This window comes from Cupressus sempervirens, chromosome 3, assembly GCF_028749045.1.
Source record: "Cupressus sempervirens isolate cs-2001-9-10 chromosome 3, ASM2874904v1, whole genome shotgun sequence".
Taxonomy (NCBI): Eukaryota; Viridiplantae; Streptophyta; class Pinopsida; order Cupressales; family Cupressaceae; genus Cupressus; species Cupressus sempervirens.
Window position 1 is genome coordinate 402,697,244 of NC_143120.1, and position 144,179 is coordinate 402,841,422.

General features: G+C 35.7%; 1 protein-coding gene across 6 annotated transcripts; it reads right to left on the bottom strand.

The window, feature by feature from the left end:
* Positions 1–29,464: 29,464 nt before the first annotated feature.
* On the bottom strand, positions 29,465–96,650 carry LOC149566709 (uncharacterized). 6 transcript variants are annotated; one of them, XM_089820043.1, is made up of 12 exons: positions 96,400–96,650; positions 95,906–96,200; positions 88,619–88,717; positions 69,184–69,287; positions 62,298–63,205; positions 61,987–62,109; positions 61,657–61,745; positions 61,271–61,471; positions 31,403–31,804; positions 30,701–30,784; positions 30,196–30,569; positions 29,465–30,080 (listed from the first exon to the last, which is right to left on the bottom strand). In XM_089820043.1, the coding sequence occupies exons 2-11, from the start codon at positions 96,050–96,052 to the stop codon at positions 30,519–30,521; spliced, it is 2,208 nt and encodes a 735-aa protein (XP_089676169.1). In that variant the 5' UTR covers positions 96,053–96,200; positions 96,400–96,650; the 3' UTR covers positions 29,465–30,080; positions 30,196–30,518. The 6 variants fall into 6 exon arrangements, with proteins under 6 accessions (XP_089676169.1, XP_089676167.1, XP_089676168.1 ...); XM_089820041.1 differs by having other exon boundaries at positions 30,177–30,569; XM_089820042.1 differs by having other exon boundaries at positions 29,465–30,093; positions 30,177–30,569.
* Positions 96,651–144,179: the final 47,529 nt, after the last annotated feature.

Consider the following 144,179-nt stretch of genomic DNA (forward strand, 5'->3'; position numbering starts at 1 on the left):
TTACTATATGATGGCTCTCTTTTAAACATTATATAGTGGCTATCTTTTAAAGATTTTATTTTGAGGGCATTATAAGTCTTGACTTTGGTGAGACTCTCCTCTTTTTTAATGGTTATGCTCATATAAATATCCCCACAAAATTCTTGATTTGGGATCATGTTAGGTGTGTCTTCTCTCTTGCCCCTTATCTCCCATGGATCATCATAGAAGACTTTAATACAATATCTAGTTTGGGTAAGAAAAGGGGAGGATTTGTCAGGCTTGAACTTTCTTTTAAAACCCTAAGGGACAATATTGATTTCCTAAATTTAGTGTATATAAAACCTAGTAGTGGTGTGTTTACATGGAATAATAGAAAATGATATGAATTGGACAAATTTTTGGTTTATTGTTATTGATTGAGTGATGGGGTTACTAGCTTTGAGATTTTAGTTTGAAGTGAAAATTGCACATATGATGTCAATGTATTGTTTATCAAACAATTGTAGTATATCAAGTATAATATCCAAAGGTGTAATAGCCAATGTTTTGGTAGTTTCTTCTTAGCTAAGTTTCAAGTACAATTTTAGGTGCATGTTAGTTACTCAACAAATCTAGGATTAGGGAGTGAGAAGAAATGAGTTGCATAAGATCCACTAAAAGAAAAAGTATTGAATAAATTGGCTTTAAGGACAAGATAGAAACACACATTTTTCATAAAATATGTGAAACTAAGTCATATAAGACATTAGAATTCAATCACTTACAAAATTTCTACAGAACAAGTTAAACTTTCATCTTTCAAAGAGTTTGCGAAGGAGGCCTCCAAATTCTTTGTAGCTCTATTTAATTAGGATTCCCCCTATCAATGTGGAAGAAAACTTAGTCATTAATTGTATCTCCCCTATTGTTTCTAATGAAATGAATGAAGATCTCATCAACCCCATTTCTTTAATTGAGACCTAATGGCTCTGTTATAGAGTTTTATCAAGATTTTTTAGAGATAATTAAGATAGGTCTCCTGGAGGTTTTCACAAAAACAAAAAAATGTTACATGTTATGAATCCTAACTTTCTCACCCTTATTCCTAAAAAGGAAGGTTCCAACTTCTTGAACTTTGAGACCTATAGTTGCATTGTGATTTAAATAATTGTCATGAAGTTGATTTCTAAAAGGCTCAAGCCTTGTCTTAACAAACTCATCTATGAACAACAAGGTGGTTTTATTATTGGTAGATAGATCCTTGATGGGATTGTTATTGAAGTTGAATCTATTCACTCTATGAAAATTTCTAAGAAAAATTTTATGTTCATAAATTTAGACATGTTCAAAGCTTATGATCAAGTAGGATTTCCTATGTAAAGTTCTCATTGTATTTGGTTTTGGCAGTGAGTTGAAAAAATTGGGTAATGAGGTTTATAAACTCCTCTTTTCTTGTACTAATCAACAATAAGCCTTCAAAGCTATATAGGGCTTTTAGAAATCTTTTTTGAGGATATCCTCTTTCCAATTACTTATTTATTCTAATTGAATAGGAATTCATTATGTATGAAGTAAGCAAAGGTTTGGATCAAGTATGGAATTAGGGCTAATGGATCACCTACCCACTCTCATTTCCAATTTATGGATGGCATAGCCTTAATGGGTATGGCCAAGATCAATGTTAAAGAAGGCAAAGCATTAATGAAGATAAACTCTTTTATTTTCTTCTTGAACACCCTCGGCTCATTCAGACTAGGATTGCTTAGACGCTTTGGTTTCAGATTGGTTCGTTTCTATTTGTTTACCTTGGGGTTCCTCTTTTTGTGCATTTTTTGACTATAGGGTTTTGGCAAGACATTCTTGATAACTCTTGCAAGAAGGTTAGTCATTGGACTTTAAAATGACATTCAATAGTTGGGAGAGTGGCTCCCATGAAGTTGGTTGTCCAAGCTCTCCCCATCTATTTGATGTTTTGTGTAGATAGCTTTGTTGATCCTAATTAAATATTTGGATACCTTCTTTAGGAAATTTTTATGAACAAGTAATTTGCAATTTATAAAGTGGACTTTGTTTAAGTGAAATTTTCTTTGTAGGCCAAAGTAGGATAGTTCCTTGGTTTGCAACAGGCTAATATGAGTGGACAAGTTCTAATTGCTAAAAGCTATTTTGGAGATAGTGCATTCACCAGGATCAAGGTTGGGCCAAAATCCTTAATGCCAAGTATCTCAAAGGAATGGACAAGAAGGATGTCTTACGTTGCATCCTTGAGGGGAAGGGAACACTCCAAAAAAGGATCTTTTTTGGATATGTAATAAGACTTTTGAAGCTCTTTTTGGCAAGACACTTGGGATAGATATATATTTATTATTTCTATGTTTTTAAATTTGAAACATTTATGTGATAGCTGTCTAAGAGTTTGTTGGAGAAGAACTGGGGACTTTAAAGTGTCCTTGTATTTGGGTCAAATGGAGGTGGCTACATGGAAGAAACCTCATGAATGGCCACTTGGTGGCTTAGGGGAAGTTAGTGAGGAACTTGCAAGCATTTTGGTAGGGAGAATATGAAACACTTTATAGGGAGAGGATGATTTCACTTGGGACCCTAAGTAGAGGGGTAAACTCTCAATTGCCTTTGATACCTAGAGTTGAAAAGACAAAAATTTGGAAATTTGGATGTTCCTTGGTTGAAGAAGGTATAATAGGGTCAATTTGCATGGCTCAAGTGTTTTTTTTTTGTGGTTGGATATGCGGAATTGGTTTCTTTTTTGGATTTTTCTTTTCTTTTAAAAAAGAGAGGTTTTAGGGGCTTTCTATGTGTGTTTGTTATAATAAAAGTGACAAGTCTTCCTCACATATTCTCTTTCATTGCTCTTTCACCAAGGGAACTTGGTATTTTTATTGAGGAGCTTTCAGGCATACTCATGTCCACACAATTTCTTAAATTGAGTTTTGTAACAATCTCAAGAGACCCCTAACTAAGAGTTTCTTTCTTCATATAGCTTGGGATATAAACCTTGTCTTCTTTTATGGAAACACTATTTAGAAAAGAATCATAAGATTTTTTGAGACACGAAGTTAGTGGTGATACAAGTGTAGCAAAGAATAACTAGCCCATTGCAAGAGACTTTGTAAAGTGTGATTCATTTGCAATTATGATGAAATGCATACTATCCAAAATTTGAGCTTACTTTTGGTTCTTGATGTCCTATGTTAAGTAAGTACCAATGAGCTAAGAGGAAGGTTCAATCAAATGATGGGTGGGCTTCTCCAGACGAGGGAGTTCTAAAGATTAATACTAATAGATCTTCAAGAGGAAATCTAAGAAATATTGGCATTCGTAGGGTTGGAAATGACAGCTCTAAGGTTGTTATTTTCTTCATTTCTGTCTAAAAGGTTAAAAAAACACATTACTTTTATAGAGGTCCTTAGTGTTATTACATACTTAAAAGAGATTGTGTGGTCCAATAGCACAAGATCATTTGTGAAGTTGATTCTTAAGTGGTTATTGCTATGATGAATAAGAAAATATTAGAGGATGCAAATTGGCAATTTCCTTTCTTAATAAAACATAGCCTTAGTTTGAGATTTTCTTTGGACTCAATCTTCATTTGCTACATTTCTCAGGAAAGGAATAAAGTGGTTGATTTCTTGGCTATAATAGCTTCAAGGTGTTTGGATGGGTGAAATTGTTCCCTTGTGTTTGATAAGATTGTGTATATAACTAGATAGTTGTGTCCTCTTATAGGCTAATTTTTGTTTTGTCATCTCTTGGTTTTTTATGTTGGGTTCTGTGCACCTTGTGTTAGTACGATCTTCTTGATTGGTAAATTTTACCCCTCCTTTCATAGGAAAAAAAAATGCAAACATCATTTCTTTTACAATAATGCTAACAAGCATTATGAAGGTTTTCTACATAGTTGTGAGGATTCTACATGTAGTAACTAGTTTTTGTTTATTTTGTTCAATCCTTAATTGTATCAATAAGTAAAACAATATCAAAATAATGTTTTGGACACCTTACACAACAAAATTATAATATCATTGTTAAGAAATTTTGTGTACACCTTGTGCAATAACAATAAATGTTGTTGCAAGTTGCAAAATAGATTTGTTATAAACATCAAATAATAACATTTTCTATTTTTGCATGTTGTGGCTTTCGTGGAATGGGAGGTCACACTTAGTTATTAGGGTGACATATCCTAGTGCAATGTCCAAAAATTAGAATTACAAACACAGCTAAAAAAATAGGACACGCAAGCAAAGAAATGAAGCATTGGAAGGTGAAAGGTTAGATTAGACAAATAACCACATGGGATTCCATGGAACATAGATATTTTCTGGATAAGTCAAATCTTGTACATGAGACTTTTAGTTAACTTGTGGAACATGCAAAGTTGCCTCTAGGGCATGAGAGATCATGTGCTATACAAATAGATATGTGAAATATGAAAAGCAATGGTTGTACCTATTAAATTGTAATAGCCACTTGGTGGCTTCTTCTAAATTTTGTGCATATAAAGACAAGCTTGTGGAATTTTAAAAACTTACAAGTTGAATACTATTGTGATGGTGTAATAAAGGCATGGCAATGCATATATAGCTACATGGTCTTGTACCAACTTTCCAATTGGGCAAAGAGGAATATTCTCTTGGTGAGAAGGAGATTTAGGCTACAACATTAGAGGACAAAGAAGTAGGAAGTAAGAAGCAAGAAGCTGCATGAAGCCAAAAGGCAGTAGGAAACCAGGTCAGACCAACAGATAGCAACATTGCATTAGGAAAAAGCAAGCCGACCAAGAGCATCAAGGAATCAAAGGTAACAAAAACCTATTATTTCATTGACATCAAGATATCAACCAATAATTCCAAGTGCCCCACTCAGCAATCACTTTCTTACACATTGCTTTCTCCAAAATTTCTTTATCGATTCCATATCATACGTGAGCATGCACAAAACTTCTACACTAATTGTGTGTCACTAGCTAAAAAAAAATGAAAAAACCATAAAGAATCTATAATAAGACACCAGTGATAACGACATGGTTCTTACAGAAGGAATAAACAATGGAATCACAGAAGCACCTATAGGGTTTCAAACTGATGAGAAGATACTTGCACAGGTCTCATTGATCGATCAACCAAAGATAAGGGAGGCACAATCAAAACTAGATGGAATCATCGAGCACAACACAAGATCTAACAGTAATAGTGTGGCAGGGAATCAAATGGTCAACGCACCCATAATAGTAGAACAACAAGTAAGTTTGGAGGAGGTTGTTGAACACAACAACATCTCTGATAAAAAATGCACAGTTCTAACACATAGGATAGTTTAATAAAAAAAAAAATCATCAAGTGGAATCAAGGGAGCTTCCTCATTCTTCTAGGACCCCCAACTAAACACATGAGTCTGTTCAATCTTGGAGGAACAAATAGCAATCTACCCACAAACATTTTGAGCTTTCCACAAGTCAATAGAACACCTACAAGAGGAAACTATATTTACATGAATGCCAAATAGTATAAAAGAATAATCAGATGGAGAAATATATGAAAGATTAAAAATGCAAAAAGAGGGAAGCTCGCAACTATACTTCCAAAACCGATACCACACATCCCAGACAATACAAAGGCAGGGGAATAGAGTTTGAGGCCAAATGAAATCTCTAAAATAGTTAAGTAGTTTAATGATATCAAAGGTAAAGGGAAGACAGATAATTCTCAGAGAATGGACATAGTGGAAGATGGGTTGTCAAATAATTACAGCCCCACGAGGACACCCATGACATGGTACCTGGACATCTTTGTGAATGAATTGGTAGCTATTAAGGAGAGGGTGTGAGAATGATATCAACATTGTTGAAACCATCATCAATCTCCCTAAGAAATTTGTGTCAAAAGATTCCCTAGCACAAGTTCTTTTCCTTAGCCTTCAATGTGTCATTGGCTAATACAAAGATTTGGAATATGTTAGTGATTTCCACATTTACATGGTACCTTTTGGTAAGACTACATGCACTCACACCTTAGCACTTTATTAATTGTATAAAGCAATAGTGGATGCTTTATAGTTAAAATCCATAAAATGTTCTTATTAGTCACTTCATTGAAAAATGATACCATGCTTCTTGTTGATTCAAGTAAAGTAGCTCCAAGTGTTATTTTCTCTAGTTTCAAAATAGTGACTCATCTCTAGCCTAGGCTAATATTATATAGCTCTACTATGTTCTTCATTGATTCTTGTACTTGCTTCTTGATCTTGTCACATAAACTTGCCTTCAATGTTATAGTTCTTCATGTATAGCTTCAAATATCAGCCATCATTACACACTTTATGAAATGTATGTTCTCTTTTCTATTTTAATACCACCTTCTTCCCAAATATATTCTCGTATTATACCAAACACATTTGGCACAACTCTTGGTGTATCCCTCCACCTTCCTTTTTACACCTAACTGAGAATATGTAGGCCATATGTAAAACCATTCCTTGATATTACTAGGTATTGGTGTCTATAAATAAAGTTTATCAAAAAAGTATTTCCAACAACTCTCATCATAAGGGCATAAGAGCAATATGTCATTAGCATCTTTGTGTTGTTTCTTACATAATAGACGACCCATGGTCCTACAATTCCAATATTATTTAGTTTATATTGAGTGATTATTTTACCCTATATTGATAACCAAGCAAAGGCCTTAATATGTTGTGAGCAAACTTTGTCTCATAGAAGCTCTTTTGGCCAAAATTGATCCTCTACTATTGTCTCCTAAACCTTGTATATTTTCTTCACTTTGTATTCTAAATCATTCAATACACACCATCAAATATCATCACTTAGCCTTGTTAACATGATACCTCTCACTTCTAGGGCTTCTGTTAATTTCATCTTTTATTCCTTTAGGCTTAGCCATCCTCAAGTTATTTCTATCTCCATTCCTATTTTCTATTAGTCTTGTCCACATACACATAATCATATATGTTTTTCCTCCACCTTCTAGTTGTTTCCTCTTTAATTATTTCAATTTTTGAAAGGGTGTTGAGTGTGAGGTGGTCATTCCACTAGTCATCCCAAGATTGAGCATGTTGCCCATCATTGAATTCCCATGGCATGTCCCTACTAATGATCTATGTGCATTCAAGGATAAAAATCCAAATTGTAGATGCATTTAGAGGGTCAAGTGTATTCAATATTCTAATTGGCCCATCTAAATCTAGTTATTTCCATCTAAGAATTTGAACCCGTCTTTGTTCTCCATTGCAAAATATGCTCTAGGCTAGCTTTCCCACCATAGCCAAATTCATATTGTGAAATTTCCTTACTCCTACACCTTTGGCACCAAAGCAATTTCAAATCCTCTCCCATGAAAACAAGGGATTTTTTTCTATCATCTAGGCCATTCTAAAAGAGCTTTCTCATTATTTGTATTAGCGTGTCTTCTACTGCCTTAGGGATTTTCATGCATGACATAGAGTAAATGGGAATAGTTGCTGCTACTGACTTTAAAATTAGTATTCTTCCAATAGAGGATAACCAAGTACCCTTCAATAACTCCATTTTATTCTTTAATTTTATGATTAGATCATTGTAGTAACATTTTTTATCATTCCCTCAAATAGCATCATGCCAAGAAATCTCCTAGGTAGTAATACTTTGATCCAATATTCTTGTTATATCTCTCTATATACTTGGTTGGACATTGAGTAAAAATGGCTATGATTTTATCCAATTGATTATTTTTCCTAACACCTTCATGTAACATGTAATGCATCTTTAATATTTCTAGCTTATGTTCTTATTGAGTTCTAAAAGAGAATGGTGTCATCGAAAAATTGTTGACGTGTGGCTATCTCCATACATAGAAAAATGTCAATTCCTTTTCATCTTCCCTTTGTCCTATGGTGCTGAATGGTTCTCCTAAGTTCTTCATCCATTATTACAAATAGGAACATGGACAACAAATTGCATTTCTAGACCCCTGGAGGAAGAAAAGAACCCTTGTGCTACCCCATTAACCAAAATTGACAATCATGGGTTTGACATAGTACAACTAGTTATCCAATTGAATCATTCTTCCCCAAAGCCAATTTTTTGTCAAACTTTAATTAGGAACCACATGTCTACTATATCATAATCCTTCAATATATCTTATTCGATTACCATGTTCGAATTTCTTGCCTTCCTAGATGAGAATATCACCTTGTGCACAATAATTGTCCCTTCAATAATCGATATACTTGGAGAGAAGTAATTTTGGCCATTGGATATGATCTTGTTTAACACATTTTTCAACCTATTATGTGTGATCTTAATGATTATTTTGTATATTGTATTACATATCATAATAGGTCTAAAATATTTCATGGTTTCTACCTTTTTCTTCTTAGGAACCAAAGCTATGAATCTATTGCTGAAATTCCCCAGTAGTGAAATTCTCCTTATAGATTCCTCTATAGGCTTGTGTAAATAATTGTCAATGATATCCCAAAAAATCTAATAGAATTTTATAGGAAACCCATTAGGCTCCAATGCCTTATCTGCCCCAATGCCTTATCTGCTCCTAGCTAAAAGATTGCTTTCCTTATTTTCTTGAGGATAATGTATTTAAAAAATTATTTATTTTCTTCTTCACTGATTAAGGTGAGAATGTGGATTAGAAATTCATCCCATGCTTTCTCATTGTCTATTGTAGCTTGACTAAGCATTTCTTGGAAGTATCACATTGCTATCTAGTTGACTTCCTTTGTTATCTGAGACTTTGTATCATCTTTTTTAGTTTTTCCTATGATCTAATTTCTTCCCATGTTTTCCACTATTGTTTTATGGAAATATATTGTATTTTCCTCTCCCTCCTTGAGCCATATTTCTCGACTTCTATCTCCAGAATATCTCTTCCCTGGTCACTAATTATGTGAGTTTTGATTTTAACTAATTTATTAGTGAAATTCCAATAGGGTTTCTCAAGGAAATCTAGTGTTTCCATGTGTACTTTAATCTACCATTATATGGAAGAAGTTTTGAATTTTGTAACTTATTCAAAAACATTTTTCTCTTCGTATCATGAGTAATTTCCTAGCATTTGATATCAAAATTATCACCTATTAGTTAACAAGAGGGCATGCTAGCCTTGAAATTATCTAAATTGAGTGAAATCTTTATGAATAGAGAAATGGAAAGCCTACTAGATAGGAACAATCCATAATGATATACTTATAAGCTTCTAGATTAAATGTGTACATTTTTTAATCAACTTTCCAAATCATACTCCATGATTCATGATCAAGATAGTATGAAAGAGAAGATAAATGAACGATATGTAGACACAAGACTAGATAAATAGTGCAAGTGGGTTGACACAAGAACCAAGGGGGAAAGAGAGAAAAAATAAAGTTCAAAAAAATAAAATGCAAGAGATGAGGAAATAAGGTTTCAAAATAAAGAGGTAAGAGGAATAAAGAAGAAAAGAAGAAAAGAAGAAAATAAAGATAAAGAAACAAAGCAGAAAGAACAATCATAAACTAATGCAGGAGCATCCTATGTGTAATAGCACACATTTGTATATGATCCACCAACTCCTAACAGGATTGAAGCAACTCCTAATAGGGTTGAGGCTTCTAACAAGGCCTAGTCTCCTAATAAGGACTCGAGACATTATACATTCTTCATAGTCTCCTAATAGGATCAATATCCTTAACTAGATTTTTTATATAGTGAATCATATTGTGGGTTTCATCCTCACCAGGGTTTTCCCTTGGCCAAGGTTTCCCTAGTTAACAAAATATGGTGTTATGAGCTCTCTTTATGTATGGTTGTTTATATTGTTTAGCATTATTGGTTTACTTTCTTATGCATGTGGCAAAGTAATTAATAATATCCAGTTGTGGGCAAAAAGATTAAAAATATTGATTTACACTCGCGCCCCCCCCCCCCCCCCCCCCCAACAACCTCAGTATTATCTATTTCTAACAATTGGTATTAGAGCCTAGTTATTCAGAAGAGGCTCAACACTTGAATAAAATCCCTATGGATATGGAACAGTTGAAGAAGAATCTTGAAGAAGCTCTTGAGCAAATTGATCTCCTTACTGATGAAAGAGATGGCCGAAAGGATAGATATGAAGATGCAAAAGCTTATATTGGTAAACTAAAGGACAAGATAGATAACCTGAAGCTAAAAGGACCTAGTGAGTGAACTAGTGATGATGATATTGAAGATCTAAAGAAAGAAAATGAGATCTTGAAACATGACTTAAAAATAGTAGAACTCAAGCTAAGTCTTAAGAAAAATAAAGGAAAGAATGATTCTGAAATAAAAGCTGAAAATGTAGATCTAAGATCTTAGTTAAGCAAAGTAACATCTGATTTAGAATCTATCAAGTTGGAACATGTAGAATTAGAGAAATACAATATTATTGTGAAAGGTGAACTAGTGCAAACCAAACAACAACTTGAGAAATTATGTACCAGTAGTGAAAAGATTGAAGAACAAATGTTTGTACAAAGACCTAGTTATGATAAGACTGGACTTGGATTCTTTCTTGGACAATCCACCAAGAAATCTATTGAGAGAAAAGAACCTGATACTCTTGAATTCAAGAAAAATCTAAACATGAGCAAACTTGATGATACATCTAAAGACAAAGAGAATGTTACTCACTCTGAGAAATCTAAAGAATCTGATCAAGATGGGGAAAATAGAAGAAAGGAATCTCATGTCAAATGTGATGAATTTGAACATATTAGAGACGATTGAAAAGGTAAGTCTTTTAAACCTATTTCAAATTTTTATTGTCATAATTGTCATGGATATGGACATCATGCAGTAGATTGTAAGAAACCTAAATTTGATAATGATAATGCAAATAGTAGAATGTTTAGGAATACTAACTGTGTAGGTAAAAGAAGAAGATCTCATAGCAATGAGAGTGGAGAAAGAAGACAATTTTTTTGTTACAGATGTAATAATCTTGGACACATTGCAAGGAATCATAGAGCACCTAAAAACCAATATAATGAACAAAGAAAAAATGTATATGTATGTCAGTTATGTAATAACTTTGGACACATAGAAAAGTTCTACTGAATGAATAGACAAAATCTAAATAGGAATCAAAACTACAGAAGGAACAACAGAAAAAATGATGACAATCTAAAGGAAGAAATGAAGGAGCTAATAGAAGAATTCAAGGAAACATTTGTAAAGACAAAAGAACCTAAAAGTTCTCATACAATTCAGGAAGAAGTACATCCTAATGTACCTAATAAGACACTAAAGTCACTTATTGTTTGTGACTCATCCTACCTAAATTAAGAAAGTGTGTCAGTTAATAAAAACTGATGTTAGAGAGAATATCACAAGTTGTGCAGTTAGCAGTATATACTAGACACTAAAAGAAGTCTACAGTAAAGTGCGCATTGCTTGATATGATCAGTATAAGGTTATGCAAAAAAAAATCTCTCTGTTACATAGAGACAGTATTTTAAATTTGTAGTAGATACGCATTTAATACGAAGTACAGATTGTAAAAGATTTAAAGGATGCAAATTGATTTACGAACATCATTTGCTTGTGTGGAATCTTAAGTGCAATATTGAAGAGTAATTTGATAGATATTTGAAGTGCTAAAGAAGTTTGCAGATACGTATGATTACTAAAAGCCCTAAAATGTGAAATTGAGGTATTTTTCAAATTTGTTGAGCATATTTTCAGTAATGGAAACACAAGAAGTGTTTGATATCGGTAATAGACCTAGATATAACTTCAAGAAACACCCATTTATTTCTCTACTTGATGACCCCATTGGAGCTTTTTGCAAGTACCGAAAAATGTTCTTCATGTTGAGGACATAAGAAGTTATATTCACTATAAGATAGAAAGCGTAGGAGATACTAAGATCCATAAAGAATTGGAGATAATGTGCAACAATGATTTATCGGTGAAACCAGAATATGGATACCTAGAACAACTTAACTTAGTTAAGTACATGTTCTATATGGACTTTGAGAACCATGAATGGACAAGAATAATTTTGAGTAGAATTCATGATGAAATTCTATGGTTAGGAGATTCACTTATATGCATCGATGATGACCTAATTCACAAGGTCACTGGTTTGAGCAATAAAGGATGCAATTCCATGAACATAAAGAATGTGCATAGAATAGTTGAAACAAATCTTAACACAAGTTTTGATGGTAGAAACATGAAGATTAACACCATTCAAGATGATGAAGTAAGACTCCTAAATAAAATTTTGGGTTATAAGTTCAACCATGGATCTAGGATAGATTCAATCCCAACTAGATTTCTTCATGCAGCTTATGTGATGGCAGTAAAGGGTGAAAAGGTTAACCTATGTGATATTATCCGAACTTAGTTGTTGGATAACATATCAAAGATCAAGAAGTCTAAGAGTGTAGTCTTTAGGTTTGAATCCCTATTGACTCATATATTCTTCTAAGCAGCAAAGAATTTTCTTGGTATTTCAAATTGTGATGGAAGCGAGTGTGCAATGCAAACTATCACTCAAGTTTACAGATCTAAATTGGAAACAGTCAGGGACAATGATATTGATAGAATGATGAAACCATTCCAAGCTGAAATGAAGTAGAGGTATAGGATACCACCTACGTTGATAGAGAAATATAAGGATGAACTGTGTTTCATGGTAGAAATAGATTTCACATGCATGGAGGTAGTATTTCCTCAAGTAAAGTTCATTGAACCTATGGGTTATGAAATGAGCACTGAACTAATTGAAGGCTAGGTGCTGATAATTCTACACTCTGAAGTAGATTTTGGATGCCCTAGATGGGATACATATACTAAAAATATGAAAGAGGTCCAAACAAATCTAATGGATAAGGACATCAAGTAGAAAGTAGACAAAGTAATTAATTCTATCTTAAAAGAATCAGGGATGTCAAGAAAAGAATTTGAAGAGGTGAAAGGGATAGCCTTGTTAGAATTATTTTTAGAATAGCTGAGGGAGAGGGGGGTGGTGAATCAATTATTCAAGGTGCAGATGTATAAATAAAACTTTTCACAATTTAGTGAACCCATAAAACATTCATACCCATGCATGCATCCATTATGTAAATACTAAAACTTGTATGTTACTATCAAATCAACTTGCAAAAATGTCAAGCATGAAACACAACACATTCATCAGCGCACTTGACATAATGATTTATGTGGAAACCCAATTTGGGAAAACCACCAGTAACATGCTACTCCTTTTAACTCTTTTGAAGTGATGCCCTGTGAAAGGCAAACCCTGTTAAAGGTTACAATACACACTATTAAATGTGACCCAGTTAAAGGATTTCAATCACCCTATTAGAAGTGAGCCTTATTAGAGGGCTTTAGGTCATTCACTTGGAATGCCACATGGTTAAAGGATTTTCAAAAGACTATTAGGTCAACCTTAATCCAAAGAATTTACCCTAGACTGATACAATTGTTAGAGAGTAACAGTAGAGCTTTGATCTGATACAACTTACAACTTCTCTTGCATATTAAAAATATTAGTTCAATCCTGAATTCTTCTTGGCTTTCATACTTTACAGCTCTAACAGCTTATTCACCCTTCAAGCATTCATCTCCTTATGCCTTCTTGTTTAACATGCCATTGAAGACTCTTCTCTTGGGTCACTTAATGAAGCAAAATCCTTAACTCCTTCTGCTCCTTGGGTTCTCACAATGACACCAATCACTATTGCTTCATGACTAGACATTCCTATAAATAGGAAATTAGAATATTTTCCCTCTCATTATGCATCGTCCAAATAAGGGTTCTAGATGGATTAGATAGGATACAATGTATCTACCCAATATCTTGTTTTTTCTAAAAACTTCTCCTAGAATCCATTAGAATTTGCCTTAAAGTGGTTTACATCAAATTTTGTGCCACCAGCTCATCAACCTTATCTTCCTTCTCATTCACAAGTTTCAAGAAAATAAACTTGTGAGCTCAAATTTAGCAAATCTTTGATCTTTAACATGATGCAGGAGCTCGGCATTATCAATCTTCTAATGCTCAGCACATATTGTGTTTCTTGGCATCAATTATAAAATCACTCAACATCAACTAAAGTTTACTGATGCTCGACATCAACTAAACTTTACTCAGCATCAACTTTTTTGCCCAGCATCCACTAGAGTTTTCTTTCACTCGGCTCCAATTGACTTTCTGCTCGGCTTGCACTAACTTTGCTCGGCACCTATTGTCCACTCGGTCATGCTTGGCAGACAAACTTTGTTTAACTTGTTCTTCTAAACTCTCTAAGTGTAGCCAACCATTTTGTAACCTTAAGTAGATCATCAATACATCATGTCATCACTGTCTTAACTAATCCTTGTACTTCATTACATAATCATAACTCAACCTTTCCTCTAGGTGTTATTGTTACATCGTATTGATCAAATCCTCCTCATCAATCAACTAAGTGATAGTACTTGAATCTTATAAGTAGTTTTCTTACTAGCAAATAGCAAGTTTGACATCACTGACAAAATAATAATTGAAACACATAGTCTTCTTCAACAATTTCCCTCTTAACAATGATCTTTTCAATCATATCTCAAAAATCTCCCTCTTTGGCATTGATGGAAAACTAAACTAATCAACCAAGTCAATCAAATGATGAACATCTTGTTCAACCAAAAACTAATCTGACTGAGTTAAAATAGTAAGGCAATACCAAAAAAAAAACTTGTATTGCAATTTCTCCCTCTATCAGCAACTTCCATCTTCTAATTAGGCTACAAAACTCTTTCTTATAACTCCCTCTGAGTTCTTTCTTGTATCTCCCTCTTACTAGGTGGATTAGGATTTCTCCCTCTTTCTTCCATTATTCATGTGTCTTCTTCTAATCAGCAACATCAACAATTATCTGATCTCCTAATATCAATAACACTTCTAAGCTTTTATACTTTCTCCCTCTGATGATGATCTTTCTCTACTTTCTCTACTTTCTCTCTCTTTCTATTTTGGCTCTTAAGGAGTAAATCTTTTCCTGTCTGATTTCTTTTTGATGATGATCAATTTTATGTACTTTCTCCCTCTTTGACAACAATGCCAAAGAGGTATGTCAAAAACTTGTCATCTTTAATACATGCAAATATAAGCTTTTGCAATTTCTTCAATTTTCTCCCTCGGTCACCTTGCTTGTGAATAATTTGAAAATTTCAACTCTATGATTACTTTAGGAAATTCCTAAAGTAAGATCCACTACATCAATTTGTATTATATGAACATCAGCTTGTTTGATGCAGGGCACTCCTTATGTTTCTTAAATTTCCTTTGATAAAGGTATCACCCCTAATTTACCTCTTAGATACTCATGAGCATTCTTAGGTAATGGTTTTGTGAAGATGTCAACAATTTGCTCCTTTGAATTAACATATTCCATCTTCACTTCTTTGTCTTGAAAATGATACTTGATTGCAATGTGTTTTGTCTTTGTATGCATCACTGGATTCTTTGATATATTGATAACACTTGTATTATCACAATAAAGTATCATTGGTTCTATGATTTCTTATTTCATTCCTTTGAGTAGCTATTTCATCCATACAATGTTTGTGGAGTTGATAGCAGCAGCAACATATTTTGCTTCAGCAATAGATTGGAAAATACAACTCTGTTTCTTGCTAGTTCATGTAACTAGTCTCTTGCCTAAGAAAAATGCTCCCCTACTAGTGCTCTTTCTATCATCAACATTTCCAACCCAATCAGCATTAGTGTAGGCTCTCAATTCAAAATTTTTATTCTTCTTGTAATATAGGCCAAACTTTTATGTTCCTTTCAGATATCTCATTATTCTCTTCACAGCCATTAAGTGATTCTCCTTAGGATTAACAGAGAAACTTGCATTTATCCCTACAGATAATGCAATATCAAGTCTATTATGTACTACATATTGCAATTTTCCAATCATAAACCTCTACAATATTTGATTCACTTCAATTGAATCATCATTTTTTTTCAACTTGTGTCCAGTCACCATACGTGTACTTACTAGTTTCGAATCCTCTAATCGAAAAGTCTTCAATATCTCTTTGACATATTTTGACTGACTGATATATATACCATACTTCATCTCGTATACTTGCAATCCCACAAAAAAATTGATTCCTCCAAACATATACATTTCAAATTCTTGCTTCATCTGATTTGCAAAATCCTTACATAAAGCATCTTGTCCTCCAAATATGATATCATCAATGAATATTTCTGATAACAAAATACCTTTACCTTTTTCTGTCTTTATGTATAGATTGTTGTTATCATCAATCCTTTCAAATCCAATCTTCACAAGATAAGTATGAAGTCTCTCATATCATACTCTTGGTGCTTGTTTCAATCCATATAGGGCTTTGTGCAGTCTACATACCATGTTCTTATTGTTATCATCAACAAATCCTTTTGGTTGTTCTATGTAGACTTCATCTTCTAGTATGCTATTCAGAAATGCAAATTTAACATCCATATAATAAACTTTGAAACTTTTGTATGCAGCATAAGCAAGTAGAGTTCTTACTCCTTCCATTCTCGCAATAGGGGCAAATGTCTCCCCATAGTAAATTATTTCTTCTTGTGCATATCCCTTGCAAATTAATCTTGCTTTGTTTCTTTTGATTTCACCATTCTCATCTAGCTTGTTTCTGAATACCCACTTGGTGCCAATCACATTCTTATTTTCTAGTCTAGGAACCAAACTCTGTGTTTTATTTTTCTTTATCTACTCAATCTCTTCTTCCATGGCTTTGTACTAGTCTTCATCTTCTAATGCATCTTTTATTATTTTGGGTTCCTTCATACTTAACAAACATAATTCACTTCTCAATTTGTTTTTTGTCATTGGCTTAGCATTTTTATCTCCAATGATTTGATTAGTAGGATGATGTCTTTTGACATATTTAGACAAACTTGGCTAAGCTCTTGTTTCTTCATTTTTTCTTTCAGCTTCAGAATCACTATGTACATCTTTGTCAGGTATCTCAGCATCTCTTTCATGTGCATCTTTTTCATTATGTAACTCGGCATCCAAATTCAACTCAGTTCTTAAATGCAACTCGGCATTTACAGGATGTGACTCGGCAGTTACTGATACTTGATGTTGATTTGTAACTTGATTCGCAACATTTTCTTTAGAAGGCATTCATTCATAAGAGTATACAAATGATTTGTATTATTTTGGTTCTTTAATAGGCTTAGCCTCATGTACTTCTATAAATTCATCAAAATTCACATTTGCACTTTCTACAATTTTTTTAGTGTTAGTATTTAAACACTTATACACTTTACTTCTTGTGAAGTATCCAAGGAATATACCTTCTTCACTTTTTGCATAAGCTTTCCATTTCTAACATCTTTAAGAATATAACACTTACTTCCAAATACCTTAAAGTATTTTACATTGGGTGGATATCTATACCATAGCTCAAAAGGTGTTGAATGAGTACCTTTCTTGATTTGCACACGGTTCAAGGTATATAGAACAGTACTTGCAACCTCTCTCCAATATTTTAGAGCAACATTCTTCTCCATCATAAGTGTTTGGGTACAATCCATTATAGACCTGTTTCTCCTTTCAGCAATCCTATTTTGTGGATGGGTCCTAGGGGTAGATGTTTGTCTTTTGATTCCTCTGTCATTATAAGACATTTCAAACTCATTTGAAGTGAATTTGCCTCGTCTATCTGATCTCAAGCATTTCAAAGTTGTACCTATTTCTTTCTCAACTCTTGCCAAGCACCACTTAAATATTTGAAAAGCATCATATTTTTGTTTCAAAAATATGACTGTCATCATTGTAGAATAATCATCAATAAATAGCATAATGTACTTATCTCCTTTGTAGCTTTGCACTTCAATTGGTCCACATAAGTCAATATGAACAATATCTAATATTTCTTTAGAGGTGCAAGCTTGACTTTGTTATTTTTCCTAACTGACATTGTTTGCACATTGTATTGTTAGGTTTTTTTAACTTAGGCAAACGTCTAACTTTCTTTATGTTACTAATACTAACCAAGTTATCAAACTTGACATAACCTCTTGTGTCATAGTCATACATCATCAAATCTTACAAGACTCTATATCAAGATAGAATAGATTACTTTTAGTTTGATCACCTTTACCAATCAGTTTCTCATTTGTCATATATCTTGGTAGTTTTGTTTCCAAATTCAACCTTGCATCCCAGATTATTCAATTGTGACACACTCAACAAGTTATGATTTAGTTATTCAACATAGTAAGCATTGTCACATGAGATCTTATCTATGAGTTTGATAGAAATTTTTCCTTTTATCAAATATGGTGCATCATTACCAAATCTTACACTATTTCCATCATAATAAGTTAAGGTAATGAACTTACTTATGTCTCTAGTCATGTGATGTGAGCATCCACTGTCAATGATCCATCTATCATTTTTGTTCACACAAGTCACAAGTGCAGTTGCCTCATCTTCATCATATTTTTCCTTCATTGCAACATACACCACTTCATCATCATGTTTATCAGAATCATTCGTGTTTTCTTCTTCAAAAATGTAGCATGATTTCTTGCCTTTGTCTTTGTAATCTTTGTTTTCATCTTCTCTTCTATTTTTGTACGTGTTTCCTTCTCTGTAGTTCTTTTGTGTACATCTTGCAGCAATATGACCAACCTCATTGCAATTGAAACAAATGATGGGTAACTTACCTTTGAACTTGCCTTTACCCCTATGAAATCTTCTAGCCATTAGTGCTTCCAATTGTTCAACATCTTCCTCATCTATATCACTGCCACTGATACATACTTTATCTTTCTTTTCTTCTTCTTCTGCTTCACCTCATCAGAATCCTTCAATAAAAACTTAGCTTTGAATGCAGATTCAAGATTCTCATGTTTGCAATTGTCAAATTTAGATAGCTCAAAAGTAGTGAGTCTACCTACCAAACTTTCAAGGGTTAGATCATTTCCTGGAATACATCTCAACTCTTGAATTGCAAAAAATCTAATAGCATTAAAAGGCAATAATGTTCTCAAGATTTTACTTAACACAGTATCATCATCTATATGACCAGTAGCTCCTCTTATTGCACTAACAACTTCTTTTATCCTAGCAACATATTGAGCAATATTTTCACCTTCTTCCATTCTCATATCATAAAACTTACCTTTGAGGCTCTTAGATTTGGCTCTTTGTACATTTTTGTCTCCTCCATAGATGGTGTGTAGGGCATCCCACATTTTCTTTGCAGTGTCACAACCTTTAATATCATCAAATTTGGCATAGCTTAGGGCAGAGGCAATCTCCAACATCGCCTGATTGTGTTCTTTCTTCTTCTTCGTATCTTCAGTAGTTAGGGCTCCAACTAGATCAACATGTTCCACTATAATGGTATATTGTGCATGATCTCCAAGTCCTCCAAGGTGTAGCTTCATCAAACTTTGTCATGTAGGAAAGTTATCTCTGTTGAGCTTGGGTACCTCTCTTTTAGACATCTCAGTCTTTGTGCTTCTAATACCTTAAAACTAGTCCTCTTAAGCAACTGATGCTCTGATACCAATTGTTGGAATTATTTTTAGGATAACTGAGGGGGAGTTGGGGGGTGAATCAGTTATCCAAAGTCCAGATGTATAAAAAAAACTTTTCACAATTTAGTGAACCCATAAAACATTCATACCCATGCATGCATCCATTATGTAAGTACTAAAACTTGTATGCTACTGTCAAATCAACTTGCAGAAATATAAAACATGAAACACAACACATTCATCAGCACACTTGACACAATGATTTATGTGGAAACCCAATTTGGAAAAACCACTAGTAACATGCTACTCATTTTCACTCTTCTGAAGTGATGCCCTATGAAAGGCCAACCATGTTAAATGTGATCTAGTTAAGGGAATTCAATCACACTGTTAGAAGTGAGTCATATTAGAGGGCTTTAGGCCATTCACTTGGAATGCCACCCGGTTAAAGGATTTTCAAATGACTGTTAGGTCAATCTTAATCCAAAGGATTTACCCTAGACTGATACAATTGTTAGAGAGTAATAGTAGAACTTTGATCTAATACAACTTACAACTTCCCTTGCAGATTACAAATCTCAGTTCAATCCTCAATTCTGCTTGTCTTTCATACTTTGCAGCTCTAATAGCTTGTTCACCCTTCAAGCATTCATCTCCTTAAGCCTTCTTGCTTAACATGCCATTGCAAACTCTTCTCTTGGGTCACTTAATGAAGCAAAACCCTCAATTCCTTCTCCTCCTTGGGTTCTCACATATGACACCAACCACTATTGCTTCATGACCAGACATTCTTATAAATAGGAAATTAGAATATTTTCTCGCTCATTATCGTCCAAATTAGGATTTTGGATGGATTAGGTAGGATATAATGTATCTACCCCATATCTTGTCTTTTTTAGAAACTTCTCCTAAAATTCATTAGAATTCACCTAAAAGTGATTTATATCAAATTCTATGCCACTAGCTTATCAACCTTGTCTTCCTCCCAGTTCACAAGTTCCAAGAAAACAAACTTGTTGGCTAAAATTCAGCGAATATTTGATCTTTAACATAATACAACAGCTCAGCATTATCAATCTTCTGATGCTCGGCACATACTGCGTTGCTCAGCATCAACTATAAAATCACTCGACATCAACTAAAATTTACTGATGCTCGGCATCAACTGCTATTCTCGGCATCCACTAGAGTTTTCTCACTTGGCTCCAACTGACTTTCTATTTAGCTTGCACTGACTTTGCTCGGCACCTATTCTGCACTTGGTCAAGCTTGGCAGAAAAACTTTGTTTAACTTGTTCTTCTAAACTTTCTAAGTGTAGCCAGCCATTTTGTAACCTTAAGTAGATCATCAATACATCATGTCATCAATGTCTTAATTGATCCTTGTACTTCATTACATAATCATAACTCAACATTTTCTCTAGGTGCTATTGTTACATCTTATTAATCAAATCCTCCTCATCAATCAACTAAGTGATAGTACTTGAATCTTATAAGTAGTTGTCTTACCAGCAAATAGTAGGTTTGACATCAATGACAAAACAATCATTGAAACACATAGTCTTCTTCAACAATCTCCCTCTTAACAACAATATTTTCAATCATATCTCAACAAGCCTTGAAAATGAAGGCTAGCGATCAAACTAAACCATTAACTCCTACACCTATTGCAATGGCCAGACCTACTATAGAGGTCACAGTTCCACAGACAAGTGTGCAAGCAACTGTAGTGCCATATGCACAAGTTGCGCAGCAACAACCTTTGAGAAACCAAAAGAAAATAGAGGAAGCATCAATGCCAAGAAAGTCTACAAGGTTTGAAAAAATAAAACCCATGCAAATCCTCTCTCCTGAGAAGAGAATTAAGAAAACAACAAGTGGACCAAGTAAGAGGAGGAAAACCCTGCAGATCAGTTCCTCAGAATCTAAAGAAGAGACTGGTGATCATGAAGTAAAGACTTCAGCAGGAAGGAAAGCATGGAAGCCAAAGGTAGAAAATATTAATATGCAAATTATTAATGACAACAATTTTGTGCAATTGAATAAGTATTATGACTTGTACAATAATATGGACAGGAGACAAGTAGAAAATGTTGTAGTTAGAAACATGATTATGAAAGATAAAAGGTTTGATAACATAAAAGGTCAAATCCCTGAAGATTTGTATAATAGACTGAGAAACAGAAAGAGTAGAGTAATTGAGGAAGATAAACAAATACGGATAAATATGGTGAAAAGGCTATGTATAGTAAACAATCAGGAAGAGTTAAAGGAAATTTTGAAAGGTATAGCACCCTTGCTGAGGAATAAGAAGAGATCCATTCTTCTTATGGGAGGAAATTATGAAGAGGTAAATATGGAAACTCAAAAGGCAATAGTCACATACATGTCTACTATGCCTAAGGAGACTGAGAAGAGTGTGTATTCAGGTGAGATAAGACCTACTATGGCAGTAGTCAAACCTTCTCACAAAACTAAGCAACCAGCTGAAGCTTCAATTCCAAGTGATTCACCACACATTACCATTGATAATGAATCCATGCAAGTAGATAACACTAATATAATATTGGATAGAATTGAAGATCCATTCAAAGATTTTGGCTCTGTTGGCAATATTGTTGACTACGGCAGCTCTACTGATGAAGAAGAAGAGCAAGAGCAAAAGAAAGAAGATGTATCTTCTGAGAAGAAATTTGAAACTATGTCAACTAGCACTAAGGTAGCTACTACAAGTGTGCCCATAGCCATAGTAATAGTAAACCCCTATACACCATCTACACAAGTGGCAGTGATCACCATAGCAGTACAATCAAATGATGAAGATGAAGCACAAAACCTTATATCTTCTTTGAGTAAATTTTTTGAAAAGAAGAAATCAGTTAAGTCAATTGAGAAGACTTTAACTTCAGTTTTGGATAGATTAGAAAAAACAGTAAGTTCTATTGATACATCTATAGACATTCAGCAGAGAGTAGCAATTGTGTGCAAAACATTTGACAATGAATTTACAATGCTTACCAATGTTGCTACAATGCAAGCACAGACTGAGCATGATGTTAATCTTCTTAATACTATGTGTACAAATATAAGGAATGATATAGAAACATTAAATATATGCATTAAAGTATCAAGGCAGAGTATGGAGGAAGGGAAGTAGCTATATGCTAAGTGCAACTTGGCATACCTTCACCTTCATAGTTTTGATGAATAGATCAAAGGAAAGATAATTGAGCTACAACCGCTTACTAATAACTTTCTGAAACAAGATCAGAAGTTAGAAAACTTTGAGCATTCAATGGAAGCAATTCATGATAGCATTCGGGATATACAAGCAAAAAAAGAGAGCCCTAAAAAGATTTACTCTTTTGAGGTCATTTATCCCCAAAAATTACATTGTTACAGAATCAGTTGGAGGAATGCTTGGTAGCTAAAACTTCATATGACAAGTTTGTGGCTATAGATTTGAACGCAACAAAGTTAGTTGCAAATGCCTTATGTGTGATAATAAGTGTGTCAAATACATTGAAAGACAGTTGGATGAAACACCTTGCGCAATTGCAAACTGACTTCAGTGATTGTTCCTCTAGATTTTAATGCAGCTTTCTGACTTTGACAGGATTTTTTCCTTTGTTGACACCTTTGGCATTGATGTCAAAGGGGGAGAAATAAGGAAAATTGTAATTGTAAGTTAGACTGTTGTATTTTGAAGTATAGTAGTAAGCTTTGCTTCAAGCAAGCTTTGTAATCGAAGTTATAAGGGATGTAATCTTTTTCTGAAAACATGAATATAATGTTTTTACTATGTTATGTATGTTTATTTACTTTGATTGGTATGATAGCATTTTTGGGACTTGGCCAATTTTTCCAAAATGTTGCCATCAATGCTAAAGGGAGAAATTGTTGGCAATATGACCAATCAGTCAAATAAAATGAGATGTGTGGTTCTCATTTATGGCAACATATGTTTTACAGTATAGCTATAATTGTTTGTGATGGAAAATTGTCTAAGTATTGAACAATGTTACAGCAGCACGATGAGATTTATTGATAGTGGAATATTTCTTTGGAATATTCTCTTGCGCAATTGACTACAAATGCATGACTTCATCTTGATGATGTATACCATTGTGCATGTTCATACAGACAACTAAGTTCAAGTTACGAAGGAAATATCGATGCAGATACTTCACTGTACAGAACAAAGCAAGTCATCAAATTGAGTCGTACGACTTAAAGAATTATTTTGATTATTAATTCTTGATGAGCCGACTCTGAGCATGATATGTGAGCCGACTAAGGAAGGATTTATTAATATGATTGATATAAGTAAAGAACTTCATTTGTGAAGTTAGGTGTGAATGCAAGGTCATGTTATATGATATGATAATGCAAGATATGATGCAAATTGATATATGCGCAATTACTCCTTGTTTATGACATTGAGCGAACAAAAGGGAAGATTGTTTACATTGTACCAAAGGCTTGTATGAAGAGCTAACAATCAGAAGAATTGTGAAGTATAGCAAGTGATCCAGTGTTGTATGTATATCTATTCTCTTTGAAGAACTTAATTGTATAGATGCATGTTAGGGCAGTGGGCTCTTCTTGCACACATTTGTAGATAATCCACCAACTCCTAACAGGGTTGAGGCTTCTAACAAGGCCTAGTCTCCTTACAGGGACTCAATCGACTATACATTCTTCATAGACTCCTAACAGGGTCAATATCCTTAACCAGAGTCTTTATATAGTGAATCATCTTGTAGGTTTCATCCCCACCATGGTTTTCCCTTGGCCAGGGTTTCCCTAGTTAAGAAAATATGGTGTTATGAGCTCTCTTTATGTATGGTTGTTTATATTGTTCAACATTATTGGTTTACTTTCTTATGCATGTGGCAAAGTAATTAATAATATCCAGTTGTGGGCAAAAAGATTGAAAATATTGATTCACCACCCCCCCCCCCCCCCCCCTCAGTATTATCTATTTCTAATAAAAGAGGGGCTAAGGAAGGAGACAAAAATCCGCAAATGAAAAATATACAAGATGCCATGGCCAATATGGAAATAAAAGAGAACCAACTCAGAGAGCAAATTAACGAAGTTAGATCATGAGCTAACATAGTAAAGGGGCCAGCAAACACTTCTATTGATATCAGAAAGACAAGTTCTAAGGCAGATTAGAGAGGAAAAAGAAAGAAGTGAGAAAGTAGCAAATATCATCATCAAAGGGTCACGAGACTATGGAGAACAGGAAAACACAACAGATCTAGTTTAAAACTTCCTTAAAGACCAATTAGACTGGCATGGAACAACCATACAAGCACAGAGAATCGGAATGGATAAGAGCAGGCAAGGACAGGCATGTTAGAGTGACAATGAGGAATACAGGGGACAAAAACAACATCTTAAGTAATAGGAAATTTCTCAGAGGCACACACATATATCTTGATGATGACCTCACCTTAACTCAGCAGGAAGAAAGAAGGAAGGAATGGGAAAAAGTGAAAACAACAAGAGAAAACAGAAAATGGGCATTGGCTACAAAATGGCAAATCCCAAATTAACAACAAAATCACACACAATAAATAGGAACTCGGGCCTACCCACGAACATATAAATATAGTCAACTGGAACTGTAGAGGTTATCCTTGGAGAAGAGGACCTGAGTTAGGGCCAATAGCTAAAGATAATGACATCATTATGCTTACCGAGACCCATGAACATGATGGATGTAGGGTTCCAGATTTTGAGGGACATAAGAAGATATCACTGTGGAATGAGAAGATAGAAAATGGTAAGGGGCATGGAGGCATCACCGTCCTAATTAAAGAAACTTGGAGCAGATTTATAAACTTGGAGAAAGATGTAAACAAGCAATGTATATGGATAAAAATAACAGAGAATCAAATTTTTACAATGGTGGTTGTTTGCTACTTTGCCCCAAAATGCTCAAAAATGTATTAAAAACATAGATTGGATCGAAAAGACCTGTTCGCTGCACTCGAAAAAGACATAGCAACCTTTAGCTCTCTAGGGGAAATAATGATAATAGGTGATTTCAATGCTAGAACAACAAACAACCAAACTCTCAATCTTAAGGAGAGTTACAAAGAAAGCAGACCCAACTTGGCTAGAAGAAGGGACACAAAAATGGGAAAGATCATCACAAGATAGCACGGGAAAGGTTAATCACTTTGGGGTTGAATTACTAGGCTTATGTCGCCTATATAACATGGTCATATGCAATGGTATGGAAAAGTGGCCTAAATCGAGTGGAATCATATGCAAAAGGCACAATGGGCAAAGTGTTGTAGATTATGTCATATGCTCGAAAGACTGTCACAAAGATAATTATCTTTGAGATAGAGGATTGCCCCATGGAGCTAAAATTCGACCATAACCCCATCTTGATAAGGGTAGCCACCCACTTTAAAGAGCAACATATTATCTCAAAACCTTTACAAAATAGGAAGATGATTCTGATCGGCAAAGTTTTAATGACACAAGAAAATCATAATATTTTCTGAGACTCTCTTTTGCAGTTGTCTAGGGTTTGAGGAAAGTATCTCAAGTCTGATAAGCAACATTCCATGGACAAGTCATTAAAGCCCTGGAGGAGTGTAAAAGATCTAAGGCCACAAGAGAAGTCAAGAACACTTTTCCGGCCAATCTGTGATTTGATGAGGAGTGCAAAATGGCAGAAAAGAATTGGAAAAAGAATATGAACAGAAAAAGTAGAAAGGAATATGATTAGCTGATTTAAAAGAAGAAAGAGGAGCATGTGAATATGAGAAGAATCAAGTTGATTACTCTTGGTAAAAGCAATCCCAGAAAATTTTGGAAAGAGCTTCAGCAAAGAAAAACACAGATAGAGAACAACATCACAGGAACCAAATGATTGGAATATGTCAAGACTCTCTACGAGTGTGATTTAGGAGAACATAGAGTCATGGTAACCGAGACTTCAGGTGAGTTATTCGGCCAAAAGGATATTATTCAAGGAATAAGGATGTTAGCTATTGGTAAAGCACAAGATATAGGTGGGCTACAAGTTGAAAACTTAAAATGGGGTGCTAAAACCATGGCACCACACATCACTAAGATTTTCAATAGTGTCAATATAGAAGGCTTTTCTATAAATTGGACAAGTGTGGTGATCGCACTCCACAAAAGTGGAGATATAAACAATCCTTCTAATTATCGAACCATCATGATCAATCCACTCTTCGAAAAGTTATTTGGCAACATGGTAGAACAAAAAATCAATAAATGGGTTGAAACATAAGGCAAAAGAGAAAAAGGGCAAGCAAGCTTTAAACTGAAACGCTCTACTATAGATCACGACATCACTCTCAAATATTTGATAGAGAAAGTTTGGGACACTCAGGGGACCGAGACTTTCTGTTGTTTTGTGGAGTTCAAAAAAATATTTGACACAGTGCCACGTAACAAACTTTGGAATAGAATAGAAGAGTTGGAAGTTCCTAAAGAACATAGGTCTGTTGTTCACTAATTGTATGAGTAGGTCAAAGCTAAAATCAGAACGATGGAAGTGCTATAAGAGGATTTTGGCAACAACATTGAAGTTAAGCAAGGGTGTCTACTATCTCCAACAATATTCGGGCTCTATATTGACAAGTTAGAAGAATGGATAAACAAGACCAATGGTGAGAGGGTACAACTGGCCCACTTTGTGATAAGATTGCTCTTATATGTAGACAATCTCATAATACTTGCTAGAACGGCTAAAGGTTTGAAAGAACACTTAAAAGCACTAGAAAATTTTTGCCATAAAGTGGGAATGCAAGTGAACACTAGCAAAACCAAAGTTATGATCTTCTTGCTAAACAAGAATAGGGGTATACAAGACGAGTTCCTGTTTGAGGGTAACCCTCTTGAGATTATGGAGTACAAATACTTAGGCATAGATTTTCATAACAAACTCAATTGGAATACATGCAGATCAAAAAAGATCCAAGGGGGCGGGAAGGTGTTATATTCTTTACAAAACAGGTGCAGGGATGCAAAATTATGGGATTGAACGACCATGAAATCTCTTTTTGGTTTGCTGGTCACTCTAGTTATTCTATACATATGTGAAGTGTGGGGCTGTAGTATGTCTGAACAAAAATGGGGACAAGTAGAAAGAATTCAAAAATACTTCATCACATGCAATCTTAAACTCAAGACCATGGTGTTATATGAGATCTTATTGGTGGAGGTGGGTTCCTTTCCATTAGAAGTCATCGCATTGGTTCGGATGCTAAGCTATTTAAAAAAACCCAAGGTCTAGAAGCATATTGTTGGCCCAAGCTAGTCGTAGAGGAAAAACTTGTCAGACAAAAAAGCACATAGATGAAGCAAAATGACAAATGGATGCAAGAGTGGGATATCAACATCCATACTTGCCCGAATAACATTAAAGAAATAAAGTTTGTCATGAAAAAATTTCGCAATATTTCATGGACAAAGCACATAGGGCGGAAAAAATCTTATTACATTAAAGAATTTAACCCCACTTCTAGTCATGATGAAAAGGCCTATATAAGAGCACCTATTAATTGGAAAGCAAAAATGTTGATGACACAACTCAAAACTAGTTCACACCGGCTGTGATGTGAAACTAGTAGATGGCAAATTCCAAAAGAAGAGTGGGCAGACAGAACGTGTTTATTCTATAATATGAGAGCAATAGAGACGGAGCACCACTTTGTCAGAGATTTCTTAGCATACAATGACATCAAATATGGTTATACAGAGATATTGCAGAACAAGGACTTCAACTATTTATTCGAAGAAGATCAAGTGAAGAGAACAACGACTCTAATTATCAAACTTCAGAGGAAAGAAGTTAACCAAAACTTTGCAGCTAGATTAGTTTTGCTCTTGCCTTGGAGGGGTGATCGTGTGGGTCCCATTGGCTACTTTAGCCTCATGGACATCATTAAAACCTATCATATCATATCAAAGAGCCCAACTCATTTAAGTGCATCAATGAGATGTTTTTAGAAAGTGCATGTTGCATTGGGAACAGTTCTTCAAAAGCTTATGTTGTATTGATGGCATTTTTTCTAAGGCTTGTGTCCTTGGATTTGCCAAAAAGGTGAAAATTGTTTTTAATACAAAATTCTCTTGTATATTGTAATCTTGATCTTTAAATATAGACAGATTTTATTTTTTTCAAAACAGGTTTTCTAAAATTGATTTAATGCTCTCCTCACTTCTCACTTGCTCTTTTCCGGATACCATTTAGTGTCTATTTGGCCCGCTACTTCTTTGGTTGTATGCTTTCAGTCCCTTAGACCCTTTTGGTGGTCTCTTGTTGAAGATTAATAAATATCAATGTATCTTATCTTATCCAACTGTGTTCCTCAGGGCGAATTTGTTGTCCTTAAATTAATTCTAGCATCAAAATTTTCAATTATAGTCTGTATTTTAGAGGCAGATTTTTTAAGACTAAGGTTGTTACATCAGAAAGAATAAAAGTATTTCAAGCCTTTTTACCTGGTCAAACTAATAAATCAATAAATGAATTTCCAGAAGAAGAAAAATCGGAAGGTAGATAGGATATTGGTGTAAAAAATGTTTTCCAGTACCCACTTTTGGAAATTTATTTTACTTTTGGTGACTGAGTCATTGAAACCAACTGTTAAATCAATTATTTGGAAGGCTCAAATCAATATCAGGTCAAACAGGCAGTATCAGTATCGGTATCTTCTTTTTCAGGAATCAGAACTCAAGCTTTGACTTTCCTAAAAGAAAACACAAGATGAAGGGTATGCCTGTAACATTTCAACAATATAATGAATGATAAACATTAAATACATTATATCCCTTGTTCGAACAAAGAAAATTGCTACAGCCATCTACTTGTCCAGAAAATGATCATCTTTATACAAATTCCAATTATGCACAAGAACATGGTCAACATCAAATGAGCAGCCAGCATTTAACATTGCAACACATTTGTGTAGTTTTCAGAAAGTTTGATTACTTTGATTAATCTATGTAGTAACTCTCTCTGTTTGATAGCGACCACATTGTCCTGTAGAGAGAGAATGAAAAATACCATTTAATGAATAGAAAGCATGTCATATCGATGGCAAGTGATCTTGTCTTGTAAATGCCGTAGATCCGCATAGGCATGCATAGTTGCATAGATTTTATCTTCTAGATTACATGATTGAACTTATCAGACATGAAATCAAAACAACACTTGGAAGTCCCTTGGACCATTTTGAGAATGTCAGCACATATATAGCTCAACTGAAATTTACAAATTTCCCGAATCACTTTGGAAGCTGGTTGGGACTAAAAGCATATCTTAATGCCTTGATTTTGGATTCCCAGTCCAACCTTCCGAAAAAATTACAATGCACAAAGTTTATATCCATTTTGTGGATGCCAGAAAATAAACCTCAATATTGATTAGAAGACAACAGCAACCTGAAGTATACAACAATGGAGATTCAAGAACCCAAAAGGGTTATGATACAGAAATAGGACAACAGACCTTACTGCCAATGAGTATGGAATTTCTTGAAGAGGGGTCTAAATCATCATAATATGTCCACAAATACCCTGGCAATGATTTCTGTCAGAAATTAGATCAAAAGTGAAATACAATTACAAAGTGAAATATTGCTTGCTCTAGTTGCCAAGGAAATATTACAATACCTAAACAAGTCCTGCGTACCAGCATTCCAAGGTCTCTTGCATGAGTATTAAGCTACAGAACCCCCAATGATTAGCCGTTCCAAACCCAGTTTCAATTAAGCCTCCCACATGTTTAGTGAACTATTTACAAATCGCTTGTATCATTTATAGTTCAGATGTTGGGTCGAGCTTGAAAGCCCTATCAATATCATAACCTCACATGCACCTTATAATGCCAAATGGCTGTAGATGAACATCCAATGCAATAATTCTACATCTGAAGAAGCGATGATGCCCATTGATTGAGCTTAATCCAGTGAGCTCAGAAAAATAAGTGGCTTACTCTATATCTTTCATTATCCTTCATGAGGACTGTTTGGGTGATAATTTGCCTCTTCTTACTTGGCTGGCCAGCTGATTTAAAACAGAAAGACATTTGAGTTTCAGACAATTTGATTAGATACCTCAAAATGCAGCAAGTATATCTATGTTCAAATATAATGCAGAAATAAACATCCATCCCATTAAGTTAAAAAAATTACCACCTTACGGGAATATTTCTTCCGCAATTTAATGGCCATATGTATGCAACTTTTCACCTTAATTTCAAACTGCATGTCGTTGAACATCTGCAGAAAGAACAGGTAGTTCATGAATTGCACATTATCCAATCCAAACAATGGGAGTTTAGCATATTTTACAAAACTTGAAGATGGGGACAGCTAACAGAATTTTTTTTCATAATATATGTATCAATGTCTAATGAAAGGTCCGAAACAAATTCCAGCATATGATTTTATGTTTGTCAAAGGGTAATTATGATTTACACCAACAATATCAAGATATGTTCAGAGATTAGATGAATGCTAATCGAGAAATCAAGATCTTCTATCCTTTTTTCTTGTTTATGCGGGAAAAAACGGGACTAAAATAGTCCTAGAAAGATGAAAATATAGCTTACAAGTGCCAAGTAATAGATTACCTAACTTGATGTGGTGATTTAGAACTCGGTCAACTCTCTTAGTACATTTTTACCATTATACCAAAACCCTTTGGACTGAAATAAATCAATTTTGAAAATATAAATAAAAAGTTGTACAAGCAAAGAAGAATCAAAACAGATTTAGAACTAGATCAACTCTCTTAATAAATGCACATTTTTACCATTATACTAAAACCCTTTGGACTGAAATAAATCAAGTTTGAAAATATAAATGCAAAGTTGTAAAAGAAAAGAAGCTACTTACTTTAATTGCATCGTCCATTGAATTGATCTCCTTGATGAATTTTGAACGATTCAAGACAAGAATAGCTGCTACGCAGAAGACTGACAGTTCATCATCTGGATCCTTCTTGAGAAGTGAACTCATAGACAATATTTGCTGCCGACCCTGTTTGGGCCAAAAGTTGCCTGCTCCCAAGCCACAAAAAGGGCTTCTAGAAAGAGACCTGGCATCTTCATGTCCAGAGACATGAATTCCCACATGATTTTGTTCAAGCTTATTACTCTTTGACCGAGGAGTACCTTCATCATATTCAATGTGTGATTCTCTACATAAGGCCTTCGGAAGCCTCAGGACTAGTGCCTCGAGGCAGTTACTTTCTAATGCCCATGCCATAGCTTCATCAAAATCTGCCGCCCACATCATCTGACCAGAAGAGCAACAAAAAGTAATGAACATAAGAGAATAAAGGGAAAAACATAAATAAATGATAATTATACTAATTAGGCAAAGCCAAAAGTCAACATGTGACAGTGTGTAACTAAAATCAGAGGATTGCATTTCCTACTTAAGCAAAGCAAGCTACAAATTTAAGGAGCTGATTATGACTAAGTCTAAAACACTTCACTTAATAGTTTCAGAAGTAGTCACCATTTCTTTGGTTCCTTCTTTATACACCATATCACTATTGAAAGTTAGAAAATGCATAATAAAGCATCACAGAAATGAGGCCACTTGACAATTATAACAAATGTTGTACAAGAATAAACAGGAACATATTTTGCAGTTAAGTATCCAAGACCTCTAGTATATGGCAATTTTTACATAAATATTAAAATATGTTACTAAGACAGATTTGTAACAAGTTAACTTCATAGAGGGTCATCATTTAAATCCCCAATTTAGATAAACATACAAACAAATGACTAGTGAGGTCAGAGCTTGCTTCATAACAAGTTCTCTTCGAACATATTTTGTACATAGGTAATTAAATGGCATAACATGAATTTAACCTTCGACTATAAGTCAATAGTAGCGAGTTTGTGAGGTGCACATTTTTTGAATATTTACCTCATTTTCTTGACACAGTAGCACATAATACAACCATTCCTGATAACTGCAGTCTAATGATGGTTGATAATTATGGTGTTGCCAAACTCAAATAAAAGAAAAGAAGAGAGAGAATGGTGCAGGAGTACCTTAATGTTTCATGATCCTACAAAAGGAGTCAATATGGATCATTCCTTTTGATGTCTTGGTGTTTGTCAAACTTTGTAATAAGGCATCATACGGCCATTTGTGTTTGTTATGAGGCCAATGGGTCAATGTGAGTCATTTGTCCTATAAGGCCATGGTTAGTCAACAGTGTAAACCCCACCAAATCATGCAAACTGTTTGTAAATGGTGCTTGTGGATCTAAAAGGTCCTTACTGTGATGTTTGTAAGGTGTTATGGTAACTAGAATGTGACAAATGGTAAAAATGTGTAAAGTTGTCAATGTTGACAAAATGTTGCTTAGCAACATTGACAACTTTTTGTCAAATTCAAATTCCAATGGCCAACCGATTCAAAAATCAATTGGGTTGGTTGATACTGGAGCAAGAAGGTGATCTAAGGCCTATATGGTCGGATCTTGATGTAAGATGAAGGGGTTATTGGTGATTTGGAAGGAGAAGTGCACTAGTTCTTTATCAATTTGATGTTTTCCTGTTTTCAGAGCATTGCATGGCCTTGTACGGATTGAAAAGGGTCTGAAACCAATTGTAGATGTTAGATATTTAAATTAGCTTCCATTTGGTTTTGGTTTTGTGCAATTTGGAGCAATAAGGAGGGAGATCTATCCAATGCATTGTTGACAGGTCTGAAACCCTGAGCAATTAGGGTTTTGATCTAATATGTGGTGTAACTCTTCATTCCACCATTAGGAAATTCTGTCTTCAGTGAAATGAAGGGTCTATGTACTAATAATATTTCAGGAGGTTTAGGACCGAATGCACAAGGTTTCCATGGTGAATGAGGCATTCTAGGCTAGGCATCTCTCATGTGACTAGCCAAGGGTGACTGCAAATGGATGTACTGTGAGTGATTGATAAGTGCTGAGGACAAACTGATGGTGGAATATGTGCTCTTGGGTGTGTACAGAACTTTCTGTAAAGGTTTGAAGTCGAGAGCAATCAGGAAACTAGGACTTGCTTTGTAATAGTGTCCTATTAGACTTATTAAGGCTTAACCGGTGGGATTTGGGGTTAAGTGGTCTGAAGGAAGAACCCAAATCCAGAAATTTCAAATCCTACAGAGCTCCAACAAGGGCATCCAGAAACATGATTTGTTCTGGTCCTTGTGTAGGAAGTTTGGAAAAAAAAAAAATCAAAATAAATAATTAGGAGAACTAATTACAAGTAGGTCTTCCACAAGGCTTAATTGGGCAAACAATGTGCTGGGTTAGCAAGAGTGGTTTCAAGAGGTCAAATTGGTGATGATGGATTGTGTAACAAGTGTAGAACATGTTTGCAAATCTTGAAGCCAATGTGATGACCAAATGCTCAATTACAAGGGGTAGATCATTTGAATGAACCTAGGGTTGTGAAGGTTGTTTGAGTGTGAGTAGTGAGACTCATTTGTAGATGAATTGTTCATGTTGATAGTGACAGGGAGGCAAATCAGAGCACAGTCAGGCTACTTTGAAAGCCTCTTGGGTGGACATGGATAGTTGGAGTCTTGGGAAGGTCTAGGTTTTTCTTGAAGGTTGGCTATGTGATCAGACCCCTCTACATCAGAGAACCATCACAACACTCCAAAGAGAGGCTGTTATGTTTTCCACTGGCATTTAAGTTTTTAAACAATACATATACTCACTAGATAATAAGTCCAACACTTATTCCTTCTTCCTAGGCAACCAGCCATTGGGGTATTTTCCATAGCAACAAAAATATAATGATCATGGTAATCTTCATGGCATCCAACCACAAGTCTTCATATTTTGTGCATAGTTGCTGGTTTAGTTCAAACTTTTATTCATTCTCTCTCGTTGATGTCAATTTAAATAGATGATCATAATTAGTTGCTGAAAACTGGCATTCCATACAGTTTTACAACATTTATTTCCTCTGAAAGACAAGATGCAACACAATCTTTAAATTTCATGAGAATGATTCCATGCCCTGCTTGATTTAAATGGAGGATATGGTTATGCATGTAAAATGTAAAATGCTTAATTTTATAAAGATGTAAATTTTGTGTCCATAGTAGAAAAGGCTCATATGTTAGCTTGTAATGCCTTAATGGAACAAGGCTTTCCATGTGACTCTTGCTTAAATGAGGTAACTTTCAAATTAAATGGTATATTAAGATATGGCTTCTCATGTAAAGTGCAAAATGGGTTGTGTTTGTAGAGATGTGGCAACATATAATAGCTAGAATATAATATTTCCAGATTTCCAACTTGGCTAAGGCCTCTAAAAGTGCCTATGATAGTCGTACTTCCCTTCAACTCATCTAGGGGACTTGGGCTTTTTCTTCACTTAGTTTTCGCATCATGCTTTTATCTAGTTTATCCAAAACATATCCCTGAATTTTTCATTTGCACTAGCTATTAGATTTACAATTTGTTGTCAATAGGCTGCTTCTAGTGGCATAAATTTCATTTCGTAAAGTTATGACTTTTTCTCATTAAACATGGGCTTATTAGAGAATGAACAGATGCAAGGTTTCTAGAGCATGTAGGGTACGGATCACAAAATGCAACGGAAAACCCTAAAACCTTCATATGCAGTTGCAAGGATGCAGGCAGGCATAGGGTATGGGGAGCAGGGGTATGCCGGGTGCGAACACCCAAAACTGGGGACTGTTGTATATTATATGCTCTCTGTAATATTTCTGAGAGCACAAAAAAGTTTGAAGAAACATTATAGAAGAAATTGTGATTGAACTTAAGTGCAGCAGTAAGCTGCGAAGCCTCCTATTTGGGAGGTCTCAAGTTCAAATCTGCATCATACAATTAAAAAGAAAGTTGGAAGAAATAAACATTATCTTTTTTGCTTAGAATAAGTAATTTGAAAATTCTTTTGGTGGTCGACAAATGTGGGAAAATGAAACAGAATAGTATTGAATGAAGCATATTATTTAAGTTGTCAAGCCTTGTCAAACATAGCCTATAATGTCAAACAATATGTCAAGTGGCTTCATCTTCTTCTAGTGTCATGCTATATTTCTATCAGTGTTCTTGATCAATACATCTTGCTATATGTAATGTGAAACCAAAACATTCACAACAATAATTTCATGAAGATGCAGAAATTCAAATATCCAAGGTCAAAGCTAAAACTGAATACAATTTCAAAAGACAACCAAATGCCTTGTGATAGCACATGTTTCAACTTGTTCAGCTCACGAGAAAATGCACGAGACTCTAGCATTATTTTTAATTATAAATTATATTTGTATTATGAATGGGTCCTTTTCCTTTAAAAAGCTCTTTAGAAATAGAGACAATTACTAACCTCAGACAGAAAAGAGACATACTTCTAAGCAAAATACATCTATGAATTATCTTCGTCACTATCTTTTGCAAATGATATTGTGTCTTGTAAAATGGATCTGAACTGGAAAATGATAATTATTCAAGAAATTGTTTTAAAAATTGTATCTCCCCTTGGACTAAAATATGAATCTGAGAACAAAAAGGTCTCAAAAATGATGGTATCAACAGAGCCATTATTCACTTGTAGCCATGCTTTAATTTCAAACTAACTATAGCGTTCCACTAACTGCATTCTTCTCCATGCAACATGTGAAAAAAAAACAGAAAACAATAAGGCCAAGTGGAATAGTAGACTAAACACAAGTGCATCCATATTGAGCAAAACTCCCTGACATATTAAAGTAGAAATGCTCATGACAGACCAAACAGAATGCTTCATACTGCTGAGGGTTGTGTGTTGATGGTGAACATTAGTGGTGGTTGTACATCAGCAAAAGTCATTGTACCATTCGCAAAGGTTTGAGTTGAATAAAGTAACTTCCCCCTAAACAATTTGAAAGTAGTCACATACAAAGACCATGCTTATTCAAGACAATTTTTCATTCAGCTAAGTGCTTTGTCTGGTGCAGTTATTATGCCCATTTCAATTTTGTAGGAGGAGAAGGAAGGGTTGTCATCAACGACCGCCTCTTGCAAGAATTAGATGTGGGTTTTCTGGCATCATCAGTTTTTTGATCTGGGTTTTATGCTACCCCTATTCAAGGCTGCCGTTACTGCCTCCGAGGACTGAAAAATCTCCACCAGAATTCGCCACACAGCTTTCATAGAAAAATAACACCCCCCACATGGAGATGGTGAGTAAGTAAGAAGTAAAATAAGCATGGCTGCCTCACATACGATTGAGGACACCAACACTCCCAACATACACTTATCCATTCTACCTATTCTGAAGAAATGCACCGGCATCTCATCCTTCTCTGTTGTGCATTCTCACTTTCATTTGCCCTCACCCTCAAATCCATCTCGATTGTAACATTGTTAAACCAGGCTCACGAATTCATCAATGCCTTGATTGAATACACATGAATTCTCTTTTTGACTTTGTAGCTAGCTTAATTAATGACCAATTCATGCATTTCATTTGTTTAGCTCAAATGTCAAGGCATCACAGCAGCTTTCCTTTGAATAAAACAGAGGTAGGAGCAGGGCTATAAATTTATAGGCTTACAGTTGCTTTCTATTGAATGGTATAGTGCTGCCCATGGATCTCTATGTTTATAATATCATTACAACTATCTAAATATTAGAATTGACTGTATTTTTTGTAGTTACTTGTTTTTGGTTTATATTGTTGGAAATGATTGAAAAGATCATGAGGAAAATTGTTGGAATGATCATATGGAACTGGTAAAGAATGTTCTCAATCATTGTTTTGTCATTGATGTCAAACTTGCTACTTGCAGGAATGACAATTGTTTTAGTGATCCAAATACTATCAAATGGTTGATTGACAAGGAGGAGGCAATCAATAAGCTGTAACTAGGACACTTAGAGAAAGGTTGAAGTTATGATGTTGTAATGAAGTACAAGGATCAGCTAAGTCATTGATGAAATAGTGTATTGATGACATACTCTAAGACATAGAGAATGGGCACACTGAAACATATCAAAGATAGTTGAAGCCGAGCAAGTGAACTTCAGATGCCGAGTGAACTTCAAGTGCCAAGTAAACTTCAGATGCCGAGTGAACTTCAGATGCCGAGTAAAATCAAGTGCCGAGCAGAATCAAATGCCGAGCATCAGAAAACCAATAGTGCCGAGTAACACAGAGATGCCGAGCATCAGTAAACCAATAATGTCAAGTTGCTGCATTATTTTGAAAATCGAATATTTGCCAGATCTAAGCCGACAAGGTTGTTATTTAGAAATCTGTAAATTAAATGGAAGATAAGAATGATGAGTTGGTGGCACAGAACACCATGTAGAACATTTTTGGAGATTACAACTGGAGTCTAGACGAAGTTTCTAGATAAGAGCAAGATATAGGGTAGATACATTGTACCCTACCTAATCCATTTGAAACCCTAAAATTGGAGAAGGAGAATTGAGCGGAAAAGGCAAACCAGATTTCTATTTAAGAAGTCATAAGGTCATGAAACAAAGAGAGGAGAAGGTGGTCGAGCATAAAAGCATGAAGTGCAGAAGAAGGTGCTAAGGAGAAGAAAGTATAGAAATTCTGTTTGAACAGACGACCACAAGGATGATTGCATTGGCATGATAAGTAAGAAGACTCAAAGAGACGAAGCTTGAGAGGAAGACAAGCTGTCAGAGCTGAAGTGATTAAAGCCAAGCAAAAGGATAGAACTGAACAGTGATCTGAAATCTGCAAAGTATGTTATAAGTTGTATCAAATCAACAATTCATTATTGTTACTCTCTAGCAATTGTAACAGTTAGTTTAAATCCTATGGACTTAGGTTGGTTTAATAGCTATGAGGTAAATCCTTTAACAGGGTGACATTCCAAGTGAATGTTCTAAAGTCCTTTGATCAGGCCCATTCCTAACAGTTTGGTGAAATCCTCTAACAAGGTCACATTTAACAGTGTGTTGTAAGCTTTTAATAGGGCATCACTTTAGAAGAGTGAGAATCAAGTAGCATGTTACTGGTGGTTTTTCCCAAATTGGGTTTCCACGTAAATCATTGTGTCATGTGTTAATCTTGCATGTTTTATCTCTGCATGTTGATTTTCTGTAACTTGCTAATATGGTTGATCTAAGTTTGGATGGATGAAAAGTGTATGAATTCATTTGTGAAAAAATATTATTAGGGCATTTGGACCTTGAATAACTGATTCACGCCCCCCCCCCCCCTCTCAGTTATTTTAAAGAATTCTAACATATATTTGTTACTGCAGCTATGTACAGCCCTCATCCATTAAGCTTGCATGGCTGCATGCACATACAATACAAACAAAGCTTACAATGTCAGATTTTGAGAGCACTCTTGCAAAGTCCGCTTTATTTATATCCTGCACTCACTGTATTGCAAGACTTGACATCTCTCTTCTTGCATACTGTCAAAAAGTTCCGAAGCTGTCTCTGCTTCCACATATTGGATATATGTTTACCAGGGTTGTTGCAATTACACCATCTGACAAAATTCCTGTATCTTTATTTGCTTTGATGGAATGTCCATACTGTGTTCCAAAGCTCCCACTTTGGGATAGGCAAGGAGGATGCTAGTTAAGGTTGAAAATTCTAATTCTACACCTGCCAATAACATTTTCATCAAATTTTCAAAAGACTTTTTGACAACTTCATTTTGTGCATATATGAGGATCATTTGAGTTCACAAGACCACATTTCTTTGGGGCATTCTTTTAAACAGTTCGTGTGCATTGTCAATGCTTCCACATTTTGCATACATGTCGAGCACAGTGTCGTTGTAACCTCATCATTTGAAAAGCATCCTCTATCAATTATGCTGATGGATGCATATACCCTGTTCCAAGTCCCCTATATTGGCACAGGCAGGGAGGATGCTGGTAAAGGTTGTGAAATTTGTCTTTACACCTGATAATTGCATTCGTGTATTTCATGTATATCTTGCAACCATTGCAGTCCATGACAACACATTTTTTTGAGGCATTATGTCAAATGATTCACATGCCTTTTTGATGCTTCCACATTTTGCATGCATGTCTACCAAAAATGTGGCTCTTCTCCCATATAACTGCCTGCTCAAATAAAGGATCAATTACACTCTGAAGCTCAAAATAATGTTAAGAACAAATTTCAGGTATTACCAAGGGCAATGGTGGCTGCTTCCTTCTCATAACCTGTTCATACTCCACATTGAAATTTTAGTTCAAAACTTTCTGTCTTCTACAAGCCTTGGCCCTTCTTATACTTGTTTGGCACTGTAGTCTGCTGAACCAAGGGTTTTGAATGTTAACATTTGGAAAGAAATTGGAGAAGTTGGAGGGTTATTAGAGCAAAGGTTACACAAGTAGTGGAAGAAACTCATCCATCCTCTTCATAGAAGGAAATGGTAGTGGTAAATGTGGATGGGATCACCCTATTTTGAGGCCACCAAAGCATACGACTTATTAACAGCCTGCATAAATAGACAAACACAGTTTTCTGATAGCATGTGAAACTTCTGGCAACAACCGTTTCCTGGCATTAGACATTGAATTCCAGTGGTTGTTTTCATACTAAAAAAGCCTATCGGCTACATATGTTATTAATAAAGGTTCCAAACAAAATCACTTAATAGGCTTGTCATTTAAATCCCCAATTTAGATATACATACAAACAAAACAATTAGCGAGGTCAAAGCCTGGTTCAGACAAAGTTTTGTTAGAAGAACATTTTTGTGCATGTAGACATGACATGAATTTAACCTTCGACTGTAACTTTGTAAGTCAATAATAGCAAGTTTGTCAGTTGAGCGTTTATTGAATGTTTATCTTATTTTCTTGATGTGGTAGCACATAATACAACTGTTCCCGAGAATTGAAGTTTAATGAATGTTGGTAATTATGGTGTTGCCAAACTCAAATAAAAGAAAAGAAGAGAGAGAACCATCACAAGAATTCCAAGAGAGGCTATTATGTTTGCCACTGGCATTTAATCGATACATATACTCACTAGATAATAGGTCCAACACGTATTCCTTCCTCCTAGCCAACTAGCCATTGGGGCATTTTCCATAGCACCAAAAATATAATGATCATGGTAATCATCGTGGCTCCAACCAAGAGTCTTACACATTCTGTGCATCATTGCTGGTTTAGTTTAAACTTTTATTTATTGTCTCTTTTTAGAGGTCAAATTTTAAGATGATACATAGATGATCATATATAGTTGCTGAAAACTGGCATTCCATTCAATTTTATAACATTTATTTCCTCTGAAAGGCAAGATGCAACACTCTTTAAATTTCATGAGGATGATTTTGTGCCCTGCTTGATTCAAATGAAGGATATGGTTATGCATGTTCAAAGTAAAATGCTTAATTTTATAAAGATGTAAATTTTGCTTCCAAGGGAGCAATGGCTCATATGTTTGCTTCTAATGCCTCAATGGGACGAGGCTTTCCATGTGACTCTTGCTTAATTGAAGTAACTTTACATTTATTGGTATATCAAGATTTGGCTTCTCATATAAAGTGCAAAATGGTTTGTTTTTGGTAGAGATGTGGGAACATATAATAGCTAGGACTTAATATTTCCAGATATCCAACTTGGCCAAGGTCTCTAAAAGTTCCTGTGACAGTCATACTTCCCTTCAACTCATGTAGGGGACTTGGGTTTTTTCTTCACTTAGCTTTCTCACCATGCTTTCACCTAGTTCAACTAAACATAGCCATGATATTTTCATTTCCGCTAGCTATTAGAATTTGGGAGCATGTAGGGTATGGATCACAACATGCAATGCAAAACCCTAAACCTTAACACACAATTGCAAGGATGTGAGCACGCATAGGGTACGGGGGAATAATGGTATGCCAGGCATGAAACCCAAAACTGGGGAATGTTGTAGATTATATAATTATTCTGAGTGAATGTTTCCATTGGAGGAGCTGATACATATAGGCTAGATATATCTTAGGATGGAATTTGATGTTTCTAGTAGTCTACCAACCAAAAATAGGCATGAAATTTTCATTTCTGCTAGCTATTAGATTTACAACTTGTTGTCAACAAGCATGCTTCTAGTGGAAAAAATCCCATTTCGTAAAGCTACAACTATTTCTCATTAAACATGGGCTTATTAGGGTTGAACGAAAGCAAGGTTTTGGAAGCATGTAGGGTATGGATCACAACATGCAATGCAAAACCCTAAACCTTCACACACAATTGAAAGGATGTGGGCACGCATAGGGTATGGGGGAAGAAGGGTATGTCGGGGCCCGGGTGCGAAACCCAAAATTGGGGGATGATGTAGATTATATAATTATTTTTGAGTGAATGTTTCCATTGGAGGAACCTGTACATATAGGCTAACTATATCTTAGGATGGGATTTGATGTTTCTGGTTGTCTACCACAAGTTTCCAATTGTTGAAGCTCCCCACTAACTTTTAATTTATTTCTATTGTTTCTCTACAACTAATCCATCTATTTACACTTTTTAATTATTTGTATCTACTCACTTGCATATAAATGTAATAACTAACAACAGTCAAATTGTCAACCAGAACTGCCATGTGCCAAGTTGCATCAGGCCGCACCTTCAGCTATCAACTCCACACTTAGCCAAATTGCACCGACACCTACAATCATTGTTCATTTCTTACTTATACCTAAATTTGCCACCGTCATGCAGCCAACTTGCTAGGATAACATATGATTTGACCAATAAGGAGGAAGACCTGAATCATAACTAAACCACAGAAAAATGAGAAGATTGATATAGCAATGGCAAACCAACACTATACATGAATAGGTGCCTCAAGTTTCAGAATCCAAGAATCAACTAGACATTGGTTGAATTCACTTACAAGTGAAGGTTCATTTAAAATTTCAAAAAAGGGAAAGGATGAATATTGGATGTTTTGCTGCTGTGTGCGAATGGTTTGCAAGATAAGGGTTGGCCCTAATTGGACCAACTCTCCTAATGAACATGAAATATCTTATAACACCATTGTCACTTTTGTGCTTCATTTAACTGAATTGAACAAGAATTAAATCAAGTCATTTGTGGTATGCAAAGCTACTTGCTGCCTCTAAATTATAGAGCATTATTCATGCTTACTGATTCAAACTCCAATCGTTACATGCTTTACTTTTCCAGCCATTCATAATGACAAGGGAATGGATAGGTAATCATGGTTGGTTTGCAGACCCTCTTTCAATTCAAGCAAGTGTCTACCATAGTAAAAGTTTTGTAACAATGAAAAATGGGGATTATTTCCCAATTTTTATTATTTAGGCTTTACTCATACAAATTTAGGATGTACCCCATGGAAGCCCAAGCTTGACTCTATACTTGGACTCGTTTAAGATGAGTACAATCTTGAGTCCAAACATATCAAGGGTAGCAATATTTTTCTTAATGTCAGCACACCTTAGCATGTATTGCATACAATTGTATTTTTGTTAGGCATGTTGGTTCCCAAAACCGCAGATTGGAAATCTAGGAGCCTGCCACTTCTCCGATAGGATTTCGCAATCAATCTTGGCCAATAAATGAGAATCACCTTGATTCCCCAACACTCCAGGCTTCGCTACACCTAGGTGGGTAGACATTCTCTTCGAACTTGATTGCCCGGTTCAAGGCTTTTCTATAGTGAATTTAAGCTTTGGTGAGTTTTTCAGCTGGCAAAGTCCTCGAACTCGATCAAAATAAAACTGAATGCTTAGCATTTGAAATCATTGAATGTTTTGTATAAGGTTTTTTAATAATGGATTTGAGGTTTGTATGTAATGGGCACCCTAGAAAATGCCCAAGAACTGAACCCATGCTGATAAACATTCATATAACATGAACAAGAAGGAATTTATGCAAACTGAAAATTGAACCACTGCTGAAATAATATTAGTTCTCAAACTAATAAAATCAAATGCATAGCAATGAATTCCAAAGGCCAAACCCCAAGGGAATGATGTCTAGAATGTCACAAGAGAGGATAGAGGTCCTCTAATGCCAAGAACAAATCTATAATTCACACATCCAAGTTCTTATCAAATGCCATTCACAATAATCCCATGCTAAACAATGAAGCTCCCACCTCTATTTATACTTGTCCTTCACCCTTCTAGAAGGAAATAAAATATTAATTAATTGCATTTACTAGAAGCTTCCCCCTTCCAATAATTAATGCACTCTCTAGAAACTCCTCCGTTGCAATACAATAATTAATTGTGCTTCTAGAAAATTAAATTAATTAAATATAAAGTCACCTTTTAATTTTAATTTATTTAATGACTTTATAAAAAATTAATTTAATCAATTTCTTATTTCTCCACTTAGCCTTTGGAGAACGTAAAGGCTAAGAACTCCACTGAGTTGCTAAAAAGATGGGGACATTACATTCCGCCCTCCTTGAAATTGCTTGTCCTCAAGCAATCTCAGTCCTATTTGTTGTAGCACCTGCTCACTCTCCCAAGTAGCATCTTCCTCTGGCAAGTGTCTCCATTTGACTAAATATTCTTTAATCAACCTGTTTTGCAAAGTCCTTTCCCTGGTATCAAGAATAGCCTCCGGAATCAATACAAGCTTCCCCTCCTCATCTAATGGCAGCAATTCTGCAAAAGGCACAGCTCTTTGACCGATGGCTTTCTTAAGCCTTGACACATGAAACACATTGTGCACCCGACTGCCCTCTAGAAGCTCAATCTCGTAGGCAACCTCGCCTACCTTGCAGATCACTCTGTAGGGACCATAAAATCTAAGCTTCAACTTCTCTGCCCCGCTTTTCTTAAGTGATGATTGTCTGTATGGTTGTAGCCTCAAGTAAACCATATCCCCAACCTCAAAGTTGTGCTCTATCTGATGCTGGTCAGCATACAATTTTAGCTGATTTTGGGCTTCTTGTATATTCTCCTTGAGCACCATCAAATATCCTGACTATCCTGCAAGACGTTTTTTGCTCGGGCACTCTACTATTGTAACATCCGGTTTTCCAAGGTCTAATTTAACATCTAACATACTCAAAGAATACAATTATTACTTCGTTTCATAGGTAGATAGTTATATCATTCATGTTCATGTGAATAAAATTTACCGTTAAAATCAGTTAGACAAAATTTCTTAACTAAAAACTTGAAATACCATCAATTGAAATTACTATAGAAAATGAAAACCACATATCTCGAAAAAAATGATATCAAAATCAAAACTAGGGATGCTTCTGCAACCACCCGGGTTAGTCTACAAATACACTATAACAATTTCACATGACGACTATCATCTAAAAACCGCTATCATAAAAATCAAATGATAATTACAATTAAATTCCACTACATTTTAAATCAGGGCATCACATACCACTGAATCATTAGGGCATCGATTACCATTGGAATCAACTAGGGCTTCCAATACCACGGATTCAATTAGGCCTTCCATTACCACTGATTCAAATAGGGCTTCCGATACCATGGATTCATTTAGGACTTCCTATACCACTATATCTTTTAGGGTTCCAGTCATCTCTCTATCAATTAGGGCTTCGGATTCCTTTTCTTCCGATTACTTAACTGTGACAGTAACTCAAGATTAGAACATATACTTATATTCGTTACTCATATAAATGAAATACAATCCATAAAATCTATCTCTTGCCTCTAGGTGAAATAATGAAATAACTCAATCAATCTTACCTTCTTGCATATTAATCATAAAAGTGATAATACCTGTTTCCGACAACCAATTGAATGTATGACTTATCTTTGTCTAATGTGAGTCCGATAACTTGTGGAGAGATGAAACATTGTCAGGGGCTTAACCACCCAACCTCAAACCAAATCTTATCCCCACACAATCTCTAACGAGAAAGGCCCTCCCTACCTGAAACAGACAGGGGTCATCTTGCTATCCACTAGGCATCCTAGTATTTAACTCACCATACCTCTTGGCAGCAGGAGATTACATTAGCAAGATTATGCATGAGCTATTAATTAATTCATATTAAAATGATAAACATTGAATTGTCATAACTGATTACTGATTCATGTTACTACAGATTCTTCTTTTTCACCTTGTCACCCTTTTTCTTGGCTACACAGCCGGGTCAGTCCCAGGTGTTAGGAATTCTCAGAACAACCAATTCTATCAATTATTCAAGAAGATTACATGCATCCAACATCTCACACTCTGTGATTAAAAGCTTTCAAATTGAATGTTTAATTAATTAAGTTAATCATAACCGATTTCTCTTTAACTCCACCTCTTCACCATTGTTGGCATTCTTGCCAGTGAATTCCTCGGTGTCAAAATGTTGTAATTCATGCCGAGTAATATGTTTTTAAACCTTGCAACATTTGGATACCTTCCAAAATACATGATTATCTCTATTTCCAAAGGTTGATTTATTGATGAGATCTCAGAGTATTATTGTTAAGTTGAAAAGAAATCATACAAACTTCATATATCAGCAGATGGCATAAAAGATTAATCTTAACACTTCAGTCATAACCATTTAAGAAGATTTTTAATAAAAGTATCAAATAAAATATGCAAGAGATCAAATAATGATTTACCAATTATTTGAAGTCTCAATATTTTGTATATAGATTCTATGATTTATCATTGTAAAATGAGAATACAACTCTAGAAATCAACTATACTCTCCAATAAACTTTTGGCCCAATATCATATAGAGCTTTCAAGGATTTAGGAATGGCAAAGCGAATTTTAGAAGACTGTTAGTTTGTTTTCAGATTGGAAGATTATGAAAATATAAAGCCGACTAAAAAAAATATTAGTCAAGAAGTGCATAACCTTATTTCCGTAATAACAACGGTATATAAAACAGTGAAATGGATGTGGATGATGAGTGATGGACCAAATGGAAACCACTTGGAATTGTGGGCAATATGAGTGGCAATAAACCATTTAATTAGATATGGACCATATGAGAATAAAATCAATAAAACCACTTGAAAACCATGAATCAACATTATATAATTATGAGTGATGATGGAATAAAACTGATTCAACCAGCCTGAAATTATGAATTAATGAGTGAATAAAGCATATAGAACAGATATGGGTGATAAGAGATTAAAATTAATCACACTCACTTGAGATCCCGAAGTAGCTATGGCAACAATGCATTTGAAACGTAAATGGTTGGAAAGCAATTTCTATGTAATAATAAAACGAACCATAACCAAGGAAGTTAACCTTTCCGTCCACTTGCTCCTTCACCTATCTCACCTGCTCCACGGGCAGCTCGTTTAGTTCGTCCATTATTGCCTTGCCTTGATTCGAAGCCATTCCTTAACGTAGGAGTAGTTGAGTAGATGAAAAACACAGGAATGCAGAAAGGAAAATGGTTATATCAAATATGATCAAGAAGACTCTAATAAAAAGGGTGCTTGGCTCTTCGGCTACCTTCAGTTATAAAGAAAACCATTCAGATGCATCACGAATACAATAATATATGAAAAAGAAATAAAGAGGGAAAAGAATAAGGAGTTGAAGAGAAGGTGGAAAGACAATTTGAATTGCCAAATATTAATCGATTAATCATGCCAAATGTTATCATTTAAAAGCTAATAATATTAAATTGAAAAGAATAAAGTTGGAAGATAATTCCATTATAATTATAATTTGAACATTATAATTCAAATGCTATTATATTTCAATTATTATTATAATCTTATATTTATAAATGTACATGAAAGCATCGCTTTATTAAATTATTAAAATATAAAGATGCCAAATCATTTTTATATTTAAATGCACGTATATAAATAATTATTAAAAATAATATGATGAAAGATAAATTAAAATCCTTTAAGATACGTTTTATATTTTAATTAAATTATTTATTAAATAACTCATGCGGGTCCTACAAATGTATCCTATTTCAAGTCGCTAGATCCTCTACCCTTCTGCCCAACGATGTTGATGCCCTACCTAATTCTTTTCTGACAATGCTTCCACCCCTTCAACATGCTTCCTACAAGGAATTTCTCCGTAGTTAAATTATAAATTATTTAATAATAAATAATCATAGCAGTTAACCTTCATCTCAATTCCATGAACTCGTGATTAACGATCATGTCATCTTCACTTGAAATCATAACGACTATCTTACCATTTTGCCAAACTATAACAAATTAAACTACCAACTGACTTCATGCAAACTTCAACGGCTATATTTCAAATTAGGTCAAAAATTGGGATATAACAACTATCCCCCAAAACCAGATCCATGAAACTAGGTGCTTCATAACCGTACAGTGCCATGAATGGAGTCATCTTGATGGACATATGATAAGTGGTATTATAACAGTACTCTCCCATATGTAGCCATTTGACCCAAGCCCTCTGTTGTGCAGTCACATAGTTCCTCAAATATCCTTCCACCCATTTATTAACAATCTTTGTCTGCCCATCTGTCTGCGGATGATAACTAGTGCTAGGTGTAAGATTTGTACCACCCAACCCAAACAATTCCTGTCAAAAAGTACTCATAAATTTACTATCTCAATCACTAACAATAAAATTAGGTAGCCCATGTAACCTGAATATCTCTCTGAAGAAAAGATCAACCACCTGTGCTGTTGTGTAAGCGGATGGAATAGCAAAGAAGTGAGCAAACTTCATCAACCAATCAACTACCACATAGATGCAATCTCTCCCTTGTACTCATGGTAACTCAGTGATGAAGTCCATAGAAATACTTTCCCATTTCCTATCCGGAATGGGTAAAGGTTGTAACAACCCTGCAAGATATATGTGCTCTCCCTTATTCTGCTAACAAACTACACACTCCCTAACATGATTTTGAACATCATCCTTGAGTCCTTTCCATGTGAACCACTCACGGTTCTGGCTGTAGGTCTTAAAGACCCCTAGATGTCTAGTTGTAGGTGCATCGTGAAATGCTTTTTGTATTACCTCCCTAAACTGTGATGAAGGAATCAAATAGATCCTATCCTGGAACTTGATCAATTCGTCCATCACCACGTAACGATCATCCTGTATGGTGCCTACAATCACTCCAGAAGCCCAAGTGTCCCTCGCATACTCTATCGCAATCTTATTTCTCCAATCTCCTGTAATCTCAGCTAGAGCACAAATATGAGGTCTCCTGGATAAAGCATCTGCCACCACATTCTTCTTACCTTTGACAAACTCAATGTCAAAGTCATAAGCTTGCAACTTTGTAATCCACTTCTGTTGTCTATCATTCAAATCACGCTGACTCATGAAGTATTTGATGTTGTGATCAGTATTGATAACAAACTTCCCCCCAACTAGGTAGGACCAAAACGTGGCCAATGCATGCATAATAGCCAACATCTCCCGATCATAGATGGAATAGTTCCTCTCCGCTCCACAGAGCTTCCTACTCTCAAAAGCAATGGGATGCTTCTCCTGCATCAAGACTGCCCCAATCCCATCACCTGACACATCACAATGAAGCTCAAATGGCTTCATAAAGTCTGGTAGAGCTAGTATTGGACATGATGGCATCACTTTCTTGAAATGATCGAAGCATCTCTGAGCTTCCTCTGTCCATACGAAGGCTCCTTTCCTAGTAAGGTATGTCAAGGGTGCAACGATCTGTGAAAATCCCTTAACAAATCTCCTATAAAACCCGTAGAGACCAAAGAACCCCTTAAGTTGTGTGAGGTTCATAGGAGTAGGCCAATCAACAATAGCTCTAATCTTTTCGAGATCTACCCGAACTCCATCTACACTGATGATATGCCCAAGGTATAGTAGCTTAGTTAACCCAAACTCACACTTAGATTCCTTGGCATATAGTGACTCTTTCTCCAAAATGGACAACACATCTCAAGATGTTATAAATGCTCCTCCTGAGTCTTACTGAAGACCAAAATGTCATCAAAGAAAATCAAGACAAATCTCCTAAGTTGCCCTCTAAATACCTGATTCATGCAACTCTGGAATGTAGCAGGGGCATTGATTAGCCCAAATGGCATAACCAAAAACTCGAAGTGGTCATAGTGACACCAAAAAGTTGTCTTCTCAATGTCCTTTCTCATCCTGATCTGATGATACCCTGACTATAAATCAATCTTCATAAAAAAACATGCACCATGCAATTCATCAAGCAGCTCATCTATCCGTGGGATGGGATATATGTTCTTAATGGACTTCTTATTTAATGCCCTATAATATATGCACATGCACATCGTCCCATCCTTCTTCTTTACCAACACTACTACTGAAGCAAAGGGGCTCTTAATAGGCCTGATATGCCCCATCTCCAACAACTACTTAATTGCCTTCTCTATCTTATACTTGTGTTTCTTAGGATGACGATAGGGAGTAATCATAACTGGTTTGGCTCCTTCCTCGAGCTCAATAACATGCTCTATCCCCCTATCAGAAGGAACTCCATGCAAAATCTCGCCAAATACCTTAGTATGCCTATTAAGTATTTCCTGGATCTCTGGTGGATGACTCTTCACCTGCGGCTCCCATAAAGCTGGCATAGTGAAACATTCTGCTGCCTGCTCTATGTCATTATGCCAAAAAAGTCTCTGCATTCTCCTTAGGAGACTACTCTACAACTCCCATCTGAAAGTCCTCTAAGTACAACATTTCTCCCCTCATGCTGAAACCTCATCTCCAATTTTGCTAGGTTGAGTGTGAACTTGACTAGCGAGGCCATCCATGTCATGCCGAGGATGACATCATAGTCTCCCATGTCTACTACATAGAACTCATCCTCCAACTCATAGCCATCTCCAAACCTGACGTGAAAATTAGATATCTTCTGAGTGCATAATAATTTGTCACCATTAGTTACCATGACTCTAAACCCAGTGTGCTCCTCGATCTGTAAACCTCTCTTGGCTACCAATTGTGCATCTATGAAATTACGTGTAACCCCAGTGTCAATGAGTGAGATCACTTTCTGCCCCTGGATAGTACCGCTGACCTTAAATGTGATTGCCTTTTGAGCCCCCGTTAATCGTGCCAATTACTTCTCATCCTCAGGAATGTTGCTCTCCTCTATAGTGCTATCCTCGTCTAAATCAAAGTGTTGATCCTCCCTCTCTGACTGTGACTCCTCTACTCATAAATACTCCAATTGTTTTGCCTTAGCCTCGAGAGGACACTTATGAAATAAGTCCCAAGGCTCTCTGCAATGAAAACATAGCTTCTTCTTTCTAAACTCATTCAGGGTGTCATTATCCAACTTATCCCTTTTTGGCTGAGCATCCATGTGAAAAGATTTTTTGTCCTTCTCCTTGTCTTTTTTCATATACGAATCCCTGTGCTGAAATTTGCTCCTAAAAGAAGAAGCTGCTAAGTCACGAGCCTTTTAGTGGCCTCTTGTAACATAGTTGGGTCATGCCCCTTAACCCAACCTTGCAAGGGACATGAAAGTCCATCCATAAACAACACTACTAACCTCCTCTTTGAAATATCTATGACCAACACAGCTAACCTCTGAAATTCACTGATATATGTCTCAATTGATCCCCACTACTTGTGCCAACTCCTTAAACTGTATCTCAGGATCCCTAGCATCAAATCTCTCTATGAGCTTCTCAGTGAACTCCTCGTAAGATGCGATCTGATTATGCCCCAAGGTTACCATGCCATGGTGCCACCACTCATGCGTCGATCCATCCAAGTGAATAGTCGCATCAAATCTCTTTATGAGCTTCTCGGTGAACTCCTCGTAAGATGCGATCTGATTATGCCCCAAGGTTACCATGCCATGGTGCCACCACTCATGCGTCGATCCATCCAAGTGAATAGTCGCATACTTTATAGGCTCCTCCTCATGCATAGGATTCAGCTACAAGTATGTATCTACCTTCTGTACCCAAGCTCGTGCAGTCATCTTCCCTGAAGCATCATAATAAAGTAAAGAAAGTTTCCCAACTTTCTTTCTCAGCTCAAAGTTTTGATTTCTCTTTCCTGATCTGGGCATGTGTCTCATCCTCAAGTCCATATAATCTCTGAGGGAAATATTCGTCTGAAACTCCAGCCCACTAGCCTCCCAGTCCCTCCTGAACTGATCCTGTAACTCGGTAATCTGAGGTTCATTAACTGGTTGAACTGGATCTCTGGGTGGGAAGGTGGGTAGAAGAGATCTCGAGCTCACTTTTCGAGCTGGGCGTGCAAAATGTCTAAAGTTATCAGCCTCCTCCCATTGTTGCCATGTCCATTATTACTATTAATGTTAGTCTCAAGACCATTGTTGTTGCCTCGGCCTCCATTATTATTGCACCTATTGTTATCATCACCTGGATTAATATTGATGCCCATCTGTCTAGCCATAAGCTGCAACATCATATCCATTCGCCTATTCTGCTCCTATTGCATACACTACCCCTCTAATGTACCCAGTAACTATCTGAACATTACATCCTGATCTAGACCGATATTCCTGCCTCTGCCTAGTCCTGTATCCCTGTCATCTCGATCACCCATATTGTTGTCTTTTTTACAAAATATCTCCTCTGTGTCTGTATGACTGGATTGTATGCCCCTCTGCATGGATGAACTAGACTGTTTGCTCTACAAGTTTGAACTCCTACTTTGTCTTGCTTTGGTATTGCGAAAATTATAAAGTCCTTGTCGCATGCTCAAACATAAATGCTTAGCCCTTTTAATTTCTTATTTCAGTGTTTTGACATTATGTTAAACACTTTTCCCTCTATCCCGCTGTTCCAAATTCCCTATAAGACCTCCACAAGATGGCAGGACTTATAGCTTTGATACCCACTATAATGGGCACCCTGGAAATGCCCAAGAACTAAACCCATGCTAATAAAGATTCATATAACATGAACAAGAAGGAATTTATGCAAACTGAAGATTGAACCACTACTGAAATAATATTTAGTTCTCAAACTAATAAAATCAAATACATAGCAATGAATTCCAAAGGCCAAACCCCAAGAGAATGACATCTAGAATGTCACAAGAAAGGACAGACGTCCTCTAATGCCAAGAACAAATTTGTAACTCACACATCCAAGTTCTTATCAAATGCCATTCACAATAATCCCACACTAAACAATGAAGCTCCCACCTCTATTTATACTTTTCCTTCACCCTTCTAGAAGGAAATAAAATATTAATTAATTGCATTTACTAGAAGCTTCCCCCTTCCAATAATTAATGCACTCTCTAGAAACTCCTCCCTTGCAATACAATAATTAATTGTGCTTCTAGAAAATCAAATTAATTAAATATAAAGTCACCTTTTAATTTTAATTTATTTAATGACTTTATAAGAAATTAATTTAATCAATTTCTTATTTCTCCACTTAGCTTTTGGAGAACGTAAAGGCTAAGAACACTGAGTTGCTAAAACGATGGGGACATTACATTGTAAGAAGGAAGTTAGAGATCTTCTGACTTCATATATAGATCAAATACTTCAATGATAAAAGAAAAGTGCTTTAACTTATTTTGGGCAACAAAATCAACTACAATGAAGATTATAACATACAACTTTATAATGTTTTATGCACATAAACTATAAACAGTTTAATAATCAAGACACAACAGATCCAATATATATATATATATATATATATATATATATATATATATATATATATATATATATATATATGCAATTCTAGATTGGTCCAAATTGTGCTTCAACTCCTAAGGTCAGGGAGACAGACTAAAAATAGATTTAGAAACAATTAAATATTTCACAATATCTGTGATGATCGAGTTTAAAATGTCATAGATGACTTCATCCACTTCTCTGAACTGCAATTTAAATCTCCATGCCTTTTAAATAAACAAAATGCTAAAAAGACTTATACTAATCATTAAAATATAATATTTGAATTTTATATTACAGAGTCATATTTCAAATTCCTTATCCCTCCTTCCAAGTAAAATATTTCTTCTTATCTTCGGATGTCGTATATGTCTTCTTACTTCACATTTCTCTTAGTACTTGTATCTTAACAAGAAAAGAAATGTGGACGTTTCAAACTCAATAGTCACTGCCTTATAAAAATAAATTACACCCTTTTTTATGATAATTGATCGGGTGTTTAATCAGTCTAACGTTTGAACTTATGTCAAATCAAACTATTTACCAAGTTACCCACTTCAAACATTATGAAATATTAAACCCATATGATTTGCCTGAAAGGCCCCGGCAATGTCCTTTACTTCAGCGTGGAACAAAATCGTCCGCATGATATTTGACATTCGTTTGGTTTCTATGAATCGTATTTATCTTTCTTCTGGCGTTTATCCCTTATTCCAGACATCGCTCTTGTGAAGGGCTTTGAAATTGTTTATTTGTTGATTCCTATTGTAGTTGATCCTTTTATATACCTACTTCTTTCTTTATTATTCCAGACATCGCTCTTGTGAAGGGCTTTTAAATTGTTTGTTTGTTGATTCCTATTGTAGTCGATCCTTTTATACACTACTTTCTTTATTTTGTTGGATACGAAATATATCGCAGTGTATATTTGGCATCATATAAACACCAAGTGTCTTCCTGTTCATCGCTAATTCTTCCGGCTTGGGGACGCACAGGTGCCTTGTCGTTTTGATAATTTGGGTTCGCAATATTTCTTAAGCTTAAATTTACATCCATCGATTTCTTCAAACCAACTCAATCTAGAGGGGCATCGTTCAAAATAGGCCAGACTTCTGAAATATTCAAACGCTAATATGTTTAATATTCCATGCTTGACGGCTCTCATTCTCTATGCTATCATTGATTCCGGCAATGTAATATTTCCTTAGGCTTTGACCCATCCGACTAGAGTTCGTGGCGATCGAAAAAGATATCCTTCCACGGGCTGTGTAGATCTATTTCACTGTTCTAATCCCAAGTCTGATGTCCTTATACAACCAGGAGCCTCTCATAATCTATACTGTCATAAGGCTAAGCTTCTTGCACTTGACATGGTTTCTCACTGCGAGGGGAGAATTCACGGGAATGTCTAGGCATCGCATGGAGGCCACTGAACAATCTTCTTTTTAAAATCACCGAGTTAGGTCTTTAATCCTGATTGCACCTCTCTCCTCATACTTATCAACTATGTTGGGCCTGCTACCACAAATCTTCATCATGAAAATCACCGTCTGCAACACATAGCTTAAGTTATTGCCTATATATATCTTCATGCACTTCGCTAGAGATAGTACAGTTCTGGGTTACAAAGTTGTGACCATAATCTTAATTAATGAAAAGCAAATAACTTGAGACTGCTCCACCTCTGTGGAAGCTCCACTGTGACGAAAAAATGAGAGCTGAAAGGATTTAGAAGTCAAAAAGGATTTTAGCTTTTGTCGCAATTCGTAGAACATGAGAATGTATGTGCCATCATATACAAATGCGCACGCTCATTCGATCTGTTGTTACTGACTACACTTTCAGCAACATATTAGTTTTTACTATATTCTATATTACTGGTTGAAGGATAAAGATCAGGTAGGGTGCAAAAGTGGAGGCCCAAATTTGTAAAAATTGGAGCTCCATCAAGGCGAACTAATAGCATACATGCAGCTAGGAAATAAACTATCATACATCTCGAAGGAGAGCATGCTGCGTACATAACACAAACTAATATAGTCTATTGTTTTAATTATATTATCTTCTTGTACATCATTCTATGATTGCTATTAAAAAACTAATTGTCAATTGTGTTTATGTTTACTAGACATCTAGGTTTTTTAAGTATAGTGTTGCCCATTGTAGACTCCATAGGATTTGAACTATTGGAATCAAAGCAAGTTTCCTAGTTCATGTCCCCAAATCCATTTTCCAGCAAGCCTGTTCATGTTTATCAGTACTTGCAAATGACAACAAAAGGAAAGAGCACACTAAACCTTTCTATTAGACTCAAATGAATGTCAATGATATAGTACGATGCTTGATTCCCAAAAATTGAATTGTTGATTCCTCCCCAGACCTCCAACAACTCATTAAAAATGGCTTTGAGGAGCAATTTAGTGCATGAACCATTGATCCCGACACACATTTGTCAAGAACATGCACTTTCAGCATTACAGGCCATTCAAAGTACAAATAACTTCAGAGCAGGATTGATGTCGTTGCACTGGACAAATGAATTTGGCACCTTTCTTCATCAATCACTTGATTGACACCAAAAGGATGACCTTTATAGCATCAAAAATGTCTTTCATTTTCTAATTGGAAGAAGATTTACAATGCCTAGCATAAGCATGTGTTTGAACTTGACAGTTGAAGGAAGCTCGTCTGCACTATTCATTGATTATCACGAGAGCAAGTATATAAGTTCAATAGTTCTTTTCCAACAAGAGCATAACTACATTAAGACCATAATAATTAAGATCATCAGCATTCTTTTCAAATGGTCGCAAGTTTTGAATGCTCAGCATGAACATAAATACAATTTTATCACATCTTCGGGGGAAGCTCATCAGCCATTTACATGAACATACTGTCCTTTTAAACTATATAAGGACATGATGTTCAAGTAGTTGCACAACACAAGGTTCAATAGATGCAAGTCTACACCAATGTATTACATGTCTACCTTGTGTATCTTCAAATTGCCAAAAAAATGAAGATCTTTTTTAAAGTAAGTGTTAAAAGAAAATTCGTGTACTCCACCCTTAATCAGCACCAAGATAGAATTCATCATTAGCAATGTAATAGAGCAAGCCTATTACCATGCCTCCAAGGTAGACACAGGTACTAAGCTGAAGCATACTCGCCTCTACATCACTCGGCATCATATAAGAGTCTATGGCCAATAAACAAAACTCTCTTTCACAAAAGCAACTAAAGTTTCCTCCAAGGAATACAGTCATCATCAACACAAAAAATAGAGCAGAATAAGATAATAATGTACATTAGTGAGCTTTGCTTTCATCTTTGCACCAAAATGGAGTAACTCATCACCAATACAATACAACAAGCCTGTCACTATGCCTCCAAATTCAACAAAATGCCAAGATAAAACAAATTCATGATTCCAATGCATCAATGTCACGCATAAGAACTAAGCCCTGCCTAATAAACAAAACACTTGTCAAAAGGTGATTGACATTGCACAAGGACAGTTATCACTGGAACAATAGAAAGGCTTTGGTACCTACACATCAAACAAAGGCAATAAGATATAAAGACGTAAGTATTGCCATTAAGGTCACACACACCCATAATAGTTGTAAATGTCATGCAAAAAAATCTTGGATTGGGTTCACTATATTACATCTCTCCAAAGTGGAAGCCTGAAACTACTTGACTAAGCACTGCAACCTCTGCCACCAACATCTGTATAGAAAAATTGCACCTAATCCATATGGACCCTTGGGTCAAGAGGTCAAACCCTCCATATCATCATCAACACTGAAACCTATTAAAAATCACTGAAAAAGATCTCTGGGCATCATGACGGAAGGACACATTTGTACTCTATTGATAAGTTGCCAAGGTAAATAAGATCGTGTCAAGTGCCAATACACTTTTGAATATCAAGCCAAGTGTAATGTCCCCTCCACTAAATCAAGGAATGAATGTTGGAAGCTGCAACAAATTGTTAGTACAATACAAAAGAATATACATTAAACATGTTAGAGATATTGAATTAATTAAATATTAGCTTAAATACTACCCTTCCTAACCCCTCCTAATCCCTCGGAAGAAACTCTTCTCAAATCACCTAACCCTCTGGTGAGAATTGCTTCTCAATTAGACAATCATCAGATGAGACATCCTCTGAAGGCCTCTTGGGATATCTGATGAATCATTTTATTTACTTGGTACAGATCCCACCTCTAACCAAGTCTCTTATCTCTGACATATGCATATGTTTGACCACTACAATATATATTGTCTCTAAGAGATTTTCTATGAATCTCTCTCTAAGGAGATCCCATTTGGGAATCCCGACATTCAACTATGAATGCGCTCTAGTCTCTGCTTTCCTTATGAGAAACTTGACATTCAGATTTGAATGCCTCTGCCAAGTAAACTTGGTCTCTGTAATAACACCAAGAACATCTAATCGGTGCCAATTCTTGCTATCCAGTTTGATTGTACCTTTTAGGAGCTCACAGTATTATCACTTGTAAATATCTTGGTTATGTATCTCTACCCTATTTATATTCTTCTTCTAATATATTGGCGTATTCTTAATAGTAAATCTTCCTCTATATTTGTCCAGTCACAATGTCTCCAGACACCTCAACTCCTTGGCTCTATTCACTTCTCTGGTTATCCTTTTGTGATATGGAATCCCATCGCCTTCAATTGACTATGGTGGTTATTAATATTATATGATGCTCTCTTCCATTTGTCTTTGTCTAGTGTTCAATGTTCAGGAATGCCCATGGCTCTTATTTGACCATATTCGATTTTTGTATGTCTTTGTTATCGATCTTGATTCTCTTCTATTTTCTCACATGTTACTATTTCTGCTTGTTTGCTATTGGCTGGTGACCCGTCCACACTAGCTAGAGCTCATTCAATGGTTATTTGCTTGGTCCAAATGTCTATTGTACTCTTCAATTATTATTTTTGTCTTAATATATCAGGTGTAGCGAGTTCTATCTTTATCAGAGTCGTATCTTCTTGGGTCAATCGTGATTGTCTGTGGCATATTCCTCTGCTATGCTTTGACAGTCAAATTGTAATGTTCGATGATTCTTAACATCCACCTGGTGGCAATGAAGGTTTGTTTGACTATTCTGTGTTGGAGGGTAAAGATGTCTTATGTTCCCTATTTCTTATTGATGGTGTCGCTTGCATATATGTATGCTTTGTGGGGGAAAACTAAGGGTGGCTGGCCAAGTCTCGTGACTTTTTGGTCTACCATTTACTTCTTAAAATAATGTAAACTCTTTTTAATTGTCATTTGTTATTTCTTTTTAATAATACAATTTATTATCATTGTTAAATATATTCCTTGTTTATTATTCTATTATTATCATTTAATAAATATTGATCAAATATTTTATAATAATATATTGTTTCTTGTTTATTAGATATTGCTCCAATACTTATTTTAGAAAATGCAAATTTATGTCCAAGGGGTTTAGCTTAGTTGGTTGAAGCAATGAGTTCTCATTGTGGACACCCTAGGTCAAAAATCCCAAGAGCGACATCTTTGTGGAATTCTAAGTTGCAACTCTTGGTCTTCTATTGGTTGTATTTGTCTCATTGTTAAAAAAGTGGACTCTTTAAGTTGTGACTCTTGGTCTTCCAATTGTTGTTTCTAGTGTGATTGCTTGTAAGGAGCTTGAAGAAGTCGTTGCTATTAAGGAGCACCCTATTTGTAAACAATCTTAATATAAAAAGAAAATGTGAATTTATAGATTCTATAATGTAAAATTGTCATAAGTATAAAGAAGAAGTTTATACATCTTTGGGGGCTTATTTTGGGGTTATCACACCAAGGCCATGCATGATGTCATTATTTGTGTCTACTTGGCAAGCCATGCATACATGACAATGATGATTCTAAAGAGCTAGGCAATGGATCAAGACCACGAAGATGAAAGATGACTTCCTCGTCATTTTGAAATCTCTTCCAAATACCAAAGTCAATTTGGTATCAATGAAGCAATGTTGCAAGCTTGTATCACAAATGCACAAGTTTGTGTTGCTCATGTTTTGCCCAAATACACAAGCTATAAAGCAGGAAAGCATGACCAATACACAGAGCTATATATCATACTGCAATAGTGACAAATCAATCAACTATTACACGGACACCAGTACAGAGATGTCTTTGATGATCCCAAGGGTATTCCATCACACTAGACAACCAAGCATCAAATGAACTTTCTTTTAGGATTCCTTCTTTCAAAAACTCCATTGAACTGAAGATCCATTTATGATAGCACTGAGATCCAACGTCTACAAGAGCCTCTTGCTCAAGGAAATAACAAGCCAAGCTTTTCTCCACACAGCAATCAAATATTCCCTACACCATAATCTGAATGTGCACAGACTACCACACTCTCAACAAGACAACAAGAATTATTAGTGTCTACTTTCACATATTGACAAGTCTCTAGGCCAGCTACAAGATACAACACTTCAAAATTGTTTTAAACTTTTGAAGTCTACTTATCATTATCTTCACATCAATCCTGAAAATGTTTAGATGACAAAAGAGCAACCATATGACTTATTGATCATGCCTTTTTATTTAATCAATGTGCCAGCTACTTTCATGCACCTGATGAATGGCAGCCTCAAGTACTTTCACCAAATTTGTTTTTGCTGACTTGGATAATATACTTATCATCAACAAGACTTGAGAGGAATCATGTTCAACATATCTCATGCATCCTCAGCATATTGTGTGATTCCGAGCCAACTTATTAAAAATTTTGCATCAAAGAGTCAAAATCTAGGGTACATCATTGAATGTGTAGGCATAAGTCTAGATCTTATGACAATCAAAATCATCCAAAAAGAAGACAAATGAAACAAAAGGACACTTTCTCATTTTGCTTGAGAAATGTTGCATGTTGATTTGATCATATCAAAAAACCTTTATGACTCCTTTTCTACCTTCACATTCCATGTACAAAAGCTTTTTAATTAAACATGACTACCAGCTAACTTCTGCATTTCATCTATTAGCAACTGATGATGTTACCACTTTTCTCTAACAATGTCCTGGGCCCTTTCTATGCTATAAAATCATTGAAGAAAAAACAAAGTTTATTTTACTAATTTGAATGAAAGAAAAAATGGATATATAAAAGTATTCTTCTGGCAGCCAAAGCTGTTTGGAAATAATATTCAAGTGACCACCATAAACAACCAACGAGTATGATCCAACAATGGACCCATTAAAAAAATATATAGAAATTATCATCATACTAATCCCTTGCAGCAGATAAACCTAGAGATAGCAATAAGTGACCACCACCATCTTCAATAACAGCAGATATGAAAAACTGAAATGTTTTTCAATTCAATACAGCTTATATAACATAATATACCTGTAAAGCATGCTTTCATTTCTACCATTCAATAACTGTTTTACAGAATTGGCATGAAGCAAAGTTATTAACCACCACTCCCTCAAAAACCAGAATAAAGGTCCATTATTTCACAAACTCCAAAGTTATAAAATCTTGTTCCAATTTATGGTTATAAAACTGGAAGTGAAGGCCTAAGGCTGAACTCATAATATAAAAAATGGTGGAATAGATCATAAGGTTTGGAGTGTTTAAAACACGATCTTGGCAGTATAGCATAGCATAGCAGATTTTAAAATGTTTATTTGTTTGGGACATCAAAAATTTCAGAAATCTAGAATTTAAGAATTTAAAGAAAAATTTCAAAATAACACAATACATTCTGTAGGAAATGAAAAGTCAAATCAGAAAAATCTAGCCAATTAAAAAATTCCAGATCTAGCAAGATTCAGTAACTACCAAATTTAGTATTGTAAACAGGTTAGTATTGTAAACAGGTTTTCTGCCTTGATGTGAAATCTTAAGTGGCTGCAAGTAATTAATCAATAACTCAACTTATTTGAAATTTAGTAATTGAAAATTTTACAAAGCATTTCCCTTCATATTCAAATCTCAAACAGGTAGATTCATTTTGAAAACTTAAACAAGAGTTTCAGCTCCTAGCCAAATATTAGAAAAATTTTAATCACCCTTAAATCTGACAAACAAATCTTGAGCACTTGGAAAGTGGGAAGCACTTTAAGTCTTCTTGATTTTATACCATACAATGTTTCTTAATTAGTAAACATTGCTCTATCATATTAGGGATGTTATACTTGCCTCCCACATACAAAGTGCATCATTGAATGATAATTCCCGGCGAAACAGTACAAGCAACATGCGGAATGCAAATAGAAGACTATCCGCACCAACCAAAGCCAGGTGCTTAAATAATTGAAGGTCAGTAAACTGTAATATTTTTCCGAGAGTTTCCAACTGTTTCATCACACCCACGGGACCTTCCATTTGAAAATTTGGCCGCTGAATAAACACCAAAAATATTATTATCTAGTGCAAAAGCCCACCTCATATATCTGATCTTTTGCAGATGATGAAACAAATCTACTCATAGAACCTCAAATCCACAGTAAGAAAATAGCAATGCAGTTCACCACTAGTCATCCCAATAAGCACCAAAGCAAATTGCTAATATAAAGAAAACATACCATTCTTCGAAGGAGACTCTCAAAGCACCAGAATGCATCAGCATCATCTTCAAAAAGAATAAGGAAGGGTGATAACAAATCACTCATACCTAGAATGGTAAGAAAACTATGTTAGACATCCTAAGAGAACGGTGTTTAACTGATCAAATGGCATATATAGTACTCACTACTCAATGAGTTGTCAATTACTATGCAACGTAGGCTAGCATGAGCCAAAAATCATGTTTCAATCTATTTGATTAGCATTGTTCATCTGGCAACCTAACATCTAAATATTAAAAATGAAAAGCCACATATTAAAAAGCGGAATTAAGACCATCTACACTTTACCTTGGCAATAACCAGTTCTTGGATCTACCCAGGCATATACAGCAAGGATATCTGACATCCTAGCCATGTTTTTTGTATCACCATAGAACTCGAGGTGCCTGTCTGTTCTTACAACATCGACAACTAGACAAAACAAACAAAGCAAAAATAATATAGAATAGACTATGGGGAGAAATGCAGAAAACAAAGTTCTCATGGAGCCTGTCCCAAAATGAAAGACAAAGCTTCCTTATGTTTCTCTGCTTAAAAACAAAATTGAACAATGAAATAATTAAGAAGACAGTGATGATTGTCGTGCTCAAACTTCATACCAATCCTATGAAGTGTCCAGAGCCAATCTGCTACCCTGTCTTCATTGGCATCCACACCCAGTGCTACAACAGGATTTATAAGATGTGTGTCACTGGGTTCTGAAGCATCTGACATATTCATCCTATCAGCATTTTCTGATTGTTCTTTTGATTCACTGATTCCTGACTCTTGTTTTTGTTCTTTTGATTCATTGATTCCTGACTCTTGTTTTTGAACCATAGCTTTAGCCAGAGTGATTTTTTCCTTATAACCTCTTGTACCTTCAGAAGAGTTAATGTGATTCTCTGCATCCCCTGCAACAATTTTATCAACGTTTTCAAATTTATGTACAGCATCTTCCAAAGGAAAATCCCCTTTCTCACCGTTTATATGTGAATTATTATAGCTATTTCCCATTGCTTGTTCTCTGAGTGATATTGCTTCAGATTCTGAAGAGCCTTCTCCAGCATTCTCATTTCTTTCAAACAAATTTGTAACAGGTAATGGCGGGAAATCTGAACTATCTTGCCTGGAATAAATTTGTCCATTGTCTTCCCTCTCAGACTCAGAAACAACACCACTGTCTAGACCTGTACTTGATATACTGTAGAAAGAATTCAGCACTGCATCATCAGGGTTTTCCCTGGCACTTCCAAAATCATGTGAATCAGGAGAGCTTGACCTATAATTCTCATTAGTGTATGACTCTTCAAACCTTTCGTTGGGCTGCAAGCCATGAGATGACTCCAGCTTAGACTTCGCCTCCTCAGTAATACGCTTTACACCAAGTTTTGCTTGTTTCTTTGCACTATCTTTAGACATTATCCTAACATCCATTACTTTAGACCCAATAGTGTAAGCAAGAGAACCAGTACCAATGCTAGAATGCATCATTTGGCATTGCTCAATCAACTCTTTATATCTCTCCCTGCAGTCACAACACAAGTATCTTGCTAAGGAGACAGTTTAACCTCTTATTTCTAATACACAAGCAACAGACATACACAATTTTGCAGTTTTCCACTAATTTACAGTAGCAGAGACTGAAGCTGCAGCTGAGGAAATTGCAAATTACAGATTAAAAACTATTATCAAAAGTTCAAAACCTTCACCAAAACTAATTCAAAGATTACATTGTACAAATTTATAAAGTAAAACAACCAGCATCCATTCAACCAAAAACATGTAGCTGAATAGCTTTTACATAATATAATTACCATTTCAGATTATTTGAAATGTCCCACCCTTATTCTGACCCATTTTTCTGATTGCTGTTCTGAATCTGAGTTTGTGTTTGAGTGCTTTGGTTTGGTTTTTTTATGGGTGTTCAATGTGTAGATGTTCTCGCCATGATATGAAGCAATTATAGAAACAATTAACACATGAAACAACCACAAATACATGGACTGGAATTAAAATCAAAAGTATGATATAGTTCTCAACACAGAGGTTTTCTTATTGAGTTCAACGAGCTTAAATACAATGACATACCAAATTTTTGCCTTTAATGTTCTGGTGCATAAAATTCCAATCAACAAGGTAAGGATGCTGATTGCAAATCTGAAAATAAATATAATTTTTATGGCAGACCTGAAACAAGGATGAGAATGTCTAAAATAGCTCCTTAAAATCACCTTTAAAGGTTTGCACTAGGTCTCCAAGGTAAGCGCTCAAACCATTTGTACAACTTGCAATGCTATTCTATCAAACTCTTGCTCAAACAAATCCAAACCTTTCTGAACTAAAAGCTAATATAAATTTTGCCAAGCCTGAAGCACAATCTGAAAGATGACAAATGCCAACAATCACACAAAACCCTTCAAAAACATGTTCACCTCCAAACCCTAGCCATCTGAGTTGTCAAACCCAGAAACATTTCCAGTTTAATTTCCGCCAATCTAATAATGAAGTACAACGGTGAATTCTGGATGTACCCACACCAAAGATAGTTTCTGTCCAAACCACTGAGAAACTCCAAGGGTTTCCATGCTCAGATTTCCTGTAAATGAAAGCCAAAGCTCTCATGCTTCTCAAAGACAAATGAAATAAGTCAAGTATATTCAAATGAGCTCCAAATGAGCCCTTTTATAATTCTCCAATGAACCTTCCAGAAAACCCATGTAATTCTCCCTCATTAATTTTCATATTTACTTGTAATTGGGAATAATAATAAAGTGACCGCATAGGATTTTCAATTAACATAGTCGTTTTACGAATTAATTTTTATATTAACCTTATATCTCCCTAGACTGATGCCTATCTCCATAAAACACTTTATTAAATTAATTTAACCTTGTAACTCCCTAATCACCAAAATAAAGCTACTTCATAATTCTCATTTAGGTGCTCATATTAAATTACCACTAAAGTCCAACGTTATATATAACTTTCATAATAAAGTTATTTCAATAAGACAAGACAATAAAAGATAAGAACAGATCATCTAGATTCTTCTGTGATGTCAGTCCCAGCCACAACTAGGGCTTGCAGTAGTTGTGAGGGGCTGTGATCTCTATTGGAGACGACCCTTGTACAATTCAAGGTATGCGTCTGAAGGATTAAGCAACGTTGCTGTGCCTTGTCCCTTGTTTCAATGTGGCGCCATTGTTTCTCAAGGGAATGGGGACTCATTTGTGCGCCCCTGCAAGTACAATGAGCACTCCCATTTTGCCCAGTCTGCAGTCAAAAACATCAGAGGGAGGTGTGAGCCACCTGGTGAAGATTGGCAACAGGTAAATCAGGAGGCTTCTTTTGCCAATGTGGATTTGAGCAACCCTCAAGCAATGCAAATGGAAGCTGCAAGGATTCACATTTGATTCATAGGATGCAGAGGAGTAACTTCAAAGGATTTAAATTATACCACTAGCCTGTCTTCAAAGTATACCACTGGCCTTCAATGTAGATGGAGAGATGCAGATATACACTGGAGTGTGAGGATTTTTTGTAGTGGTTTTTGATAATATGCAGGACACAAAGAAAGTCCTCTGTGAATCTCACTCATGCTAGGAGAAGAAATATGTATTGCTGCTAAAGCCTTAGTACCCGGCTTTCAACCCAGACTCTGAACCTTTTGATAAAATTCCGGTATGGGTAAGGCTCCCAAATCTTCTGCTTCCATTTTGGTGTGATTCTTGCTAGAGGCTTTTGGCAATATATTGGGTAGATTCCTAGGGGTTGATGAGGGTTCTCAAGACTTCTTGCATACAACCTTTGCTCATATTTTGGTCGAGATGGATTTGTCGAAAAATCCTCCAGCTGATCTCTCTTTAAATTGGCAAAAGAGGCTTGGGAGCAGCCTGTGGACTATAAAGGAATCCCATTTAGGTGTAGAAAATGTTGTCAGACCAATCATGTTGCAGCCAATTACAAAGAAAAGAGCTCTCATAAGCAAGCCACTTGGTGGGAGGAATGTTCCTCTCAGATGTATAATTTGGAGAAAAGTTGTGAAAATTGAGTGTTAATGCTTCCCTTGAGATGGAGATGGAAAAGAATACTGAAATTGTCTCAGAATTCGCTTTGAGAGAGACATCTAAAATTAGTCAGCAAGCTTTGGGGATAAAAACCCCGGAAAAGATTTGTCTAACTTTTTTGAGGCCTGAGATAAGGGAAGAAGACGAGCCAAGAGATAACACATGCCGTGATACTAGGGGGAGAGTTTGATACTTCTTGTATGGCTTCAGAAGGAATGAAAGTCAGGGTAAAGTTGGCCATTGATGTATCTAGTTATGATGTTGAAATAGTGGAAGGTGATTGTTTTGATCATGGAGGGGAAGGGAGAAGCCTAGTCGAAGCATTTCTGCAGTGGCAAAAGGTGGCAGCAAAGACGAAGGAAGGACAGCAATTGTGAAAGGAAATAAGTAGAAGAAATCAAAAAAGGGTGAAGCCTTCGACATGATCCTTTGCTCACATGTTAAAGATGGAGCCATCAGGGTGACTTAGTTGTTTGACTGGGTTCTTGAGTTTCATCCTAGACAAAGGGATAATGGAGAGGTGGTTCCCTTTTGCAACCATTCTTGATTCAGGCCAGACTAAATCCCAATTTATTATTAATGAAATTAATATTCTACCAACCCAAAAATAAAGTTATTTTAATTATAAATCTTTGAACTACACTTTATTGCCAAATAATATATCCAGGCACCTACTGAGCAAAACAAAAAATAGAAATCCATACACAGCCTGCCAAAAATTCCTCCTGTGACTTTCTAAAAGTAGAAAGTCTGGCCAAGGAACATAAAGGAGGAAGGGAAGAAGGGAGGAGTGGAGGAAAAGACAGTTTGAATCTAGCGAATTCCATATGTTAGGTGAGTTAAGACCCATAACATTCCAAAATAGAAGATTGATTTATACAAAAGAGAGCATTTCCTTTCAGCCTTGAAAAGAAGTCATTCATTTTTTGTTGCAAACCAGCCTCAACCTTAGTCCTGATAGAATCTTATCATAGTTACACCACCCTGGTGGACAGGGGGACGGGGGAACGGGAGACAAGTTTCTGGGACAGAGGGACATACAGACCTTAATTTGGGGATAGCAGGACGACGGTGATGGGAGGACCAAGGGGGTTATATATATTATACATATGGCACTTAAAATGCTAATTATGAAAAGATTTATTGCAATATAAGATAAAAAGATGTAAAAGAGTAAATACTTGAACATTGCATTGAATTGGAACATCAAACATTGAACATAAATAGTCATATCAGAAAATAGTTAACACCGGGACGTCCACCATCCTCACGCGAGGTGGTGGAATATGGTGGCACCACTGAGCACAGGGGAACAAAGTCCCCAAGTCCCCAATGCATGGGGCAAAAAGGAGGGGAGGACCCGTCCCCATGTTACTATGAATCTTATAAACTTAGAACTTTTTTTTATAAACCTCTTCTCTTCCTGATCAACCAGCTTTCAAAACCTACCAAGCTGACTTGAACCCAACTTCCCAGATTTGAAAGCAAACCATTCGCTTTCCCATTGCTCAGGCTTGAGGAACATTGTGCTGTTTAAGCTCCTTGAAAAGGACCCCATTCTCCATCAAGATGCCTCAATCCAAACATTGATCCAAAACAGGGAAGAAAATTTCCCTTACATTAGTCAGAATTTTAAGGGTAATATCAACTTCAACTTAAATATCTACCACAGGCATCTCAGACTCTAACTCAAGTACAGTGCCAATTAGATGACAAAGAGCTTCTAAAACAAAAGGAATTATTTCTTTGGAAAGAGTCAGCATATTTAATGAACACTTGAAGAGGGATATTTCGCTTCATCAGTGAAGAACCATCGATGGTTTTGTTAAAAGAGAAACTTTTGCCTGGATTAGATGATGCTTTAACTTTCCAAATCCTACCAATTGAGTCATTGACAGAAGAACATAAGCAAGCTTATGATGGAAACCTTGGCTTAAAAAGGAACGAGCTAGCAATGTGGCCCATTTTATAGCAGGAGACATGATAAAGGAACGATTCTCGCAGTCCAGCTCTTGAATTTAAAGAATCCATAAGTGCAATGACAGATCTATTTAGGTAATACAGGTCACAGTCTCTCTAAATTCAGACTAGTGCAGAAAAATATAAAGGATCGAAAAAGGAACAATTAATCTTTGCCAAGACTCCCAAACATCTGCCAGTGTCTTCTAAGCAAAATTGACTCCAGAATTCCAAGGGAAGAAGTAAAAGTTTTACACACATATCAGCCAAGGATGGTTGAAGCTTCCCACAGAAAAGATTTGGGGTGTATACAGTATTCCAGCTCGACAAACAAGAAGCTCAAGCATAAGAAATAAAAAAGCTCTATGGCTTGGTAAGCTTGAAAGAAATTTGACTAATTAGAATCCCCTGGGAAGAGTATAAAAAAAAAGAAGCAAAATTTTGCCGTCCTAATTCCTTCTGCCCAGGAGCAGATGACAGATTGAGAAAACACTTTAGGATTTTACCCCTTACAAGAAACTACCATTGCCAATCAAGACAAAGAAGACCTCTGTGCTTCTATAATAGAACCTAAGACGAAAGCAGTGAACACATTTCTGACAATGCCTCGACGTGGATCCAGGGTTTTCCATAAACAGATGCTTGCATTCCTATACCTTACATTCCTATGGGGAATTCCTGTTTGCCCTTGTAGGAGGGCCATCATAGCACAACCAACAACTGCACATCTAGAATGTTGAGGACCTCCAACGACTGAAGATCTCTTCAACATAACTGTTTTCCACCTAACCAATTTGAAACCTAAAATTCTCCCATCCTGTTTGTTTATCACATTAATTAAACCTTCAATTGAAAGACTTTGTACATAATCACCATTAAACAAATAATAAAGTTATAAATAACTAAAACAATACATAATTTGAAAACACCTTGAGCTTACAAATAATGATTATAATTTAGGTTTAGTTAGTTCAATTCATTTTTAAAAAATTAAATAAACTATCAGTAGCACCCTGCCATGGCTTCACCCTGGAAACAACCCACACAAGTTAGGTTCTTAATATAACATATCAGAAAACAGCTTTTAAAAGAGCTTCTGAGGAAGGAACCAATATTAAGAATAGAGAATATTTTCGGAAGTATAAGAACCAGGAATAGTAAGAGAATCTGAGAGTTCCAGGGAAGAACTACTTCAGTTCAGGTTTGGAGAGGCATTATGGAGAATCAGGCAACTTACAATATTTTGGAAGAATTTTCCATCAACCAATAAATAATTAAATTTATGTGTATGACCTCTAAATATAGTTGTATTGAAGAAAGTTAGAATCAAGGAGACATTTAGTTGAGGTAATATATGAGGTAAATAGCTGATAGCTTGAAAATACAACTTCAAAACATTGCAATAAGATTGACATGTTAGTGTTTACATAAAGTTGAAAAATCAAAACCGGTGGATGGATAAAAATTTAAAAATAACCTTCTGGCCATCCTTAACTGCTGCCGATACTCTGCAGTACTACTAAGTGCATAGCAGCCAAGCAAAAATTCCCAAACTTCAGCTCTTACAGATGGATCCACACCCTGATCATTCAAGAAAACAGATTTCTTTACCCAGCATGCAAATCAGAAACCAGTGACAAAAAAGAATGTGCATCAGCATCAACATCAAAAAGAAAGAAATTTTAGACAATAATACATCCAAATTAACCAAGTAAGCTTAAACTTAAGACCATATCTACAATAACTTGGATTAAGTTTAAGCACAAAATGTTACCCCTTAAAGAGATCTGCTCTCGTTTCTGTAAAAGGGGCTGAAATGTTGTGCAATAGTAAAAATAGGAGGTACTGTGCTGATGTCTAAGTAGCCATGTATAATACATTCATTTATATTCCCAGTTATAAGAGAAGTGGGAAACTAATAAGCATTACGTCAGACACACAATAATAAAACCTACCCTTATATTAACTCTTAGAAAAGAGAAATCATACATTAATCATTGTTGCTTTTTTGTATTGTCTCAATTTTTGGTGCCTACTGATCCCCAAATTTCTGCAGCTATGTATAGTCTATTGACCAGTCAACCTTATTAGGAAAGAGTTTTTTTCCTGGATTAGACATGGCCGTGGCAGTGGAGTTGGCAGTCCAGGAAATGTTCTGATAACTTAACCATAGAAGCCATGTTCATGGAAAATGAAATAGAAAGAGGTTCAAACTAAAAGAATTCAGAGAAAAACAAAATCTAAAATCATTGCTAACCGAATATCCTAAAGCATTTAGAATCTCAAAATAGGGAGCTTTTTATAAAATCTCAAAGAAGGCAAGGGAATGTATATTTTTCCAATATAAAGACGATATGAGACAATTATACATATGATCAGACAGGGAAGGCAAGAAAATTGTAGAGGAACTTGCAATATGTTTAAGTGGCTGATGACTTTAAATGAAAGCTCGATAATATAAATGCTCAAAAGAAAAATAAGAATATCCATTGCATTGGATAAGAAAAAAAGAAGATTCATTGCTTTGGAGAGGAAAGACATAACATATATGATTGACTCAAAACATCAAATGCTCTGATCTAAAACATCTCAGATATTGAGTACAACTGCAGAATGAAGATATACGTTAAGTGAGACATTTGACTCCAAGGGCCAGATTTACTTCAAATGATTGGCAAAATAACAGCTAATATATGAACAGTATACATCCCCAATAGCAGAAATAACTCAATAAAATTATGTACTTGGAGGACTGGATAGGAATCAGCTACCTCCACCAGCCTTAGTTTATTCCTGAAAGTCAAAAGCTTGCCCAGTTGTTTTGTCATTTTTATGTGTGTATGCGGAGCACAAGGAGTACAGGAAGGTAGATAAAAATTGACTTGCAGTGCTCTCAGACGTGAGCCTTGATAAAGGAGCTACATTATGATTTTGATATACTAAAAGGTGTTCATAGAAAAACATATGACGAATATGCAAGGTCTGATTCTACATCAAATGAACTTAGGCCAAAATATATTTCTAATGTTAAAAAAAGCAAAGAAAACAAGAAATAGAAATCTTCACGATCAGATATACCATAGCATGAAAAACTTCTTCATACAGACTTTTTGGGGCGAGGGTCAACTAAGTTTCAACATGGTGGTTCATTAATCAATTACACTGCCTAAAAAACCAGCTTTTAATACATACAGAGAGAAAATAAAAAACAAGTGACTTCTTTTTTACAATTTGGAAATTTATTTTTTTCTATTGTAGGTTACTTTTAACTATCATGCTGCCCTTGGTAAATATGCATAGAGATTGCGCTATTGTATTCAATCATCTCCTTTTTTATTTCTTCTAATTGTAAGTATTCATTGCACATATCTCCTAAATATTTTCATTACGCTATATAAACTCTTGAACTCAACATAATTTTACAGTAGTTGAGAATATAAACATCAAAAGATGCCTTCTTGGCCATAGAAATTGTAAAATCCTTCCTCTTCTATTTACACAAGTTATGGCTCCCCAGATATTTTGTGGGTTTTAACATATTAAGCATTGACACATCACCAACGGACTTCTTTCAAAAGTCAGGATTGTTCAGGAGAGCAAGACTGCAATAAATCTAATTACAGTAGTTGAGAATATAAACATCAAAAGATGCCTTCTTGGCCATAGAAATTGTAAAATCCTTCCTCTTCTATGGACACAAGTTATGGCTCCCCAGATATTTTGTGGGTTTCAACATACTAAGCACTGACACATCACCAACTGACTTATATTTTGTGGGTTTTAACATATTAAGCACTGACACATCACCGACTTCTTTCAAAAGTCAGAGCAAGACTGCAAGAAATCTTTAAAAAGCTAAGCTACCCAGTTCTCCCTGTTAATGTTTGGTAGCTTCAGTTGGATAAAGTCATGAGACTAAATTGAAGTTATATATATATATATATATATATATATATATATATATATATATATATTTGTTTGTGTAATTAAATAATAAATTGTTATATTAATTAAAATGAATAGACAGGGACATGTCTCTCCAAATCTCATCCACAGTATAGAGAGAGATTGATGCCCTTAGAACACAAATACCAATCCAGCAGTGCTTAGTACATTTGCAGATATCCATGAAAACCAACATGGTATCAGAGCCAGGTTAGAACTCCAAGGATACAAGAGTTTAGTAAATATCAGAGACAGAGTATATGATTAACACAAAGGATAATTTATTGCAGATAGAAGATGAGGAGAGAGAAAATAGCGATCATTCATGTCGGCAACGATCAGAAATCAAGAGGAAGCATCTTGGAGCGACCAGTATTATCTTATCTAATAATTCTTTGCAAATCACCATTGGACCTTGAAAGACTCGTCTATGCAAATTTCAATACAGTCTATCAGTCATGGCGTGTATGAATTGAATTCTTGATTCAAGCCATATCACCTGCATTTACATTCAAACTTCATTCATTCTCTCCCGGTCTCACAGTCAGATTCAATAAGCCAGCTTTCATTTCACTGGACTACACCACAAACATAAATGGTTGTGTTATTATTATATTATATGCAACATGTGAGAAAATAATATATTATTTTTCAGCCCGTTTTAACATAAAGTAAACAGGGGCTCGTTCTCTTAAAGTGTACAGAGTTGCTGGAAAATTCTGGCATATTCTTAAGGAAAACCTCACACGAAGAACGTCTGTTGAGGCTAAAGTACCCGATTCGCACAGTAACAGCTAAATTGTCATGTTTGAGAAGAAATCACCATGAAAATGCATTAAAACAACTGTTGTTCAACCTGTTGAAACAACTTCTGATATCAACAGTAGTAATAATAAATTTCCATAATCATTTCAGCATGACGGTGGATGTATAATGTATTGCAAAAGCCTCAGGGAATATTGCCTTGCTATGAGCTTGGTCGATAAATGCGATATAAGCATCTACATCTATCCTCCGTAAGATTGTTAATACAAATAATGGAGGACAGCTGCATGTTGAAGACGTTGAAGGAAAGATTGGATTGGATTTTTTCTGGCAGTGCAGACTGTAGCGATTGGTTGTTTCCCGAGCAAAACATGGGACGTGTCAGGGCCAATCATGGATTGGTGAGAAGAATTACATGGACATACCATTAACTGCCGCCTGCGGAAGAATACGGGTTATTCATCCGAATACGACCCACTAATATACGGAAGGACAGTTCAATATATGCGACACTCTCACGGGGAACTACCAACGGGTAAAGACATAGAGAGAAAGGTTATGATATGATATGATATGATAGATTTTAATGACGTCCACGAGACTAAAGTAGTCTATGGGACCCATGCAATCACCCTCCCAAGTCAGGAGCGGAACTAGTCAGTTGTAAAGTTTTGGATAACTTGTCTCTCCTTCTCTGAAGTTTGGTAATCAAATCCGTTGCTCTCTTCACTTGATCTTCCTCGAATAAATATTTGAAGTCCTTGTTCTGCAATATTTTTGTATAACCAGATCTGATGTCATTGTAAGCCAGGCAGTCCTTGACAAAATGCTGCTCTGTCTCAACTATTCCCATATTACAAAATAAACATGTTCTGTCTGCCCACTCTTCCTTTATAACTTGCCACCTACCAGTTTGACATCGCAGCTGATGTGAACTAGTTCTAAGTTGTGCCATCAACATTTTTGCTTTCCAGTTAATAGGTGCTCTTATATAGGCCTTTTCATCATGACTATAAGTGGGATTAAATTCTTTAATGTAATAGGATCCACAAAATATTGTGAAATTTTTCATTGACAAACTTTTTTATTTCTGTAATGTTATCTGGGCAAGTTTGGATTAAATTCTTATATTATCTGGGCAAGTTTGCTTTCCAATTAATAGGTGCTCTTATATAGGCCTTTTCATCATGACTATAAGTGGGATTAAATTTTTTAATGTAATAGGATTTTTTCCGCCCTATGCGTCTTGTCCACAAAATATTGTGAAATTTTTCATTGACAAACTTTTTTATTTCTTTAATGTTATATGAAGGAAGGTCGATTGATGGTGAGACTAATCGGCACGTAGATCAAGCAGGGAAGGACGACACAGAGTCCAAGGGAAGATTATAATCTTTCCATGTCATAAGATGAGAGAAGACGATAATATGTTATAATATCGAAGGAGATGACGTATGGGTGGAAAAGGAACCGATCCCATTAAGGTAAGTGCATAACTTATATCAAGTTCCAAGTTCCTTGATATTGTTAGTAGTATTATAAAGTATTAATAGTGGTATATTAATATGTGTCATTATTAACAAGAGGCGCAAGCGCCAAAGTTTTTGCTTTTGGTGGTGTTGTTGGCACAAGGACATGGAAAGAAGTTTTTGGTGTTGGTCTTTAATTCATAAATAGAAATTAAGCATGATATGTTTTTTTTTTTTTTTTTTGTAAATATGCGTACAAGTTTGAAGGAAAAAAAAACAGAATTTGTGTATGTATAATTTTTTTTTGAACTTTTAGGAGAACTATTGAAAATTTGAAGGACGTTTTCATCTAATGGTAAAAGAGGTTGCATTTGATAATAAAAAATATTTAACTAAAAATATTGAAAAATGTAAAGAATATTTAACTAACAGAATTGAGAAGCTTATATATTTTAAATAATTTGAATTAATATTAGAACTAAAATTTATATTTAATGACTGAATAATATAATTATACTCATTCACATGGGAAAATAGGTACATTTCAATAAAAGATAATATTTTTTTAATAGTTCTCAATATATATTGCAAAATATCATTAGTAATTAGCATTGTAAGTTTTTATTTATAAAAAAATATTTAATGAACAACTTGACACCCAAAAATGATATAAGATATTTTAAATTTTAAATACAAAAACAATAAACATAATTGTACTTACAATAACTACCATTTTCAAATTCTTTGTAACATTATTTAGTTTTTAGTTTTTAAAATTCTTTGTTACATTATTTAGTTATTATTATTTTTAATTATTTTAAAAGATAATGCTTTAAGGACAAAATGAATTTAAAAATTTTGAGTTAGCACATTCTATTATTATTAATTTGACTAATGGTAAAGTGAAGTCTGGTGTGACATATCTTTTATAATAATCATATTAATTGCACAATTAATAGAAAAAGTTAAAATTTTAAATTTTCATTGATTTTTTATTTTAAAAATTGAATTTCTCCATTGCTATTTAGTTAGATCTAATAAGATTTTAATTAAATACTATTCTAGTTTTTCAAAAAATAAAATAAAAATATTCAAACTTTATAAAGAATTTAAATTCTCAAATTCTTAAATGATAAAGTAAATCTAATGTCACATTATTTTTTATAATATTTGCAATCATAATAAAGAATTTAAATTATGAAATTCTTGAACTGATAAAGTAAATGTAGTGTCACATCATCTTTTATGATATTTTCATTCATTAATTGCACAATTAATGCTAAAAGTTAGAGCTTTAAATTTTCTTGATTTTTTTGTTTCAAAAATTAATTATCTCCCCTATTATTATTAGTGAGGGCCAATAAGATTTTAGTTAAATAGCTTTTTTTCATTTCAAAAATAATCAAAATATTCAAACTTTATAAAAAACTTACAACTGAAAAAAATATTTGAATCTCATTGGTTCAAGTAATATATTTTATAGTTTTTTTTGGAACTGAATGATTCCATAAGATTTCCTGCCGTAGGCAAGAACTAATAATTATTTCTTTGTTATATTATATGAGATAATATAACCGGAGATATATGATGATTCTATATATATGTATATAAAGTAAAATATATTTTCTAAGAAATTTGTTATGAATATAAGTGAGATTGGTTACCTTGGAATTTTTTATGTGGTATTAATAAGGAACTAATATGTTGAAAACATAAACATAGATTAAAGATATATACTTGGAAGATTGAAAAAATACATATATATATATATATATATATATATATATATATATATATATATATATATATATATATATATATATATATATATATATATATATATATATATATATATATGTTCAAAGTATGTATTTTATGTAGATTTTTATCTATATTACATTGGAATGATCTTATATCATTAAGCAAAATTATTCTTGAGTATTATGTTAGTCTTTTTTATTCTTTTATTTCAATACGTGCTATAAAAGCTATTTGCCTCGATCTTTTCCGAGTATGCTCATGCAAGAAAAGGAGGATTGATATTAGGTCCAAAGGGAGTCTAACATTCCATCAAAAGCATCACTAGATGAGGAGCTCAGAAGATTGATGTTCAAAGGGAGTCTGACACATTCGTTTGAAGGAGCAAATAGAGGACATGTTTCGGTTGATCTTTGAAGATCTTGATCATATCAAAATCTGAGGGAGTTTTGACTTCATGTAAAACTTTTGGAGTCATGTGTGTGACTATATGATTTAACGTGCCTACCCCTTGTGTACACCATGAGGAAGTGATGATTATCACTTGTATTTGCGAAAGTTATTGGAAAGTGACAATCTTACTATAGCTTAAGTCATGATATACAGTTTATGTAAATGTTGAAACAGATCATGATGGATTATATCTTGTAAGTCAACAACCAAGTGTTAGATGTCATTCACTTGGCAGTCTATGAGTTGCTTGTATAGATATGTGATAGGTATTTGGTGAATATCATATGTTGATATTCCGCAAGCCATTACTTTATTTAGTACTTGGTGAATATCATGTGTTGATATTCTGGAGTCCAATATTCATGATGTCAAATGTGATATCAAACTTTATTGAGTACTACATGAGTATCATGTGTTGATATTATGGAGACCAATACACATGATATCAAATGTATTATCAAACTTTGTTGAGTACTTGGTGAATATCATGTGTTGATATTATGCACGCCATTACTCAGAGTATTTGGTGAATATCATATGTTGATATTCTGGAGGCCAATACTCATGAATCATTATATCATAATGTTATTCAGAGTATTTGGTGAATATCATACATCAATATTCTGGAGGCCAATACTCATGATATCAAATGTGATTTCAAAATGGTGGATATCTTTTGATCAAATGATGGTACTTCCATGGAGAAATATACCAACACCTATAATCCATTGCCATCAAATTTTATCACGAGTAAGTTCTTAACTCTTAAGATTCTAATTACTAAATTCTTGTTGATGAATATTGAATTTATATATATATCATTCTAAACCTTTAACTCACTAATTTCAAAATTGAAAATCTTGACAGATTGTTAGTTCATCATCTAAGAGGAATTGGAGCACATACTCCATCATCCATTCAATAAAATGCAATAGACTACATTCCAACAAGGTGAAAGAATTGGTCTATGTGCATTCAAACTTGAGGCTTGCAACACACAGAGACAATGCCTAAAAAAAAGGGAGGCAAAGCATTGGGATGTTGAACCAGAGCTTGTGGAGTTGGAAGATCCGATTGCCCGTGCCTTGATGCACTTCTATAATCGATGATGATTATCAGGGGCTACCTAGTGATGTTGAGGCTTTCTTGAAGCAGACATTGCTAGTAGCATTATTTGTGCTTCTAATTTTTAACACCCGAATGATCATATGTTTGATGATTTTTTATGAGATTTGATTAGTGATGGCTGATTATTAATGTGGACATTATTATTTTTGAGCTGAAACATTGATATGGTGGTGTACTATGGCATTTTTTTATGTTATTTGGATTTAAACATTAATGTGTAATTTGCTATGTTGCTTTAATATTAGCATAGTGGTGAAAATTTGAACAAACAAATCTGAACAGGCAATTTAGAAAAATATTGGTAAGATATATATTTAGCAGCCACAAATGATCTACCATAGGTAAGAAGAAAGAACAAGGCAATGTCAAATGGGATGAGCTCAAGTGGTAAATCATCAAAGCTTTCATAATGGAAACCCATGTTAAAATTCTCAGGAGACATGTCATGTACAAATAGTGAATGTTGAATCAAGTAATTACCACTGTTCCCTGGGGACACATGCTCCCTAGTTTTTGCCATTTTCTCAAAAGGGGTGCCTCAGGGATGCAGGTAAAATACATACTTGTTCCTTCATTTTATTTTTAGGATTTTTGAATATGTCCCAAGAAACACCCTGTATATGGCAAACATCCTCCACTTGGGGATGCCAGGGGATGCCAGTCTGTCCCAGGTATATGCTCATATCCTCCCACAGCCAGCCTTTAGGATGAAAAAGAAAAAATAATTAATCTCTCTTTTCTCTGTTTTCTTTGTTTACAACTATGATTAATAGTCTTTACAAGAATAATCCAAAAAACAAAATTATGGCCATGATGACCTTTGCCTGTTGTTAATCATGTCAATGATGCATAACGCAAGCAACCTTATTTAAGTTTTTTTGTCCAGAACTGCATATTGCACAAATGAACAGCTGCAAATTCTTCTAAGTACAAAAAAACGAATTTTAAGTCAGTCAATTGGAGACTCAGTTTTTCTCTACTGATCTGAAGCTTCTACGGTTTGGAAAATTCACATCCATTAAAGCCTTTCTGTGAGTGTTTTCCACATGTTAGACATTAGAATAGGTTAAAAGGCAAAATTAAAAAAGGTCTGTGTGAAGGCTGTGTTGAAGACGTTGCATCAAGCAGTTGTAGCACAAGTGATTCTCAAATACTCTTGATGTATACCATCTTTATTGTGTTTTCAATATGACTTTTATAAGCATTAGAAGAACAAATATATAGATAGATAGATAGCCAATCCCCTGACCATTCCCAAAATTTTGGATAAATAGTTAATGTCAACCAAATCCCATCCTTCCATCTCAGAAACTCGAGAAAAACTATAAATTGCTACATCCAGTTCTGGGTGAGTCGTACTGTAAGAGACAGTGCCAGCTTAAAATCTTGGTTGAATTTGATGGAAGAGATACCCCTAGATGATGGCAGCTAAACCAAAGAATGTCCCACAAGGGCAATTTGCTGAGTCAAAGAATGGAATAGAAAATCAAGTGATGATAGTTTGACATTAAAAATAATACAATCATGAAATCTTCATAATATTTATCTCATCACTGGAGTCCGTTTACCTCCTCCCAGTCATTACTTTCCAATATGCTTTGCAGAAAAATATGTCTACTGTAAATGTCATATTTTTAGATTAAGGAGCAACAAATAGATCCCTAAACCCTATAAGACAAAACAGACATGCCAGTAAGAAGGAAATGACACACTACATCCAACAAATAAAAAGTCAAACTAAGTACCTTTATAAACTTGAATTCTAAAAGCTACCGACAATTCCAAAATGCATTTATTGCAACACATAAATATTACCAAAAAAAAGGTAAGTATGTGCATTCAATTCATGTATCATTTATACATTTTAGAAATAGAAATAAAGGCAGGGAGACGTTAGCCACAAATACAAACACCAAAAAGACAACTCGAGAACTAATATTTGAATCTATGGTTTCTTTTTGCCAGTACCATTTTCATGAGGACACCATCAGCCTCAGTTTTGACCCTCCTATAGGGATTAACAAGGATTTATCCGTTCTACTCCTGACTGATATTTAATCCAAGCTTTGTTCTGCATCAACACTTATTTTTGGTTTTTTCAACCATTCTTTTCAACTTCAGAGATTCCTTCTAAAGAAATGTTTCACTACTCTCTGGCTTTGTATTATCTGACTTGCCTAATATTTACCCAATTGGATTTTTCTTCCTCACAATACATTCTCCTCCTTAGATTTATTTTGGAAACTTATATACTTTTTGTTAACTGTCCCTTTTGGAGTGTTGCTTAATCCAAGCTTTCTTCTGCATCAGCTACTCCGTCTTTGGGTTTTATCAACCATTTCTTTTCAACTTCACAGCTTCCTTCTGCAGGAAGATTTTTCTACACTCTTGCTTTGCGTATCTAACTGACCTAATCTTTAGTCAACTGCATTTTTCCTCTCATTAGACTCTTCTTCTATTTTGAAAACTTCTGGTACTTTATTTTTTATTGTCGTGTCTGAATTCCTCTTTTTTTATTATATCATAATTGTGAATCACATTGACCAATGAGCCACAATTTAATAACGGAAATAATGTATGGAATAATATAGATCTCACAAAACAAAAGAGATGTTTGTGAGCCAAGATGCCCTAGTATCCAATATATGCAAAAATAGAATAAAACCTTGATCTAGGGTAACACTACTTACGGAAGTATCCACTCCACACTATATTTCCAAGAAATCCCAAATGGAATATCATACTCCAGGCCTATCCTTACAATGACAATTGCCTTCTTTATATACATGTCCTCCTAATAATGCAATAGAGGGGGATAATCCTAATGGATGTCTATTCATGACCTAATATAATTACTTACAAGATGTTCACATGACCTAATATTACTAAAGTGATGTGTGCCATATGTCAGCATCTTCAATCACCTAGATACATTATAATATCACATTGTTAGGAGCATAACATGCCATCCCTCCTTGCTATGTTTTATCTTTAGACATAGGAAGAAGCTAGATAGCATGACAATCACAAGTTACTACAAATATGACACTTTGACCAATCATCTAACCATTCATATTTCATTCTTTCCATGGCTTTTGCTTGACAGTGCCTGGATCCCACCGCACTGGCACAACCTTAAAATAGTAGGGGAGGTAGGGGCCAACGCCAACTAGAGTTCCCTCCCACCCTGCTTCCCTGCATTGGTTGGGGGGTGGGCATGTTACGTATAGAATCTCGGGCCCTATTATTGCCAGAATCCTTCATGCCCTAACCCCCCCCCCCCCCTACTATTTTAAGGTTGTGTCGGGGCCCTACTATCTATAGTTGCAAATTACGGCCTCTAGTTTTTTATGGCCCAGACTTGGAAGCGAGCGGGGTAGAGCCCTACCCAACTATCAATTATAGGCTAGCGGTCATCCTTAAGCCATATTTTGTTGGACCCATTTGATTCCATTCCTTATCTTAGTAAATTGTCCTTTGCTTCCATGAGTAACCATAAATTCTACGACCCCATTACTTGTAATAATTGTTTATTTGATTTCATGTAGGTCCATAGAGATTGGCTATTTGATTCCCTGTATATCATTCCTTTGTGATGGTTTCCTCTATGATTCTTGCCTCTCATGGTATAAATGGCTATACACCAAACCCTTTGCTATCACTAGAACCTTCTCTGATGCGTTACCAATTTGTGTCATTTGATTTGTTGTCTTTTGATATAATTACTAGTCTCTTTTTTTTATCAATGCCTTGCTCCTTTTGTTTCTTCTCTAATTCAAAAGCACAATCTTCATTAGATTCTTTAACATACTCTTCCTTGACTTTCTTTTGGGCTTCATTATATGCAATATCTTGTAATGTATCATTTTACCTTCTATGAATCTATACCAAAGCTTCATGAGATTCTTTTGCAAATTAAACTATATTGTTCCCACAAATTCTAACCAAGGATAACCAAGAACAATATTGAACCCATTTGTGTCCAAAGCAATAAGTTTGAATGCAAAAAGAATCTATCAATAAAAAACTTTGTAACTTCAAAGAATTCAATATTTGTACCAAATATTCGACAATCCTTGATGTTATTTGCTTGTACATGTAGCTTCTTGTCTAATTCAATGTTAGCAAAGTTATACTTGCTGCTAGGGTTTACAAAGACAATAACTTTTTTCTTCTATCCTCTGTATACTCTTATACTTGTCCATCTTCTTTTTCTTCTTTTCTTCTTCTTCTTCTTCCTCTTCTTCATTTCTTAGTTCTCTTCTACCTTTCAAGCCTATTTGTTTGAAGCCGCTTGTTCTAGTTCATACAAAGAAGAATTGTCCTCAAACATTGGTGTAACTGTAAGCCATTGCTTAGATTCACCACTTAAAGACAGCAAAAAAAGTACTTCCCATACCATACTATTAACATTAAATTAGATTATACCGTCGTTCTCATGCATCTCCACTTCCATTGAATTAGGAATCTTCATGTAAAACTATGATAGATCATGCAACACAAATCCTTGGTATGAAGATTTGCAGAGATAGGAAGAACAGAAAATTGATGCTATCTCAGACTGATTATGTTGAGAAGGTGTTGCAATGTTTCTCTATGAAGAATGCTAAAGCTGTCAGCACACCTTTACCTGGTCATTTGAAGTTGACTAGGGAGATGTGTCCCAAGACACAAGAAGAGGAGGATAAGATGTCCAAGGTACCCTATGGTTCAGCTGTAGGAAGCTTGATGTATGCTATGGTATGTACAAGGCTAGATATTGCACATGTAGTGGGAGTCGTTAGCAAATATATGAGTCATCCACAAATTGAGCATTGGAATGCAGTCAAATAGATTCTTAGATATTTGAGAGGAACATCTAGCAAGTGTTTACAATTTGGGGGCTCTACTACTGATTTACAGGCTTATGTTGACTCAAATTTGGCAGGGGATATTGCTACTAGGCGGAGTACTACAAATTATGTCTTTACTGTTGGTGAGGAAGCCGTGAGCTAGGTTTCTAGGTTACAGAAAGTTAATGCTTTATCCACTACAAAGGTAGAGTATGTTGTTGCTACAGAGGCAGCTAAGCAGATGATATGGCTTCAGTTCTTCTTGGAAGAATTTGGACACCCTCAAAAGGATAATTATTTGTTTACAGATAGTCAAAGTGCCATTCATTATGAGAAGAATTCTGCTCTGCATTCAAAGACCAAACACATACAATTGCAGTACCATTTCATTCGATCAATTATGGATGATGGGCAATTAAAGCTGGCCAAGATAGATACAAATGACAATCTAGTGGATATGTTTACAAAGGTAGTGACAAGGGAGAAGCCGAATTCCTCTTCAGCTTTGGTTGGTCTTCTAGACTGAATAGGAATAAATCAACAGTACAGTCCAGGGTGGTTTGATCCAATGGGAGCCCCATATGATAGTAGTATTGCTACAGGATCAATCTCCAAGTGGGAGATTGTTGTCTAGTGTGGAGTCTAATCAGTCCCCATCTAGTGTGGAGTCTAATCAGTCCCCAAGTGGGAGATTGTTAGTTTGTAGTGACTAATTAGGGAAGTACTGTGCATACTTTATAAAAAAAATTGGGCCCTATTTTATCAGGATTTTGGGCCGACATGTAATTATTAATTATGACCCTAAAGCAGTAAAAATACTTGTATAAAAGGGCTTAGGATTAGGGATTGTTTCATAAGGTGATGCAAAAATTGGTTCTTGTGGCAGTATTGAGCTATAAGGGATTAGAGATTGTAATTAGGTTGTAATCACTGGATCGTAATAGTATCGGACTTGTTGTTTCGTGGACATAGCCTAGGGATTTGGGTGAACCACGTTAAATCTGTGTCTTGTGTTCTTTTCTTTGTGATCTATTATTTTCTGATATTGTTTATATTTGCATGTAATTTTTATTTATGTCCGTGGTTTAAACCTAACAATTCCAGGTTCCAAACAAGGCTCAAACCCTTTCAATATAGCTGAAAGATCAAGAAAAAGTCAATATAGCCAGCCTCTCTACCTTTTAGAAGTCTTGTTTATGTAGCTGCTTTAGAAAACTAAACCCTTTGAATATAGCCCAAAGATGAATAAAGTCAATATACCTAGCTTCTCTACCTTTTAGTAGTCATGTTTTTGTAGGTCCTTCTGTGCTACGTTGTAGAATTTGAGATGAAATGATTGAAAAAACACAGGCAGGGGAAGATACACACCTAGCAGTCTTGTTTCTCTAGCTCCTTTAGAAAATTTACTAGTACATGGCAAAGTTTCAGTTGAAATGATTGAAAATAACAGAGGCAAGTGAGATACCCAAACCACAAGAATCCCTAACCTGGTTGAGGCTTACATAAATTAATTTTGACTCAACAGAAGCTGATCTCTACCAGGTTAAACTAAAATGTAACTAAAATGTAAATTACTACAACATTGCAGTGGCTCATTTCACTAGTTGAAAATAAATTGGTTTGTATTTTGTAGTCCAATTCACAAGTTTTGGTCCTCGTCCTACACTTACCTAGGGGTAAAGTTTTCTGGACCTCATTTCAGTATGAGATTTGTCATGCAGTCCCGAATTAATAAGGGGATCGATTCATTGATTATGCTTGAGAGAAAGTGGTTTAGACATCACTTCCAAGATACTACGACCAAGATGTCCATTGTGGGCTCTTTAGTCGCTGACAGTCCTCTATGGCTCTATCGTGTGGGATCTCTCCTTGATTTTAATTGGGCTTCAATCGAGATAATCCAAATCCTCCTTCAACGTATTATCATATGTCATCGAACTACCCCACACAGTTTCATCCTAGCCGAGATTGGGGCCCATCTGTTCAGGCTTGGGACTATCTTTGATTTGGTTTTGTTCCTCCATCGGCCTCAAAGTTTCTCAAGCTGGTCATCACAAATATTATTACCTGGCTTGCTGCTCTTTTGAGGCCGTGTCGAGCGCCAATCCTACTAGCAAACCCTGTTGCTGATTCACCCAAGCTTTTGCTCTCCTTTTTTTGATTGGGATTTCAATAGATTGCCTCCATGTATTTCAATCCTCTCTAAATGCCCTTGCTCACCTCCTTCCCTCCCAGCAGGAGTTGAATGAGCACGTCAAGCTCGAAATCTTCAAGCAATATATTGTCACGACATGGACTAACCCTCTAAACGGCTCCGCCAAAGGATGGCCTTCTATGTCGAGCACTACAAGGATTTCCGGGACGAGATTATTGTGCACCCCTAGTACTTCACTTGTCGTTGCACTCATGCCCCCCGCATCTCTTTGAGATCTTTTAAAATGGGCTCCCACCGGCTGCGCATTTAGACTGATCACCAAATTGATAGAGGAGAGGATATGTCATCTTTACCCCCTTGTGAAGCAGAATTGGAGACCCATTTTGTTTTTCATTGCCCTATATACTATGAGATCAAGAAGAGGTTCCACTACTTGTTCCGAGAGTGCATGTCCATTTCTTTTTTCTTCAAATAAACTGATCAGTGGCGCCTTGCACTTTACCTCCAAGAGACCATACGACTTCGTGATTACAACTTGTAGCTCCAGTTTTCGACGAGATACACCCATGACTAGCTCGTCACCTATTTCTTCATGCTTGAGTCCCCTACCCAGGGGACAAAGCAGTTGCTGGGCTCTTCCTCTGGACACACCAGATTTGTGAGGCCTAGAAGAGGACCCAATTGGCAACATCACCCTATCGCCAACAACTCCCTCAGACAATCTAAGGCACCTCGCCCTAGACCTTATCCTTTGGTTATGGATTGCTTCTCATCTATGAGGAGTTTTTAGTCATTCTTTGTTTCTATTTCTTTTGCTTATTGCATATTCTTTTTGCGGACATTGTTTGGTGTTCCCACTGTAGGTTGTTGCCTTGTTGTATGCTTTTCAATCCCTTAGACCCTCGTGATCTCTTGTTGGACATAATAAATTTATCTTATCTTATTTCTAAGGTGACAAAACAAATGATATTTGTTTCTCAAGTGAGCCAACTATAGGATAAATCATAAAAGTTAATATCCAAGAAATGTGAAAAGCCATATTAATTAAGTCTCTAAGCCTTTATTTGCCACATTTAAGCATCTTCTGCTCAACCTTTACTAGAATTTAACAAATTACGCTTCCAGTAATATTTCATATGCCAACTCAGATTATGCATCAATGGCACTAAACTTATGGCAATGATAGTAGAGCATAAGTTAATTTTTAACTTTTTGAAGCAATGCTGACATCTAACATTGGCAACAACATCAATATCCCCATCTCCTTCCTCTCCAACTGATCAGGACCCAGGACAGTACATGGTGGATAGACACATTCAGTGAACTAAACATGCAACAGAAAAAGGATAAATTATTAAATCTGGTTAACAGATGCTGAGAGCTAAATCAAAAGTGCAAATGACAAGGTGCAGAAGGATTAAGAGAAAAATTTGGACACTTCAAAGAGAACTATAATACAAAATTGAAAATTCTATTATGCAAAGTTTTGTATATGATCTAAGAGATCCGATATAGCGTAGCTATCCTTCTGTTCTAGCAGAAGCTTCTCTGTTCTACCGTCCAAAAGAATGGCAGTTTTAAAGAGCAATTGGTCAGTTACATGAATGCATGCAGCTCTAATGACTGACAGATCCAATGATAAGATTCCTTAAAGTCACTGTTATGTAGAAAAGTCACTGCAACTGACCATTCAATACCATGTTTGGCCAGAACATTTGCGACAAGTTGAATTCAGCAAGATTGGAGAGGAGTCAGACTATCACATTCCCATCACATGTTCTGGAGATGATGACAAAGCTGCTAACAGAGCCATGAAGGCCAAGTATTGGAGCAAACAATAAGCAGCCAAATGTGATAACAAAGTAAAACTGAACATAATAATAAGGTACAAGGGAATAAAAATAACCCAGGTAATTGGAAAGCAACTAGACAGTTACACTAGACAAAAATAACAAGGATATAAATTGAAAATGGATAACAAGAACCATATAACTAAGTGAAAATAGAAAAGACCATTTAAGGGAAAGACCCTTCAAGGAAACAAGAACAACTGAAGAACAAAAGTGTAGACCAAGGCAGAAAATCTTATCTCTGCTAAAAATAGGTGCAAAATTCTTCTCACTGACAGAAAAAGGGTTTGTAACTCTGATTCAACAGTGATGAAACATTGAAATGAGAGGTACAGCTCACTGCAAGAAATCTAGAAGAGGGTAAAGGTAACATGCATATATTGTGTTGAGGGAATACATGAAGGCATAAACAAAATGAAATACCACCTTGAAAGGATCTCAGTCGACATGAAGCCATGTCCTCAAGATGACTGTTGAACCAAAGATAATAAGGAAGATGAATCAGTACTTAAAGTGATTTTAGGGAAAAAAAAATATATGAAAAGAAGAAGAGATGAGGTAGGAAAAAATTGAAATGAGAAGAATGGGGATCAGATAGGGGACATTTGTTATCCCAATATAGCAGTTAATGTCACCGCTACAAGATCCAAGAGGTTACTTCTAGTTCCAATTTACACTCAAATCATCTTTCTCATTTGTATCCTATGCTCAAGCCTCACTTGAAAGCACCAGTTAGAATTCAGCTCAGCATGAACAAAAGCAATAAAAAATTGCGGTTCTATTTGAACTTACAATGTAATATAGAAAAGTCTCCATATTAGTTGGAAAGGATTGACGCCATTACACTTTGAGTTACACAGTTCAAAGCCCCTATTATTGGCAATAGTAACACTATCAAATATTGACATATTGATCGAAGACTCTTGAGTAACATGCAGTTTGATGAACAAAGGTCCTCCACGGACTCAATATAGAATTTTATGTTAAGTGGACGCATGGAAGAATAAACTGGATGAAATGCCACCTTGTAAGGATTCCCAGTTGACATGAAACCATGTCCTTCAGTTGAAACAAAAGTAATGCAGATGATGATTCCATTCTTGCAGATTTTTCAGGGGAAAAGGTCAACAAAATGAACAAGGGATGAAATAGAGGATGTTTCTTCTGCCCATCTTTAAGATAACACTTACAATGTGTGGCTACTAATCCTTCCAGCTTTATGTAAGGATTAGTGGTATTTTTAAGATGGACAGAAGAAAAAACAAATGGAATTATCAAAACCATAAGTATGGAATCCACATTTACAAGGACAAACTTGATTGACTGAATCAAGTAAATGTGGTATCTAATGCAACTTGCAATACTGTGGAACTTCAAAAGGGTCACAGTTAAGAACAGGTTCCAATTTCTAGGGTGCAAGATTAGTACATATTAATGGAACATCTCTCTATTGTGAGAATAAAATCTCTTATAGCCACAAGATCTCTTATGATTCAAAATTGTGCCTTTTGGGTTAGCCAAGATTCCAATGCTCTTCCAATATTCAAGGCAATCATGAATGGCATATTTCTGTGACCTAAGATCCCTTGTGTCCACTACTTGGATATCAGTATTTGAACTTAGACTGTATAATTTTAGGTTTTATTCACTTCCAATTTACCCTTGGTCACTTTCTTTACTGTTTAGTGACTTTCATACCTAAGGTTCTTTTACCCTAATTCTTCTCTTTTGAATCCTATTAACCTACTTGGTCATTTATGGCCATTTTTATAATTTCAATCTTTCTTTTTTTCTTTTTTTTGTCTCGGATGGTATCCCCGTGACCTCTCTTTCTTTTTAATGATTTGTTTGTATAGAATATTAACTGACCAAAAACAGCAAGCAATTGCAAAATGTTTAGAATGCATTAAATAACACTGTAAAATAAGTTTTGCATGCAAAGACTTGAAAAACTTAACTATTCTATTATAAAAGACATTAAAGCAAAGCCAAATATATTGTGAAGAATTATTGGCCAATCATAAGCAAGTTTTATTAAATTACAAAATGACAGTCTAGGATGGCACAAAAAGGTGAAAGTTGTTGTAGTTGTCAAGTACAAGTTAGAAGAAAAAGCTTTTTCTTCAGCAGCCTAGCATTTTTCTCATAAGGTTCATGACACAATTGCAGACTTATAAACAGAGGAAAGTGCCAACTTCATAAGGTTTGTTTTGTCATAACATTAAGAACCATTATCTTTGAATTATTATATTAAAATGACCTGTGTATTCCAAACTGTAAACACAATGAATCAGCTACAAGTCATCCCTACACGCATGCAATTGCTCATGTGTGCTTTTTGGGTGTCAAACATTCAAGTCAACCACCACATCACTTGAGGCCCAGCATTGTCAAAATATGTAAGCAACGAAATAAATTTACTTCTGTACATATTAGCATAAGGGAATTGCAAAATATAATCAAAAGTATCTGTTCATAGTACTCTGACCAGCAAAGATAAGGCGAATAGCATTTATCAAGGTCCTGTAACACTTCAAGGCCAAGAAAGAAAACTAACCCCCAAAACAATTGTCTTGAGTGCTTTTGTGAATCCCACAGGCTTGCCTTCACTGTCAAATGCTGCCCGCCATCTCTCTGGCTTAAGTATCTTACTTGCCTGTATCATCATAAGAGCACTGAAATTATGTAAAGTTGTAAACTGAGAAATCCCTTGGGCTTAAACCAATCTCAAAGAAACGGCACGCATAAGCTACTCTAAACATAAAATCACTGGATAAGGGCAAAAACCCCCGGAAATGTATAATTGAATAAATATTATGTTTACTAAAGTAGGCAACAGCTACGGAAAGAGTTAATAGCCTAAAGATAGAAATAACTGAAACAACAATCTAATACATTATTATACAGATTGTCCAATATATTGTTGATTGTAACAATAAGTGGTTTATACAAATCTGAAACATCTGGAATTAAGATTCCAATTAATCTTCTTAAGCGTACCAGTCTATCTCAGGGTCATTGTGGAGCTTTATGCGGCTCCACATTAGACAGAAAAAACACATTTCTCAAGGGTTCCTAGATGCTAGATATTTCTCAAGGATTCCAATATGAGGTATTTAAATAATTCATATTGGCCTACGGCAAGAGTTAATAGCCTAAAGAGAGAAATAATTGAAATGACAATCTAATACATTATTATACAGATTGTCCAATATATTGATGATTGTAACAATAAGTGGTTAAAATGAATCTGAAACATCTGGAATTAAGATTCCAATTAATCTTCTTAAGCGTACCAGTCTATCTCAGGATTATTGTGGAGTTTTATGAGGCTCCACATTAGACAGAAAAAACACATTTCTCAAGGGTTCCTAGATGCTAGATATTTCTCAAGGATTCCAATATGAGGTATTTAAATAATTCATATTGGCAATTATGAATATCAAATCATTATGTATTTATAAATTTAAATTTTTTAATACACACATACATACATACATACATACATACATACATACACAACATACACACATGCATACATACACACATACAAACATACACACATACATACATACACAACATACACAACATACACACATACATACACACACACATACATACACACATAAACACATACATACATACACACATACATAAATACACACATACATACATACATATATAGCTGATTCCAAATAAGTACTCATAGGCAAGAAAGAAAAAATGGTTGTTCACAGTACCTACACCCATGCCAGGACCAGCAGCTTAGCTTTAAAATAATTTTAAATTTTTGGTATTATGTATGATTTTTCAGGAGCTGTGAAATAGTTCATCCATTTATTTGCACAAAAGCTAAAGTTGAGCTATTAATATGGTCCAAAATGCACTAAAGACAAGCTATATTGGGTCTAATACAGAACTACATAAACGACTTGCTATTTGTGAAGCAAATAAATTTACATATTATGCACATTTTTGCTCATTGTTTCCCACTGAATCTGGCAACGAGCACAAAATGTATGAAATAGAATAGTGCAGTGAATAATGATTGTATTATGTAAAGGGTGACATTGCAGTTTGTGATCATTATTTCTAAATTGAGGTCTTAATTTGTATTTGCAATTCATTTATAAGTTCAGTGCACTCATTTAGACTTGACATGAGACTTCATTTAACATTATATTCTACAAAGGAGTTCACTCACATTCAATAACTAGTACTCATATGCCATGCATTGCAAATCTTGTTTCCACAGGTGCACAAATGTTGCACATTTAGATTTTTTTCTAAAGAAATATTGACGGTACCAATTTTAACTGTTAAATAGAACAGTACGTAAATCTTCTTGTACATTTTCACTTCTTGTTTGGAAGTATCATTTCTAGAAAACATTTTTTGTTATTGACAGCCTTGAAATATGTAACTAAAGTAGAACAGCTTCAGATTTGCAAATTATTGTAGGAATTACTAACCGGAGTGAAAAATTTCTTATTTGGAAGCACAATATTCTACTATCAAACTACCAAATTAGAAGATTATTCATATAATATGCTCTGCAATATAGTCCCCTAGAAGAGTGAAACAAAAACAGAGCTTTCCTCTACATCATAATTCTGGAGGTCATCGTTTATAGTTGAAAGTCTAAAACTTCTTGTTCCTGATTCTCTGTATCTGTTTTATATATGCACATTTTTATCTTAAAGCATTAAATTATTTTCCACATTAACACTGAAAATATAACATGTCAATGCTACAAATGCCAAATAAAATAGATCATCCATAAGAATGCATAAATAATTTTGTTTCACATAAACAAAAAGTTGTACAATATAATATCCAACTCTTGAGCCCTTCTTAGACTGTTTCATGTATACCATACCATGAAAGACTTGTTTTCATTCAAATAGCATCAATAAATTTTAGAGAAACTGCATATGCAAAAGCAAATAGTGTTAATAATGTAGGAAATTACCTCAGTTAAATAAGTGATTGGAATTTCCTCATTGTCTAAGCCAGTTTCAGAAACGCCAGGATACACTTTGCAATATACAAGTCTGCTTCAGAAGAGTATTTATGTCTGGAAATCCCCTATTCAAAACATAAACAAAACTAGTTGCAAATAAACCTAATCGCTTGATATCCAGCTGAATTATATTTTCAGCTGGATATCAAGTCTTATTTCAAAATTGTGTTTTTATGTCCAATAAGGTCCCTCTTACGAAGCAAAGACAAAACTAGCCAAATAAAGTTACACGACATCTAAAAGAATTAAATCAATTTGTTTTTTCAAATGTAAGGTTGCTAACAACATCATCAATGAGACAGTATTACACCTCATTGATATTGGGGTGCTATATCTAATCAGATGATATCCTCAGTCCTTTGAACAGACATCAGCCTTCAAGATTGAGGTCGGATTCTCTCTTTCTTTCAATAAAGCAGATAATTGCTTTCAGTTTATTAGAAGCAGCATTAAGAAGCATCTTCTCTTGTGAGAAGAGAAAGAAAACTGAAGCAATATAGAAAAATAAGTGCATCTCTTATTTATAGGTTTTATCAAATGACATGGTGGGGGCAGTTTTAAAAAATTAGGCACATTTTAAAAATACAAAAGATCAATTATTCATATATAAATACAAGGAAATTGCCATATACATCATAGAAACATGGTCTTGAGCCCAACGTGTGAAATAAATATAAGGCACTAGACCAAACAACAATGGCCTTGGGACAGTACTTTTCCAGAAATATATCTTAGATGCACCCTGATCCAATCTTCCTGCAAATTTTAAATAATGAAGAAGAGTAACGCAAAGCAGTCCACCCTCGATTGTGAGTATCCTAGACAGAACCCAATCTACCCAAAGTTGTCTATTGCACCAACATAAGTTTGCAGCCTACATGTTGCTTCAGGATAAATGATTAAAAATCTCCATTACTGTGTGTTCTCTAAGGCATCAACCTTCATGGTTTCAAATCTCCAAGGCCTGCTTCTGTTTCAGCTACTCCATATGCGAATAAAATGGAGTGAACAATACTATCTTTATGCTTGAAATCAAAGCATGCTGCTGGCCTCTTTTCAGAAGAGTCGGCATTATTTATATTACGATTAGAACATGGTAATGAAAATTCATGCCCTCTTTCAGAATTGATGTTTTCCTCACGTGTTGTTATGAGTTGATACCCTTTTTCCAAATTGATAACTTTTCAACATGGTGTAAGTTAGAGCCTTCTATGTTCCTGTTTTACAGATCTAAGTCATAACTACCACCAGCAGAGGCTGAACAATTATGACAGTGGCTATAAATGTCAGATTCCTATTAGAAAACAAAAAAATTGAACCAGATTTTCAAGCAAACCGACTTTTATTTTTGTTATGACTTTTCCTCGCCTGTGCTATAGGGGATGGCTGCCCATCCCGGGAAAGCTTGGAGGACATCTAGGTATCCCCTAGCCATCCCAAAAATAGCAGCTGTCCCTTATTGTTTCCTTTAAGTTTCCAAAATATCTCCACAATTTGCTTAATAGGGGATGGACGAGGGGACATTCCCTAGTCATTCCCAACATTAGGATGGATGAAATATCCCAGGTAACATAGGATAAATTAAAAAACTGTAACAAATCCATGTTGTGCTTAATTCTGACCTCTACTCATCCCACTATTCAGATTTAGTCCCTGATAAGAAAATTGATCCCTTTGCCATCATGCAGTGAAAAAAACCCGGACATAAAGCTGAATTTTCATTCAAACTTAATTCACTAACCTGGAAACCCCCTGTAATGTCACCTGCTTGAAGAAAATACATTTTTGCAAAAAATAATTAGATAGATGCCTTTGCTATTATTCGTAGTATTCACAACTTGGACAAACTAAGATTCATATAGGGCCATAAACAACGGTTCTCAAATACACTGGACATTCCAATAGTATTTCCCCTAGACACACATCAAAAGGCATGGTTGGATAGTTCTGAAGAATTTGATGTTCTGAAAGGCTACAGAGTGTTAATTTTTAAACCAGAAACGAAATAAGCAACAAAAACAAAAATAATGAACACAAGACACTCCTATAGCATTTCACATGGATACTCCAGTAACATTTCACGTGGGCATACTTCAAAGACCTGGTTGAACACAACACACTCCAATAGCATTTCAAATACACTGGACACTCTAATAGCATTTTACACGGACACACATCAAAGACCTGGCTGGATAGTTTTGAAGAATTTGATGTTCTGAATTTTGAAGGCTGCAGAGTGTTGATTTTCATACCAGAAATGAAATTAGAAGCAAAAAACAAAAAAAATGAACACAAGACACAGCAATTACCCCGGGAAAAGCCTCCAACTTGAAGGAGAAAAACCCAGCTACCAATATATCACTTATACGTTATATATTATGATTAGCAAAAGACTGTTTCACAATTTGCCCAAAACCTAGGCTCCACACTGAAGCAATGATAATATCTCCTATGTATCTGCAGGCACTAACAAAACTCCTTTGGTACAATCGCCCCATAAGGAATATCGAACCCGAAATATGAATACGATTTTCTGTTTGATGTATGAACTTGTCTTGGCTATGAAGAGTCGACATTTTAATTTTTATATATATTGGATTCAGGAGAGAGATAACTCCTGCAGCTATAAAAGATGAAGAGGAGCTCTTATTATTTTAGCATTAAAATCAAAGAAGCACAACATCAAGAGTAATCTTTGGAAGAAAAGCATCAGAAATAAAGTTCTACTTTAGTTGCCCAATTAGTTGTACCAGTGCTCCAAAAGCAAGGGCCGTTTCAAGCTTATAGCATGTTAAACTAATCTTAGCCAGAATCTCCTATTGAAAATCCAGCATGTCTCCATTTTACAACTTATATGATTTAAGAAACGTTGGTAATGTCTTCCTTATTTGTCTTACATCTGTTATTTGTCAATTATGGTTTTCAGAATACTTTCCAGCCAATTCATGAGTTTAGTAACATTATGTATGAAGCAAGTTCACCTAGGAATCACTTGACAGTAATTAGAGGGAATTCTTACAGCAAATGCCTAGGTTTAAACCTGTTGACTGTGCCAAATGGCAGTTTTCATCATCCATATACAATTCCTTTGCACACAGCATTGAAGCGTCTCCCATATTAAAGTTGAATGTATATACAATATCGATTGGAAAGTTAAAAAGAACTTGTGTGCCAAAAAGCCTCTTCATTCAAAAGACAACTCTATTCTGCACATGTGGCATGAAAGTAAGTTCAGGCCAGTAAAGCATGGGAATGATGGATGAGTCGGAATGATGGATGGGCACTCGCAGGCTGACCAGTAAGCTAGGTTGAGTTCTATAAGGGCTCTGACCAAAAGCATCAAACTGCCATAAGAATGGCAAAGGAGGCTGAGATAAGATGGGCGCAAATATGGGCCATTTTCAATAACATAGCAACACAAGACTTGACAGCAAACAGAAGCAATGGAATCCCAAAAAAGTAAAAAACAATTCCCTGCATAAATTGGGTTCTGAAATCCTAAATAAACACTACCATCATGAATAAATATAGATAACATAAAAGATCTGATAGACGGACCTGAAAAATGTAAGGCCCCTAATGCCCACTCAAATAACACATAAATTGCATGAACACAAAAAAAGATCATGATATTGGAATGTGATCTGCCAGTACGTTGGCACGTTTAACACAGAAAAGGTAACAAGGATTCTAAAAGCAATAATAAAATGTACCAACGTGAATAAATGAGACTGCTAACAACAAGTCCTGATTATTCAGAACCTCAAATCTGAAATTTGGATCCTACCAGCCACCTGGATCCCATCAGTTGCATACAAACAATAACTAAATCATCGCAGTTATTGGGTTGTGGCTTATTGATCTGATTTATCAGGTTGCAAACATCAAGGGTGAGTTCTCCTGAATTCTAAGTAGTCTCCCTGTTCCACTTTACAAACATCCCTTAGCACTGCAGCGAAGAACTTAGCTTTCTGACAAGTCAGTAAAAACTCAAGCGGGCATGTCTCCGACATCAATCTGTTCTAGCAGTATGATGGGGCACTTAACTAGTTTAAGCCTGGTGCGTGTTCTACCAAACAATCAGGCTAGTATGCGCCCAAACAAGCCAGCCCAATGTCAAAGAGGTCTGTGTTAATGTGGAAGGGGCAAACGAGTTGGTTTTTAACAAATCACTAATTGAAATGAAGTACGACTCCATGGATGGCTTGTTATTAGTTAATGAGAGACTGTGTAGTTTTCAAACCAACCAGCGCCATGTGTTGTGCTAATGTGGTATTTGTGTTTCTGGTGGCAGATGGGTTGGCTTTCAAGGATCACTGATCCAAAGATGGTAGGACCGGACGAATAGCTTCTTTTCTAATGCACGATTATGTACCATGATAGAGCTTCTGCAGATATTTTCCAACGAGCGTACAAAACTTGTTTGGACTGAAAAGGCATTTCGTCCCCAGTGTATGGAGTGGTGGCTACGAAAATAGCAAGCAAGTTGGCTTTCAATGAAACGGTGATAACTAAAGACAGGAAATCCATCTGGCTGGTTTCTCAAGCCAAAAGGCAAACTGTTAGGCTAAATCCATTGTCCAGATATTCTCCAACCAGACAACAAATCCATATTATGACTAGTGGTTAGGTTTTCAACGAACCCAAAGGCACTGTTTGGCAAAAAAAACGGAATTTTTTGGATCGTTAAAAATGGAAATGGATGGATGGCCTTTGAAACATTCAGACAAAAAGCGTGGAAATAAAAGGAAACACACTAAAATGTAACAGCTAGATGCAATGAGCCAAAGGGATCGTCCAAAGAATCACTGTGAAACATACCTTTGAAGGCGAATACGATCCTCCCCTGCCCTTCCCCTTGCCCTTTCCCCTCCGATCCCGATCACCAACAAAAGAAGCCACCCTGCACAAATTAACAGGTCCTCCTCCCCCACAAACCCATCCACTGTCCTGCCAATCCCCAGACATGGCGACGGCGAACCCCCTTCTCCTCCTTCTCCTCCTCCTCCTCCTTCTCAAATCCTTCAACTCATCTTTCAATGTCGTAATTACACGAGTCCCGCAATTCTCTCCAATGCACACCCTTTTCCTCCACTTGGTTTTCTCGTCATGGATCCTGTCAATCAAACAACCCCACATTTTATTTTTTTAAATTCGCTTCAATTAATCGCCCACCACAGGAGCACTATGCAAATAACAATGTCACATTGTCCAATCTAATCCAATCCAAACGGAATCGAAGAATGCCATTAATGATGACAAAACAGGTGGGTCTCAACTATCAACTGCAGTTTCACAGACTAAGATTAAAATACCTAAAAATAGACCACTGTCATCCTTCTCGCGCCCCAAACAACTAGTTCTAATCTGCAGTCAGGCCAGCGTCTCAAAAACCAGAAGACCCGTCTAAGGCGTGTGGTCACACGGAGATTGGCTTTGATTACTGCTCTATGTGACCGCCAGCTTATGACTAACTGGGCCAAGACAATTCACGACATTATTTTACGACAAAACTAATTTTACAGACAGCAGCCCCAGTTGACCTCGGGATTCTCATTTATATTTCTTTGAACTCTTCAAATTCATCCCTTTTTCTACTTAACATAGAAATTGGTAATCATCATTCTTTACGGGTAATCGTTGCTGTAATTATGCCATACGAGGACAGATCATGATTATTATTATTATTGGAGGGTTTGCCCAACTGAACTACTCTGATGCACTTAAAACAGCAAATGTGTTAGTTTTTTTATTAAATGCATCTATTAATAGGACAGTTAAAAATAAAAACAATTTCTATATTTATAATTTATAATATAAAAATTAATAAATCTTAATATTTCTGAATTGAATAGTTTTTTTTGAATGAGTCTATAAAAATTTAAGTCTTGCTGAGTACAAGTCTAATTGTACTTCCAATTTGTATATAAATAAATAAAAAACTTTCTTAGACTTGTCAATGAATTATAAATAACTCTATTTTTAACTTCTATATAATTATGTTATAAACAAATTATTTTGAAAAGAAAATAGTAAATGAAAATTATTAACTAGTAAATAATATGATCTTTTACTACATTTTATTGTGAGCATAGAATAATAGTACATGAAATTGTTGATTAGAAAATAATATGATGAGAAAAAAGAGTTGCTTGTCACATTAGGGCATTTTAGATATAGATGATGCATGGGTCTACTTTACAAAAGTTAACATTAAAATATATGTAACTCAGTTTTCTATAAAAAAGATATATTTTCTAAAGCAAGGTTCTTTTTCAATTTGATAAAATTTATGTAAGGATCATGTAATTGAGTTGTAATCAATGTGGATAGTTGATCACATTATTTATCAATGTGTATTGGTCATTCTTTTATATGTAGAATTATCGAAAAAGTTTGCATGTGTATGAATTATAGGATTAATTAGAGCAATCAATAGTGAAAGGATTTATATATCAAAGTTGATACGATGAGACACATTAGAAGAGAGCAACAATTGATAATGGAGAGAGTAAAGGATCTCGTTCTCAAGTCACTCTCACAAATCTTTAATAGTAAATTTAATATTTGGAGATTTTCATTAGAATCTTTTATGCAAACAATAATTTTCAAATACTATAAAGCCTTAAAATTAAGCTCGTATTTCATTTATCGTGTTAGCGATCTTATAAAACTCAAAGGTTGAATTAGTAATTGTTAGAGTAATAAGGTGTTTTCTTATTAACGTTATTTTACTTAAGCAAAACTTTAGGCATTTAATAATTATTTCTTTTATTAATTATAATCATGCAACCGAGATTTTACCTTATAGAGTTTTGATGTCCTTTTATAAGAATTGATCTCTCTTTGTAAACAACACTTTTTAATTGAATAGCAATTTCTCTTTTTAATCATCAAGGATGTCTCCTATCTTATGGATCTGTGAATTTCATCCTCTACATCATTGCTCCTCTCTTTCTATGAAAGGTGTTTGTATATAGTGATTCTTGGCAGCTGTGCGGTTGAGCTTTTATCAACTTCAACAATAATAACTTAATTAAAACAACTTTTTTAGAGACATTAAGAGAATCATCTTTTATTGTTTACAATGTCTCTATTTGAGTTATACTAAGAATAGGAATAGCAAAAAAATGTTGAATGGGAACTTGAAAATATCTATTACTAAAATTGTGCGAGTTGAAATGTTCTAGCTTCTTGAAAACATATAGACTATATATTGCCTTATTAAATCAATTGAAGTATAACTTGTATATCCAATTATTATTTCTACACACAATAGATTAGCTAAGTTAAACATGTCATATGTGTTTAATTGTGATTTGAAGGCAAAGGGAATTCCATCAAATTATGTTGAGTCTTTCGTAAGTTATGTCAAGTCTTCCATAAGTTAGTTGTTAGATTGAACATCAAGAAGGGTTTTAAAAGGACTAATGTAATGTTTCTATTATGATCATCAGTCAAGATCTTTCCCTTTTGTATTTAGTTCTTATTTATAATGTATCTCTTTAATCTTTTAATTATCATTTAGAAACTTTGCTTATGTTATCTATTTAAGAAGATTATGTCTCCTTTGCAATTACTATAAATCAACCTATTTTCATTTCAATTAGCAACATCAACACAAGTATTGAGCTAGTCATTATGAACACATTGTCAACCATACTTTCCTACTTCTTGAGCTTTGCCTCTAAAACTTGAATAAGTTTGTCTTTGTGTGTAGCTTTAATTAGATTCCGAACCACAAGACCTAAAACACCACTATACTAACATGTAGTGCAAAACATTGTGCCAATGCACATATAATTTATAAGTAACAAACCTAAGAAACGTATGACAAATACCTCTAGATTTCAACAAATAACTGAAATAGGTTTATGATGATATTCATAACAAGCTACAAGAGTTATATCTTACATCGATGGCTATGTTCTTCCAAAACAAAGATGCTCTAACATGATGTGACAAAAGGAATTAAAATTACAACAACATTTTGGACACTTGAAATCAAGGGAAACACAATGATAATCAAATGACTCCCATGGCATACACCTTTGACTTGAATGACAACACGAACATCATAATGTTTAACACATGTATATAAGAGATAGTCTTTATTATACGAGGTACAACAATAACATGTTAGTGATATAATGGTAAAAGCTTCATCATAAATGCATATTTAGAGAAAAAAAATGTTCTTGGTAAGTATGCAAGGGAAATAAGTTGATTACTACTAGTGACAAAAATGAATTCCATTCTTTTAAAAATTGAGAAAGTTTTTAACATGAAACTTCTTGTGGAGCATCTCCGACCCTAATCAAGATTAAAGGGTTGTATCAATAGTTTTGAGGAACATAAAAGATTACTTTTAAGAAGAAAAAATATATAAAGCTAGTTGACATCTAAGAATCAAGGAAGTGCATTATAGCTTATTTAAAGTGTTCTCGTATTTTTATGGAATCAAAATCCTTCCAATTGATAATATATAATAAGAAAGCATAATAATATGTATTCCTGAAAGATTATTAATTTAACCACTCAAAGTTCCCATGGAGATTGATCCTTGTACTTCAAACAACTAGTGACTTGTTTTAGCAAGAAATATAATGAGACTAAGTTGTATAAATGAATTATCACAAAAGAAGAGATAAAGAGGTGCATGGAGTTATCCATATGCTAGTCAGATGAATTCTCAATACTTGTGTTGATGTTGCTAATTAAAATGACAATTGATTGATTTACAATAATTGTAAAAGATATGGAATCTTCTTAAATAGATAACGCAAGCAAAGTTTCTAAATGATAAATAAAAGATTAAAGAGGAAAAATATAAATAAGAACTAAATATGAAAGGGAAAGATCCTAACTAATCACCATAATAGAAACATTACATCATTATTTTAAGACCCTTCTTGATGGTCAATCTAACAACTAACTTGTGGAAGACTTGACATAACTTATGAAAGACTTTACATAATTTTATGGAATTCCCTTTGCCTTCAAATCATGTACCCAGCCCCTACAAACCCGTGATAGGTGTTTGTCTTCCTATGAATGAGAAATCAGAGCTTGATCTTCATCTCCCAAGGGATTAAAAGTAGTCAAAGAGAAATCACCTAACTGGCCAAAGAAAGAGACAAGGATACTCTTGATATAATTAGAGAGCTCAATAGTTGTGGCCTTCAATCTCAATTTATCCAGTTTCAAGCTCTCCAATCCATCTGCTAATTTTTATTTTTTTTGGTAAAGTGTCATTTATTAATAGTATTGTCGTGTTGAAGAGGCCTAATGTCAATCTTGTTGACATCAAAATCTGCAAGGTTTGCTTAATCAATTTTGAATGAGCCCTTAGGTATCTCCATGATCATAGATCGTATGCTCTCATCTTCTACAAGGGCCACCAACACGACATGCTTCTTAGCTTTCTTGGAAGGGGAAGGTTGCTTTACCCCCTAGGTCACCAGGTCCTTCAGTAGAGCACTATCCTTTACCATCTTCCTCTTCTTGTTTGTAGTCTTCTCTAGCTAGGAGAGTGTGGCTAAGACATTCAAAGTTGATTTAAAGGCTTTGGCATCAAACAATTTCATTACCACAAGAGGAGTATTTTGCTTACTGATTGAAAAAGAAAAAATTATTGGACTAGAAGGAGGGGACTAAGAATGACTTTAACTTTTTTAGGTTATGCCTCTATCATAGCATAAAGTGTAGGTGTGTCAGAAGGAGGGCTTTATGGCTGCTTTGGGGCCTACTGACCAAAGGATGCTTCTTGAGCCTGTTACTCCTCTTTCTCCTTCTCTACTTGCCTTTCCTTCTCCTCCCAAGTGTTCTTTTCCATGTTTGGTATAAGACTTAGAGGATATGTTAACATTCTTTTTAGGAGGTTAGTCTCCACCTTCCTATGTAAACCTTTGCAAAATAGGGGTTGTAGTTGTAGAGCTTGTGGGAGCCATGGTGGATGCTTGTGCAAGAGAGGGTTAGGAAAATCTTGATCCAAGTCTTTTCCCTCAAAATTTATTTTAGTCTACCTATTTATGTGTTCTCTTAAGATTTCTTGCCATGATGGTGTCGAGATCATTGATTTTGGCTCGTCAAATGGTTCTGAACTTTTGGGAGCATCTTTGACTTGACTTAGATAGTTGGTCGACTACATGTGAGAATCATCCTATTCAACACCTTTCAATTTGATATTCACATCATACATCTTAATTCAGTCTTCAGTCAGTCATGACCAATATCGAGCTATCTGATCTCAAAATCCTCTATGCAATTTTCCCCAAAATATTCTAGGGTAGAAATATGCCTAAAGGCCAACCCCAACTACAAGTTATCTCTTATGTAGTTGGTTGAAACAAATTATATCCTAACAACTTTATATTTATCAAAAGAACACATAACTAGATAATTCTTTAACGTGTTTCTAGCATTAGAGCCAAAGAGTATGAGTAAGGACTTACTGAGACTAGAAACTAAATACTTACTTTATGCACAACACCAAAAATTGTGTTCGTATCCAAAATTTGTTGGCAAACCTCAATTAAGATTATTTTTTCATCTAGTAATTATGGAAGCTTGAGCAAAAATTCATCAAATGCCTTTATCAAGATATATGTAAAAGTAGGAAACTGGGTAAAGAAACTCCCAAATTGAGTGAATGATGTTGATGGCTATAGGGGAGATTATTCTTTCCAAACATCCTTGTAATCTTTTGTATATCTACATGGTGAAACCATCATTCATCTTTTTGAACTCTGCATAGCTCTTATGCAGTTGAAGACAATGATAGAAATCATAAACTTGAATATCATCATCAAATAGGAAAACATGAAGAAATGTCATGTTACTTGGTTGGAGAGAGATGTAGATCAATCCTTTTAGTAAGTAGCCTAGCCTAGTCAATATCTATCTCCCTGACATAACTAGTTTGCAGGGGGAAGAATACCCACCCATAAAAATTTAGGGCTTCTTCATTTTCTTTGACCCTATGGAGCAATACGAGTTTCAAATTGGTGCCATATAAGGTTTTGGGCAACTTGGTCAAAGGAATTCTTACAATCTAGATCCATTAAGTAGAAATTATCCTTTTTATCTGGTCTTCTTCTGGTTTAAGGTAGATGCTACAATCAAGAAATCATACTCATTGAGCTCCCCTAATTGGCATACAAAAATAATTATATTTGGTACATTTGTCCATTATCAACAACACTTCACTATTGGGCAACTTAATCTACTTTATCTTAGGATAATAGTGTGCAATGCATTCCATGATCAATTTTAGAGCTTGGATGGCCACTAGGAAACCTATAGCTTCCACCAACCCACTCTCTTTAAGCTTCTAATCAATGGGGTGAATGTTGTTTACTTTCAATCACTTGTATAATTCTCCTAATCACACTAACCCAATTTTGTGTTTCTCATTTCCTTCCATTCACAACCAATCCCATTTAAATGATCATATCTATAGTATTTGAGAGCCATTTCACTAAACCATTAGATATAATAAAAGAAAACTTGATGTTTATTTACTCTCTACACTTAATTGCTCAGAGAAGAAAGTATGATGAACAAAGGTAATTTACAAATTAGATCTCTTGATTTTATAGACCTTTTTTTTCATTGTACTTGGGAGTTAGTGCCACATGTATGGACATTTAATGAATTTAATTATGATAAAACATTCCCTAATCAAGGACCACTCATAATAGTACAATCATTAATTATAGTAGCTGGATGACATTAGTGTTTACTTGATCTTGTAAAATCATCTAAGATTTTGGATTTCAGCCACCTCAAATGCTTTTGTCAACCAACAATCAAATTTATAGACCATAACTTTGTAGAACTTATTTCCAACATAGTCCTGAACATCTATCTCTTTCGAAACATTCTACCACATGAGATTTGGGTCACAGTTGTTTCCTACCGTGTCATCTTAAATTGGACGCACTTCAATTTAATGAAGGTTTAGCACCTATTTAATGTAAGATCATCAATCCCCCTACATATTTCATTTTTTCCCCTTTCATGTCCTTCCTCCTAGGTGGAATTGGGGTAAAACCTAATAGATACTCTTTAAATATCTTATTTTCATAGCGTCAAGCTTGAGGTATGATCTATCCTCCTAGGTCCTCTCTCTCTCCTTCATCTCTCCACTTGGAATCTACTCCTTGTATCATAACGACAACATCTCAGACTTTGTGCCTGATTCTAGAGATTCGAGACATGTTTTGTGATCCCAAAAACATCCTAAAGGTTCTAGGATCTAGTTGCCAGGGTTGCAATATGCCCCTAATGAACCAATCAAGGGCATAGTGCCCCCTAATAGGGACCAATTTTGGGTCTCCTCTTCAAGGTCTCGTGTCTGAATGTGTTTGCGTGTTAATTCTTATGAAGGTCAGCCTACAAGAGTTAGTTAATTCTGAGCTCTATACAAACCCTTCCATATTATTCATTTCTTTCCATCAATCCACACGCCCAAGCATTTAAGCATTTAGGCTTTCAAATTCTCAAGCATTCAAGGCATTCAAGCTTTCCTCCATTGAATATCAAGGATTTATGCATTCAAGCTATTGAAGGAGTTTATGCTAGATCTAATATTGCATTTTCAACACTCAAGATCTCTCTTCATACACTAAAGATCCTTTGTTGCATCTTATACATTTGTCCCTTTCAAGATCTACATTCATCTACAAGATGGATTCCAAGCCCATACATTCATGAAGGTTTTGGTTTCACTTTGATTCCTTTCTAGGGTTTTGAAGTAGAGTCAAATATATTACATCTATATACTTGATTACATTCCAAATTCAAGAGTATATTCACAGATTTACATTGCTTCATACATCACTACTGCTTGCTAGCATTCCATCTCAATAATTTCATTTCAAGGTTAATTTATAAACTCGGGTTTGATTGAGGCAACCCCCAAACAACAGTAATAAATGAACAATCTCTTTCATTAATGAACATGTTACAAGTATGGATACCCTTTTCAACTCTCTTCATAATTTTGAAATTAGAATCAATGTCACACATAGTTAATCAAGGGTGCACTGCACCCTGATAGTTCATTTCATCCTTGAAGATCCAAATTTCCCTAAAAAAATCATCAAAGATCTCTAGGTTTCATCTTCCTTACAGATTTCAGCTTAGATCTTAGGTTACAATAGCTTGTGGCATCATCGGACAACACATCTTTAGGTTTTTTATATTACAAGCTATATCATCCTCCCCTTTCTATTTCCATAATTTCCATTACAACATTACTTCATTTATCCTTTCCTTTAAATCTTCTTAAGGCAGGGGTGAGAGGGAAATAAATATGAGTTATTCATTCTTCTTTTCCTCATTAGATTTTAGATTGGTACTTCCTCTTGTATCAATCTAATACAATCAAAAGGAGTGGATCTCAGTCTTCCCCCTTCATTTTTGTAAGGTTGGGATTGCTTCCATTTTCCTACCTTACATTTATTAGTGAACCCTCTTATCTTATTTACTTGGAGTTATATCCTTCTATCCTTCTTGTTCATCTTTCTCCTTATTGGTGAACTCAATTTTGATTCTTATTGTGGTTAGCAGACATCTTGCATCATGAAGATCTTTTGGTATATGGTTATCTTTTTCAATATTATCCTTCTTGCACCTCTTTATAGCACATATGATGTTTATGGGAGCTTTATGCATTTCATTTTGTGTATGGTTCATCATGATATTCTTTCTTATACTATTATGAAGTCAACAAATACATATTTTCCTTCTTTTAAGCTTATGGTTGGATTTTTATGTGGTTGGTTTATTTCTTCTTTGGATTATGTGAGAACCTTAGTTGACGACGCTTCTAACCATCCTTCTAACCCTCTCAATCCTTTGCATAACCTTCCTAATCCTCATTCTCCTTCCTGTTCAACGAGCACTTCTCAAACATATATTCAATCTCAAACCTTAGTTCATGATGAGGATGTTTCCACATTCCTTGATGAGCCTATTTCTCCTCATGTTACTCATAATAAGGTGAAACATAAGGTTTGTTTTGTTCCCCCTCCTGTTGTCATACCTTGCACTACTTTTACATGTGACTCTACTAAAAAAATTCCTCCTATTAAATATTTTAGGATTAATTATTGTAAAGGTTATTATATTGTTGTTAAACAAGGTTATATTGGCTTGGGATTTGGTATTAATGAGCAGGGTCTTAACAATCCTATTCATGTATTTCCTAAGATGGACAAATATGGTATTGGATATTCTCCTTATAACATAGTCCAAAAATATTCTAGATGGCCTCCTCTTCATCTTCTCTTACCTACACTTGATCTTGATTATCTTGATTCTCGTAGGGATTTTGCTTTAAAGGTTTATATTCAGGTAGTTGTTATTGAACTGAAGAAATTTAGCATACCTCTTTAAAATTCTCTTTTTGTCTATTGAAGTCATTTTCATTATGATGATTCTCACAACATCGTCGATTTTTTTCATTTCCACTTATATGTTAAGGAAAAGGCTTCAATGGGTATTGTCCCTTATACACATGAGGTGTTATGATTTCTACATAATTTCACTTAGCCTTACTTCTCACCCATTGGAGTAGAATCCTCATTATCTTATATAATGTGTCTTTGGAATATCCCAAAAGGTCTCTTTTTCTTGTCCCTTTCAATAGGGGAGGAGATTCCTCTTATTATTTCTTAGAGATCCTTTTTTCTTCATATACATGGGCATTTTTTGAAATCTTATGTGGGAAGAGGATTATGTTATCTCTTCTCACTTTAAACTAGTATTTTCTTATTGCATGATATGTTATCTCTATATGTTACATATCTTTTCATGGCATGATTGTTAATTTCCTTCTTCCTCATGTTGCTTATGTTTATAAGTTGTTGTTTAGATGTTATAATGACATATTTTCTTTATTTTCCTATAGATTAATATTGTTTATGGAACATTTCCATTTTTAGGTATGTTTTTCTTTGTTACATGTATTAATGTGGGTTTTTTCTTGACAAAGTATATTTCATATCTTCGATCTTAACGCTTCTCATATAATGATCTTCTATAGCTTATTTTTGTCTTTGGGTTTATTTTCTATCATTTTCATACTATTTATAATTGATTACCTCTCCTATGGTATTATATTATATTTCTCTTGTTGGATATTGGATGTTTGTGTTTTGTGCATGGCTATGAATTTTTGCTTGTGACTCATCCTTATGTTCTTCAAGACTTGGTTATATAATCTAATATAGATCTCTTTCTTGCCTCTGACTTGGGGGGCAAGAAGTTTTATATATTCTTGATCTCTTTTTGTAAGGATCCACTATCTTCAAGCTTACATGGAACTTATTTTCTATGTGACATTGTTCTTTTCTTTATAAAGAATTATGTTCAGACTATGTATTTCCCCTTTGGCAAGAGGTACATATCCAAAGTCATCACCTGTTCTCTATCAATAAAATTTATGTACATTATACACATTTTCCCTTGTTTTGAGATTGTTATCCTTCATCCAAGCATCCTTATTTCACTTATATACATATGGGGTTGAATAGGTGTATTGTTTTTCTTCTTCCCTCTTATCTTCTCAGCGATGTTATCTTAATCAAGCACCCCTCTTTGGTGGATGTCTTGTTATTAATATTTCTCCCTCTCGAGGATCCTCTTTCCATAAGCAATAAATCTCTTTTTACAATTGTCTATGTTCCTATATTGTAAGGACCACAACTCTTCGCTATGAATTTAATCCACATTGTTGCTATAAGGATATCTCATTTTTGTGTAGGGTGGGTATCCTCTTTCTCTTCCTTCACATGTCTAGTATCTAGACATGATAAGGAGGGGGGCATATATATGCCCTCCTTATACATATTTGTTTGCTTTTACGGGGTAGCAAATACAAATTTTGAGCATGGATTAGAGTACTTTACACCTCAATGATAGGCATGCTTTCTAAGTCATTCTAAAATCTATGCATTAAGAATTAATCTCTCCTTTGCACACACAAACATATATGCTAAATCTCATAATGAGTAATGTAGACAAACTTGCTAAATCTCATAATGTGTAACGTAGAAAAACTTGCTAAATCTCATTAATGGGTAATGCATAACAATTTACTAACTCTTAATATAGCTAACACATTCAAATACAACATATTAAGTCCCATACACAAGTAACACATGTTTTTACATAGGACCATGCCATGGTGATATGATGGATGTTGATGTATGGATGGAACTTTGGTGGGTTGACTAGCGGGTTACCACCTCGTTAGACCATTCGACACTATCTTTTGAAACAACTCTCTTGGTGATTTACAGTAGGATGGACACTCTACCAAGTGAGGTAATCACTCTTTCTCTCTCTTCTCTTTTTTATGCTTTCATAGTAGTAGATATAGATCCAGAAGCTATGTTATTAATGATGTTGCTCTTACATTTCTCATGCGATCACTTATGCTCTTGTAATGGCTCTCCAAATATGATATCAGTGGGTGATATGTTTCTTCATTTAAGATCTCTCTCGCTGGTTGATTTGGGCTTATTTTTAGTATTGACCCCTTTATTATGTCTTTGACTTTTTGTTTTTTATTTTCAAGTGGGGGCTAAATGTACCATCTTAAATTGGATGCACTCCAATTTAATGAAGGTTTAGCACCTATTAAATGATAGATCGTTAATATCCTTGCATCTTTCATTTTTTCCCTTTTATGTCCTTCCTCCATAATGGAATTGGGGTATAACCTAATAGATCATCTTTAATTTTCCTATTTTCATAGTGTTAAGCTTAAGTTAGGATATATACTCTTATGCCCCCTCCCTCCTTCATCTATCCACTTGGAATCTACTCCTTTCATCGTAATAACTATACCTTGAACTCTCCACCTGATTTTAGAGTTTCATGACCTATTTTGGGATCTCAAAAGGATCCCAAAGGTTCTAGGACCTGGTTGTACGGGGTGCAATGCATCCTTGATGGGCCAATTAGGGGTGCAATGTGCCCTTGATGACCAATCAAGGGTGTAATAAACCCCGTATTAGGACCTATTTTGGGTATCCTCTTCAATTTATTGATTGGATGGGTTTGGGGTGTTAATTCCTATGAAGGTCAGCCTATGGGAGTTAGTCAATTCTAAGTTGTGTATAAATCCTTCCATTTTATCGATTTCTCATCCATCAATCTACACACTCAAACATTCAGGCTCTCAAGTTCTCGGTTTTTTTTAAGAATTCAAGGCATTCAAGCTTTCCTCCATTAAAGATTAAGGATTTATGTATTCAATCTATTGGAGGAGTTTATGCTAGACCTTATATTGCATTTTCAACATTCAAGATCTCCCTTCATACACTCAATATCCTTTGTTGCATATTATACATTTATCCCTTTTAAGATCTACATTCATCTACAAGGTGGATTCTAAGCACACACATTCATGAAGGTTTTGGTTTTACTTTGATTTCCTTTCTAGGGTTTTGAAGTAGAGTCAAAGCTATTACATCTACATACTTGATTACATTCCAAATTCAAGAGGAGATTCATAGATTTGCATTGCTTCATCTATCACTACTACTTGATAGCATTTCATCTCAATTATTTCAATTCAAGGTTAATTCATAAACTTGGGTTTGACTAAGGCAACCCCCCTAACAACAATAATAAATGAACAATCTCTTTTATTTGCAAGCTTAGCATCTCTTATTAACAAACAGGTTATAGATATGGATACCCTTTTTCAACTCTCTTCAGAACTACAAAATTAGAATCAACGTCCCACGTAGTCAATCATGGGTGTATTGCACCCCTAATGGTCCATTTCATCCTTGAAGATCTAGTTTTCCCTTAAAAAATCATCAAAAGATCTTTGGATTTTGTCTGCCTTGTAGATTTCAATTTAGATATCGGGTTACAATAGCTTGTGGCATCATCAGACCACACAATTTTAGGTTTTGTATATTATAAGGTATATCATCCTCCCCTTTCTATTTTCATACTTTCCATTACAACATTACTTCATTTATCCTTTCCTTTAAATCCTTGCAAGGTAGGGGAGTTATTCATTCGTCTTTTGCTCATTAAATTTTAGATTGGTACTTCATCTTGTATCAATCTGTTCTATTCAAAAGGAGTGGATCTTGGTCTTCCCCCTTCACTTTTGTAATGTTGGGATTGCTTCCTTTTTCCTACCTTACATTTACCAGTGAACCTTTGTGTCTTATTTTCTTGGAGTTATATCCTTCTATCCTTCTTGTTCATCTTTCTCCTTGTTGGTGAACTCAATTTAGATTCTTCTTATGGTTAGCATACATCTTACATCATGAATATCTTTTGGTGTATGGTTATCTTTTTCAATATTCTCCTTCTTACATCTCTTTATAACACTTATGATGTTTATGGGAGCTTTATGCATTTCATTGTGTTTATGGTTCTTAATTATCTTCTTGCTTATACTACTATGAAGTTAACGAATACATATTTGTCTTTTTTAAAGTTTATGGTTTAATTTTTATGTGGTTGGTTTATTTCTTCTTTGGATTATATGAAAATCACGGTTGAGGATGCTCAAAATCATCCTCCTAACCCTCTTAATCATTTTGCCTAACCTTCCTCATCCCCCTTCTCCTTCCTCATCTCCTAGGACTTCTCAAACATATATTCAATCTCAAGCCTTAATTCACAATGAGGAAATTTCCACATTCCTTGATGAGCCTATTTCTCCCCTTGTTACTCATAATAAGGCAAAACATAAGGATAATTTTGTTCCCCTTCCTATTGTCATGCCTTACACTAATTTTACACATGACTCTACTAAAAGATCTCCTCCTATTGAAGATTTGAGGATTAATTATCGTAAAGGTTATTAAATGGTTCTTAAAAAAGGTTATACTTGCTTGGGACTTGGTATTAATAAGCAAGGTCTTAAGAATCCTATTCGTGTATCTCCTAAAATGGACAAGCATGGTATTGGGTATTCTCCTTGTAGTATAGTGAAAGAATATTCTAGACGATCTCCTCTTTATCTTCTCTTACCTACACCTGATCTTGATTGTCCTGATACTCATAATTTGGCTTTAAAGGTTTATATTCAAGAAGTTGTTGTTGAACCAAAGAAATTTAGCATACCTCTTGAAATTTTTCTTTTTGTCTATTCATGTCCTTTTCATTGTGACGATTCTCACAACATCGCCAATTGTTATAATTTTTGCTTGTATGTTAAGGAAAAGGCTTCAATGGGTACCATCCCTTATATGCATAAGGTGTACAATTTCTACATAATTTCACTTAGTCTTACTTCTCACCTATTGGAGTAGAATCCTCATTATCTTTTATAATGTGTCGCTGGAATCTCCCAAAAAGTCTCTTTTTCTTGTCCATTTTAGTGGGGGAAGGGATTCCTCTTATTATTTCCTAGAGATCCTTTTTTTTCATATACATGTGCATTTTTTGAGACCATATATGGGAAGAGGATTACATTATCTCTTCTCATGAGATGTGTTATCTCTATATGTCACATCTCTTTGCATTGCATGAGTGTTGATTTCATTCTTCCTCGTGTTTCTTATGTATATAAGATGTTCTTTAGATGTTATAATGACATATTTTCTTTATTCTCCTATAGATTGATATTGTTTATGGAACATTTCCATTTTTAGGTATTTTTTCATCTGTTACATACATACCTGTGGCTTTTTGCTTAATGAAGTATATTTCATATCTCTGATCTTAATGCTTCTCATATAATGATCTTCTATAGCTTCCTTTCATCTTTGGATTTCTTTTCTATCATTTTCATACGATCTAGAATTGATTACCTCTCCTATGGAACTATATAATATAACTCTTGTTGGATATTGGACGTTTGCATTTTGTGCATGACTATCATTTTTTGCTTATGAATCATCTTTATGTTCTTCGAGACTTGGTTATATAATCTACTAGAGATCTCTTTCTCATCTCACACTTAGGGGGCAAGAAGTTTTATATATTCTTGACGTCTTTTTCTAAGGATCTACAATATTCAAGCTTACGTAAAACTTGTTTATTATGTGACATTGTTCTTTTATTTATAAAGAATCATGATTGGACTATGGTTTTCCTCTTTGGCAAGAGGTACATGTCCTAAGTCATCACCTCTCCTTTATCAAGAAAATTTACGTTCATTATGCATATTTTCCATTGTTTGGAGATTTCTATCCTTTATACAAGCATCCCTATTTCACCTATATGCATAGGGGGTTGAATAGGTGTATTCTTTTTCTTCTTCCCTCTTCTCTTCTCAGTGATGTTATCTTAATCAAGCACCCCTCTTAGGTGGATGTCTTGTTATTAATATTTCTCCTTCTCGAGGATCCTCTTTCCATAAGCAATATATATATTTTATAATTGTCTATACTCTTATATTGCAAGAGTGAGAACTCTTTGCTATGTATGTAGTCTGCATTGTTACTATAAGGATATCTCCTTGTTGTGTAGGGTATGTATCCTCTTTCTCTTCCTTATCATGTCTAGTGTCTACACATGATAAGGATGGGAGAATATATGTCCCCTCCTTATACATATTTGTTTGCTTTTATGTGGTAGTAACTACAAATTTTGAGCATGAATTAGAGTATTTTAGACCTAGATGATAGCTACGCTTTCTAAGTCATTCCCAAATCAATGCATTTTTACTTCATCTCTCCTTTGCACATACAAACATATATGCTAAATCTTATAATGAGTAACATAGACAAACTTGCTAAATCTCATTCATGGGTAATGAATAAAAATTTGCTAAGTCCTAATATAGATAACACATTCAAACACAACATGTTAAGTCTCATTCACGAGTAATAAATCTTTTTACACAAGATCATGCCATGGTGATAAAATGGATGTCGATTTGTGGATGGAACTTTGGTGGATTGACCAGCGAGTTACCACCCTGTTAAACCATTCAACACCATCTTTTGAAACATCTCTCTTGGTGATTCATAATAGGGTGGGCACTCTACCAAGTGAGGTAATCATTATTTTTGTCTCTTATCTCTCTTTTACTTTTATGGTAGCAAAGATAGATCCAAAAGCTATGTGTTTCTCTTGCATTTCTTATGTGATTACTTATGCTCTTGTTATGGATTTCCAAATATGATATTAGTGTGTGAGATGTTTCTTCAACTGAGGTCTCTCTCACTAGTTGATTTTGGCTTATTTTTAGTACTAACCCCTTTATTGTGTCCTTGACTTTTGGTGTTTTGTTTTCTTTTTCTTTGCACCCTCGTTCATCGATATGGAGTTAGGACCCTTCGTCTTGGGGGCTTGTTCTCTTTGACTAAGTGATGTTTTATCTCACTATGATTTGTCAAATTCTTCTATTCTTCTTCTCTCTACTTTACTACAAGTGTGGGTTAATACTCACTTTCACTAAAGTGGGGGCTAAATGTAGTATCTTAAATTGGATGAACTCCAATTTAATTAAGGTTTGGAACCTATTAAATGATAGATCATTAATATCCTTGCATTGTTCATTTTCCCCCCTTTATGTCCTTCCTCTAAGGTGGAATTTGGGTACAACCTTGTAAGAATTTGCCTAAGGGCAAAATTCAACCAGGAACTAAGAACTCAAACACAAGCACACAGTAGACCAAAGAGAGAGAGAGAGTATGATCAGAATGACAATGTATTAAATATGTCATAATTCATGCAATGTAAAAGTACACTAGGAGTGTCTGTATATAAAGGCCTTTGAGATACATCTAGAATGCCTCGTAATTAGCTACACGATATGTCATACAACCAAGCACATGTCCACCAGATATGGGTTATCCTCCATTAAGCATGGAAGTAAGTGCGGTGATGTGAGGATAAGCCTACAAGGGTGTGACACGCAAAATAGTGTTGTAGACACCATGTGCTAAAATAGAGTTGCGTACTCCTGTGTTGTCTACATGACAACTCAAAAAGGTGCACAAACTCTTAAGTATCTCACAAATAAAAATAATAAAATAATGCAAAATAATAAATAATGCATTAACCTAAGTAAACTTAAGTAAGTGTAACAAGTGAATACTTATTTACACCAACACCCCCCCTTAAGTGCAACTTAAGGGAATGCCCTTAAGCTTACAAAACTATGATAAAGATGCAGAATGGGTCCCGACTACTAGGCCATGTAAGGTACCCATGTACATAATAAAGATGCAAATCTCTCATAAAGCGGAGAAAGAGGGAAAACCTCATGGCAAAAACCCTCCCCCAAAAAGAGAGATAAATAAGGATGCATCGATGGATGGAGTAATCAAAACCCCCCCATTACGAAATACATCCAATATATACAAAAGAGAATGAAAGAAGGAAGAGAGACATAATAGGCTCCCCCCCCCCCTCCCTCCAAAAGAAGAATGCTGACAAGTGAAAGCCGCTTCGATGAAGAAGCTGGTCCAAGAATGTAGAATGGTGTTCCTCCCTTAGGAAGAAACAAAGGAAGAGGTACACTCCTGAAGATGTATGGTGGTCCTGAAACCTACTCAAGTATCCCTATACTGATGCTAGTGCTCACCCCTTGTAACCGTGCTAAAAAGAATGAATGCAGATCTGGCAAGGATGTTTGTTGAACCTGTTCCACTGAACCATCTGTCTCCTCAACTGACAAAGAGACCTCCACTAATTGTTGTTCATAAGGATCCACAATCACGCCAACCTGTAAAGATTGATCATGTAGAGAATGGACATGAGGCTCAGAGTGAGCCCTCACAACAACTGTAGAAGAATCAATGAGAAGATGTAAGTCCTCAAGTCTATCTCCCAAGTCAACTGAAGCTGGAGCTGGAAGACAAGATGTACCATGCTGTGTTGGACCTTTCACTGTGGCAATGTAAGCATGTGGACTGGATTGATGTGACCTCTCACTGCAATTGTCGATAGAACCCCACATGTCTGAACCTGTTGAAGCACTATCGCTAGTGTCACTATCAGTTTCCACTATGTATGATGTGCGGAGAGGAGTAGAGGACAAGGTAGGTGAACTTTCCTCAAAATAAACATCCTTCTCCACAAAGATCTCATGTGTCTTTGGATCCATAAGTTTGTAAGCCTTCGCATTGTCTTCATAACCAATAAAGGTACAAGGCCTTGGTACCGGTGCCTTGCAACTCCTAGAAGAAAGGTTTGCCCATGCTGGACAACTGAAGACTCTAAGGTGACTCACAATTGGTTTTCTACCACACAATGCCTCAAAAGGAGTCTTGCCATCTAAGGGTGGATGAGGAGACCTATAAAGTATGTGAGTAGCACTGCTAATGGCTTCAACTTCAAGTGTAGGATCAAGAGACTTGGCCTTAATCATGCAACTTGCCATGGTCTTGAGAGTCCTAATCCTCAGTGTTGCAACATCTTTCTTGTGCAAACTGAATGCTGGTGAGTTCTAAAGATCAATCTCCTCAATTCTACAAAAGTTCTTGAGTCTTCTGTCAACATATCTGTTCTCATTGTCCACCCTTAGTACTTTGATGGCTTTCCTTGACTCGTGTTCAACATGAGTCTTGAAGTCTTGAAGCTTATGAACCAATTCATTCTTATGATGAAGGAAGAAGACCCAAGTGAATCTCAAAAAATAATCAACAAATGTGAGTATGTAGCGGCCTTGGCTGACTGAAGTCACTGCAAAGGGACCTGCTAATACCATGTGAACTAGCTGAAGAACAACTGGAGCTCGAGAAGACTTCCCTTAATAAAACTTCTCCTTGAGATTCATATCCATTGAACAAGATGAACATTGTCCCTTAGAAAAGCTAATATTGGGTAGACCTTTGACCACATGTTTTGAGCAAAGTTGCTAAAGAGAGTGGAAGTCAAGGTGACCAAACCGCTCATGCCATAAGTTGATGTTTGAAGTAGAGTGAGTTAACAAGGCTTGGGAAGGACTCTTAGGCACAAAGTGGGAGAAGGAGTATAACCTCTTTTCATTATTGACTTTCCCCACTACTACCAATGAATCATCTTTGAGACTTCGCACCATCACAGAATCTAGAAGAAACTCAACCTTATGACCATCTCCAAGGTGAGTGATTTGGTAAACTGATAGGAGATTGGAGCTTAGATTTGGAACGTAGAGAACATCTTTGAATTCCCCATCTTCCATTTCTACATGTCCTTTCCCTTCAACTTCCATTTTAACATCATCTCCCACGAAGATGTGTGGTACCTTTGACTGCTTCAATGAAGAAAAGTCTTCCTTTGAAGAACCCATGTGGTAAGAGGCACCTGAATCAAGTATCCATTCCAAAGAACTTGTGTTTGCCATAAGTGCTTGACCTTTACCCTTCAAAGAGGTTGGAGTAGAATCCTTGGAAGTACCTGGCACTTGAATCTTGTTCTTCTTGAGTAGATTTTCTAACTCATCAATTCTTTTTGTCTTGCAATGATGCTTGTCATGATTTGGCTTTTTGCAGTATGCACAAAAGAGCTTGTCCTTCTTTTCATTACTTCCCTTTTTGTTTGAAGAAGAATCGCCTTGCTGAAAGGAGGATTGTTGTGTCTCAAATTGTGTTTTCTGCTTCCACTGCTTCTTGTTGTTGTTGCTTTTTCCCTCTTGACTAGATTTGTGATCATTACTGGCCACCAAGGCTTTGGTCTTAGATGACTTGAGAAGTCCAAAATCTACCAAGTGAGATTGTTCAACAATCAACATGTCTGCAAATCCATCAAAGGACGGCTTCTAGCAAGCAGATCCCATGCTCAACCTATGAGTATTAAAACTCGAAACAAAGTTGGCATACTCAGAAGGTAGCCTCTTCAGGATGTGATGAATCAACCTGTCATCCTTCATGGGATTTCCACAATCTTTAAGAAGTACCCTATACTCATTGACTTTGATGATGTAATCCTGAATTGTGTCATAATTCTTAGGATCCAAGAGAAGTAGATCGTCCTCAATCTGAAATCCCTTTTCTTCATCCACCTTACCATACAACTGTTCAAGTTTATTCCAAGCTTCTTTAGATTCTGAACAATTTTTAATGTGGAAGAGAAGATCCCCATGTACACAACTCCTAATTAAACCTAAACCCTGTTGGTCTTGTTTTTGCCAATCAATGAGTTTTTTAGCATCAGTAGGTTTGGTAATTGTACCATCAACATAAAGACTATATCCTTTTTCCATTAATCTACTCCATGCAATATCTTTCCATGTAGAATAGTTGCATGAAGTTAGAGGAGGATATTTAAAACCCATGATGCAGAAATGAAAAGAGCATAGAATATAGAGACACAAAAAACATAGTACACACCCCCCCCTTTCACTCAATCAATAGACCCCCCCAAAAAAGATGCTTTTGGCACTTTATAAGTTGTGTGTTTACAATGGGCCACTTGTCAAAATGAACAAAGTGGACTTTTTGATTTTGCTTTTACAACTACCTTATAAGGTTGAAATCTATCACTTAAGCACTATAGCTTAGTTTAACAACAATTCTGAAAAAGTATCAAAGCTTTACAATGCCAAAGAAGGCCTAATTTTGAAAGTGAGAAATTAGTCCACACAACCCTAGAATCTGACTTCAGATCTAGAAAGTAGACAAAAGAATACGCACTTTCAAAAAAAACAAAACCTGAAAAAGTCACCAGATGTGCCGTATGGAGCTTCTGAAGTTGCAAAACGTAGGATTATGTAGGTATAGTTGCCAAAAAACACAAATTCTGCAAAATCTGTGCACCAAAACCATAAAACAACACCACCACTGAAAAATTTAGGAAATTTTACTTGATTTCAAAAAAAATGCACTTGAATCAGAGTTCGGATGTCCAAGATATGGGCTCTCAAACTCAGGCTGCCAAACTGAAATGCAATCTGAAGAGAGGTCTGGAAGAAAAACTATGAGTCTAAATTTGAGAGTCAAACGGCTGTCACTACAGTTTTAAAATGCCTGAAAATGATGTTCAGACGATCGTCAATTTTAAGATAGTGTTTTGATTACGTCAGCAAAAAAATTGCACCTTGGGGTGACGTGGCAGCTGAGTCATCTGTCTGTACTATACAGAAAAGCACACGTGGCAAATCCATACACAGAGCAGTACACGTGGAGTGGGCCTTGCTGACTGGACTGTACAAAGACATGGAAATGGTCCATCTATTTGCACCAATGAAAAGGAGCCGCGTGGACTCTAGCAGAGGTGTCGCGTGTCAAGTAGGGTTGCATGTCCGCTGGAGGCAAGCGGGAAGAGTTAATTTTTTAAAATTGATGAAACAATGCCGAAAAATTGGCTTTATGGTGTCAAAATGAAAGTAGCATAGTCGCCGAAGGAACTATAGAGCCCTTGCCGGAATGTTTTAAATGTCGACACCGGTGGGATTTTTTCACTGTCGGAATCGTGAACACTGTGGGGGCCAAAAATTGTCTACAACGTCAAAAAAGGTCTGTGTGTGTGTGCAGAAAGTTGGCATGGGTAGGACTGCTCAAACGTTGCCGAAATTCTGTAACTTGAATGCCAGAATCTTCCAACATAGGCAGGAAAAAAAAGCGAGCTAGAATAAGTGAAGACACGTCGGAAGTAACAGTTCGCAGAAAAACTTAATTCACCCTCCTGAGAAAAACGTAGCTCATGTCGAAAACCTTTGCTTGGCAGGAAAGTTTTCCAATAAAACGTAACTGAGAATGTTGGTGTTTGATCAATGCTGCATAGTCCATGCCAGAATTAGACTATACGAAAGGTGTTGTGCTGAATGCCGAAAGAGTATTCCCTCTCAGACTTGAAAGGGAAATGTCCACCGGCCTAATAAAATATCCTCTGCTGGAATATTCAGCGTGCAGGGCCTAGCCCTGTGCACAAATAAAATATTTTCTATGCCGAAAAAAAATTTAAAAAAATAGAGAAATATGCAAATCGAAAAATCAATTAAATCCATAAGAAAAGACCATACTCGTAATGCAAATCGGGGCCTCTGGGTTCCGATTTGCAAAAAAAAATTGCCTCACGGTCGACTTTGGAACAATGTAGCCGAGTTTATAGTCGATTTTCACTAGTTTAGGGTTTCAGACACAATGGCGAGGTAAGATCTGGCTCTAGACGCTCCCAATTTCTACAACCCTCCAGATTCAAGCTGAGGTGATGAAGCTAGCGTGGTCTCGAACAACTATGTGATGAGAAAATCTCCAAGTTGCTCTAATACCATGTAAGAATTTGCCTAAGGCAAAAATTCACCCAAGAACTATGAACTCAAACACAAGCACACAATAGACCAGAGAGAGAGAGAGAGAGAGAGAGAGAGAGAGAGAGAGAGAGAGAGAGAGAGAGAGAGAGAGAGAGAGAGAGAGAGAGAGAGAGAGAGAGAGAGAGAGAGAGAGAGAGAGAGAGAGAGAGATATCAGAATGACAATGTATTCAATATGTCATAATTCATGCAATGTAAAAGTACACTAGGAGTGCCTGTGTATAAAGGTCTCTGAGATACATCTAGAATGCCTCATAATCAGCTACATGATATGTCATACAACCAAGCACATGTCCAACAAATATGGGTTATCCTCCATTAAGCACGGAAGTAAGTGCGGTGATGTGAGGATAAGCCTACAAAGGTGTGACACACAAAACAGTGTTGTAGACACCATGTGCTAAAATAGAGTTGCGTACTCCTGTGTTGTCTACATGACAACTCAAAAAGGTGCGCAAACTCCTAAGTGTCTCACAAATAAAAATAATAAAATAGTGCAAAATAATAAATAATGCATTAACCTAAGTAAACTTAAGTAAGTGTAATAAGTGAATACTTATTTACACCAACAAAACTAATAGATCATCTTTGATGCTCCTATTTTCATAGCATTAAGATCAAGGTAGGATATACCCTCTTAGATCCTCTCTCCTTCATCTATCCACTTGGAATCTACTCTTTGCAATTTATTATTTCATGATATTGGTTATTTTTGCATGTAATTGTTATTTATGTTCATGGTTAATCCTAACAAGTGGTATCAGAGCAAGGTTATCTTTTGAATTATCCTTTGCTGGAAAGTCTCACCATTGAGTGAGAGTCTCACAATTTAGTGGGAGTGATGACAGATGAGGGTAAGACGAAGGTTGAGAATTTTAATGGGTAGAACTTTCACTTATGGAAGATGCAAATGGAGGATTATCTTTATCAAAAGGATTTATGAAAGCCATTGGAAGGAAAAACCAAGAAACAAGGAACTATGATAGAAGAGGACTGAGAGATTTTAGAGAGAAAAGCACTTGGAAGCATTCAATTGTGCCTAGTACCATCGATGATATTTAATATCAAAAAAGCAAAGACAATGAAAGAGTTGATGTAAACCCTAGAATTTTTTTATGAAAAGTCCTCTAGTTTAAATAAGGTATTTCCTATGAAGCATTTACTTAATATAAAGATGGCAGAAGGTGGATCTATTATAGATCATTTAAATGAATTTGATATTGTTATTAGTGTAGATGCTTAAAATTGTCCCTAAAGACTATATTAATTTATTAATATTGCCCGTGACATTGCAATTAATTATTAATTAATTAATTATATTGCTCACATTCTTCTACTTATTTAATTAAATGAGTCCATTCTCTTAAGTATTCAAATTTAATTTAAATACTCCTAACCTTAATGTCTTAAATTAATTTAACACATGATCCTCCATCATCCCCTTTTTAAAATAAATTTTGTTTATTTAATCCTCACATCCTATTAATTCCTCTAAACCCATGATTAAATTTTATTTTATTTAATTTAATCTTAAGCCTAACCTAGAGCCTAGCCTATAACCATCATTTTCATCCTCTTAAGCCTACTTCTTCTTTAATCCCACTTAATCATTCTTAATCTCCTTCCTAATCCCCCTCATTAACCTAAGAGTGTGCTCACACATGTGTGAGATGGCATGCCTACACACTCCCCTTTGCACTCTTGTCTCCCACTCTTCTTCTCAAATTTGCTCACACATGTGTGATCAAACTTTGAATTCATGACCATTTGCATGACTTGCATGTCACCTTATGTGGCATCTACATGGATGCCACCTCACCAAGCCCTCCCTCAAATCTATAAATAGAGGTCTTGTTTCAAGCATTTGCATCTCTCATTATTGCATTGTTATCATGTTGGTTTGAGATTTGAGTTTTTAGTTGAGTTTGCATACTAATTTGAGTTTTCACAGTAGTTTTCATGGTGATTTTTAGATGCATACTAACCATTTGGTAGCCGATTTAGCTTTGCATTTGCATTATTCATCTAGTTTACTTGTGCATTCTCATTTCCATTGCATTTATATATTAGTGTAGCTTGCATACTTGGTTAGCCTTCTTTATTGCATTTCATATCATCATCATTGAATACCTTCAAGTATGGCTTTCTCCATAGCCATTTCCTGAGGTGTTCTTCATTCCATGTAGCTTAGGTGCATATTTCATCATTATTCACATCTTTGCACATCCACTCAAGAGATTCACTACATTGTTGTGTTTGGGAGAGCACACCAAATATACCCCCCATCTTAACACATCAACAAGGCCTCTCATGGGTGCCCTTGTTGAGTTGTAGAGGTGAGTTGAGGGCTTGATTAGTTGGCTGCTTTGAGTTGCAAAACTCAAGCAAGCATTAGTTAAGGTTTCTTGCATTTTGATGAGCACTTGTTACATGTTTTGATTTGAGCTAATGTTTGTTTGTTTATTCATGCTCCCAACATGTCATTTTTTCTAGCACACATTTTGGCATGCCCAATGGGACCTACGTCCCTGATTTCATTCTAACAATCTGCAAGCAAACCTCATTTAGTTGTAGAAAACCTCGCAGTGTCATTTTCATGGGCCGTAGTGTCATCTGCATTTCTCGTCTACGTAGATTAGCATCAGCACAGACGAGTGCCTCCGCTCTTTAGTGTCTCCATCGTAGTTCTAAAACCTACTTACTTGCATTTTCATTTTTGTGTCTGCATAGGAAAATGTTCTTTCATTCAAGTTTTTATTCTATTGTCTGCAAAGATTATTTTATCGTCTACAAAGTTTATTTTGTCGTCTACGAAGTTTGTTCTGTCATCTGTGAACACCTTTCTGTTGTCTGAGTTGTGTGCGACTCCTAGTTTGTCATCTCTGAATTTTAGTGTCTCTGCATTTTATATTGTCGTCTGCGTCTGACAAGTCATTTAGTTTCTTGAAAACCGCGCCCCAGTGCCTCCTGTCATCTATGTTGTTTAGCATTTGCACTTTTTAGTGTCTTTGTATTTCATCGTCTATGCAAATTGGCGTCTGCGCCTGCATTTTGGCATCTCCATTTTGTGATAGAATTGTGCAATTTTGAACAATAAATTTTGCTAACATATTGATTTGCAAGTTTTTACTAACGATTTTAATGCAGAGAATTAACCTTGAAAACCTAAAAAGCAAAACCAATTGTGATTTTTATCATTAAAAGAGATTTGTAGTGATTTTTATCACTTAAACATAAGGGTTAATAAACTTGTATGGATTAAATACTTTCATTTGAATGCACGAATGTTTAGGTTAGCCAACATTTCGACTTGGTGCTTAAAATTGATATGAATGTTTAGGTTAGCCAACATTTAGACTTAGTGCTTAAAATTGACATGAATGTTTAGGATAGAAACAACATTTGGTTTTGATACTTAAAAAGAATTCACACTATTTTGAATGCATTAAGGGACAATGGACATGTATGCCTAAGCTAGATCACATTTGAAATTGGTGCTTAAAATGGACATGTATGCCTAGGCTAGATCACATTTGGATTTGGTGCTTAAAATGAAATCATACACTCTTGAATGCCCTAAGGTAAATTGACTTTATTTTTCGCATTTTTATTTTCAACATTTTATTTTCACGCACTCGCTTTACTTTCTTGTTGATGAATCCATGTTTTCATTTACATTGGCGCTATTTCAAGTTAGAAAGAACCTTGCATGTTTTAATCATGAGTGTCTTCAAGTAGATAGAAAACTTAAAGCTTCATTGGGAAAAGAACAAGTGACTTTTAAACCCCAAGGCCATTTACGTATTCTCTCCCCTCATGCCTTCGGGTGATCTTGGGTGCACAAGAAATAAGTGGTCTTGTTTTTCATTTTTTTAAGAGGCCTGCTTGGGGATTTCATCACCCCTTGGGATGACCTCAACTTCAATATTTTGGCAGAGTATAAATAACAGGAGGTGAATTTAAAGACACCTCTCTTGGAAGCATAATATTGTCATTCTTGGCTAAGCCCCAATGAACTTTATACCTTTGGGAAGTGAAGGAGGAGATTTGGGTTACTGTCTCCCCCTGACTGTGTGGTAGTATTTTCTTTCATCTACAGATTTGTGCCTCACATACCTCATGTATATCGAGGACACCCCTTAGATAAGCCTTGTTCATCCTAGTGGCAACCTTATTAGGATTGTTGGCATGTTCAGCGTGCTTGTTCAAACATTCAAAACCTAAGCCAAACATCAAACAAGTTCTAAGACAAGTGAAATTGTGAGGTAACTTTTCATCAAGTGAAATAGTGGTAAGTGAGGTCCTCTTGACTCATGGTTATTTTTAGCAAGTCTTACATTGATAGTGGTCGAGTCTAGTTAAGTCTTGTTGCAAAGTTTTTGGGTACTTGAAATTTGGGTCATGTTTTATTCCTGCCATGACCGATAAAGTCAACCAAGTCAAGCATAAGAAAGTGAAATTGTCTAAACCACCCATCTACAAGGAAAGGAAGAACCTAGCACACGGTGACAAACAATTCTGATATGCTATCAAAGACATTCAAAAGGAAGAAGCTAGACAAGACCATTATGATAGAATTGAATACAATGGAAAACTTCGAATATGGTCTGCCTTCCCAGGAGTGAACCCAAGGTTTTTATTCCCAGTGAAGGAGGATTGAGTTAACCACATAAGTGACCATAATATCTTCCATTTTCTATATCTACCTCCATTTTCCAAACTCCTAGTCTTCCATTTTCAAATCTTCTTCTAGAGAGCTTGAACCTTTAAAACATCTTTCAAAATTGTGATGCTAGACCTTTTATCTATAAGCAAACATTTATCCTAATTACACTTACTTATTTAGGATCACAAGTCCATCTCCAAATAGTGAGTAATCAATTTGGTGTCCTATCTTGCCTAAAGATCACTTGACTATCTTTGGTAGGAGAAAGATACTATTATCCTCTAATCAAACTTTGTTTGCTAAACCAAGGTCTTTTGTCCACACTTGGGTGGTTGACCCTTTAATCACATAAGGTTAATAACTCTCATCCTCATTTTCTTTTTCTCCCATAATCTTTCACCCATTAGTTGGCCACTATTGCATGGTACACACACGATCAGGAAGGTTCACATTTAATCCCATGTCATGTTTGTGGAAATCGTTGAGACAATCAGAGATGGAGAATCCATTTCCTCCACACACAACTTCATTAGGGAGCACAATCCCCTCTAGTTTGAACCTTGGTATGCCTAACTCAACATCTGCACAGGAACCAAAAAATCCCTTTCGTAACACAACTTTGGGGGGTGATGATGAAGAAGTATACCAAGATGAAGATCCTATTGACCCCAATGATGTACCTAGTGATGTTAGGACATTCCTTGCAGATCCTTATAATTTGAAAATGATGGAGAAATCCATTAGAGAAAACAAAACTGAGATATTCCTAAATTTGGTCAAAGATGGTGTCAATGTTCCCCTGAGCTTTGATGAGAGCACCTTGTTTAGACAAATTACAAAAGGTGGTGCTCCCGTATTGCCTACTTCAAACACAACTCCAACTTCTAGCAAAGGGAAAGAAACCATGGTGGCAACTCGTGTTGTGCCTACATCCAGCACTTTCATGCAATCAACATTTCAATTGAGTGCAGAGCATATTCAAAAAATCATGAGTGCTATGCCCAACACTACCACACATGCTAGCATTCCACAATCCACCTTGACAGGTACCACTATGGGATGCTTAAACGTTGGGCAAGTGTCTACTTAACCAATGGCAATTCTGACACAACCAATGCACTCATCTTATTTACAAATGCCAACAAGTATGGTAAAGACATTCGTGCCAATTCCAACAATTGCATATCAATACATTGGCCAAAGTGGAGTACTTCCACCCCCTCACACTACATTTGGGACTTCCTACAATTTAGGAGGTGGATTTGTGAACTCCCAACAATCACAAGTGCAACCCAATCAAGATTTGGCTCAACAATTTCAAGAATTGCAAAATTTGGAAATTAGCATGAAGAACAAAGGGGTGAAGGACTTCTCTTTTGAGGCAATTTGTCCTTTTCCATTTGATAAATCCATTAATATGGTATCATTTCCATCTGGTTTCAAAATTCTTAAATTTGAGAAGTATACGGGAGAGACATTCCCTGTCACACATCTCAAGGATTTTTTCATTCTGTGCCAAGAAGTAGCTTTCAGTGATGATTATCTTAAGAGACTCTTTGCACAAAGTCTCAGAGGCCTTGCACTAGAATGGTTAATGAATTTACCTAAGGGCTCCTTTACTTCCTTCAATGATTTGACAAGCAAGTTTATAGCACAATATTCTTACAACATTGAACATCATGCCTCATTGAGTGATTTGTGCAACACAAAGCAACGAAATGGTGAATGCTCTATAAAATTGAGGATTCCCACCTTGTGGATATATTCATCAAGAATTTGATACCCGAAATGTCCTTCCACATGAAGATGGCTAGCCCTGAAGACTTTTCCACTTTAGTCAAGAAGGGTAAAAACATTGAAAATGGACTTTTGGAGAAGGGTACCATTAAGCATTATGACTCATCATCCTCATACAATGAGTCAAACAACAATAGCAAACCCAAATTCTAGTCCAAGAATAAGGGTGTTAGACATGATGGTGTTACTGATGTCAAAAATCTTCAAGGAGGTAACAACTACCGTAATCGAAACAACAACAATTTGAACCATGACAATCAAGGCAATCAGCAATCTCATAATCAAACACAATTCTTTCCACACAACAACAACTGCAATTGTGACTATGATCGAAATAGGAAGTTTACTAACTTTCATGAACCTTTGGAGGCCATCTTTCAAAAATTAGTGGATCACAACTTGATGGTATTTCCTAACACATGTCCTTTTGATGAAAATCAACCGAAGTCAAAGTGGTATAGGAAAAATGAATATTGTAAATACCACCACATCAAAGGACATACAAATGTATCAAGCTCAAAGTTTTTATCCAAAATCTTGTTGATGATGGGGAAATTGAAGTAGAAGGAGGTCCAACTTCTAAAAATGCTAAATTGAAGATATTCCAAAAGCCATTTCCCGATCACAACAATGATAAAAACAATACCAACAATGCGAATCGAGCCTCCACATCGAATGCAATACCTTATGATTATTCTACTAACCACATATCAAGATTTGACTCCTTGTGTGGTAAGATAGAAACCAATGATATATGTGGTTTTGACTCCATGTGTGGTCGCATTGAAGAGGTAGACACTCATGTGAATACCCTTGTCTTACAAGCAATCGATTGTGATGCAACCACTTGACCTCACTTTGCAAGCCGCCACTCCCAACGACACTAATCCATTAATTCCACATGCGCCTGCTGTGCCATCCACTTCACAAAGGCCAACTTCTCACTATGATGTATTATCCCAGCTAGGTAAAACTCCTGCACAAATATCCATTCTTGAGCTTCTCACCACATCACCCATCCATAAAGAGATCTTGGAGAAGGCCCTTTTAGAGTCTTGTGTTCTTGAAAATATTAATGCATCCCAATTTACCACTATGATTAGAAATCTTGCCGCCCAACAACACCTTGTCTTCATAGGCAAAGACTTCTAAGGTCCTAATCCACACCATAATATGTCACTCCACATTGAAGTCCTTATACAATGACATAAAATAAAAAAGAGTCCTTATAGACAATGGATCCAATTTGAACCTTTGTACATTGAAAATGATTCGCTTCTTGGGACTTCTAGAGGATCTTCTAGATGTTAATAAAAGGATGACAATAAAAGCATATGATGAGAGGGAAAGAGAATCAAAAGGGGTTATCATGTTGCCTCTAAGGGTTGGGCTAGCTGTCATAAATATCGAATGCCATGTCCTAGACTTGGATTTTCCATATAACATCTTGCTTGGTAGACCATGGATACATACACTCAAAGCGGTACCCTCTACATATCATCAATGCTTAAAGTTTCCTTACTAAGGAAGAGAGGTCACGATCCCAAGAGATCCTACCCCTTTTCAATTTTGTAAAATATTGGAAGGTGCACCAACAAATTTTTCTCCAATTAGTGAGTTTGCTAAGGTCATACTTAAGCCCCTCACCATAAAAGAACCACCTTCCACAACAGTACCAGAAGTAGCTAATGAGGATTCAAATTCCCGCAAGGGAAATGAGAAGGTTGAAGATACTAAATTTAACACCATAGGAAAGAAGGTAACTTTTGTTGATTTAGGGATGGAAGAGTATAAGTTTTTAAATGCTTTGTGTGTTGGACAACTACCACTCTCCCCTTGTTCCTTTAGAAAACCTTCTCAATTATCACCTTCTACTAATAAGGAAACTATGCAAGTTAGCAAGACAACATTTGAGCATTGGGGTTCACTTAGTGATGAGCACATGGAAAACAATATTCTAGATTGGCTATATTTTGATGGAAAAGATGAACCTATGGAGTTTCCTAAGGATAAATATATTAAGGCACCTCCCATTGTTGAAAGCATGGGATATCATGGTACTGGCCTTGGACCAAAAGAAAATGGAATTAAACAACCCCTAGAGGCTAATAGCTATCCTAAAGGACGTGGTTTGGCTTCCCTCAAACTTAAGGTGACCTTTGCTGACAATTATTTGGCCGAACCTGAATCTGAGCTTGAAGAGGAGGAATTCTTCGAAGTACCTTTCCAATACATTGAAGATGACCTAGATAACTATGTCCATGCCATTACCATAAATGACCTTTCATCCATTGACCTACCTCTCACCAACCCCGACATGATAGACTGGGACCTTCAAGATACACCACCAACTATTGACATTTGTAAGACTGATGAAGCAGTGATGGCACTTTTTGGCCTCAAGAGTCTTTGAGATTACGAACATGAGATCTAATACAATGAGGAAGCCTACTTTGGTAGCCAAGTCAACTCTCTTAGTTGCAAAAGTGAAAAAGAAAATAAAAATGAAAAAATCAAAGAAACATCCTCTAGTGAAAACCCTTCTAGGGTGCTTGTGGATGAAGAAAAATATAAAATACAGGACGCATCTTTTGGTGAAAACCTCATAGAGGCACCAACAAAGGGAGAGCATGAGTTTCCATTTAGATCTTTGCCACCAAAAAAAGTCACCTATCTTGAATGAGGACACAATTCTAGTCAATTTGGGAACAGAGGATAATCCACAAATCACCTACATTACTGCTACCTTAAGTCTTGAGGAATAAAAAGCCATGACTGAGTTCTTGAAAAAGGGTAAAATCAATTTTGCATAGACCTACAAAGATATGTCTGGTTTAGACACATATTTAGTTATGCATCATTTGACAGTTAATCCCAAGATTAAACCAGTGAAACAAAAATTAAACAAAATGCACCCTAAGGTAGCATTTCTAGTCAAAGCAAAGTTGCAAAAAATGTTCGAGGTGAAGTTCATCCGTCCTATTGATTATCCTAAGCGGGTCTCCAAAATTGTGCCTATAGGTAAAGCATCTGGGGGCATCCGTGTTTGTTCAGATTTTTGAGATTTAAATCTTGCATGTCCTAAGGATGATTTTCCACTCCCAAATATAAACATCATAGTGGATTTGACTGCTGGACATGAGATGTTATCTTTGATGGATGAATTTTTTGGTTATAACCAAATCAAAATTGCAGAAGAGGATCAACATAAAATGACATTTACCACCCCATGGGGAACCTTTTGTTATCAAGTCATGCCTTTTGGCTTGAAAAATCCCAACACCACTTATCGATGCGCGATGACTACCATATTCCATGATCTTCTACATGTCATAATGGAGGACTATGTTGATGATATCCTAGGAAAATCCAAGTCAAGAGAATCCCACATTGATGTCCTTACCACTATTTTTGACAGGTTGGAAAAATACAAAGTGCGCCTTAATCCTAAGAAGTGTGTATTTGGGTTAAAATTAGGCAAATTATTAGGCTACATTGTGTTGAAATATCTTAATGGAAAGAATGCTTATGAGAGGGGGTGGGGGGGCGTGAATCAAAAGTACTAGCTTTTAACCTATTTTTCACAAATCCTTAATAACATAATATTGAAATGTACATGCATGCATATCAACATTAAGCAATTATGAAAAACACATTTGCATCACCACATAACACTTGAAATTTTGGTAACCCAGAAACCCTCCAGGAATAAGAAGGTAAAACTGGGGTGGGGATGATACCCACAAAATCATTGCAGTAATAATATTTAACCACTTCTGATGGTCTGCCCTATTAAAGGCTACAACACATTGTTAAATGTGACCGTGTTAGAGGATTTACAAACACTTTACATGAAGTGTTACCCTGTTAAAGGATTTAATCACCTATTTAAAGGATCTACAAAATAGTTATTAAGCTAACGTATCACCATAGGGTTTCCTATCTAATAAAATTTCTAGAGAGTATTAGGTATAATAAACCTGATAGTTTACAATCCTTTGATTACTGAATACAGGCACTTGATCTGCTTACTCTGATCTTGATCCTTTGAGATTTGATATTCTTCACTCTGAAAATAGTTTCCCTTACACACCTTCGTCCATTCACATATACAATGAGATTTAGTCTTCCTTATAAAGACATTTAAAGACTTAGGGTTAGATGTGGATCTATGATCCATATTGAATCTCTGTTTTCTGCTCATTCCTTGCACTTTTATTATTGGTTGCATGCCTTCTCCATTTTTCTTATTGGCTGCATGTAGATTGCATAGGAAATACAAAAGATTCGATCTAATTATTTTAATCCTTCGAGATTCATCATATGTCGGCCATGAAAATGGTTTACATCTAAATTGGTGAAGTTACAAACTCATATGTGTATTTTGTGTTACTCGGCACTTACTGATTCCAGATGCTCAGCACTTATAACAAACTGGCTTACTCGACTCCTATTGCATTTCTATATTGCTCGGCATCGTTTGTGACTCGACACTCAAATATCACTCGGCACTTGTATCATGCTCGACACCTGAAGTCATTCGACACTTGATCTTCACTCAGCACTTGATCTTCACTTAACACTTGAAGGTTGCTCGACACTTGAAGATCACTCAGCACCTGTTGGATTTACTGACTCAGCTCATGTTGTGGCTCGGCATACATAGTGTGCTCAGCTCCAATGTAGAAAATGGTTAAGTGTGGTGGCACTCAAATGTCAAAACCATTTTGAGACTAATAATCTCCCCCTTTGACATGAGTGACAAAAACACTTAACTGACCTTATGAGTACATTCACTAATCTTCTCTGGTATACATACAAAGGTTTTAAAACCTTGATCAAAATTTTGTAACTTACAATATATACCTCAAAATTATTGTAACTCCCCCTGAGTTGATTGTGCCATTATCTGCGCTATCTTAGTAACCAAAATTTTATGTTGTATATCATGCTCCCTTTTTCTCTTGTCTCCACCTATTAACTTGTATCTTTGCCTCCCTCATTCATCTTGTCTCCCCCTTTTTGACACTTATGTCAAAGGGTTTTAAGGGTTAAGACCATATTTCGCCAAAAATGTGCTATTTACCTCCATAATCATCCTGTGAGCTGCATCCCAATTATGCAAAGCAATTTCCAATGACTTGTGCTGGATGGTAGTCTTTGCAGCAAGGTGAATAAGTCCTTCTGAAGTAGAAAGATTGGGATCTTTCTTGAAAATAGCTTCAGCATAGACCTATTCTTTATGGAGTACTTCTAAATGTGGGGTAATGGAGGATTGAAGTTGTATTAGTTTTGCCTTGATGGTGGCCTCTTCTACTGTTAATATAGCTATTTCTTTCTGAGTGTGAAGCATTTGAGCAAAATGCTTCTCACTTTGGGTTGGATCTTTGGGTAGCTACATGCTTGAAATATTCAAATTCCTCTGCATGCTCATTATCTTTTGGCTTGTCTCCTGTGTGAAGTATGAAAAGTCACACACTTTTTGTACAATGAGAATATATTCTCAAGTACCTTTTTCACTTTGTCTATGACCTTTGCCAATTCAACCTGTGAAAGTGTTATTTCACTAGATTTTTTCTCATTAACTTTCCCTTTAAATTTTCTTTTAGACCATTCCATAAGTTTTGCATTTGTCTCTTGGTCTGGATTTGTCACCTAGTCAACAATATCTGTCAATTGTTCCATTATATGCTTGGACTCATCTGGTGACTAAATACTAAAGGCATCCATAAAGATGTCTTTAATCTCATGCAGTGTTTGTTTTTGTTTATACTCCTTCCTGAGTATCTCTTGCCTCTTTCTTCTATTTAATGCTTCCTACACCTCATTGATTTGATCAATGCTTATTGTTTTTGAGTCATAACTTGGTATGACTATCTCCTCATCTAGTTTAGGGTCTCCATAGTGAAGTACCCTTGCAACTTTTGTAGAACTTGATCCTAGTGCTGATATTTGTAGTGGTTGTTGTGAAGGAGTCCCCGAGGTAGGCAAATTTATCAATGTTTGTATTGCCTCCTGCTCTTTAGGGGTTTCCTCTATTTTCTCCTCCTGTTGTCTACCTTGATCAATTATAGTAATTTTAGGAAGTGCACCTTGTGTTTGTGTTGTAGGATCAGATTTAATAGTCTATCTTGTTTGTTTTACTTCTTTGTCTCCTACTTTAGTTGGCTTTCGTACTACGTTGTCAACTATGCCTACTGAAACAACTGTTGGCATTTGAAGTTGACCACTAGTAGCTGTAGAGATGAAGGAAGGTGGTTCTTGTGGATTCACCTTATCTCTAGCTATGTTTTCTACTAGTTTTTGTAATGCATCCATACTGACCAATACTGGATCTGCACATAACCTTGCTTGTTGCATGGATTGGTCAAGGATTCTTTTGAGATCCTCTGCAGTTAATGGATTGATGTTCTGACCATAAGTGTCAGGAACATCTTGTACTATTACAATTTTTGCAGGTGTGATGGGTACATGAGGAGGGCTAGTAGGTGGCAATTGTGTGTCTTGCACACTCTGGTCTTGTTGCTACTCTTGCTTAGCTATTGCCATTTCATCTTGTTTTTGTGTCTCCTCCTCTGTTTCTTTCTTTTATTCTTCCTTCTTCTCTTCTTCTTGTTTCTTTTCTTCTTCCTTCTTTTCTTCTTTTCCTTTCTCTACTTTTGTCTTCTCTTCTCTCTTTTTCTTCTTTCTTCTAGCTAAGTTGTAGCTTCTTCCTTGTATTCTTCTTCAAGAAAATCTTCAACCTTTTTGTAAAAGTTCTTCCATGATTTTGTTGTTCTTTGTACAATTTCTTCCATTTTGTTTTGGAGAATGAAGAATGCCCTGTACTTACGTGTAAACCTAGTATTATGTCTTTTGACTGCTTTCTCTATTTGCTCCTTAGTCAAGTCAGGTAGTAGGCTTGCTAGGGTTGATTCTCTCATCTCCTTCTCCATTTTCAAACAAAAATGCCATCTATCTTCTACAATTTTAGACAATTCATTTGGCAATTGTCCATCTAGTTCAAGAGGAGTATACTTGAACTGTGCCATCATTCCATAAACTGATTCTTCTATTCTATTTTGTTAATCTTTAGTGAACTTATTGAAATCAACTTTATTTATGTTGCTTAAGTCTCCATTTCCAATCTTTTTACATAATGTATCAACTGAAAAATGGCTTACCTTTTCAGATTGATCTTCTTCATTAGTATTAGGTTGAGACACATATTTTCTTCTTTTCCTTGGCTTTTCCTGTGTCTTCTTGATTGTTTTCTTCTTTGTAGCTTTCTCTTTAGCTTTTTGTGTGGAGGCCCTTGTTGCAGCTCTATTTGTTGGCTTTTGTGGTGATGGCATGGCATTTTTCTTTGGTTTGGGCTGAGCTGGAGGTTGTTCTATTGCCTTTCTCTTCTTTGGCTCGGCTTGGGTTGGTGCTTCCTTGGCTTCTTCTTCCTCAACACCTTCCTCCTTGTCTTTACCTAGGGCTTGAGTTAATTCCATTGGGCCTTGCTCTTGTTCATCCTTGTCATCATCATTGTCATCATCATCTTCTTCTGCTACTTCAGCCTCTATTCCTTCACCAAATTTCTTCTTAATTTTTTCATCAATTTATCTTTCTTCTTTAATGTGGAGGTAGTTTTTAACTCCATATTTATCTTTGACCTTACCACATCATAAGTGCCAAAGTGTGGGGCACTCTTATCTATCTCTTCTGCCAATAATGCAGTTATTCCTGCAGATGCTTCATCTATGTTGATCTCATAACCAAATGGCCTTAGCCATCTCACCCTTGGAATTGTTGCTTGGATATAGGTGAAGTCAATATCAACTAAGAAGCATATATCATTAATATGTTTTTCCACTAAGGAAATTGGTATTCTCACCCTTTGCTTCACGGATTTCTTGAAATCCTCAAAATAGCTTGTCATCAGGGTATCAAAATTGTCTCCCATTTGTTCTATATATTCATTAATGATAGTTCTATCATTTCTCCATGTAACTTTGCCAAAAGATGGAAATTCATTCTAAACATAAAAGAATACACAAACTAGAATTGCTCCAAATTTGCATTGAGCACCCTTTGTCCTTCTTATGGCTGCTAGGTTTTCATTAATTTGTTATAGTTGTAGTTCTGCAAGATCATAAGTATGATCCTTTTTCACTAGTTTGTAGCCTACATCTACTGCAATACATGGCACACTGCTGAGTCTACTAGATTGATAGAATTTGTGGGCAATAACTCTAACATCAAACTCAACTAGAGGATCCTGAATGGTGTGAATTGTCATTCCTCTTTTGTTCCATTGAGCACTTGTGTTCTTTTCAATAACCTCCTTGGATTCACTTCTCAAGGTCTTGAACCAATCTAGGGTAGGATATCTTGTTACCCTATAAATGATTCTTTTTGTGATTTTGATAGGGACATCTTCTAACCACAAACTACCATCATGAATTTTTCTCAACACAAGTCTGATCCATTCTGTTTTAAATATAGTAGGAAAACTCAAAACTCGTGTTAAACCCTTCCTTTCAGCAATTTTGTATTCATCTTTCAAGACTCTATCGACACACAGCTTCGCAAAGGCTTCTCTTATTTCCATGTCTCCTATGGCTCCTATCTTGCAATTATAGCATCTCCTTACATCTTGAACCATAACAACGTTTGGGGGTATGCAAGAAAGGGCTCCGGCGGGATCGTTCTTGTATGCAACTTTAGGGATAGGGTGAAAATCAGGCTCCCTAACCTCATTAGATACTAGTTGGACTTCAAACTATTCTTTGTCATGGGTTATCTTAGAACTCGAAGCCATTTGTGCAAACTAGGGTTTCCTTTACATAGAAATATGAAACTGCATAGCTCGACACAAATGAAAATACCTCAAGATCAATGAAAACACATTGTAAGAGGTTGCAATCTGCTTGGAATGTTGGATTCTCTATTATGAAGTTGCTCTGCTCTCTTTCTCTTCTTTTCTTCTTGATCGCAATGATGAAAAATGATTGGAATTGTGATAATATACCCTATTTCCTTCATATTAAATGTTCAACTGCCAATTTAGCTTCTGAATGATTTTAACATTACTCAGCTTGCACTACATCTCCACTTTACTTGGCTTCCATAGGAGTTACTCAATTCAGCATTAGCTATCAACTCGGTCGCTATTAGGAACTCAGCATGTATTAGAGTTTTACTCAGCATCCAAAGATAGCTTGACATCATCATTTAAAATTTTTTCTTGGCATCTTGTTTCATGCTTATTTCTACTTTTTAGTACTTCTTTATCTTGGGACTGATGTGTGATGTAACTTTGTATATTAGTCCCATACACTTCTCTTATGCTTAGTTTGATAAAGTGTGATCACTTGACCCATTGGATGAAGTGATCCCTCCACTTGATGTGCTGCACTCATCTTTCTTCTTCTAAGTCTTATTCGTTTGTCTTCTTATTTTCTCGACATCAATCTTTTCTTTGCCCTTATTTTCTTTGTTGGATTCAGTTTTTGGTGCTTTGGACCTTGTAGGACAGTTTCTATTGATATGACCAATTTTCAAGCAACTAAAACATGTGGTTTGGTTCAACCATCTTTAATAGTTCTCTTTGAAATGTGTTCTTATGCAGTTCTGGGGTATATGTCCATATTCTTGACAATAATGACAGCTATACCTAGTGTTGTAGTCCCAATGGTATTGACTTTCATTTCCTTTTGTTTTTGCTGGTTGATTTGATGCCCACATAGGCTTTGATCTACATTCAAATGCTCGATGTCCATACTTCTTACAATTATGACAATGTCCATCAAATCTTTGTGTCCTTGTGACTTTGGATTTGCAATCTTGTGTCATATGTCCTTGTATGTTGCACTTGTGACAGTAACTCTTGCTCTTGGGTGTGTTTTGTTGATTGAATCTTCTACTCCTGCAAATATTAGAAGTATGCCCTTTTTTATTACAGTAATGACAAATGGGTTTAGAATCCTTACCTTTGTCACCTTTTTGCTCAATATTCTTTGATGATTCCCCTACTTCAGTGCTGTTGTATCCAAGTCCTGATGTATCATGGGCTGATCTTGGGAATTTCATCAACTGTTCAAAGTACTTGATGGCTTTACTTGACTTGTTGAGATTCTCTGCTATTTCTTTTTCTCTATTCAATTCATTCTGCAATTGTTCATTATGCATCCTTAAGGTAGAGATCTCAATATCTTTCATATTGAGTTCATGATGAAGGTTCATCATTTGGGCAAGTGTATCCATCTGCATGTTTGAGATCCTTGTTGATTCAGTACATTTTTCTTCAAGTCTGTTTGCAAGATTTCTTTTGTCATCTTCCATAATGACTCTATCCTCAACTGCTCTTTTCTTTTGTTCAGTGATTTCACATAACATTATGGCTTGTGATTCATGTTCCATCTTGAGAGATCTTATCTCTTCTACTTGAACTTTTTTTTTCTCCATCAGTTCTACTATTGCTGCATCAAACTCTTTAGTGTCTTCATTGACAAACAGTTTTGTGGTATCTATCTCCTTGTAGTTTATATCATTTTCAGCTATGGCTATATCCTTTCTTCTTTTTAAGGATTTTCTTAGTTCCTCCCTGGCTTCCTCTACTTTGTGTAGAGCTAGTTGCACATCAATCACTTGATTGTCAATAATCTTTCCAAGTTTGAAGACTTCCATATTTAGACCTTTTTCTCCAAGTTGTTAGACTTCTCCTTGTGAGAACCTTGCAGCTCTGATACCAATTGTTGAAATATCTTAATGGAAAGAATGCTTCTGAGAGGGGGGGCCGGGGGGGGGGGGGTGGGGCCGGGTGAATCAGAAGTACTAGCTTTTAACCTATTTTCACGAATCCTTAATAACATAATATTGAAATGTACATGCATGCATATCAACATTAAGCAATTATGAAAAACACATGTGCATCACCACATAACACTTGAAATTTTGGTAACCCAGAAACCCTCTAGGAATAAGAAGGTAAAACTAGGGTGGGGATGATACCCACAAAATCACTACAGTAATAATATTTAACCACTTCTGATGGTCTGCCCTGTTAAAGGCTACAACACATTATTAAATGTGATCGTGTTAGAGGATTTACAAACACTTTACATGAAGTGTTACCCTGTTAAAGGATTTAATCACCTATTTAAAGGATCTACAAAATAGTTATTAAGCTAACGTATCACCATAGGGTTTCCTATCTAATAAAATTTCTAGAGAGTATTAGGTATAATAAACCTGATAGTTTACAATCCTTTGATTGCTGAATACAGGCACTTGATCTGCTTACTCTGATCTTGATCCTCTGAGATCTAATATTCTTCACTCTGAAAATAGTTTCCCTTACACACCTTCGTCCATTCACATATACAATGAGATTTAGTCTTCCTTATAAAGACATTCTAAGACTTAGGGTTAGATGTGGATCTACGATCCATATTGAATCTCTGTTTCCCACTCATTCCTTGCACTTTTATTATTGGTTGCATGCCTTCTCCATTTTTCTTATTGGCTACATGTAGATTGCATAGGAAATACAAAAGATTCGATCTAATTATTTTAATCCTTCGAGATTCATCATATGTCGGCCATGAAAATGGTTTACATCTGAATTGGTGAAGTTACAAACTCATATGTGTATTCTGTGTTACTCGACACTTACTGATTCTAGATGCTCGACACTTATAACAAACTGGCTTACTCAACTCTTGTTGCATTTCTGTATTGCTCAGCATTGTCTGTGACTCTGCACTCAAATATCACTCGACACTTATATCATGCTCGGCACTTGAAGTCATTCGACACTTGATCTTCACGCAGCACCTGAAGGCTGCTCGGCACCTGAAGATCACTCGACACCTGTTGGATTTCCTAACTCGGCTCATGTTGTGTCTCGACATACATAGTGTACTCGGGTCCAGTGTAGAAAATGGTTAAGTGTGGTGGCACTCAAATTTCAAAACTATTTTGAGACTAACACATTGTGTCAAGAAGAGGTATTGAGGTAGATCTTGCAAAAGTGAAAGCCGTTATGGATATGCCTCCACCTACCACATTGAAATAACTTTGTAGCTTTTAAGGAAAGTTACAATCTATTAGGAGATTTGTGTCACAATTAGTAGATAAGTTCCACCCTCTTTAGCATTTGCATTGCAAGGAAAACAAGTTTCAATGGGATTGTCTATGCCGAAAAGCATTTGAACAAATTAAGACATATTTCACTAATCCTCTAGTTTTAGTCCCTCCAGTTGCAGGATGACTATTGATCCTTTACATTTTAGCTACTTTAGTTGCCTTGGGAGCACTTTTGGCACAATAAGATGACAATGGGAATGAGCAAGCTATATATTACCTTAGTCAAACACTAGTTGGCTATGATTTAAATTACACTGCCATTGAGAGAGCATGTTTGGCTGTAGTCTTTTGCACACAGAAGCTATGCCATTATATGCTTAATCATACTACATACCTCATTTCAAAATAGATCCACTCAAATATTTATTATCAAAAGCCACCTTTACAGGTCGTGTAGCAAAATGGGTCTTGATTTTAAGTGAGTTCAACATTGTTTATAAGTATCGTAAAGCCATTAAGGGACAAGTAATTGCAGATGAGCTTGCTAAAGCTCCCCTTTAAGGTGACCATCCCATTGTAGCATATTTTTCAGATGACAACACCATGAAATTAGCCCCTAGTACACCATGGAAACTCTTTTTTGATGGATCCTTTACACAAAAGGGATCGAGGGCAAGAATTTTGTTTGTAACATCACAAGGGGATCTCATTCCTAAGTCATATAAAATCTCATTCCCTTGCACAAATAATATAGCTAAGTATGAAGGCTTAGTCACAAGATTGCGTCAAGCTATTAGATGGAACATTAAAAGCCTTCTTGTTTTTGGGGACTCACAATTGGTTATCAAACAAGTCACAGATGAGTATCACACCAAGGATGAGAAATTGTTGCCCTACCGCCAGATAGTTGAAGATCTTAAGCAACACTTTATAGAAATTGTTTTTTAGCAGATCCCGAGGGCTAATAATAAAGCAGCAGATGCCATGGCTACTATTTCCTCCATGATTGCCATACCAGAGTATAGTCCTAAATGTGAGTTTCTCGTTGAGAATCCTTTTACTCCTGCTTTTGAGCAAACTGATTCAGAGTTGGTGTGTGAGGTTGTTGGTTTGAGTCTCCATGGTATGCTGATATTTTTGCCTATCTATGTCACAAAACCATCCCCATAGCCCTCACCCCAAACCAAAGCAAAACTTTCATTCGTTGAACTACTCGATATACCATCCTAGGTGACACACTTTTTTGAAAACACTTTGATGGAACCCTCCTCCGATGTCTCAATTCAGAGGCCTTACGTTAGCAAAAAAGCTTCTTAGGACAGGTTACTATTGGCCCACAATGGAAGTAGATGCATATCATTTTGTGAAAAGATGTGTTCCTTGTTAGCAATATAGTGATTTGATACATGCTCCCACCCAAGACCTTTAGCCCACCATCACCGCATGGCCCTTTTCCTGCTAGGCATTTGATCTTGTTGGTCAAGTATACCCAAATTCCTCAAATGGCCACAGGTACATTATTTCCACCACTGAGTATTTCACAAAGTGGGTCGAGGCCATTCCATTAACCTACATGATCAAAAAATAGATTTCGAAGTTCATCTTGAACTACATTATTTTTCATTTTAGTATACCTCAAGATATTATGACTCATAATGGAACCCCCTTTAAAAATCAAGAGGTTGCCACATTGTGTAGGAAATTCATAATCACCCAGCATTTTTCTACCAGATACTACCCCCAAGGCAATGGCTAAGCTGAAGCTACCAATAAAACAATTTTGAAAATCTTAAAGAAAACTGTTGATGCAGTTGGCCATGATTGGCACATCCAAATTGCTCCCACCCTTTGGGCCTATCACACCTCCATCTGTACCCCCATAGAAGCTACCCCATTTTCCCTTGTCTATAGTTCTAAAGCCATCTTGCCCATCGAAATTGAGCTCCCTTCCCTCAGAATCTCTCTCAAGAATCTGATATCCAAAGAAGAATACTGAGTTGCTCGCTTGCAAGAGTTGGCACTCCTCGATGAGAGATGACTCAATGGCCTAAACCACCTCTGTGTGTGTCAAAATTGCCTTCAACTTTAGTATCACAAGAAAGTCAAGCCACAGGAGTTTGAAATGGGTGACTTAGTTTTACAGCATAATATGAGGAATCTCTCGAATCGTGAAAAGAAAGGAAAATTTGAGGCAAATTGGCTAGGTCCATTTATTATTATAGCCAAGTATGGTTTTGGGGCATATCAGATTGCTACTCCAGAGGGAGATCCACTCCTTAAGCCTGTAAATAATCAGCATCTCAAGCGGTTCTATGCTTGAGCCTCTATAGTCCTTGTACAGTGTTTATAGTCTCGCAAAAATCCAAAAAAATCAAAAAATCAGAAAAAAAATCATAAAAGGTTCTTGAAAAATGCCTTAAAAGAAGAAAAAGTTCCTAAAAAAAGTATGGTTTGATTCATTGTCTATAAGGGTTGTTCCACCTCACTTCATTCCACCCTTCCATTTCCTTTTGTGCAAAGTTGTATCTAGCTTTTTGCTTGTCATGCATCCAATAAAAGACCTCTTGTCCACGAGGCTTCGCTTCACTTCCATCTTTTGAAAGACCTCTATTCTACGAGGCATTTTTCCATCGAGTGATTGTCAATCTCATTATGCTGAGATTTTTCACAACAGTGACCACACTTGGACTTACATAAAATCACCATTGGAGGATTGATGATTTGAGAAGTTTGTTCACTTTGCAGCCCTTACCGAAATCACACGACTTTATGATCATTGACATTCGATTTGACACATTAGTATAGGATGGATCCTTCCTATAGGCAACATTGCAACATTCACTTCTAGACCTAAGGTTCTTGGCAGGAACTGTGGACTGAATGACTACTTGGTCATGAGGTCTCTTTTTGGTTTATTTTTATTTTATGTGTTAATGAAAGCCTTTTAGGGTGTGCCTTGATCTTCCATATTTTGGTCATACCTGAATGGCTCTCATTGATTACACTATTTTTGTGGTATGATATGTTTTTGAGGCTTTATGTCATATGTGTTAGTTTTAGGTTATGTTAATGTGTTACACAATGGGGGCAATAATTAGAACACGTACCACCAAAGATCCCTAAAAGACTTTAGGTGTGCCCAGATCTCTTCATTGCATATATGACATTTGATCCATCATAACTATGCAAACTACACTTATTGTCCTAAAGTCTCTATGGGTTTTTTGTGTCTAGTCCACGCAAAAGAGTCATGCCATTTATGCTTCTATAGCATATAATGCATAAACTCATTTGCAAAGTCAAAATAAGGTGTGCTCTCCATATGAACACAATAAAATCTCTTGATATCATGTAGTTAGGATGCATGTAGTATAGGGTTTCATTCGAGTTGTGCTTGAGACAAGGTCCTATTTATTTTGCCCCCTCCTATGCTACGCTACTGGGGTTCTATGAGTGACAATTTTGACAGATATTCATTCATTAGTTCATTTCTATTAGGTTGCATTAACTTCTCATTATTGCATTCATTCATTTTCCATTACATTAGTGTTCATTTGATTCATCTCATTTAGTGTTCATTAGGCATTTTTAGTTCATTTTATTAGATTGCATTAGTTCATTCCATTAGTTGCATACATTCATTTTAGTCATCACATCTAGGGCATATAAATCATAATCACATCTCACATATATATAGTACATCCATACATGTAAAATAAAGCAATGCATACATAATTGCCAGCAAACTTGTATATCCACATGTTAGGCATCATATACATATACATATCATATAGAAACATCACATAACATCACATCTTGCATCACAAACATTAGTATCCACATCATAAACATCATATGCATCACATAAGTCCATACACATATAGAACCATTGAATCATGTCATGTATATATCTCAAAAAAATAGTGCCTGTACAATCCATATACAAATCATGTAGAATCATATAGTACAAATGCATCATCAAAAACTTGTTGCATCTGCACATATCTATCAAAAAATTGATCACTATACAAAATCAAGCCACTGGCTATGAGGGCCCAGCCCCACCTGTATCCCCCCCTCGAGGAGGTCTTTGCTGTCCTACGAACTACTCTGATTTGGCTTTGCCACCCGAGATCCATGAGCTGGCCCCCCTCTCAAAATTTGGCAATCATTGATCGATAGGCACAGCCTCAATATAAAGCAACCTATAATAGGTTGCCTCTCGTATGGCTAGTGCCTCTGCTCAGCTAGCTGTGATGGCCTCCTGCATCACTGCAATAGCATCCCCAAGCTGTAGCATCTATCTAGCTATGTCCCTCTGTCTATGGTATCTGTCCAGTTGCACCTGATGGGTGGCCCGCTCGGCCCATAATTTGGCCACCTCCCCTCGATGTCTCTCCAGCTCCACCCGCTCCTCCACCTCTGTGTGGCTCCCCATCCTTGCAAACTCCCCAACATCTACCCATGCCTGTAGGGCCGCTAAGGCCTCCTGTGCACTGTCTCCTCTGGCCCTCTGCACCTGCAGCTTTGCTTGTATGGCCCCCATGGCCTACTCTATGATGTTTCTCCATGCCTATTGCACCTATGCTACCCCCTGTAGCCAGGCTACCTCTACACAGAGACTATCCTACTCAGCCCTCACCATATCTGGGTCCTCTACTGGCCCCTTCCTTTGTCCCCCTGCTGGCACCTATACCTGTGGCCCCTGTGCTGGTGCTTATATTGGTGTTGGCCCTAGCCCTCTCCTCGCTCAGGCTCTATGCCCTCGTGTTCCCTCCTGTGCTCCTTGTGTTGGTGGTGGCATCATAACTGCCTACCTACCATCCCCTGCTCCATCCCCTTCCCCTTGTGCCTGCTCTACTAGTGGCGGCACCCCAACCACAATGAGTCTGAATCACTAGTGGGTTGCCCACCACTGTGCATATGTCGATGTCACACCTGCATCTCCTCTATCCTATCCATGCACCCACGACACTGCTGGCATGAATACCCTTGATATGTGAGGTAACCGAAGGTTGGTCCCGTGCCCCCATAGTCGACCCTACTCTCAAGAGACAATAGGGTATAGGAACTTGTCTGGTACCACATCCTGTGTCCTCCTAAACTGTCATCGCACCTAAGTAGGCATATACTGCATAATCATGTGCATGGACCGCTTAATGATCCAGCAATCAGTCTGTGTATAGGAGGTACATCTGATCCTCTATGTCATCCTCGCCACTTGCTGCCAGTGTCTACCCCCATCGCTCTACCCCATCATATGGAGTCCACTCAAACATAATAATCTCATCGATACAGCGGCACCAAAATCCCATTGACTCTATCACCATATATTGAATTGGAGGCAAGTATCTACAGGCAAATGGCTCGCCAAGCTGCCTGGTCTCCCGCTAAGTGATGGGTCGTGTGACTCTGATATGCTCCTGTTGGTGTTTTAAAATGCACTAAAACTACTAAGCGACAAGATGCTTAATACCAGGATGACAATACATACACAATCTAAAGACTAGCCAATTCTTATTAACAATTGCATATGCAAAGTATTTGGATCCAACTTCAACAAAACCACAGCTGGTTTTCTACTCTTTTAGCTCTACAAAACCAGGGTGGGTATACTTAGGGATGATTTAAAACTGGAACAACTGTATGAGGATTATTCTTAGTTTTATTCTGATTCTCATTTCAAAATCCTCAAACATATACATAATTCTTACAAACTTGATAAACACATCCCATAAAATAGATATGGCCAAGAATTCTTCTATAGATCTACAGATGTTCTTAACAATAGTGGCTAACTATAGCTAAAACATTCCATGCAGACAAGTGCTGGCTAGCTTTGAAGATCTATAAGAAATAAAACTAAAATTTGATTTGATGTTGCATTTTGATAATCATTTATGATCTATTTCTCCTTTAGCCAAATCAATTTGATTAGTGCCTAATCCATTGGGGTTCAGAGTCTATAGCAAGTTCTCAAATCTAGTTTGTTGCCTTACAACAAATTCTATCAACAATTCTTATTAGAATTCATCATTCAAAATCCTTTCCACTACTAAAGAAACCTTACCACATTTACCAAAGCTTTTATTTAATCCATTAAATTAACAACAATGATAAATAGATATACAACCTAACTGGATTGCATTCAATTGCACAAGCCTTTACTTATACAATATCAAGATAACCCAGTAATAAAAAGGAGACAAGATTCAAGAAAGAATAATACGGGGACAATTCACAATTTGTATTTATTTTCTTTGAAAATTTTATATCATTTACAATAGACTCAGAATGATCTTCAAAAAGAAACACAGTTCACTCTATATTCATGTATCCTCAGAGAATTGACAGAGAAAATACATCATAAACTTGCTTTCAAAATTGGGACCAAAAACAGACTAAGCATATTACTTAGAAAACTAGAATTCAGACCTTCTTTTTAGCCTTGGGATCTCACTTAAATAATGTGAGATGCAACAAGCTTCAGGCTAAGAGAAAAGGATAGGTGTCTTCGTACAAAATGAGTACATTCTTCCTTTTTAAAAGAAACCGAACACCTTAACTCAGAAAAGGAACCAATAAAAACAAACAGCAGTGATAGCTGGAGCATAAGATCTTTAACTTTTTCCTTTTTCTCTAACTGCTCCTTGTTGGTAGTGCTTTGATTTCTGTGATTGCTTCCTAGACAAATATTTCTCTTTTGGTGGGCCATTCACATTCCTTAACTGTTGTTAGTTCATCGATAGTTTTCTGCTACCTGGCATCAGTAATCACCCTTCCTTCTATGGTAAACCTATTCACTTCAGTTTCAATCTTGAAAAGGGTATCAATTAGTTTATTGAAAAGACATTCATCAATACCATCTTGGAGAACGGAAACCACTTGTGGCAAGTCTATAATGCGATCAAAAGAACTAGACCACTCATTAAAATCTTTTAACTTATCATCATAATCAATAACATAAGGAATTAAAGAATTGAAACCATTTGTTAGCACTTTCAATTTAATTTGAATTACTGCCAGCTTCCCTGTGAAGATTTGCAATAATTCTTTCACTTTGTCCATACCCTCCTTCATAGTAATAACTTTATCTGGGAGGTCTGGCTTCTTGGCTAACAATGGTATCAACCTATCAAAAAATTGCATATATGGCCTCCATTGTTGAAAAATAGGCTCAAGCCATCTAAATGTATCCATGCATACCTGTTCTACAGATTGTAGACTGATGAATGTATTATAAGCATCTTGAGATATTCTTTTCAGAATGCTTATTCTATGATTTAATACATTCATCAAAGCACTCTTCTTGGTATTACTGTTAGCTTGGGAAACTTCTGTTTCCACACTAATCACAGGCACTGGCACTGTTACTCCTATAGGTATTCCTTCTGTTTGGGC

Excerpts from the sequence above, each read along its gene's own strand:
- LOC149566709 (XM_089820037.1), bottom strand. The coding sequence starts at position 96,052 with ATGTCTGGGGATTGGCAGGACAGTGGATGGGTTTGTGGGGGAGGAGGA. Across the intron at positions 88,718-95,905 it reads GATCGTATTCGCCTTCAAAG|GCAAGTAAGATACTTAAGCC; the intron begins GTATGTTTCACA and ends ATGATGATACAG. Across the intron at positions 30,785-31,402 it reads CAATGGACGATGCAATTAAA|ATGTTCAACGACATGCAGTT; the intron begins GTAAGTAGCTTC and ends TTCTTTCTGCAG.